Below are 121,347 nucleotides of genomic sequence, written 5' to 3' on the forward strand. Positions count from 1 at the left end.
TGATATCTCATTATGGTTTTAATTTGCATTTTCCTGTGACTAAAGATGTTGAACATCTTTTCATGTATTTATGTTTAATATTTTTCCTTATCTTGAGTTGGAAGATTTCTTGATATGTTAATACCAGTCCTTTCTTAATATATATTTTAGGAATATTTTCTCTTCAGTCTTTAGATTTCCTTTTCATTTTCTTAAGTGTCGTTAGGAGAGGAGAAGTTTTAAATATTGATCAAGTCTAATGTATTGACAATCATGCTCATAGATTCAGAAATTAAATACGAAGATGTCATTTCTTCTCAGATTGATCTATAAATTCAAAACAATCCCAATCAAAATTCCATAAATTTTTCCATTAGAAAATTTCAGTCTCATTTTGTACATATATAGAAATGCAACTATATTTTAAAATAATATAAAAATGCAACTATATAGGACCTATAATAATCAAAACAACCTTAAAGTAGCAGAAAAAATTCAAGACTCCTTCTACCTGATGTCAAGACTTCTTATTCAGCAACAAAAACCAAGATGTTATAGTACTGACATAAGGATAGAATAAAAATAAAAACCTGAACATATGTGGTTAAAGATTTTGACAAAAGTACCAATATAATTAAAGGAGAAGATGATAATAGAGTTGAACTAATGGAATAGGCATACTAAAAATGAATCTTGATTTTCACCTCACACCATATAGAAAAATTAACTTGAGGGACATCAGCCTGATGACAGTGTGAGTGTTTCTTTTTTCTCTCCTTTTAATTTACAACTTATCAGACATCCATAACAGGGGGGAGAGAGGAGTGCCTCTAGCTAGAAGAGAGTGGCATAATATATTCAAATACTCAAAATGCTGAAAGAAATATTCCTGCAACCAAGACTACTCTATCCAGCAAGGCTATCATTCAGAATAGAAAGATAAAGAGTTGCCCAAACAAAAGTTAAAGGAGTTCACACCACTAACCAGTATTACAAGAAATGTTACACGGGAAAGGAAAGACCATAAGTAGAAGTAAGAAAAGTAGGAAGCACAAAAGCAATAAAATTAAGTATATATATAAAAATTAGTCAAGGGATTCACAAAGTAAGAGGATGTAGAGTGGGAGGGGAGAGGAGTAAAAGGATGGGTATAAACTTAAGCGACCGTCAACTTAATACTAATATAAGCATAAGATGTCATATGTAAACCTAATGGTCACCACAAATCAAAAAACAGTAATAGATATGCAAAAAATAAAGATAAAGGAATTTCTATTAATAAAGGAAGCCAGCAGACCATGAAAGAGCAAGAGCATAAAGAAGAACTACAAAAACCACCACAAAGCAAGTATCAAAATGGCAATAAGTACATACCTATCAATAATTACTTTGACTATAAATGAACCAAATGCTCCAATCCAAAGACATAGAGTGACAGAATAGATAAGAAAGCAAATTCCATCTATATGTCACATACAAGAGACTCATTTCAGAAGTAAAGATACCAGCAGATTGGAAGCAAAGGGATGGAAGATGGAAAAATCTTTATTATGCAAATGGAAGTGAAAAGAAAGCCAGGGTAGCAATATTTATATCGAACAAAATAGACCTTAAAACAAACTGTAACAAGAGACAAAAACAGGTACTGTATAATCATAAAGGGAAACAGTCCAACAAGAAGATACAACACTTGTAAATATTTATGCACCCAACATGGGAGTACCCAAATACCTAAAGCAAATAACAAAAGGAACTAAATGATAATAATACAATAATAATAGGGGACTTTTACACCCCACTTAAATCAATGGCTAGATCATCCAAACAAATCAACAAGGAAACTGGCTTTGAGTGATACACTGAAACAGATGGACCTAAACAGATATATCCAGAGTATTCCATCATAAAACAGCAGAATACACATTCTTTTCAAGTGCACATGAAACATTCTTTGGAATAGATCACATGTTAGGCTAAAAAATAAGTCTCAACAGATTAAAAAACTGGAAGGCATACCATGCATCTTTTCCCAACCACAACCCTATGAAACCAGAAATCAACCATAGGAAAAAATCTGGAAAGAACACAAATACATGGAGGTTAAATAGCATGCTGCTAAACAATGAATGAGTCAACCAGGAAAGGGAAAATCAAAAAATAGATCGACACCAAGGAAAACACAAAGGTCCAAAAATTTTTGGGATGCAGCAAAAGGTGCTCTAAGAGGGAAGTTTGCAGCAATGCAGGCCTACCCCAAGAACCAAGAAAAATCTCAAACCAGCCTCATACCTAAAGACGCTAAATAAAGAAGGACAAACAAAACCCAAAACCAGCAGAAGAAAATAAATAAAGATTAGAGCAGAAATAAGTGAAATAGGAACTACAAACAAAAAAACAGATGAGACCAGGAGCTGGCTCTTTGAAAAGATTAAACAAATAAACCATTGGCCAGACTCATTAAAAAGAAAAGACACAAAATCAGAAGTGAAACAGAAGAAATAACAACCAACACCAAATACTTACAAGGGAATGTTAGGAAAAATTATATGCCAACAAACAGGACAACCCAGAAGAAATGGATAAGTTACTAGAACCATATAACCTCCCAAAACTGAACCAGAAAGAAATACAAAATTTGAACAGACTGATTACCAGCAATGAAATTGAATCTGTAACAAAAAACTCCCAACAAACAAAAGTCTAGGACCAGATGGCTTCATAGGTGAATTCTACCAAACATTTAAAGAAGAGTTAATACCTATTCTTCTCAAACTATCCCAAAAAATAGAAAAGGAAGGAAAACTTCCAAATTCATTCTATAAGGCCAGCATTACCCTGATACCAAAACCAGATAAAGACACCACACAAAAAAAGAACTACAGGTCAATATCTGTAACGCAAAGATGAGATGCAAAAATCCTCAACAAAATACTAGCAAACTGAATCAAACAATACAATAAAAAAGTCATTCACTACCATCAACTCAGATTTATTTCTCAAATGTAAGAATGGTTCTTTATTCTCAAATCAATGTGATACATCATATCAAAACAAGAGAGGATAAAAACCATATCATTTCAATAGATGCAGAAAAAGCATTTGACAAAGTACAACATCCATTCATAATAGAAACTCTCAACAAAATAGGTTTAGAGGGAATACACCTCAACATAATAAAGGCCATATGTAAAAAACCAATGGTTAATATCATACTCAATGGTGAAAAACTGAGAGCTTTTTTCCCTAAGGTCAACATCAACATAGGGATGTCCACTCTCACCACTTTTATTCAACATAGTACTGGAAGTTCTAGCCATAGCAATCAGACAACAAAAAGAAGTAAAAGGCATCTAAATTGGTAAGGAAGAAGTAATATTTTCACTCTTTGCAGATGGCATGATACTATATATAGAAAACCCAAAAGACTTCACCAAAAAACTGCCAGAACTGACAAATGACTTCAGTAAGGTTGCAGGATACAAAATCAATATATAGAAATCTGCTGTTTCTATACACTAATAATGAAGAAGCAGAAAGAGAAATTAAGAATCCAATTTACAATCACACCAAAATAATAAAATACCTAAGAATAAACTTAACCAAGGAGAAAGACCTGTACTCTGACAATAATAAATTTGATGAAAGAAATCAGAGATGACAAACAGAATGATATTCCATGGTAAGGGATGGGAGGAACAAATGTTAAAATGTCCACATTACCTAGAGCAATCCACAGATTTCATGCAATGCCTATCAAAATACCAACAGCACTTTTCACAGAACCAGAATAAATAATCCTAAAATTTGTATGAAAGCACAAAAGACCCCAAATAGCCAAAGTAATCTGTGTCTGGGTGGCTCAGTTGGTTAAGCATCTGACTTCAGTTCAGGTCATGATCTCCTGGTTCATGGGTTCAAGACCTGCATCAGGCTGTGCATTGGCAGCTTGGGATTTTCTCTCTGCCCCCCTCCCCTCCTTCTCAGAATAAATAAACTTAAAAAAAACCCCAAAAAACTGACCTCATTAAAAATGCCTACATAAGAATAATGGGTATTCCAGACAGAGAAAAGAGAAAGAAAGGAGAAAAGAGCATAATACCTGAGAGCTTCCCAAATTTGGGGAAGGGAACTGGATATACAAATTCATGATGCTATCAGAACACCTTATTATCTGAATGCAAAAAGACCTTCTCCAAGCCATACTATATTAAAACTGTCAAAAGTCAATGATAAAGAAAAATTTAAAGTTAGCCGGGGGGGCAGGAAGAGTAAACAATAAAGGTACCCCTATTAAGCTATCAGGAGATTTTCTCAGCAGAAACTCTAGGGTCAGGGGACTGCAATGACATTCATAATAGTGAAAGATAAAAACGGCCAGACAACTTTATCCAGTAAAGTTAAATAACCTTTAGGTATGAAGGAGGAATAAAGGTATTCCCAGAGAAACAAAAGCTGAGGGAATTCACCTCACTAGACTTATCTTACAAGAAATGTTGAAAGGAGCTCTTCAGGTTGAAACAATAAGATCAAAGTACACAAAACTCTGATTAAGGTTACAAATAGAATTAGACTACTGTAACTCTTCTTTAGAATAATATATTAAACTCTTAAGTACTGGGTTGCCTGGGTGCCTCAGTTGGTTAAGTGTCTGACTTTGACTCAGGTCATGATCTCATGGTTTGTGAGTTTGAGCCCCGCATCTGGAGTCTGCTTCAAAATAAACATTAAAACAAACATAAAATAAACATTAAAAAAAACATTAAACATTAATGTAAACATTAATGTTTAATGTAAAATAAACATTAAAAATAAACATTAAAAAAATTAAAAACAAAAAACTCTTAAGTACATAATAAAGGTTAAAGGAAAAGCACTAAAAATAATAATAGCCACTACAACTTGGTAATGAAATCACAGCATAAAAAGAGATAATTTGCAACATCAAAAATATAAAAGGGGAAGAGTAAAAGGATGGAAACTATAGGAGAATTAAGATAATTTACTACCAGCAGAAAAAGGAGTGTGTATGTATGTGTGTGTGTATATGTTTGTTTGCGTTTTTTTTTTTTTTTGAGAGAAGATGCAAGTGGGGGAGAGGGTTAGAGAGAACCTTACGCAGGCTCCATCCTCAGCATGGAACCCAATGTGGGGCTCGATCCCATGACCCTGGGGTCATAACCTGAGGGGAAATTAAGAGTTAGATGCTCAACCAACTGAGCCACCCAGGCGCCCCTATCTATGATATATTCTATGTTAACCTAATGGTAATTACAAAGCAAAAATCTAGAGCAGAGACATGAAACATAATGTCAAGACTCAGCAAATCACCACGAAAAACCACCACTTAGAAAGGTAAAGAGAAAACAGATGGATAAAGAAACAATGGAGAACAAAATAACCAGGAGGCAAAAGATTAAATGGTGGTAGTATATCCTTATCTGTCAATAATCACCCTAAATCTTAATGGCTTAAACTCACCAATTAAAAAGCACAGAGTGCCTGGATATATTAAAAAGAAAAACACGACCCAACTATATGCTACTGATAGGAGACTCATTTTAGCTTTAAAGACACACATAGGCTCAAAGTGAATGGATGAAGGATGATATTCCAAGCAAAGAACAACAAAAAGAAGACAAGCGTAGCCATACTTATATCAGAGAAAATATATTTCAAGCCATAAAGGGTAACAAGAGACAACGGTCTCTTGTTTATATAGTGATAAAGGGGTCAATACATCAAGAATATATAACAGGCATAAATATATATGCTTCCAACACCTAAGTGCCAAAATCTATTAAGCAATTAATAGCAGACCTTAAGGGAGAGACAATACAGTAATTGTAGAGGACTTAAATACCCTACTATCAGCAATAGATAGATCATTCAGACAGAAAATCAACAAGGCAACATTGGAATTGAAACATACTTCAGAACAAATAGACTTAATAGACATATACAGAACATTCTATCCAACAGCAGTAGAATACACATTATTCTCAAATGCATACAGAACATTCTACAGGACAGATCATATGATAGGTCACAAAATGAATCTTAGACAATTTAAGATCAAAATCATACCAACTATCTTTTCTGACCACAGTGGTATGAAACTAGAAATCAAAAAAAGGAAAGTGAGAAGATGTACATATATATGGAGACTCAACAACACACTTCTAAGCAACCATTGGGTCAAAGAAGAAATCAAAAAGCAAATTAAAAATTATCTCAAGTAAGAAAACAAAACATATCAAGTATTGTGGGATGCAGCAAAAGCAGTTCTGAGAGGAACTGCTTTGTAACAATAATTGCATATATTAAGAAATTAGGGGGGCGCCTGGCTGGCTCAGTCACTAGAGTATGCAACTATTAATCTCAGAGTTAAAACCCCACGTTTGGCATGGTGCCTACTTTAAAAAGAATTTAAAAAGATACATATTTAAAAAAAAATTTGAAAGATCACAAATTAAGGACCTAACTTTATGCCTCAATGAACTAGAAAAGGAACAAATTAAAACAAAAATTAGCAGAAGGAAAGAAATAATAAAGATCAGAGTGGAAATAAATAAAGATCAGAGAAACAATATATGGACCAATGAAACTAAGAGCTCGTTCTTCAAAAAGATAAAATTGACAAACCTTTAGCTACAATAACTAAAGAAATCAGGAATAAAAAGACTCAAATAAAATCAGAAACCAAAGAGGAGACATTACAACTGATAGTACAGAAATAATAGAGTCATTAGAGATTACTACGAACAATGATATGCCAATGAATTACATAACCTAGAAGAAATGGATACATTTCTAGAAACAACCTACAAAGACTAAATCAGGAAGAAAGGGGGGGGGGGTGCGGGAGGATTTAGTCAGTAAGCAAAAACCTCTCAACATAGAAAACTCTCCAGGAGCAGGTGGCTTTACTTGAGAATTCTACCAAACATTTAAAGAAGAATTAATGCCAATTCTCTTTAAACTCTTTCAAAATATTAGGGAAGAGGAGGGAACACTTTGAAGCCCATTCTACAAGCCTGCATTATGTTGATACCAAAACCAGATAAGGATCCCACAAGAAGAACTACAGATCAACATCCTTGATGAATATACATGCAAAAATTCAACAAAATATTAGGAAAATGAATTCAAGAACACATGAAAAGGATTATGCACCATGACTAAATGGAATTTATTCCTGGGATGCAAAGATGGTTCAACTCACAAATAAAAAATTTAATACATCAAGGCAATAAAATGAAAGATAAAAATCACATGATCATCTCAACAGGTGCAGAAAAAGCATTTGACAAAATACAACATCCTTCCTGGTAAAAACTCTTAATATTCTCACATAGAAGGAACATACCTCAACATAATAAAGACCACATACTGCAAATCCACAGCTAACATTATACTTAATGGAGAAAAAAATGAAAGTATTTCCCCTGAGATCAGGAACAGTGCACGAATGTACACTCTCGCCACTCCTATTCAATATGGTACTGGAAGTCTAGTTAGAGCAAGTAAGCAAGACTGAAATAAAAAGGCATCCAAATAAAAAAGGAAGAAGTTAAATTGTCATCATTTACTGATATGATCCTACATAAAGAAAATCCCAAAAAATCGGTCAAAAAACTGTAGGAATTAAGCAAAAATTTCAGTAAAGTGGCAGGTATAAAATCAACGCATTCAGTTGCATTCCTTTACATAATGATGAAGCATCTGAAAAAGAAATAAAACCATCCCCTTCACAGTAGCACCAAAAACAATTAAATGTTTAGGAATAAATTCAACCAAGGAAACGAAAGATCTGTATAATAATAACCTTGCTAAAAGAAACTGAAGAAGACATAAACAAATAAGACATTCTGTGCTCGTGATTCAGAAAAATTACTATTGTTTAATATTGTTTAAAATGACCATACTACCCATCTAAAGGTTGAACACAATCTCCATCAAAATTCCAAAGGCATTCTTGACAGAAATAGAAGAAACAATTCTAAAATTTATGTGGAAACACAAAAGATCCCAAATAGTCAAAGCAGTTCTGAAAAAAGGAACAAAGCCAGAGGTATCATCATACTTCTAAATTTCAAACTGGAGTACAAAGTTATAGTAATAAAAACATGGTACTAGCACAAAAATAGACACATTGACCAATGGAATAAGAGAGTTCAGAATTAAATCCTGGCATATATAATATTCAGCTAATATTCAACAAGGGAATCAAGAATACCCAATGGGGAAAGGATACTCTCTTCAACAAATGGTGTGGGGAAAACTGGATAACCACTTGCAGAACAATGAAACTGGACCCCTATTCTTAGACCAGTCACAAAAATTAACTTGAAATGGATCAAAGAGTTATAAGTCCTGATACCATAAAACTCCTAGAAAAAAATGTGGGAAAAGAAGGTCATCACTACTGGTCTTGGCAATAATTTGGGAGTTGGGAGTGATACCAAATGCAAATAACAACAAAAATCAACAAATGGGACTACATCAAACTCAAAAGCTTCTGTACAGCAAAGGGTACAATTAACATAATGAAAAAAACCTACAAAAATGGAGAAATTTTTGCAAACCATATATCAAAGATTACTATCTAAATATATAAAAACTCAGTCAACTTAATAAGAACAACAACAAATTCTTATATAAAAATGGGTAGAAGTATATAGACCCCTGGGAATGCAAGCTGGTGCAGCCACTCTGGAAAACAGTATGGAGGTTCCTCAAAAAACTAACAGTAGAACTACCCTAAGACCCAGCAATTGTACTATTAGGCATTTATCCATGGGATACAGGTGTGCTGTTTCAAAGGGACACATGCACCCCCATGTTTATAGCAGCACTATCAACAATAGCCAAAGTATGTAAAGAGCCCAAATGTCCATTGACAGATGAATGGATAAAGAAGATGTGGTATATATATACAATGGAGTATTACTCGGCAATCAAAAAGAATGAAATCTTGCCATTTGCAACTATGTGGATGAACTGGAGGGTATTATGCTAAGTGAAATTAGTCAGAGAAAGACAAATCAGATGACTTCATTCATGAGGACTTTAAGAGACAAAACAGATGAACATAAGGGAAGGGAAACAAAAATAATATAAAAACAGGGAGGGGGACAAAACAGAAGAGACTCATAAATATGGAGAACAAACTGAGGGTTAATGGAGGGGTTGTGGGAGGGGGGATGGGCTAAATGGGCAAGGGGCATCAAGGAATATACTCCTGAAATCATCGTTGCACTATATGCTAACTAATTTGGATCTAAATTTTAAAAAATAAAAAATTAAATTAAAAAATACAAAAAAAAGTATATAGACCTTTCTTTACAAAAGATATCAAAATGGCCAACAGATGCATGTAAAGATGCCCAACATCACCAATCATCAGAGAAATGCAAGTCAAAACCACAAAGAGATATCACCTCACACCTGTTAGAATGGCTCTCATTAATGGCTACCAACAACAGGTGTTGGCAAGGATGTGGTAAAAAGGGAACCCTTGTACATTACTGGTGGGAATGTATATTGGTCCAACAACTACAGAAAACAATATGGAGGTTCCTCAAAAAATCAAAAATAGATCTACCATACAACCCAGCAATTCTACTTCTGGGCATGTACCCAAAGGAAATGAAGAGGATTTTGACAACATGTATGCACTCCCATGTTTATCACACCATTATATACAACAGCCAAGATTCGGAAACAACTCAAATGCCCACCAACAGATGAATGAATGAAAAAAAATGGGATACATATACACCATAAACTATTTTTTAGCCATGAAAAAAGAAGGTATCCTTCTTTAATATTTTTTTAATGTTTTTTAATTTATTTTTGAGAAAGAGACAGAGCATGAACGGGGGAGGGTCAGAGAGAGGGAGACACAGAATCTGAAACAGGCTCCAGGCTCTGAGCTGTCAGCACAGAGCCCGACGCAGGGCTTGAACACACGGACCGTGAGATCATGACCTGAGCCGAAGTCGGCCGCTTAACCGACTGAGCCACCCAGGCACCCCAAGAAGGTATCCTTCTATTTAGGACAACATGGATGAAATTTGAGCCCATTATGCTAAGTGAAACAAGTCAGAGGAGGACATGTACTTTATGATATCATTTATATGTTTTATCTAGAAAAGATGAACCTGTAAAAAACAGACAGTAAAATGGTGGTTATCAGAGGATAGGGGTAAGAGTGATAGTCATAAAGGTACAAACTTGTAACAAGTAGAAAATAAGCCTTACAGACCTAATACACAGTGTAATGGATATAGACCATAATATGTACTAAATTATGTAATGTGATATATAAATATGTCAACATGCTATATACACTGTAAACTTACACAATTCTATGCATCAAATCTATTCAGGAAAAAAAAATTAACTTGAAAGATCACAGACGTAACTTTAAGAACTAAAACCATAACACATCTAGAAGAGAAACAAATCTTATTGATCCCAGATTTAAATTTTTGATTGGATCCTTGAAATGTAGATGAAAACTTTCAGAAATATAAGAAATGGTTTAAAAAGGAAGTTCATTGGAATATATTAGGTAAGCAAAAAGTTACTGAATTTTGTTGAACGAAATATTTATAAAGGGAAATAAATCGAAGAGTCTGTGATTAAGTACAATGTACATTTTAATTTGGCCTCCACATCATATCAGCAGAATAATCCACTTCTAGAAAGATACAGCTTTTCAGCTTGACTGAAACTTCTTTTGGTAAATCAAAAGCACAGAAAGAGAAGCTTCAGAAAATTTCAGGCTATAACATTTGACCTTTTAATGGATGATCCAATACCCCAGTTCCACCCTAAAGGAAAAAAACAAACCGCTAATGAGGTGAAGTTTCAAATGCTTACTCCAGAATCTGACTTTAAAGAATTTCCCGTAGCCTCCCTATACTGAGATCCTAATTTGGGGAAATGTAGCCTGCACCTTAAACAAGTAATTAAATCTAGGAGGACTGATAACTATTCTTTACATTAAAGGAGTCAAGAATGGGATGCAAATTTGTGAACACTTCCATAATTTTAAGTAAGAGAATGGATTTGGAGTTAGGTCTGGTTTTAAATTTCAACATTGCCAGTAGCAGTGACTTTTTCGAAGTTGCATTATCTTTCAAGTTTTTGTTTCCTTTTTTTTAAAAAAAATTTTTAATGTTTATTTTGAGAGAGAGAAAAACCGTGAGTGGGGGGAGGGGCAGAGAGTGAGGGAGACACAGAATCCAAAGCAGGCTCCAGGCTCCAAGCTGTCAGCACAGAGCCCAACACAGGCTCTAACTCAGATCATGACCTGAGCCAAAGACGGAGTCTTAACCGACTGAGCCACCCAGGCACCCCTCAAGTTTCTGTTTCCTTAACTGTATCAATATCAGTCTAAAACTGTTGTGAGGATTAAGAAGATAAACAGTGAAATGTCTGATACATAGTAATATCCTAATAAATATGGAGTAGTGTTATAATAATGAGTAGTAAGCAGTTAGTTTCCTGTTTCAAGGACTAGGACATTTAGTGGAATGCCAGGATTCAGAGGCTACTACATTTCATTTACATGATCACCATTTATTTATAGCGACTTAATTCAGTAAGGTTAGCAGTCCAAAGAAAATTCCTCAAAAGACTGAAGACTCCACTGGGGGCTCCTGACTGGCTTAGTTGCTCAGTCGGTACAGCATGTGACTCTTGATCTTGGAGTCATGAGTGCAAGCCCCACCTTGGGCCTAGGGCTTACTTGAAAAATAATAATAATGAGGACTCCTTTAAAATTTATTTATTTATTTTTCAAGAGGGTCGGTGGAGAGGGGCAGAGAGAAGAATCCCAAGCAGGCCCCACACTGCCAGTGCAGAGCCCAATGTGGGGCTCAATCTCATGAACCATGAGACAATGACCTGAGCTAAGATCAAGAGTCAGATGCTTAACTGAGCCACCCAGGCGCCCCAAATGAAGACTCCTTTAAAGGTGACATGTCAGCCTTTGCCTGAGTTGACTACAGGGTAACAGAATATGCCAACCCAAAATATGCCTTTTTGACATAAATATTATTTTGAGCTGATTATTTTGAGAAACAGTAGAGACAAGAGCTCTGAAAACAGAAGCTACCCTTTTATAATGGAAATTTAAATTTATGAAGGTAATCTTCCTTTCTCAGAAAGAATATGACTAAATCACAAAAAAATTTTGTCAATGTGAAAAGACACCAATTTAAAGGTTAATATGCATAACAAACCTTGCTTTTGTTTACTATACTTTTCCTGGTTACTTACCCAGACCTGATCTCCTCCACACTCTTCTTTTGTCTTTATCTGAAATGATATTTAAGCCTGAATACGAAGCCACCTCTGATAGGGGCACCTGGGTGGCTCAGTCGGTTAAACATCTGACTTTGGCTCAGGTCATGATCTCGCGGGTTCATGAGTTAGAGCCCTCTTGGGCCCTGTGCTGACAGCTCAGAGCCTGGAGCCTGCTTCAGATTCTCTCTCCCATCTCTCTCTGTCCCTCCCGCTCTCACGCACTCCCTCTCTCTCTCTCCAATATAATAAACATAAAAAAAATTAAGCCTCTGAGAGTTAATTCATCTTTCTGAAGCTCCCAACTATACATGAAATATACATGTTAATATTTTTCTATTAATCTGTCTTGTGTTACAGTGGCCTCAAGCCAAGAACTAAGAGGGGTAGAAGGAAAATATTTTTTCTTCCCTTACACAAACCTTTGCTGAAAGTGCTTTGGCTGACTCTTTGTCCTATGCTCCTGATTTATTGCACTTAATTATTTTTTATTTTAATTTTTTTAATGTTTATTTTTGAGGGAGAAAGGAAGAGAGGGACAGAGAGGATCCTAAGCAGGCTCTGAGCTGTCAGCACAGACCCTGATGTGGGGCTTGAACTCACCAACCGTGAGATCAGGACCTGAGCCGAAGTCAGACACTTAACTGACTGAGCCACCCCAGGCCCCCTTAAATTTTTTTTATAGAGAGAGAGCGTGAGCAGGGGAGAGGGGCAGAGGGAGAGAGAGAAAATCTTAAGCAGGATCCATACTCATCGTAGGGGATTCAGGGCTCAATCCCACTACCCTGGGATTGAGCAAAATCAACAATCAGATGCATAGGGGCACCTGGGTGGCTCAGTTTGTTAAGTGTCTGACTTTGGCTCAGGTTATGATCTCACAGTTCGTGAGTTCCAGCCCCACATCAGGCTCTTTGCTGTCAGGGCAGAGTCTGCTTCAGAGCCTCTGTTCCCCTCTCTCTCTGCCCCTCCCCTGCTCTCTTGCATGCTCTGTCTGAAATAAACTTGAAAAAAAAAGTCTTTAAAAAAAAAAGAGGTGGACAGTCAATCGATTGAGCCACCCAGGCACCCCTGTCCTTACTTGTAAAATACAATGTTATAGCTTTAGTCCAAATATGACCCTTCCTATAAAGTCTAGGTGCCTGGGTCTCTTGCTATATTTTATTCTTGACAAATGAGTAATCTAATAGTCTTCTAGGAGAACATGCCACAATTTCCAGTTTTATCTGGTATTCATTATTATATTATTCTATGCATTCTAAAGTTTTGTTTGTTCCATGCTTTTCACTCTGGGTCATTCTGAGTCCAGGTTAATCTCAGCCCTCATGGTAGGGTCAGCATTGTATCTGGAGATAACAGAAAAATGTCTGCTTTTATAGGCTTAAGTAGCTTTCTCAATCTCCTTAATCAGTCTTTCTTAAAGTTCTTGGCTTGTTAAAAAAAAAAGTTTTCCCTAGTCTATTAGTACTAATCTGTTACAATTTATTTTGTTATGTATATCACATTTTATATGCATTATTTTTAAACTTTATAACAAGGTATAAATTATGACATTTTAGTGTAGAAAACAGGCTGTGTAGTATTAATTTGCTCTAAGATTAGTGGGTACTTCTAAAAAAGACCAATAGGCCTGATTTTGTAAATTTCTGCAGGCTTGAGACAGATATGACTTAAAAAGTCCAGGGTCAGAATTTGAACACAGATCTGGCCTAGACCTATATGTCCCCTTCCAGATATATTTGTGAGCACAGCCTCTGGAGTCAAACTGCTTGGTTTCAAATCTCAGCTCCAAAAATTAATAGGTGCGTACTTCATCGGATAATATGAAGTGAAAAAGAGACCCTGCAAGGAAAGATATGAGACAGGAAAGGACAATGCTGCTTACTCTAGTTTTGTTGGAAGTGTTCTTTCATCAACTCTGGGAGGATACAGGATGATGCCCAAGGAAAATCAGAGGCAGGAATAAAGGAATAGGAATTTTAGCTCCCTCTATCTACATAACTTTTATTTTTTTAATATTTATTTTTTTTTAAGAGAGAGAGAGGGAGAACAAGTTGGAGAGGGCCAGAGAGAGAAGGACAGATACCCAGCAGGCTCTGCGCTGCCACTGCAAAGCCTGACACGGTGCTCAATCTCACAAAATGTGAGATCATGACCTGAGCCAAAACCAAGAATCAGATGGTTAACCAACTGAGCCACCCAGGCACCCCCATAATTTTTTTAAGTTTATTTATTTATTTTGAGAAAGAGAGCAGGAGAGGGACAGACAGAGGGAGAGAAAGAATCCCAAACAGACTCCATGTTCTCAGCGTGGAGCTGACATGGGGTTCAATCTCACAAACTGAAATTTTGACCTGACCTGAAAACAAGAGTCAGATGCTTAACTGAGTGAGCTACCCAGGCACCCTGAACTTTTATGCTATAGGAGAAAATGGATTCAATAACCCAACTTACTTATTTCACTTATTTAAAGGACAGGGAAACAATAACTATTAAAGGAATTAAAAAATTCCTCTAAATAGATATTCAAATTCATTTAAAGTGCCAAGAAAATCAAGATGAGTAAGACATGCTTCCTGTTCTTAAAAGCCTCACAATCTAGTTTAAGTGCTATAATGAGGGGAGGTCAAGAAAACACTATGTGTAATGATTAATTCTGTTTAAAGGGCTATGGTGTCTGAGAAAACTTTCACAGAAATGGCAGACATTAGCTGATTTGGACAAAAACTTCATATTAAGTTTGGCTTGGTATAAAGATAAAGTGATCCCTTCTCAGCTCTTTCTAACTTAGTCTTCCAAAAGGATAAGAGTATCAGATATAATGAACCTACCATTGGGATCCAGTAGTTGACTATAGTTTAGAGTTGATTGGTTTTTTGTTCATTGCCTCTTGGGTTAAAATCCATCTTTATCAAGTGTTGGTCCATTAAGCATCTGACAACTGCTCAGGTCATGATCTCACAGCTTGTGGGTTCGAGCCCCGTGTCAGACTCTATGCTGACAGCTCGGGGCCTGGAGCCTGCATTAGATTCTGTGTCTCCCTCTCTCTCTGCCCCTCCCCTGCTTATGCTCTGTCTGTCTCCTTCAAAAATAAATAAACATTGAAAAAAAAAATGGGGCGCCTGGGTGGCTCAGTCGGTTAAGCATCTGACTTTGGCTCTAGTCATGATCTCAGAGCTCATGGGTTCGAACCCCACGTCCGGCTCTGTGCTGACAGCTTATAGCCTGGGGCCTGCTTCAGATTCTGTGTCTCCCTCTCTCTCTCCCTCTCCCCAACTTGTGCTCTCTCTCCCCTTCAAAAATAAACAAACATTAAAAACAAAGAGTTGGTCCAATTCCAAGAGTTAATCCTAGAGTTCACAATTCTAAATATGAATCAATGTCACTTCCCCATCTCTCCATTTCCCCACTTTGTAAGAAGTACCTTAATGAGATGAATATACATAACAGAAAGACTGTTTGGTCTAAATATCAAAGTTTATTGAAATAAAATATAATCTATAATAAAAAATACTAAGGGTGTTATCACTGGTTACAGTTTTAAGTATATTAACAAAAGGTCCAACATTTTAATCCAAGAATGACACTATCCTTGTGGTACAATAACAAACATGAAATTAAATGTTGAATAATACTGAATAATTCTATCAGAAATATTTTACACTTTCCCATCTATGTTCAATATGCCTTTTTAAAGGAATAGCCTCCAAAAGTGAAACTTTTGGAATATGTTTAAGACATAGTTTTTAGAATTAAATAGTTTTAACATAATTAGCATTTAAAACAATAACTTTCTTTCATAGAAATTCAGTTCAATTCTAAGCTGGGTAGACGCTTTTAGGTATCATTTGAAAAATGTATTTCAATGCTGTTTTGTATCAATTTCTAGGGGTGCTATTATTCTCAAACTGGAATTAAAGCTGGTCATGAAGCAAAATGGATGAATTGTTTCAGAAGTAGAAAGGGCATTAAGATAGTAAAGAAAAGGATAAAATAGGTGCTCATACACAATCTATATATTCAAACTCCTTGAGAACTCTATTTCAATTGGCCAATCTTGGCCTAGCACAAAGAGATCTGTATGTCATAGCAACTTCCTGACCCAAATAGTCACACAGTGAAGTGGAGGAAGAAAACTTGTTTCTTCTTGCGACATTTCAAAATCACTCGCTCTGCAGTCATTATACCATTTCACTTCCTATTCCCCAAAATGTGTGCCATATCCAATTATTCTGCACAATTCAAGGAAAAAGACTCACATGCACTAACTTTAGGAAATGACTTTCAGGTACCTCTGAAGTTTCACAAGTGAAGATTATCCAATTATCCCTTTTGCTGACTGCTGTGGAGCAATCATACATCATTCTTCTATGATATTGTCCTACTTGTGATGTGTGGATCTGTGAAAACAATAGTTGTCATTTTATTGAGGAAAATCGCCTTTTAACAAAAACCATTGGAAGTTTTTCAAATCCTCATCTTGAAAAATCTGTAGAACTATGATATCCACTGTACTCTGGAAAATAATGATTATATCATACAACTAAGATGTGAAAAGGAGTAAAAACTGACAAAATTGAGACACATCAGACAGATCTTCAAAGATTAAATGCCAATCTTAGTCTATAAACATATTCTACTAGTCAGAATCACTCTATAGGGTATTTTACTTATAATGCCCATTTGGACAGGTCACTGATAGGGGAATTTAGATGGGAATTTGTGTTTTCTGACTTCCTATTTAAAGTTGTAACTACTAGACCCAAAGAAGCCAGCATCACCATCAGAAGAATTCTGCTTTGTATATCCTCTTCGTAGGAGGCATCTCTGCCTCTCTGTAGTGTAGTTAAGATGGATATAAAGTTTTTAAAATTCATGACAAATTATTAAGTTATTTGAAAAAATTCTTAAATTCTTAAAGTTAAAATATTAGGTAAAGAACAGGCACTGCAGAATAACAATAGAACTCTTTTGGTCTTTTAAATCTACTGTGATTTAAAGTTTAGGTTTTGTATTTCTGCTATGGTATTTCAATACCTTATATGGGATAGTACCATGTTCTAAAAAATACTGTTATAGGGAGAGAAGTCTAAATCTCAGGACAAAAGGACAAACCCGAACTTGAAGCAACAGTTGGAAGACTTTTACCCAGTTTTTTAAAATTTAATGTTTTTAGATCAGAAAAGTGAAACTAGAAATTAGAATACTTTATGTAAAAATACATATGCATATCACAATGTATTAAACTCTAATTTCTAACAGCAGAGACCCTGGGATTAAGAGACATGCATTAATTAAAAAATTAAGATAAATCTTCAAAAGAAGTTAAAATTATCAGGGTTCTGCAATCTGTCCCTCAGACTCCATTATCTCTCTTTCGTAAATTTTTTTGGCTAACAAGCCTTCGATTTTAAACTTTGTTTTAAAGTGTCACCTGAGAAAAGTAACATTGATTCTTCATAAGATTTTCTCAGTAGCTATATCAGTAAAATAAAATAAAATAAAATAAAACAAAAAGCCATTATATTCCTAGAGAACCTAGGACCTCTCATCCATGCGCAAAAGTTTTACATGTATGTATTAGTGACCTGATACCAATGTGCTTTGTTACATGGAGAAAAAGGCAAAGGGAATCTAAATACTTAGATATATGAAAGATACTGGAAAAAATAGACTTTTAATGCTTTTTATACTCCCCAAATTCTCTTGATTTTGATCGTATAGTCCAAAAGCAACTGCAAAATACATTTTAGGAAGAGATAATGCCATACTCAAAGACAAGGTAATTTTACAAATTTAACAGCATTAAAAAAACTGACTTTAAGAAATATTGTGATTGGGGAAAAGATCTGCACACTCAAGAACAAAAACTATATATATGATTATTTAAGTAATACTCTGAGCTTATACTTTGTCCTTTACTCAGGAGTGTTGACGCTCTGAAAAAATGAACATCTTTTACATATTTAGAGTAAACTGAGGCATAGAAAGTTTGTCCATGGAAAGATAAAAGCCAGATTTTTAGACATAAAACAGTTCAGAATTCCTATTTCTAGTTCCTTAAAATACAAATTATGTACTATCTTTAATGCCTCCATGTATTTTATCAAACATTAGTAAGTTTACAATTACAGTTTAAGTTGTATGCCCAAATATTGTACGGCAGGCAAAGCCTGTAGGTTTTCTATCGTATTTTAAAATAAGTGGAATATTTAATAGGAAATTAAGTGAAATGTAATCATTTTGCTTTAAAGCAATTTTTTTTTTAAATAAATGAGTTTGAGGACAGTTCTGGAAATTTTTGCCTTGAATGTATTTCTCCAGCAGGACTTTATAAATATCAGCTTCATATGCCAACATTAATATGAGGACTATAATTCTTTCCTTAGATATCTATTTGCCTTCTAGTCCTCTTTTCTCTCAAGATCTCTCTTAATGACCAGAGCTGGTGATTCAGTAAAAACAAAGTGTTAAGGTTTTGTGCAAGTACAAAATGGTTAATGTTGGATTCAGCCAATTAATCTCTAATACTAACTTGCTTAATTAAGCTAAGATCAAGAAGTATGAGGAAGAATTTGAAACATGATATGGGATAAGTAGTCAAATACTAGAAATATGAGAGACTAAAACAAAATATATTATACAACTTAATCCTGAACTCTAGTCTATGCCTCACTCAACTGTTAAGCCAACAGATACCCTGAAACATGGAAGAAGTTACTTCACCTAAGCACACTGGACCAGCATATTATAAGAAACAGCCAATGCCAATTTTAGCTGCCCCAAACGGCTTAGGTTATTTATGTGTGTGTGTATTCTTAAATGGTAAAATTTGAGGGAAGGTTCCCAGATTCCTTTGACAATAGAAGTCATGGATCCTTGCTTCAAACACACACACTCACATGCGCGCGCGCACACACACACACACACACACATTCTCTCTCACTCTCTCTCTCACACGTACTTCTAAGTGTTGATAACCTATTGTAAATCACAGCATTGTTGATTCACTGGGGTTACACATGAGGACACTTTTCATATTACTAACAAAGACTGGTCACTAAACTTATGAAATAGCCTTTGAAAGTACAAGAAAGTGCAGTGACCATATCCATTCATTCATGTCTCTTTTGCTAGCTGTAATAGTGATCGGTTGATACAAATGTGTCCCTAATCTAGCCTACAAATAGTAAAAACAAAAATGTTTAAGTTCTAACTTCTGCTAGCAGTTCATGTAACAGTTTTCAAGTACTACAAAATATTGCGAAGGAAAGCCTGTAATACACCACTATCAAATTCCAATATCCCCAAACCAGCAATGAAATGTCTGAATATGTAATTTGTTGCCTTGAGCAAAATTTAAGAATATAAAGACACAATAGCTCTAACCTTCAAGGTTGGGAAACCAGTATCTCCCAAGAAGTTTGTTTTAATAGAATTGAACATTTAATTTTTTCCTCACAGTAATCAAAGCAAACATTTTATCAGTATTACTCTTGGTATATCAAACTGAATTCCAGGAATGTAAGAAAGTCTGAGTTGGAAATATTATGTAGAAAAAAGGTTGAATTAACAAACACATTACATTTTTTAGTTATTTTTTATAAGTATACATTGACATCTACTTATCTGATAGCAGCACTGCTGGTTTTGAGTTGTTTTTTTTTTGTTTTTTGTTTTTTTTTTTCCTTCCAGAGGGAATGCAGAATGGCAGTATTATCTTTGGAACAAATTAAGAAGATAGTAACAAATAACAGAAGAATAACTTTTACACATATATTTTTCAAGGGTAATAAATAGATAAGTATATAATTATGGAAAAATACGCCTCAAATATGCTTTTTAAAATTTCTCAGGATTTACTGTTTTGTTTTTCTTATTAAAATATAATGCACTGTCACTACTATCTCTTCTAGGAAAAACAAACCCTAAGGTTTCATTTATCTCCTCCAACCAATAGAGTGATATCAAGAGTAAACGTGAACTAAGGTCAACTTGCTTGAGCCAACAGAGAATTCTGTAGTAATTTGATTATTTCACAATGTACACATATTCTAGGTTATTAACAAGAGACTCACCAGATATTTTGTATCAAAGTGTTATACCCCAAACAGGTTCTCTGATGATTTATCATGCTAGTATAGGAAATCTGAAGGAGTAACAAATGGTATAACATAACATAACCAGACATGCAATACAGAAGGACATGACATAAAGATACAGCTTGACCCTGGATTTTTCCCTTAGAATAATTCCTTCCATAAATAAGACTTTACTTTTTATTTTTACATACAGACTCATCCTATAAATAGTCTTGGATCATGGAGAATGTTAAAGACATAGCTTAAGAACTCTACACCACATTTTTTTTTTGTAGTCTACTGTCACCCCAGACCACAAAAAACATTCTCCAAGTGGATGCTCAGGTTAGATAAAGATGCTCCTAAACAAATTTACTGAGGCTTAGAATGTAAATCACATAACTACCTGCAGCAGCAATAGTCTTTTCAAAAATGACTAAATCAAACTTTTAAATATAAAGCATATATAAAAAGGACTATTAAGGATAGTAGAAATACAGGAAAATATGTGTTGCCTCATAATAAAGTTCAATAAATATTCTTTCTGAATCCTATAAACACTACAAGATGTTATAGGTCTATTTGGTTCCCATAAGTTAAAAAAGTCTGATTGCTTTTACATAAATTCCTCCCAATTCTTATCTATTTTCAAACAGATTTTTATTAATGCGTTTCACTAGACTCAGAGATTATATCTCTAACTTCCTTTCAGAAATGTGCTTTTTTGTTGGCTTTACTAAGTATACGTAATTTTCTAGCAAATAAACATGATTTAAATTTTAAGGTTCAAGGTAATTCTAGAAAAAGGTAGACATTTGAACTATCTGCTTTTCTATATTCTTGTATTTACAAGGCCTAGCATCCACTGTGGTTTCCTTCTTACCAGTTATCGCACTTTCAATAAATAGTAACTTAGTACAAGTTACGTATATTAAAGATTTCAAAATTCCTCAAAATTTCACAACACTACAAAGTCATTAATATCTGATTTTACAGAATATGAGTATTAGTGTTATGTAATTTTTTTGCTATCGGAAAAGAAATACAACTTATTTTTTCTATCTAAATTAAACCCAAGCTCCATTATCAGTTCTCAAGATAGTATCTAAAATGTACATTCCTAAAGAAAGGTAAAGCTGTTCAAGGGCTGAACTAGTCCAATACAGGATTAAAGGTTATTTATTTGTTATTTTTTGTCTTGGTTTGTTTCTTGTGTTTTGTGTGTGTGTGTGTGTGTGTGGGTGGGTGTGGGTGGGTGTGTGAGATTGTGTGTGTCTGTGTGTGTGTGTGTTTTCCTTTTATATCCCTATATTAACCCCCTGGTTTCTCTTGGATTAGATAATAATTTAACATTGTAAAAATTAATTTCAGAAACTATTGTGCTAATATTTAGATTTCAGGAAGGAATCGGACAAAATCAGTTACCTCCATTCATTGTTAGAACAAAAGATAAAATAGCTTACTAACTGATATGAGTTATGAATGTCACTATGACACAAAATTTGCTGTGATTTGCTTATTTGGCTACAAGTGCAGTATTTTTCATGTATGATACCACACAGCATTTCCAACTTGTAACGCGAAACTCCAGCTCACGAAGAGTGTACTGTGTGACTTGAAAAAGTCTGATTGTAACTAAGTAACAACCTTTCCCCTGAAAAACATGAACAAAATCCATTGGGAAATCAGGCACAGACGGTATTTATCGGTTTTTCTTCCTTTCCTCCTGTGGTTTTGTTTCTCAAGACATACAGATGCATCCAACAGAACCCACCACTTGTTACAAAATGACACAGCTATTTTTGTCCTTTTCTTTTTCTTTATCTTTTTCTCGAGGTTCCTTTCGTTTACGTTCACTATTCCCAGATTGTCTTCCACTTGATGGAGAGGCTTGTGCTGGCTGGCTTTGCTTTAAGAAAAATAAACAGGAAGAAATTACCTCAACTTTCTAAGGTGCTTAATCATAGTTATCTAGAAAGAAAAACCATAAGAGTGAAAGGAATCATTAATAAAAAAAAGTTATTTGGTCACAGACTTGTTATATGGTATCTGAGTAACTGCCTCTATCATTTTAGATAGACCTAATTAATGTATTAATTATTATAAGTAAAAGAAATTTCAAACAATAAATAATGTGGAGGATTATATTCCCTGAAGCCTCAAATTCAAGAAATATTTGTTAAAGTTTATGTTAAAGAAATTGACAACTTTTGGTAAACTAAGTTCCCTAAGACCTCATCAAATACTATAATAAACAGATTTTCAAGGAGAAAAAAAAAATCCTGAGAACTTTGAGTGTGAAATAAGTGTATTCTGTGAAATAAGAAAATGTTTTTAGTGAAGAGCTAGTAAAAATATACCAGGTTTTAAATTTTAACCTTGGAGTAATCAATATTTGAACTAGAAATATAAATACTTAGTTTAATGGAGACCTCTATGTTTAAAATTTCATCAGACCTTAAAGAGCATCTTATCTTCTTTGTATCCTAAGTCAGAGGAACAGTTCTGGCATGGTACAGTTAAACATAACAAAAGGAGAATTTCTTTCATTTTCTCATTTTTCATACATCTTAATGAGATTTAACACAAAGGAACCCACTTATAGTCACATTTGCAGTGCTTAAAACGTTTAACTGGGAAAAGTGAAAAGTGGAAATGTTGTGCTAATCTTTGTTGAATACTTAGTACATGTCATACATTGGCTTAAGTACTAACCTTATTTGTCCTTAAACAGAAATCTAAGAGTTAAGCATTATCTTTTATTTTCAAGATAGGGAAAATGAGGCTGAGAGAGGTAGGGGACCTTGATCCCCCTAGTAAGGGGATACAGAAGCAGGAAATGCAATCCATGTCTATCTGGCTCTGAAGTGTACCCTGTTACCAGTAGTACTTCATACTGCCCTGGAATTTTTACAGAAGACTTTGTTCCAATTGGTTGATATTCTTTGGAGCTATTAACAACTTAAATTTGATTCAATTGCAGCAAAAATAATAAAATGCCTAGGAATAAACTTAACCAAAGAGATGAAAGACCTATACTCCTAAAACTATAAAACACTGATGAAAGACATTGAAGATGACACAAAGAAACAAAGATATTCCATGCTCACCAATTGGAAGAATAAATATTGTTAAAATGTTTATACTACCCAAAGCAATCTACAGATTTAATGAATTCCTATCACATACCAACACCATTTTTCACAGAACTAGAACAATCCTAAAATTTGTATGGAACCACAAAAGACATCAAATAGCCAAAACAATCTTGAAAAAGAAAAACAAAACTGGAAGCTTCACAATTCTAGACTTCAAATTATATTACAAAGCTGTAACAATCAAAACAGTATGATGCTGGCACAAAAACAGACACATACCTCAATGGAAAAGAACAGAAAATCCAGGAAGAAACCTACAGTTAATATGGTCAACTAATCTTTGACAAAGGAAGAAAGAATATATAACAGGGAAAAGTCTCTTCAACAAATGGTGTTGGGAAAATTGGACAGCTACATGTAAAAGAATGAAACTGGACCACTTTCTTACACCATACATAAAATAAACTCAAAATGGATTAAGGACCTAAATGTGAAACCTGAAACCATAAAGATACTAGAGGAGAGCACAGGAAGTAATTTGTCTGCCATAACAACATCTTTCTAGATATGTCTCCTGAGGCAAGGAAAACAAAAGCAAAAATAAACTATTGGGACTACATCAAAATAGAAAGCTTCTACAAAGCAAAGGAAGCAATCAAACTAAAAGACCACCTACTGAACGGGAAAAGATATTTATAAGTGATTTATCTGATAAAGGGTTAGTATCCAAAATATATAAAGAACTTACAAAACTCAACACCAAAAAATCCAAATGATCCTATTAAAAACTGGGCAGAAGACATGAACAGAGATCTCTCCGAAGAGGACAAACAGATGGTCAACAGACACATGAAAAGATGATGACAACGACTCATCAGGTACTGCAAATCAAAACCACAATGAGGTATCACCTCACACACCTGTCAGAAAGGCTAAATTAAAAAAACATAAGAAACAACAAGTGTTTTCAAGGATTTGGAGAAAAAGGAACCCTTGTGCACTGTTGATGGGAATGAAAATTGGTGCAGCCACCGTGGAAAACAGTATGGAGGTTCCTCAAAAAATTAAAAATAGAAGTAACCTATCTATGATCCAGTAATACACTACGGGGTATTGACCCAATGAGTACAAAACACTAATTCAAATGTATACATGCATGCCTATGTTTACTGCAGCATTATTTACAATAGCCAAATTATGGAAGCAACCTAAGGGTCCATCAGTAGATGAATGGACAAAGAAAATGTGCCATAGGAACGCATGGGTGGCTCAGTGGGCTAAGCATCTGACTTCGGCTCAGGTCATGATCTCATGGCTCATGAGTTCGAGCCCCATGTTGGGCTCTGAACTAGCAGCTCAGAACCTGGAGCCCGCTTCCAATTCTGTGTCTCCCTCTCTCTCTGCCCCTCCCCCACTCACACACTGTCTTTCTCAAAAATAAAAATGTGGTAGATATATACAATGGAATATTACCCATTAAAAAAATGGGAGTACCTGGGTGGCTCAGTTGATTGAGTGTCCAACTTCAGCCCAGGTCATGAACTCACGGTTCACGAGTTTGAGCCCCGCATCAGACAACGTACTGACAGCTCAGAGCCTGGAGTCTGCTTCAGATTCTGTGCCTTCCTCTCTCTCTCTGCCCCTCCCCAGCTCATGCTCTCTCTCTCAAAAATAAATAAAAACATTTTAAAAATGAAATCTTGGGTTGCCTGGGTGGCTCAGTCGGTTAAGTGTCCAACTTTGCCTTAGGTCATGATCTTGCAGTTCATGAATTCAAGCCCCAAAATGGGTTCTGTGCTGACAGCTCAGAGCCTGGAGCCTGCTTTGGATTCTTTGTTTCTCCCTCTCTGTCCCTTCCCTGTTCATGCTCTCTCTCAAAAATAAACATTTTTTAAAAATTAAAAAAAAAATGAAATCTTACCATTTGCAATAACGTGGATGGAGGTAGAGAGTACAATACTAAGTGAAGTAAGTCAGAGAAAGACAAATACCATATGATTTCACTCATACATGGAATTTAAGAAACAAAACAAATGAACAAAGAAAAACAAAGACAAAACAAAATACTCTTTACTATAGAGAACAGAGATGCTTCCCAGAGGAGAGGGGAATGGGGGAAATAGGTGAAGGGGATTAAAAGAACACTTAGCTTGATGAGCACTGAGTAATGCATAGAATTGTTAAATCACCAAATTGTACACCTAGAACTAATAGAACACTATGTTAACTCTACTGGAATTAAATTTTTTAACTGAAAAATCTTGCCCTCAGAATCTCAGGAAAAATAATTTTACTAAATAAGAAGTATATTAAGATAAACACAAACTTAGGACAATGCCATAAAATCCACAGGTGCTAACATGCTAATGTAATTGAAGAATCAATACCTAATTTAAAATACTTATCTTGGCACGAATCCTAGCTTTTACCTGGGCCTGTGGAGAAGCAGAAGCAGCAGCTGCTGCTGCTGCTTGTTCCTGTTCCTGGTAATATTGAGAAGCCCGTCTATCCTCCTCCTCTTGGAGTTTCTTTGCTAGTTCCAAATCACTGATTCCTTCGGGTATTTGTTCCCAGTTGATCTCTTGGCTCTGCTGTTCTTGTTGTAGAGATAATGCCATAAGATAGTCCTAAGAAATTAAATTATAAACCTCTTTAGCTCTGAGATTTCACTCAAGAACTGGTAAGTGTAAATGCAGAGGTTGTACCTACAAAACTATGAGAATGGCTTTTAAAAAACATACCAGAGCTTAAATATAAAAATTAAAGCTATCTAAGTGTTTGAGAGCTACAATTTCAGTGACGCTGCCATTGTTCTAAATATTCTTGGAATTCATTTAAAATTCTTTCTAGAAGCAGTATATAAAGCATTCAAGAAAGCTTTAAAAACAACTCCCCTAGGGGTGCCTGGGTGGCTCAGTGGGTTAAGCATCCAACTCTTGATCTTGGCCAACTCTTGATCTCGGGTCTTGAGTTCAAGCCCTGCCTTGGGCTCTGCAATGGGCATGAAACCTACTTAAATGAAAGCAAAACAAAAAACAAAACAAAACAAAACAAAAAAAACAATTCCCTAAAAACCAAAAAAACAAAACAAACAAACAAACAAAAAACCCTCACCAAACTCCCCCTATGGGTGCCTGGGTGGCTTTGTCTAGAGCATGCAACTCTTGATTTTGGGGTTGTGAGTTCAAGCCCCATGTTGGGCATAGAGCCTACAAACAAAAATAAAATAAACCTTGCCCGGTTTATGAAAGAAACACATCTGCAGAAAATTGAAACAAAATAAAAAAGCATAAATAAGTTAAAATTGCCATATCATTATGCAAAGATAACTATTATTAACAATTGATATATATCCACCTAGCTCTTTCTACATTAACACACAAACTCAAACACATCTTCCAACCCCCATTTAATGTCAAAAAACTTTTTTTTTAAATAAGAATTTCCCCAAATCATTTATTAAATGGTCTTCCAAAACATGATTTTTAAAGCCAACAGTTTTCCAACATACAGGCATATTCAATTACTTAAACACCTCTTCCTCCCATCTCCCACACACCCAAATTATTTCCTCTGAGAAAAAGTGATGCATCTTCGGCTGAAAGTTGTATAATCTGGGGCGCCTGGGTGGCTTAGTTGGTTAAGCACCCAACCAGCTCAAGTCATGATCTCACGGTTTTTGAGTTCAAGCCCCATCTTCGACTCTGCTGATAGTTCAGAGCCTGGAGCCTGCTTCGGATTCTGTGTTTCCCTCTCTTTCTCTGCCCCTCCCCGCTTGAGCACGTGCACATATACACTCTCTCTCTTTCCTTCAGAAGTAATAAATGAGTAAACTTAAAAATACTTAACACCCATATTCATTAAGAATTAGTACTGAATGAAACTTGACTACCCTGTTTATCTCTCCCAGTCTATCCTCAAAATAAGAGAATATTAACCATCCACAGAAGATATCTAAAAGGTGGTTATCTGTGAAGACCTTGGACTATCTAGCATGAATATCTTACTAATATGAAGAATTTGTCCTTCAAATTTTTCTCACTTTTTCAAACTGCTCTTTGCCAAGTCCCTAAGTCTTAAATCCACTCTTTCCTTGCTATTTCCACAGACAGTATCATGTATCTTTTTTCTCACATCTTACATCTTTACTACTGTAGCAATCTATTGCCTTACCTTCATTCCCTCTGCTCTGATATTTTTTATATATAGTGTTAGAAAAATCTTGCACATTTCTCAAGTAATACATATATTTTAAATAACCCCATAAAGCTTCTGAAGGAAAATGCGTATGTTGATTATTATAGCTGTTTGGATACTTAACTCCAAAAGTCCAAGAAAGATTAGCATCTTTGAATCAAGTATTCTTCTGTGCAACTGCCATTACAGAGGATGACATATAATAGTTAATTGGTCAAATATCGGCCTCTGTTAGACTATAGAATTGTGAGGATTGTACTATATGATTTATCTGTGAGTCCCCAGGAGCTTGTTAATAGTACCAAGAATACAACAGCTCAATGAATATTGGCTAAATGAACAGTCTATCTTATCTACTTAAATTGTTATCAGCATCTGATGTTATCAGCATTAGACTCATGTGCCAACTGTTCAACATGACCAATTTTCTGCCTCAGACAGGGAAGAAGTCATACCACTGTTATACTTCCAATAGTAAACACTCCTATGGCTCCAAGCCTGCCAACCTATAGCAGGCAAAGATCTCATCTGTCTCACTTCTTAATGAGAATTCTACTCACTTGAGCAGCACTTGTTGTAAATGTCTGCTTACCTTGGACTCTAAGACTTTATACATTTTACTTTTTACCCACTGCATGCTATCTTCAAGACTCTTTTTTCTACTTTTTCTGACTACCCAAATATATTTTAAATCTGTACTCATCTCATCTCTAGCACCAGTGCTCAGCCATCATCACCTCTCTCTTGAATTGCTAGTCTCCATTTATACCTATGTAATTCCTATGCATTCTTCACATAGCAGCCTTTAAAAAAGGTAGATCATCTTACTTCCATGTTTAACACTTGCCATATCTTCCCTACAATTAAAATAAAATTCAAACTCTGTACCATGACCTTCATAATTCAATATACACTGGCCTTCTGAACCAAAATGTAGAGTCAATGTACAACACGTAAAATGATCATTTACCGATTTAGAAAATGTCAAGAAAATTTCACAAGCATATAAATGAATAAATCTTTAGTTCAAAAGTTTTGGATAACTGAATTCACATTTGAAAGGAGAATTTTAATTTTTTTTAAGTTTATTTATTTACTTTTGAGAGAGAGAGACAGCACGAGTGGGGGAGGGGCAGAGAGAGGAGAGAGAATCCCCAGCAGGCTCTGCACTGAGAGCGCAGAGCCTGATGCAGGGCTCGAACTCATGAAGCTGGGAGATCATGACCTGAGCCAAAACCAAGAGTCGGAATGCTTAAATGACTGAGCTACCGAGGTGCCCCAAAAGGAATGAGCATTTTAAATGATATGAAAAGAAAGCAAATCTACCTGATCTATCTGATCCTGTTGTCCTCTGTATACGGTTTCAGGATCTGAAGGAGGCCGCAGATGAAATTCTGAGTCACAGAAATTTCCATCACCATCCACATTGTGTAGGCTTTCCCAAACAACTTTTTCTTCCGTAAGAAACCCCTGGTCTGTTACCAGCAAATACAGTAGACCCTTAATAAGAAAGAAAAAAGACTGTTAAATGGATCAAAACTGGTTAATATTTACGGGAAATTTCATCATCTGTATGTTTATAGCATATTAATGATACCTAGTAGTTAGATATAATAAATAGCAGACAAAGTAGATATCTTATTTGTTCACTGAATTAAGTCAACCTGGGTTTGAATATAGTTCATAATTGGTATACTATAGTATAATGACATTTGGGAAGCTGCTGGCAAACTCAACTACCACATGACTTATAAATAGCCTTTGGGGGTATATAATCTCATTTTATATTACAGAAATATAATCTACAAGTTCCTTAAAAACATATCAGGTAACAAATGTTACAAAGTCACAACAAAATGATATCACATTGCCTGCTTATTAAAAAAATTAAGCTTATGACTAACCTAATTCATACTAATTTTTTCTTTTTCTGCACCATTAGCTGTTCTTCTTTTGTATACCAACGGTACTTGGTACTTATTTCTATTATAGCACTGAATCACACAGTGCCACGATTGTGTTTCCCTGCGTCATTCCCAGACTACATTTTTAAATGTCTGTATCTCTGGGCCTAGGGTGGGGTGATCATAAAGTTGAAACCTAAATTTACTGAATTAATTAATGAGTTCATTTGTATTTATAGTCACTACCACAGAATTTAGTACCGACTTCTAATTTTTCATATGGATTAGCTCTAAGTCCAATCATATGTAAAGTGTCCCTAGTATTACATATAAGGTTTAGAAGCCATTTTTCCTTCATATATGCCAAGGATATGGCTTTCATTTTACTTGCTCAGGGTTCCCACTAGTTAATATAGTACTTATTACTGAACAAGATTCATGCTTTTCATGTTATTTCATCACAATTAATCTTAGTAATTAAGAAACTCCTTTAAAGAGTTTGGTGGTAGGGTTAGAGAAATCATTGAATAGATCCACAACTATATGGTCAACTCATCTTCCACAAAGCAGGAAAGAATATCCAATGGAAAAAAGACAGTCTCTTCAACAAATGGTGTTGGGAAAACTGAATAGCAACATGCAAAAGAACGAAACTGGCCTCTCTCTTACACCACACACAAAAATAAATTCAAGATGGATGAAAGACAAATGTGAGACAAGAAACCATCAAAATCCTAGAGAACACAGGCAGTAACTTCTTTGACATCAGGCTGTAGGAACTTCTTACTAGATATGTCTCCTAAGGCAAGGGGGAAAAAAAGGAAAAACAAGTAACTGGGACTTCATCAAGATAAAAATCTTCTATAAAGTGAAGGAAACAATCAACAAAACTAAAAGGCAACCTTCAGAATGGGAGACGATATTTGCAAATGACGTATCAGATAAAGGGTCAGTATCCCAAATATATATAGAACTTATACAACTCAACACCTCCCCCCGAGTAATCTGGTTAAAAAATGAGAAGACATGAATAGACATTTCTCCAAAGACATCCAGATGGCTAACAGACACATGAGAGAAGATGCTCAACATCACTCATCAGGGAAATACAAATCAAAACCACAATAAGGTATCACCTCACACCTGTCAGAATGGGTAAAATTAACACAGGAAACAACAGGTGTTGGTGAGGATGTAGAGAAAGAGGAACCCTCTTACACTGTCCATGGGAATGCAAACTGGTGTATCCACTCTGGAAAAAAGTATGGAGGTTCCTCAAAAATTTAAAAACAGAACTATCCTACAATCCAGCAATTGCACCTCTAGGTATTTATTCAAAGGATACAAATATATACATATATATATATATATACATATATATATGTGGAATATTACTGAGCCATAAAAAAGAATGAGATCTTGTCATTTGCAACGACAAGAAATCACTGAATAAACTCTGAAATTTTATTTATTTAAAAAAATTTAACGTTTATTCATTCTTTTAAAAAAAATTTTTTTTTTAACGTTTATTTATTTATTTATTTTTTTTTTTTTTTAATTTTTTTTTTCAACGTTTATTTATTTTTGGGACAGAGAGAGACAGAGCATGAACGGGGGAGGGGCAGAGAGAGAGGGAGACACAGAATCGGAAACAGGCTCCAGGCTCTGAGACATCAGCCCAGAGCCCGACGCGGGGCTCGAACTCACAGACCGCGAGATCGTGACCTGGCTGAAGTCGGAAGCTTAACCGACTGCGCCACCCAGGCGCCCCTAACGTTTATTTATTTTTGAGACAGAGAGAGACAGAGCATGAACAGGGGAGGGGCAGAGAGAGAGGGAGACACAGAATCTGAAACAGGCTCCAGGCTCTGAGCGGTCAGCACAGAGCCCAAGGCGGGGCTCGAACTCACAGACCGTGAGATCATGACCTGAGCCGAGGTCGGACGCTTAACCAACTGAGCCACCCAGGCGCCCCATAACGTTTAAGAGACAGAGAATGAGTGGGGGTGGGGCAGAGAGAGAGAGAGAGAGAGAGAGAGGAAGACACAGAGTTCAAAGCAGGCTCCAGGCTCTGAGCTGTCAGCACAGAGCCTGATGTGGGGCTCAAACTACAAACCGTGAGATCATGACCTGAGCCGAAGTTGGACGCTCGACTGAGCCACCCAGGTGCCCCATAAACTCTGAAGTTTTTTTAAAAAACTAAATAATTAGTGTTGAACATTTACTATATGTCCAGCTCTGTGCAGCACAGCTGTTTCTAAAATATGAAAACCATCCTGTTGTCTACTACTAGTTACATCCAAGAGTTAGCTCTACATAGCTCTGATTAATTTATATGGTCATTGAAATTACTCAATCAACATGAAAGTATTCATAAAGAAAAACATTTTGGCATAAACAGTTTAAAGACTTCGCTTTAAGCAAAAATTAAGTCCAGGCTCTTTTTTTTTTTTTTTTTTTTAAGTCAAGTAGGTTCCAATTCATCAAATATTTGAAGACCACCATATGCTCAGTATTATGCTAAGTGCTTGAGGATTCATATCATGGAAAGTAATGATCTCTCCTTACTTTGTATTGGGTACCCTTTTTTGTGATTCCATAGAATGCTGCATTTACCACTATCATGGCACTTTACACATTGAATTGTAGTAGTGTGTCTATTTACTTCTCTGTCTTAATGTATTTCAAGCTCCTTGAGGACCAGAGGCATGTTTTATTCATCCATGCATCCTCATTACTTAACATATTTTTAATGCCCAGTCAGGGTCTACTTTGTCCTAAAATAATTTGATAAAATAATTTAAGAGAAAACCTCAAAGTTCTTTCCAGCCAATATTCCACTGTTGAATAAATCTGACCCTTCTATACCTATACTTGTCACCGTACACTTTAACATATCATTATATTATACAATATTGAGATTTTACAATTTATTTTATGTACATCGTATATTAGAATGGCTACTAACTAGAAAAAGAAACCAAAGTCTTACTCTCCAAGGACACTTTAAGACAGGTAAATTCTGGGGGTGCCTGGGTGGCTCAGGTGATTAAGCATCCAACTCTTGATTTTGGCTCAGGTCATGATCTCATAGTACGAGACTGAGCCCTGCACTGGGCTCTGTGCTGACAGCACGGAGCCTGCTTGGGATTGGCTCTCTCCCCCTATCTCTGCCCCTCCCGCACTCATGCTCACTCGCTCTCTCTCTCTCTCTTAAAAATAAATAAGTAATCTTAAAAAAAGTTGGTTAAGTGTCTGACTTCAGCTCAGGTCATATTCTCATGGTTCTTGAGTTCGAGCCCCACATCGGGTTCTCTACTGTCAGCACAAAGCCTGCTTCAGATCCTCTATCCTCCTCTCTCTGCCCCTCCCACACTCTCTCTGTCTCTCTCAAAAATAAACATTAACAACAACAACAAAAAAGATGAGTAAATTCTGGGAGGGTTTATTGAAAGCCATTACCACCCATAGCATGTGAATATTTGTAAGCTTAACTAAAATGGTGTCTCTTTCTTGAAATAGATGTCCTGTCTTCTCATGGACCATCAGCCTCAATTTCTTCCTCTTTTAGATCTTGACATGTATCAAAAAAGTCTGTTACTAGTCCCCTGTCAACAATGCTGGTTATTACTCAACAGTTCCTTTATATAATTGCACTGTAGAATAGCAAAGTATGTATTAATTAGTACTGAATAGTTTAGGCCCATTTGTTCCTGAGAGTCTACAATTAAATCACCATCAAGAGTATTTCTTGCTTATATATCCTAGCACTTTTCTTCATTATCTAGTCAAAGCATTCTTTTCTAAACCTTGACTCTTTCTCCCAATCTTACTCACTAGTCTCTAAACACTAATTTTTAAAAAAACAACAAATACAGGGGCACCTGGGTGACTCAGTCAGTTAAGCATGTGACTCTTGTTTCGGCTCAGGTCATGATCTCACAGTTCATGAGTTCGAGCCCCACATCTGGCTCTGTGCTGACAGTGCAGAGTTTCCTTGGGATTCTCTCTCTCCTTGCTTTCTGCTCTTTCCCTGCTTGTGTTCTCTCTCTCTTTCTAAAAAAAATAAATAAACATTTAAAGGGTTCATGTCTATCATGGGAATACTGCTCAATAAATATCATCATCATTATTAAAAGAAAGAAAATAATGCATACAAGATGCATATATTAAATTCTTAAATTAGGTATTAATGTATACAATGTATAAGTCTTTTGTTATATAAAAATAATAAATAAATGACATTAGATAATTTTCATAATTTTTTTACCAACTAGGCAATTGGAGTCTGGAAAACAGTATGGAGGTTCCTCAAAAAGTTAAAAACAGAACTTCCCTACAATCCAGCAATTAAAGTACTAGGTACTTATCCAAGGGACACAGGTGTGCTGTTTCAAAGGGGCACATGCACCCCAATGTTTATAGCAGCTCTATCAACAATAGCCAAAGTATGGAAAGAGCCCAAATGTCCACTGACAGATGAATGGAAAATGAAGATGTGGTATATATATATACAATGGAGTTATTACTCAACAACCAAAAAGAATGAAATCTTGCCATTTGCCATAATGTGGATGGAACTAGAGTGTAATATGCTAAGTGAAATTAGTCAGAGAAAGACAAATATCATATGACTTCACTCATATGTGGAATTTAAGATACCAAACAGATGAACAAAAGGGAAGGGAAGCAAAAATAATAGAAAAACAGGGAGGGGAACAAAACATAAGAGAGTCATAAATCTAGAGAACAAACTGAGGGTTGCTGGAGGGGTTGTGGGTGAGGGGATGGGCTACATGGGCAAGGGGCATTAAGGAAGACACTTGTTGGGATGAGCACTGGGTGTTATATGTAGGGGATGAATCACTGGATTCTACTACTAAAATAATTTTTGCACCGTATGCTAACTAACTGGGATGTAAACTTGAAAAAAAAATTAAAACAAACAAAGAAAACTAGGCAATTGGATCACCAAAGACAGAATGAAAAACTATTTTATCTCAAATACCCTGATAGGGGTGCCTGGGTGGCTCAGTCGGTTAAGCGTCTGACTTTGGCTCAGGTCATAATCTCACAGTTTGTGGGTTCAGGCCCCATGTCAGGCTCTGGGCTCTGTGCTGACAGCTCAGAGCCTGAAGCCTGTTTTAGAGTTTGTGTTTCCCTCTCTCTCTCTCTGCCCCTCCCGTTTGCTCTCTCTCTCTCTCTCTCTTAACATGTACAGAGAATACATTTAAAAATGTATTTTAAACATTTAAAATAGCCTGATAAATTAGTTCTATACAGACTATGATTTACTTGTATTAACAACATACATGACAATGTCATCATAATTTGTAAATTGATAAAATAGAAGAAAACTTGTCAAATTTATAAAAAAATTAATTATGTAATTCCAGCCTTTAAATATGGTGGAAAACACTGCCAAATATATTTTAATTTTTTTTTAATGTTTTTATTTATTTTTGAGACAGAGAGAGAGACAGAGCATGAGCAGGGGAGGGGCAGAGAGAGAGGGAGACACAGAATATGAAGCAGGCTCCAGGCTCTGAGCTGTCAGCACAGAGCCCGATGGGGGCGGACTGCGAGATCATGACCTGAGCTGAAGTCGGACACTTAACCAACAAGCCACCCAGGCGCCCCAACACTGCCAAATATTTTTGGTTGACAAGCTTGGATTCAAATTACTTAATGTCTTTGGACTTTTCTTTTCTTTATTATGAAGTGATATAGAGTAGGTTTAACCAGAAAATTTCTAAGATATTTTATAAATTGAAAGATGAACTTTACTTCTACTTAACAAGCATCTCTCTCGTCTACAAATAGCTTTCTTATCCATCCAGAGAGGCAGAGCTGTTGAGTGTGGGCTTGAAAGTCAGACTGGAGGTGCTTACACTCTGAATGGTCTCAGGCAAGTTACTTATTGCCTTTAAGCTTATTCATTCAGTTGTAAAGTGGGAGTAATAACATCCACTCCTCAGAAGCTGTGAAAATTAAATGAGATAATACATGTAAAGTGTTTAGCACAATGCAAGGCACATAATGCTAGTTGAATATAAGATTCAATTCATGAATACCACTTAAATCTATCTCAAAATTTCTGTAGCTATCACCTTTTCCTGTCTCCCATTTAGGAGAAAATCTATCACCTATCTTAGTCTGTTTCTACATTCCTCACCCCCATCCCCCTTAAAAATTTTTTTTAATGTGACAATTTTTGGTTTATCAGCCACCTTTAAAAAAAAAAAAACTAGGGGCTCCTGGGTGGCTCAGTCAGTTAAGCGTCCAACTGCGGCTCAGGTCACGATCTCGTGGTCCGTGAGTTCGAGCCCCGCGTAGGGCTCTGTGCTGACTGCTCAGAGCCTGGAGCCTGTTTCAGATTCTGTGTCTCCCTCTTTCTCTGACCCTCCCCCGTTCATGCTCTGTCTCTCTCTGTGTCAAAAATAAATAAACGTTAAAAAAAAATAAAACAAAAACAAAAACAAAAAACTAAATTTTGGGGCATGTGGGTGGCTCAGTTGGTTAAGCATCCAACTTTGGCTCAGGTCATGATCTTGCAGTTCATGAGTTCTGCCCCACATCAGGCTCTGTGCTGACAGCTCAGAGCTTGGAGCCTACTTCAGATTCTGCGTCTCCCTCTCTCTGCTCCTTCCCCTGCTCATGCTCACACTCAGTTTCTCTCTCTCTCTCTCTCAAAAATAAACATTAAAAAAAATTTTTTTTAATTTTTTTTTAATGTTTATTTATTTTTGAGACAGAGAGAGACAGAGCATGAATGGGGGAGGGGCAGAGAGAGAGGGAGACACAGAATCAGAAGCAGGATCCAGGCTCTGGGCCATCAGCCCAGAGCCCGACATGGGGCTCGAACTCACAGCCCACGAGATCGTGACCTGAGCTGAAGTCGGACACTTAACCAACTGAGCCACCCAGGCGCCCCTAAAATTTTTTTTAAATAACTAAATTTAAAAAATCCTAAATTAATTGAATTTTTACTTCAACGTAGCCTTCTATGGAAAAAGACAAATCGCAGTATAGTCTTAGTCAAAAAGTACAGAGAATAGATTTATTTAATATGGCCTTAGCACTTATTTAGAACTGTATCTCCTCCTAAACTACTTTTTGCTCTTTATCCCTAAATGTAAAGTAAAAATGCAAACAAACAAAAGCCAACCCCAAAAATCCTGGTTTTGATATACTCCACAGAGATGTCAGTAATTAAAACCAAGAGGTACAATAAACAGTTATGAATATAAAAGACATGGATATGAAGGCTGACATGGATAAGGAATGATTAAGAGGATGTCACGAAAAAAAAAAAAAAAGAGAGTGTCATGATGGGGAAAGAACTACACAGATGTCATTATATAAACCAAAGATCTAGAAGCCAAGCGATCTATAAACAGCCAAGGAATTAGTAGTTTACCTTACTCAAGAGCAAGCAGAATGGAGAAGGATCATAAGAATAAAATGGAATAATTAAATCTTAGGTATATAATCATATATATAAGAATCTAAAATTCATGATTTTATAGACAATATGAAAAGCAAAACAGACCTACAAAGGTCTGTTTCTACTAAAGAGGTAGTTTATTTACAACTCATTTTTATACTTTCAAATTTCTTGCCTGGATAAAAAAAGTCACCTTACTACCTGGAACCACAGGAATGGCACTGAAAGCATCTGCTCTCTCACTAGGGTGGGTCTCTTCCTGCTGCTTTCAGATCCTAATCTAGTTATGCTGATGAAAAGCAAAGATCTTCATAGGATCACATACTCAAAATACGGATTTGCCAAGATGATCTGCCCAGTTTAGTTGTACAAGATTAAGTGGTAGTACATGGAGCAAGGTAACATAAGAGATAGCAGAAATTGGGGGGGGTATATGTTACTTGTTCCTGATGGACAGATGAGGGATGAAGAGTTTAATGAAGGATTCACGGAGAGTGTTATTACAACAAATAACTAACAAGAGCTGTACTTGATTACTTTGCTAGCAATAGGAATAAACAGCAAAGGTACTTGTCCAGGATTTAGTAATTGTAAATCACAAAACTAGGAATGATAAGAGGACTTTCCAGTAACAGGAAGTCAATGAATATCTATGGTTAGGGAAAATGTCATGAGAAGCTATGCAATAAAAACCATACATCATGTTATGTTAGATAGTTGGGAAGTGTAAGGTCGATTGGTAGACAGTATTCAGGAAAAAAAAAAAACAATATCAATTTGACTAACCCATCTATTGTGACTGTGCAATGGCAGAAGGCCTAATAAATAGTCTATGAATATGGAATCATAAAGTTAGTAAAGAGAGAATACTTTGTCGAGGTACAGGTTTTAGAAATATCTATAGTATTCAATGCTTTACATAGAGTCATCAAAAAGTTTAACCTAACAGAGAATTTGTCCCTGCCTCTATTCAGTGCCTAAAAAGAGGAGTCAGAACAAGGATGAATACTAGAGACATTAAAATACTAGAGACATATACCTTCCCTGTGGTCAAATAAAAGTCCTAGCTCATATGTCTCTAGAGTTTGAAAGACTTTAAATGAAAAAAGATTTTTACACATCAATTAGAGTTTAGTAAATTCCTAAAGAAATAGTACAATCAATAAAACAATTGTAGATGACAACCTTTCCTAGGTAATCCTTTGCCCTGACAACATGGACTTCCTCCTTGTAGAGCTTCGTCCGGGGATGATAATGGCATATGATACGACATGGGTATCAGAAAGCATAAAGATCCTTTCTGCAAATCATAGTAAAAAATAAGCCACACAAATAACAGAGTTACAGTCATGTATGACATTACCAATTTATTATTGGCATTTATATAAATAGTTTAATACTCCAGAATTTATTATTATAGGCTCCTAGTTATAGACACCATTTATCTGTAGTAGAAAGTATTCTATCCCTATGTTAAATTTATTTTTTGTTGAAAGTATATCTGGAATTCTGTGGGATCAACTGTATTTATATTATAGGTATTCCAAAGAGTTTACAGAGGTAGGAAGATGAGAAATGATCATTAAATATGAATGCATAAAATGGCCCTAAAATCTGAGGGTCTTTCAAAAGTGAAATGTCATGAAGACCTAATGTAGTATTAAAAGCAGCCATATCTTATTTGAAAAAGCAGCTTTATAATTTTTCCTTGCTTATATCCTTATTAGATCAGACTCCCTGGGGCTCAAATTTATAAAGAACTACAGAAATTCTAACAACCCAGGAATTAGTGGTAGAGAATAATAGTTTCAATACTGAACAGGTTTAATAGAACATGGTCACAATCTTATATCCTATTTCCTTCTCAAGCTAATGGATGCCATGATGGAGGAATGCCTTTCCTAAACTTTATATTAAGTATTCTATTTTAGGGCTTTTAGCTCTACACCAACAGCCAAAGAAATGTTATAGATTTTGTTGTAAATCAGTTAATCAGCCATTGGGTCAATGAGGAGGGAAAATGTCTCAGACTCTTACAAAGAATGTATTCATTAGGTACCCTGCCAGACGTAAAGCAGTGTCTTATTTATAGACACTCATGATTGGAAAGATAATTTAATGGGAATACAGGAAATAGGACTGAGAGGAGTATAATGAGACATAAATAAATATGTTCACAGGCCCGTAAGATTCCTAGAAAACACAAAATTTGCATGATATTAAAATAGACTTACATCACCAAATGTATGTTCCTTGATTAGACCCTGGTTTGAACAAACCATCTATAAAGCCATTTGAAAGATAAATGGGAGACTTGAATATAGCTTGGGTATTAGATAATACTAAAAATAATAGTTAATTTTGTTAGATGCAGTAATGGTACTGTGATTTGAAAGAAAAATGTCCTTGTTTAGACATGTATATTGAAATATAAGCAAAAATACAAAAATAGATGAAAACAGTAAATGTCAAAATTGTTGAAACTGATCAGTATAATAGGCACACATTAAATTAGTCTCATTTTTCTCTAAGTTTGCAGTTTTTCATAATAAAAAGCAAAAAAACCAGTGTTACGGTTTCAGTTTGGTGGTCACTATAGTAAAAAAGGGAAAGTAAGTATTTCCCTTAGTGACTGGCCACCAAGATTGTTGTTCCAATTTATTTCTTCTGTAAAAACAGGATTACCTTAGTAGAGAATGATGTTCCTCAATTCCTTTGCTTGTCTATTCTTTATTGTACCCACTTAAAGTCCCAAATGTAGAATAATAAACTAGCTACCTTTGCTTTGCCTATACTCTGATGAATACGTCTACAGAAAAATCATCCAGGAGGCATATTCACGTAATAATTACCATCCTCAATTTCTCCGGTTAGAATTTCCCCCCAGGTGCTATAAAGACTATTTCAAACTACCTCCTTCAAATCTGGAACCAAACTTACCTTCTCAGTCTTAGTAAAGGATCTTGCCTTCCAAACAACACAGAAACTAGAAGCATTCAAACAGTAGCTTTCTCTAGTTCCTGCCACCAAATCTATAAATTTACCCGTAGCTGTACTCATAGGCTATTCCTTCCCTCCTTTACAATGAACAGATCTCTTTTTCAATCACGGGTTAATCCCCTTCACCTGTGAAAACTTCTATCCTATCTCACCTTCTTAGGGGTCTTCTAACATCAATTATCTCCTCTCCTGAATCTTCAAGCTTTCTCACTCTATTGAGTCCAAACATGACCAAGTCTCTCACATGAAAAAAACAAAAACAGGGGCGCTTGGGTGCCTTAGTCGATGAAGTGTCCGACATCGTTTCAGGTGAAGATCTCATGGTTTATGAGTTCGAGCCCTGCATTGGGCTCTGTTCTGACAGCTCAGAGCCTAGAGCCTGCTTTGGATTCTGTGTCTCCCTCTTGCTCTTTGCCCCTCCCCTGCTTGCACTCTGTCTCTCTCTCTCAAAAATAAACATTAAAAAAATTTTTTAAAAACACAAAAAACAAAACAAAAAAACCCTCTGGATTCCATATGCCACTACAGCTACGAGCCATTATGTCTATGCTCCCACACAGTTTCGAATAGTTTCCTATAATCTGTATCTAGTTCCTGACATTCCAATCACTTAACCAATTCAAATTGAGTTTTTCCTGCTGCCATTCTCTAAAAGATATCAATGAAATCCATCACCAATGGACAGGTTCCCCCCAGTGTTCTCATGTTTCTCATCCTCTCAACAGCATTTAACAAGTGAGATCTCTGTTCTTCTTGAAATACTCTCTCCCCATTGGCTTACATGATACCATACTCTTCAGATTTTCCTTTTCTTTTTTTCTTTCTCAGTCTCCTTTGCTAGTTCATATTCCTTTAGTTGATCCTTAAATGTTGGCACTCCTTAAATCTCTGTCCTAAGCCTTCTCTTTTCTTCTCTTCTATATTTACCTTGTGAATCTCATCCTTTCCCCAAATTACCATTTATACCCCAAAATTATTCCAGTCTTGAACCATTTACCCAACATTTCCACTTGGAGGAATGCCTTGGAAGCAGCTCTAACAGTTCCAAGGCTGATTTCATGATGTTTCTCTTCTCCTCATCCAGTGTCCTCTGGAACACCACCATTTATCCAGTTCTTCATGCTCAGAATCCAGAAAACATTCTTTCTTATTTTTTATATCCTAATCACCAAATCTGGTTGATTATATCTCCTAAATGTCTATGGAATCTTTCTACTCTCCATTTCTTTACCATCCTAGTCCAAGTCAGTATAACATCTTACTTGGCCCTGCACAATAGACTCCTAACTGAATCCACATCCACACTTGCCTCGAAGTCCAAAGCACCTTGATGTTGTACAAGGGGGGGGGGGGAGGGGGGGGCAGGAAGATAACACATCATCTTTGAAACACTGTTTAGCCACAAAATAAGGTTCCCTGAAAAAAATGTGGAAGCAGAGAAAGAGAATGTACACATTCTACGAGTTATCATTATCTCACAGAAATGTATACTTAGTCCAGAAATAGACACATGGTAGAAAGTCTTGAGGGGAGGCATCCCTCACCCAACCACATAGGAACAGTGGGAATACCTAGCTTGACTAGTAAAGGACTTCTGGTCAGGGACATGGCCTTGATAGAAAAGAGAAAAACATCTACAGTTCCGTCTGGAGAGGCTGCATAACCACCACCAATAACAACCAGAGATCTTATTTTTCCATTGAACTATCTCACTCCTGCTAAGCCAAAAAAAAAAAAAAGAAAAGAAAACACAAAGAACCACTAGACCATCAGGAGACCAAGATGTGTTTCTCTTCTTAACTCAGGACTCTATACAAGGTCTGGTACTTACCTATCTCTTTACCCTTATACCATGCCTCTTATTTTCTATGCTTCATACAGGCCTTCTTATAATTCCTTAAAGAGTTCTTTCCTTTCTCAGGGCCTTTGCACACAGGTTTTATATGCTTAGTTAATCCTTTTTTTTTTTTTTTTTTGCTAACTGGTTAAACTAAAAGATTCATTTTTCAGTTTAAATGTTACCTTCTCAAGGAAGTTTTTCTTGACATCCCAACTCGGTTCTAAGTCCTGATAAAGGCACCCATAGCATGTTTATGTACGCTTTACATAGTGTACCTCAATAGAAATAATAACTATTTGTATAATTATTTAACATATGTTTCTTGACAAACTAGGAGGTGCTTAAATGGTAGGATCCAAAGCTGCCCTGCTCAGGCTGCAGTGCTAGTACCGGCTGAGCACCCAGACATAATCATGTTTAATAAATATTTGACATAATCAGGCTTGATAGATATTTGTAAATGAATGAAGTGTGGACTTGAAGACATCAGATAAAGCAAGACAACTAAGCACTATATACTACCTAGCAATAATTCTGATTCTGAGGTTTTGGGGCCTTAAATTTCTGAAAAGCATGGATGATTCTGGGCTTGTACCTAGCACACATACGCCTCAAATGTGGGAGCAATACAAATGAATGCCTGCTATAACTAATAAAACAGGAAGCTAGGGCTTTAGAGTATTTTTTTAATTAAAAATTTTAATTCCAGTATAGTTAACACACAGTGTTACATTAATTTCAGGTATACAATATAGTGATTCAACAGTTCCATATATTACTCACTGCTTAGAGCATTCTTATATAAGCAAACAGAACATTATTTTACACCACTTTGTGCAATTCATTGATTAAAGTGTTGAAGGAAATATGAAGACTTGATTTCTGACTTCAAATCAGCTTACTTTCATTTAGAAAAAGAGGGCACATTTGCAGGAAAAGAAAACTGACTGCACATTTAAATCACCTGGGGAGCATTTAAAAAATACAGATGCTTAGGCCCTACCTCCAGACAGTCTGACTTAATTGAATTGGTGATGGGCTCTTGGGCATTGGTTATTTTTTAAAAAGCTTCCAGGTAGTTCTAGCATACAATCCGGTTGAGAACCACTGGTTTAAGGAGTGAATTTGAAATGCTGCTTTTTTTTTTATTTAAAAAATTTTATTTTCATGTTTATTTATTTTTGAGAGAGAGCACAAGTGGGGTTGGGGCCGAGAGATGAAGACATAGAATCTTTTTTTTTTTTTTTAATGTTTATTTTTGAGAGACAGAGACAGAGCATGAGCAGGAGAGCGGCAGAGAGAGGAGACACAGAATTGAAGCAGGCTCCAGGTTGTGAGCTGTCAGCACAGAGCCTGAAGTGGGGCTCAAATTCACAAACCATGAGATCATGACCTGAGCTGAAGTCGTACACTTAACCAACTGAGCCACCCAGAGGCCCTGGGAGACACAGAATCTTAAGCAGGCTCCAGGCTTCGAGCTGTCAGCCAGAGGGCTGGCTGACACAGGGCTCGAACCCATGAACCGTGAGATCATGACTTGGGCTGAAGTTGGACACTTAACCGACTGAGCTACCCAGGCACCCCTGAAATGTTTCTTTTATAAACATCTTTTTTAATGTTTGAGAGATAGAGAGTGCGAGCAGGGGAGGGGCAGAGAGAGAGGGAGACACAGAATCCAAACTAGGCCCCAGGCTCTGAGCTGTCAGCACAGGACCCAATGCAGGGCTTGAACTCATGGACCGTGAGATCATGAACTGAGCTGAAGTCAGTTAAGTGTCCCACTCTTGATTTTGGCTCAGGTCGTGCATGATCTTATGGTTTGTGAGATCAAGCCCCACATAGGGCTCCGTGCTGACAGTGCCTGAGATTCTCTCTCTCCCTCTCTCTCTGCCCCCTCCCCTGATCTCTCTCTCTCTCAAAATAAATTAAAAATAAACTTAAAGAAAAAGGATAGGTGAAATATGGATAGGCTAAAAGGAATGAGATCTCTTCAAATAGGAATTAAGAAGAAATGATAGCAAAAGTGCAGAAATGGGAAAGTATAAAGTGTGTGTGAAGATAGAGGAATTAAAAAAATTTTTTTTAATGTTTATTCATCTTTGAAAGAGAAAGACAGGGTGTGAATGGGGGAGGGGCAAAGAGAGAGAGAAACACAGAATCTGAAGCAGGCTCCGAGCTGTCAGCACAGAGCCCAACACGGGCCTCAAACTCACAGACCTCGAGATCATGACCCAAGCTGAAGTCAGATGCTTAACCAAATGAGCCACCCAGGCACCCCAAAGATACAGGATTATTAATGAGCAGACACACTATACGGCTGAAGCTAAGTGTTGGCAAAAGAGGATAGTAGAAAATACCTCGCATTTTTATCCTCTAGGCACTGAATGCTACTGAACATTTTTGGTATATTACAGACATGATCAGGGCAGTATCCTACCACAGAAGCCTCCCTATAAGTTGATAAACTCCTCATTGGTAGCAGCTGTAAAAATGGAAGAGATGGATGAAGAGGTAACAAAAAGGATAAACCAGTAAGATTTTTGGCAGAGCCATAAATGGCATAAGAAGAATTTAAAGTCACACTGATAACTTTAATAATAAACACCATCATAAAGACAGATCGTATTCTTCTAACCTCCTTTAACCCTCAAATATACACATCCATCATTACCAGCAATCCTAGTTCTATTTCTAAGGTTTATGTTTATTTTTTTTCCTAGGAAATAATACTTTTTAATGCAGTAATCTGTGAAAAAGGGATTGAGACTCAAAACAAAAGCTGATTTGAAGTAACACTTAGATTGTGAATCCATTGCATCCTAAAGGAGTATTTAATAATTACCTTCATAATCTGATGAATAAAAGAATATTATGCTGAATTTGTTTTTATTTTGAAGTAGATCATAAGACATCTCTAAATCCAGCTTCTTTAATTTAGAATAACAATTAAATAGCTATTTCTATATCATACCTTGTATTTGGTCATGGTGCTAAAATGATTATTCCGAAAGAACACACAAAGTTCTCCTTCCTGAACCGTTGAAGTTAGTTCACATAATCCATGGTATGTCAGTTGAGTGGCTGTGTTATTTAGAAACTGCTCAGCTACAAAGCCTATGGAACCAATGCATAGTATTAGATGGAAGAATAAATTCAAAATTAATAAGTTTTTTCTATTTACATTGTGTTCCAAGTATGAAGAATGGCCAATCAAAGTAAGATTCTCCCTAGTATAACATGATTGACTCCAAATTGAAGATTCTTCTTTCTAATTTTGGTATGGAAGATGTGTCTATAGACATTCTCCATTGTAAAGAAACAGTTATGTGAAATTCTTTTTAACAATAAATGTATTTACTAATACTTCACCTACTTCCAAAAAGGATTTCAGGCACTATTAATAAAAGATAGAGACACAATAAAACTAAAAATCATTCAAACAAATAAGAAGGCAAGAATTAGCAATTTAAAAAGTAGGTAGGAATAAAAGATGTATATCAGTAGCTACTTTCCCAATGGAAAGGTGTTTAGAAATTAAAAGTAGCCTTAACAAATTGAGTTGGTTTTAAGATGTTAACAAAGATCCCAGATAATTCTCAGTTCACAAACTGTCCAGTTTTTGCCTTAAAAAACTAAAAGTAGGTGTGAGACCAAACAGAAAACACTAAGATAACTGATGCCAGTTTTATCCTAATAGCCTCCAAACTTACACCACTCATTATGTAGCTATATCAAGTTCAAAGACAGACATGATCGTTATTGTTTTCAAAACACAATGAAATATAAAGTTTCTGGGGTTTAGCTGATCTTCATTATTTGTGCACTTTCATATTTGCAAACTCACCTACTAACTAAAATTTATTTATAAATACAAAATCAGTACTTGCTATGCTTTCAGGGTCAATCTTAGATATGTGCAAAGTGGCAAAAAATTTGAGTCACTCAAGGCACACATTCTCCACTGAGATCAAAAAAGGCAGCATTCTGCTTCTTGTTTCAGCTTTCTTACCAAAACAGACTCCTCACCATCTAGTAGGTGTACTTTCTTGGGGTCATTTTTACTGTGTGAAATGGCCCGCAAGCATACTGCTGAACGTGCTGGGTAGTGTTCCTAAGCGCACAAAGGCTGTGACATATCTTACAGAGAAAACACATATTTTTGCAGATTCATTCAGGCATGAGTTATAGTGCTGTTGGCCATGAATGTAATGTTAATGAATCAACAATATGTATTAAATAAGGTGTCTCTAAACAGAAACACAAATAAAACAAGGTATGTATTTATTGATTAGTTGATGAAAATCATGTGACCAGAGGCTCAGAGGAACCTAATCTTCTGTTTCCTCTAGGAGCAGTGGTTCAGTATTCACTAATTCAATGTTCATAGACACTTTATAGAACATAACTACCAGGACTAATGAGAATCTGTATAAATATTTTAAAAGGGTTCTTTCCTTCTTTCTCTTTCTTCATCCCTTTGCTCCCTTCTTTTAATAAGGAATGTCTCAGAAGCAATGAGGGTATGGGTGCGGTGGAAGAGAATGCCCTAAACAGTTTTGTAAGCGGGCAGGGAGGTACAGATATAGGAAGGAAAGATGAACTTATGTCAAGAAACTGACACGTCAACAAGAAATTGAAAATAAACTTGGGTAGGGCCAGAGGCAGCTGGATAACATAGGTTTATTCCACTCCCTCTCCATCCCTCACCCTTATTGCCCAGCTATAGCATTTCAAGCTGCAAAGTGAGTGTAAAAAGCTACCATTATATCAAACTATTCCAAGGAATTGGTTAAGGTCGGAGGGGAAGTGCAAAAAGTTATACAGGAGGCCCCAGCCAAAGGAAATTTATAGCCCATTAGTAACTTCTTGAGTTTATACATTTAGAAGAGCTCCCCTCTTCCATTATTATCATTACTTTGCCCAGTACTAAGTTATTGGGTAGAATGCATTAGTTATATACTAAAGCACTTGCTATATAATAGTTTTAGTTTTAAGCACTATACCTATGCTGAGAAGTACCACTGTTTTATATGATACATATTATTATATATGTGTATATATATATAATATACATATATACATATGCATATATATACATATACACATATACATATATATATATATATATATATATATATATATATAATATGTGTAATGCTTCCTTCAGAAAGATATTTATGAATGCTCCTCCCACAACTCCCACAACATCCTCTCTACAAATCCCTTTCAAAAAGATACAAAAATTCAGTGGAGATTACTGAACTCACAACATTATTTATGTGTGTGAAATTAAATAATGCAACATTAGAAAGGTCTTTCTCAGCTACTTTATTCTACAGAATAGGACATCAGCTCAGAAAGAATACATGACTTGCTCAAGGACATAAAACTAGTTATGGCAATACTCTATAGTCTATAGTTATAGACTAGAACCAAGGAGCATTATTGGTATTAAGTTTAAAAATTTAGTGCTGATTACCATAAATACAGATTGAATTCTATTTCTCCCAAGCCATAAAGCATATCCTGATTTAGACTTATAGAGAACAATGTTTCCTAATTCCTTTACCAACTCTTAAAATGACCCCTGTGATTTTCATGGAATATTCGAAAGCCTAATCTAGTTTCAAATCTTCATAACTAATTAAACAAATTTTGGTAAACAATTCTAAGTGTTACACAGCACTTTACTTATCTGTATTGCTTTTAAAATGAAAGTTTATTTGCAACATTTAGCTTAAATTTCAATTTTAATGTTCTTGATACTATTATTGATACCAAAGGTAAAAATATAATGGTAATAAGAAAAATATATTACTAAAAGTAAATTTAAGTTAAAAATTGTTTTCTTGACACTAGTTTTGAAAATACTTCTTCATTCCAGAAACTCAATACTAAATTTATCAAATTACTTTCCTCTATTACTGAAGAGTTTAGAGAACATAAAAGTACTAAGTATCTTAAAGGAACTGAAATTAGAGAGGCACTAAAATTAGGCAAAAAGGAACAAAAAGAGGATATAGGAGAAAAGGAAACTTGGCTTATTTTTAAATATTGACTAGATTTGGCACTAAGATTTGTACTCAAATTTAAACTCAATCAGAACTTTGTCACAGTGATAGCTTTAAACAATGACTGCCTTTTTGGTTCATCTACTGTTGATTTTCAAAAATCAAATACATTACATCAATATTTTTTCTCAAGAGGATGGGGCAAAACAATCCCTTTTACTATGACAAATGCCCAGATTTCTGTTGAAAATATAAGGGCTCATATGATTTGATGCCAGGGATGTAGTAGGGAGCCCAGAACATTCTATTGTGCCATAAAATAAGGAAGTACTCAAGAAATGAAGAGACATTATTTAAAAATATGGGGGGCTCTGGGGGGCTCAGTCGGTTAAGTGTCTGACTTCGGCTCAGGTCATGATCTCACCTTCTTGACTTCAAGCCCCACATTGGGCTCTGTACTGACAGCTCAGAGCCTGGAGCCGGCTTCAGATTCTGTATCTCCCCGTCTCTCTGTCCCTCTCCCACTTGCACTCTGTCTCTCTCAAAAATAAACATTAAAAAAAAAAAAAGGGAAAAAAAAAAGAACATGGGATCCAGGTTGAGAGGACTCCATTGGATATATTTGAGATAATTTTAAGCATCAAAAAGAGTAATGATAATAATGGATTAGAACACACTGAATAAAAAAGAATCCATGAGTCTACATTGATAAAAAAAATTTTAATGGGGGAGGAGAAAACATTTATTTTTATAGAAGAATGCCAACTAGGGGCGCCTGGGTGGCGCAGTCGGTTAAGCGTCCGACTTCAGCCAGGTCACGATCTCGCGGTCTGTGAGTTCGAGCCCCGCGTCAGGCTCTGGGCTGATGGCTCGGAGCCTGGAGCCTGTTTCCGAGTCTGTGTCTCCCTCTCTCTGCCCCTCCCCCGTTCATGCTCTGTCTCTCTCTGTCCCAAAAATAAATAAACGTTGAAAAAAAAAAAAAATTAAAAAAAAAAAAAAAAAGAAGAATGCCAACTAATAAATGTAGAAGGAATAATAGAAATACCATAACCACTACAGTAATAGTTTATTCAGACAAGAATCAATGAATGCCAATTGTACTGGGTGAAAGATTCCTAGGGAACAGGATATTAAAAGTTTCAAAGTTTCAAAGCACAACATCAGAGACTACTTATTAGTTACAAAAGATAAAGGACATCTTTACAACAAAAAGATCTAGCAGATACCACCTTAATCATACTTCAACATCACCAATAATGGAAGGAGCAGACATCTTGTGCCACCTGATTTGATGCATTGGGAAAGACACAATATCACCTATATAGTATTCCCACCAAAAATATATAACTACGGGGCGCCTGGGTGGCTCAGTCGGTTGAATGTCCGACTTTGGCTCAGGTCATATCTCGCGGTGTGTGAGTTCAAGCCCCGCATCGGGCTCTGTGCTGACAGCTCGGAGCCTGAAGCCTGCTTCAGATTCTGTGTCTCCCTCTCTCTCTGCCTCTCCCCAGCTCATGCTCTGTCTCTATCTCAAAAATAAAACATTAAAAAAATTTTTTTTAATATATAACTATTCTACTCATAAGGAGACAATCAAATAAATCCATAATGAGGACAATTCTACAGAAAATTGGCCTGGACTATTAACAAAAGTCAGTATCAGAGAAGACCAAAAAGAAAAAAAGAAAAAAGATTAGGGATCAGTTCTAGATTACAGGAAACTAAGTTGATTTGATAAACGATTCTTGATTAGAGCCCACAATGAAAAAACTTAAGAGCTATACAGGGCATTATTGGGACAACAGGAAAATTAAGAATATGAACAGTATATTAGATAAAAGTACTGTATCGATCAAAAAAAAAAGTATTGAATCGATGCTAAATTTCCTGTGGTAATTTATTATGACTACATAGGAGAATTCTTTGTTTTTAGGAGACAAATGTTGAAGGACTAATGGGCAAAGTGCTGTGATATTTGTAATTAACACCCACATGGTTTAGGAAATTGTGTGTATGTATGTATGTGAACAGAGAAAAAAAGCAAACCTTCAATATGTTAATAATTGGTGAATTTGGGCAAAGTGCATACATATAATCATTGTACTATTCCAACTTTTTTATGGGTTTGAGAGTTTTCAAAATAAAGATAAACAGGAAAAAATCAGTATTTACTCAGAAATAACGTGAATTCAAACTATAATCTTTAGTGTTTACGGCACATGATAAAGACTTGATAAGTATTTGAATAAATAAATATCATGGAATTATTTAAGCATTGTTTTAAACTTAGGAATAATTGTCAAAGGAAAAATTATAACTGAGAAAGCATCCGGAATTAAGTGATGAGCTCTGGTGAAGTCTAGCAGCTGCTACTGTGCTATTTTTTTCCTTATTGATTTTTGCTGCCATGCCACACCTATCATTATACCAAGGATAATGTATAATGGCAAAAAAGTACTGCCATCCAGAAGAGGTAAAAAAAATAATATATACTCTATGTACATGTGAAAGTTCTGTACTTTTGCTTACAAGGTATTGTCATCAAAAGAAAAAAATGTTACCTGAAAGAAGGTGAAAGAATATCTAATTCTATTTAACTAACATTGCTTTTTCATCAAAAAAGAATGATAGTAAAAATATTTCTGGTGCCTGGGTGGCTCAGTCGGTTAAGCGCCCGACTTCAGCCCAGGTCATGATCTCACGGTTCGTGGGTTCGAGCCCTGCATCGGGCTCTATGCTGAGAGCCCAGAGCCTGGAGCTGGCTTATGATTCTGTATCTCCCTCTCTCTCTGCCCCTCCCCTGCTCACGCTGTCTGTCCCTGTCTCTCAAAAATAAAAAAATATTAAAAAATATATATATATTTCTTTCTTGTATTCTGTACCTTATGGTGATGAAATATTTGAATTAAAAAATAAGGAGATCACCTGAGATTAATGCTTAATACCTTTTAATAAAGAAGGATTAGACATAAACTACCTCTTAAATATTTTATTGATTCAGAAGGAAAGTTACAGGTGTGGGTCAAACAGAAAAAGCAGACTCCTTCAGCTGAACACTATACCTAAGAAAATATGAAGAAGAAAACAATGGAGGAAAGCGAATTGCTACATTAAAAGTAAAAATATCCATTGTGGCCTTTTCTTTCCTATACTATTTCCTAGTACCTATACAAGTAACCACTCGAACTGAGTAATTACTTCAGACTACACATTTGTAGTTTCTTATAAACAAAAAACTAGTTTAGATTTTTAACTGTACTGAATTCCAAGTATAATTATCCTTGATATAAAAATCTGATATGCAGAATTCTACCATTACAAAATTCATATATCAAGGAATCCATCAATTCTGGTACATATTACCCAAAAATTCTATAGCACTAAAGAGGATGATTCCTTCCTTGATTTTATCAAGGAGTTCTTCTCAAGTTATAACTATATAAATTAGTTACAATGGGGCACATGGGTGGCTCAGTCGGTTAAGCATCCGACTTTGGCTCAGGTCATGATCTGGTGGTTCGTGAGTCCGAGCCCCATATCAGGCTCTGTGCTGACAGCTCAGAGTCTGAAGCCTGCTTCGGACTCTGGGTCTCCCTCTCTCTCTGCCCCTCCCCTGCTCACACTTTGTCTCTCTCAGGAAATGAATACACATAAAAAAATTTTTTTTTAAATAGTTATAGTTTTTTGTAATCCTGGGGAATCAATGTTAGAGAAATAGGAACATTAGTTATAACAGCAGGTCGAGAAAAAGAAGAAGTGATAAAGGGACTAGATTTGTGTTGTTGGGGGTGCTAATGTTCACTTTGTTAATTAGTGTACTGCCTAAGTCCTACCCTAGTGACATTATAGCCTGCCTTGGGAAAATTGCTGTCAACAAGCATTCCCTACAGCTTCATACCCTCTAAGCCTATTCACCAAAATATCACTTCTCTAGCTATCAATCCATCTGTTAACACTTTCTGAATCCTATTGTTCCCTAAGGTACTACAGAATAGCATATTGGAAGTTACTGAGATAGTTGGAATCTACACATGGCAATTTTCTTTATAGTCTATTTAATATTTTTAGGAATATATAGTAATGAGAGTTTGGATCAAGAATGGAAAGTTCTAGGGGCACCTGAGTGGCTCAGTTGGTTAAGTGTCTGACTTCGGCTCAGGTCATGTTCTCACAGTTTGTGGGTTCGAGCCCCGTGTCAGGCTCTGTGCTGACTCTCAGAGCCTGGAGTCTGCTTTGGATTCTGTGTCTCCCTCTGCCCCTCCCCAGCTCATTCTCAGTCTCTCTCTGTCTCTCAAAAATAAATAAACGTTAAAAATTTTTTTTTGTTAAAGAATGGAAAGTTCTAGTGAGTAGAATTTTATTAATTGGAAGTTTTTTTTTTTTAACGGCTTTGGTTGCTCCCCTCGCCCCTATAATTAAACTTTGTTTCATTGGGTTGCAGTGAAAGAGTTGTCATACAAATCAGTGACTGATATTCCTGTATACTTACGTGTTTATTCCATGTAAAAATCCAACATAAGTCTCCACTAAAATACTCTGTATTTTCTTGCTACTTACTTCTTGAATAAATGTGTTAAACTTACAGATCTATTGAGTAATATAATTAGTTGGGTTCTGATTAATCAATATAGTATGTAATTCATGTACCTATTTTCTTTTACATGTTCTATCGTAGTCACTTAATTTTTAATGTGGTGATTATACTCAACTTTTTAAATTTTTTTTTTTTCAACGTTTATTTATTTTTGGGACAGAGAGAGATAGAGCATGAACGGGGGAGGGTCAGAGAGAGAGGGAGACACAGAATCAGAAACAGGCTCCAGGCTCTGAGCCATCAGCCCAGAGCCTGACGCGGGGCTCGAACTCACGGACCGCGAGATCGTGACCTGGCTGAAGTCGGACACTTAACCGACTGCGCCACCCAGGCGCCCCTATACTCAACTTTTAATATACCCCATGTAAAAGAACTGTGTCTGAGAGACACAGTTTCTCCTATTTCTCGTGATTTCTCTTTCTTTTGCTTACCCTTTAAACAGAGGAGAATAGCAGCCTGAGTATTTGTGCATATTATGAGAAAGTGAAGTAGGTGGTAGGAAAGGTGTATCCAAATACTATGGCTCCTTACAGCATTCTGGTTTCAAATACGCTCTTCCCTTCACTGATCAGAACACAGCTAAAAAAACATGAAACTATTTCTATACTGACAAATTTAGCAATTTTAATTAGTTAGGGACTAGGAAAACTGATGATCAGAGTATACTTTGATTTAAAATGGTGTTTTAATATACTATATACTAAAATGAACATTTAAGCATATAATACTCATTTCAGTCAACTAGGGTATGAATTATAAAATTCACTCAGTACTCCCAAATAATAATCCTAACCCTTTTTTCAAAAAAGAGTGATTATCAATAACTCCTGGGTAATTGACCTTATCAAAGCTAACAAGTGATTCCAAAGATTTTTAGTAGAATCCAGGCCTGATTCTAGAAGTCAAGTGAAAAGTGTTCTAGAAAAACCTTTCACTGGTATCTTTATGAATAATTACTTCTTTGAATTCCCACAGGTAGCATCACTTGTATTTTTTAGAAGTCTTATTTATGACACTTAAAAGATATTAAATTATAAGACAAGTTACTTTGCCAAGAATATGTCAGGTAATAGCAGCACTCACCCACCTTCACTAACCAGCTCACTATTGTCTGACTGCTTACAAGAGATGATCTTCTCCACTAGCTGGTTGTAGCTGCAGTTACCAACAGCTTTTACAATGTCATCAATCTAGAAAACAAATGACTGTCTCACTAATCACAATAAGATTAAAAACAATAACAAAGAAACCCATATCATTCTTTAGGGTTTTATTCTAATATTATATTAAGTATAAAAGTATTACTTATTAAAAAGAAAATCAACACCCAACAGTTTCTAATTTTGTTTACATCTCACTATAACATATTATGAAAAATATTGCTTAGCTATATTTCAATTATGCAAAAAATAATGAAATGGGATTATTACATGCAACTTTATTTCTTAAGTTGTAAAGATGCATTTAAGTGATTAAAATAAAAAGCAAACTATTTCAGGAGGAAAAATAAGAAAATTTCACGTTTTTTTCCCTAAAAAATTAATATTTTGCATTTAAAACAAGGCAAATCTCAAGATATTAATTTATGGGATTCACAAAATTTTCCCATTTTATTTATTATTTAGTTCATAGCAAAGTATAGTGGAGATATGAGTAGATATAACTATGTCATTTTCCTGAAGGAAAGTTAATATTATATTAATCAGGGACAGCATTTGCCTCATGAGTCTTACTTAAACTCTTTGTCTTTGGCAGTCCAGTAGAAAAGTAAATGTAAAGTTTAAGCTATAGGAGAATAAAACTGGGCATCTCTACTCTCCTTCCATTATACTTTGCTTTGACTACTGAAGAAAATTAGGTTTCTGGTGGCTAAACAACTTGTTTTGATTGCCATCCCATCTGTAAAATATACTTACTTATAAACAATTTACATGTACTACTGTATTGAGATATATATATATATATATAAAATAAAACAAATATAAATTAATATGTTGACATAAAATAAGAGGGCCAATGTTTTCTTTCTATATCCAAATGGTCCTTCTTAAATACTTACTCTTTGAACACCACAAGTCTTCACATATAAGTGTACAAGTAATGCTCTGGACAATGGTTCTCAAACTGGGGAGCTGGTTAAAAAGATCTAAAAGAATTCCAGACTCAAGTTGCTTCTCTTCAGTTGTCTAAGTTTTCATTCAATTTCTGCATAGCAAAGTTTAGGAACAACTGCTCTAGGCTATGATTTCTTTGTTCCTGCAAAATTCTAGGGTGGAAAAAGCCTCTGAACCATTGTGGGATAACTGTTGAGAAGAGCAGTTAATTGAAAAAAGTCAAAGCAGGAAATTGTGAAAAATTGTTATATATACATATCTTAGACATTTTATGTTAAAATACACAAAGTATTCACATGTTAATCTTTTAATGCAGAGTCAAATAAGGCCTTTTCTTTGAAAGCAGATCTTTTGGTTATGATTCTATGTAAACAACACAAAAGAGTGAGACTTCCAGTTTTGATTTAAAGTGAAAACTTAGACCCTTAAGAAGCAATTTGAGGGCACAATTCCTTTAGATTTTCATTATTTTTCTTAACACTTTTACTGTTTACAGCAATTTTTTTTTTAGTGACTCAACTTCATTTAGTCTTTCCAAAGAATCTGAATTTCTGATCCTAAAGAATCTACAAAAATACATCTATAATAAATACAAAATCAATATACAAAAATCAATTATATTGCTATAGACCAGCAATAAACAATACAAAGATTTCAAGTTTTCATAGGCAGAATTTCTACATTTTTTTTTTTTTTTTAATGTTTACATACTTTTGAGAGAGAGAAAGAAAGAGAGCACGCATGAGGGCCAGGGGCAGAGAGGAGACAAAGAATCCGAAAGTGGTCAGCACAGAGCCTGACATGGGGCTAGAACTCACGAACTGCAAGATCATGACCTGAGCCAAAGTAGGACGCTTTATTGACTGAGCCACCGAAGCGCCCCTCTATGTTAGTATTTTATTCAATTAATTCATTTGGGAGCCTTTTATGCACTACTATGTATTACATGCTGTTAAAGAAACTGCAGACTCAGCAGTGAACAAAAGAGACGGTCTATGCTTTCATAAAGTTTACATTCTAAAGACAATAAACCAAATAAACAAGACAATAAACCAAATAAATATATTATATGCTAGGTAGCTTATATAGTGGTATGCAGCTGTTCTTTGTTCATTTTCAATGTATAGTATTCCACAGTATGGATATACCATAATTTTTTATCATTCATCTTTTGATAGCTATCTAAATTGCTTTCAGTTTCAGGCTAACAAATAATACTGCTATGAATATTCTTACACATTTATCCTGTTCTACACATAAAGAGTTTCTCTAGGGAATATGTCTTATCAAATTGCTAAGTCTTAGGTTATGCTTATCCTCAACTTTACTAGAGAACTCCAAACTGCTTTCCAAAGTAGAAAGACAATTTATATTTTCATCAGTGGGAAATGAGAATTCTCTACATTGTAAATCTTCCAACATTTAGCACTGTAAGACATAAATATTAACCGTTCTAATGCGTGTATAGTGGTATCTTATTTTGGTTTTATTTTTCATTTCCCTGATGACTAGTTCATATGTTTACTACTTGTTTGGATATCCATTCTTGTCAAGTGCCTGTTCAAGTCATTTGCTTTTTTTTTTTTTTAATTGGATCAAAAGTCATGTGCTCTACTGAATGAGCCAGCCATACACCCCCTTCTGTTTGTCATCTTAAAATTCTTTTTGAAGAAAGTTTATCTGAAGAATTTTAGCTTTGTTAATCTTCTTTATTATATATTTACTTTGTATTTTAATATTTTCTGCTCTTAGAGTGGATATATAGCTTATAAATACCTTAAAAAATATTTACTTGTAGGAGCTCTTTATACATTCTGCATGTTAGCCCTTTATTTATTTTATAAGTTATAATCATCTTCTACTCAATGGCTTGCTTTTACATTTTCTTTAGGATTTCTTTAAATAATCACAAGTTCTCAATTTTAACGTAGTCATGTTTACCAATGTTCTTCATGATTAATGTATTTGTTTTAGAAATCTTTTTGTATTAAGGTCAGAAACATACTCTCAAATTTGCAGTTTTAGCTTTGACAGTTAAACATCAATGCATATGGAACAGAATTTTATTCCGTGAGTTGGGAGAAACAATTTCATTCTTTTCTAATTGGCTATCTAATTAGAAATCTGAATTGGCTACCTAACTGGCTAATTAGGCTATCTAATCTAATGGCTATCTAATTGCCTTAGCACCTTTTATTGTAAGGGCTGCCTTTCCCCTGTTGCTCTACAGCGCTTATTTATCTATATATGTATAGTCTTTTTGGCTTCTCTATTCTCTGTCATTGGTCCAATTCTTAATTACAATATTTAAAATATTTCCTATCTGGGAGACCAAGTCCTCCCTGCATGTTCTGCTTCAAGAATATCACATTTTCTATTCCTGGCCCTTTGCATTTCCATATAAATTGTATACTCCACTGGTCTCCTTCCACAACTACTCCCCATAAATCTGATGGGATTTTGTTTGGGGTTATACTGAAACTAAACTACTTTAGACAAAAAGGACATCTGTATAAATTGCCTTAAAATCTAAAATCCAAGAATAAAAACCTACATTCACATAGGTCTCTAATTTCTCTCAAATTTAAAATTGTCCATACAGAGGTCTTGCACATCTTTTTGTAAGATTTATTCTTAGGAACTTATGCTATTTAAATGACGTATTTTTAAAATTTCAGTTTCTGTTTGTTACTTTATGTATTTGTTTTTAAAGATTTTATTTTTTAGTAATTTCCACACCCAACATGGGGCTTGAACTCACAACCCCAAGATCAAAAGTCACGTGCTCTCCCAAATGAGCCAGGCAGACACCAACTTCTGTTTGTCAACTTAAAATTCTTATTGAAGAATATTTATTTGAAGAATTTTAGCTTTGTTAATCTTCTTTATTATACATTTACCCTCTATTTTAATACTTTCTGCTCTTAAAGTGGATATACAGCTTATTAAGTTAATAAGCTTTTGGGGCGCCTGGGTGGCTCAGTCGGTTGAGCGGCCGGCTTCGGCTCAGGTCATGATCTCACAGTCCGTGAGTTCGAGCCCCGCGTCGGGCTCTGTACTGACCGCTCAGAGCCTGGGGCCTGTTTCAGATTCTGTGTCTCCCTCTCTCTGCCCCTCCCCCGTTCATGCTCTCTCTCTGTCTCAAAAATAAATAAACGTTAAAAAAAAATATAAAAAAAAATAAGCTTTCAATCTTTTCTTATTCATTAATATATTAATTTAGGGCTTTAAAAATATGGATTTAGTTATTATACAGTTTAAAACATACTCTAAGTTTCATAATGATTCTTTGAACCCAAAAAATTTCTATTATTTTTCTACTGATTTCTAGCTTAACTGCACTGTGATTAGAGGATATTTTATACTCTATATGATTTCATTCCTTAAAAATTTGTGGAAACTTGCTTTATAGCCCTGTAGTAGGTCAGTTTTTGTAAATTTCATGAATGTATAAAAGTAATGTATAATCAGGTTCAAGAAAAAAACAGGAGAAAATATCATGGACAAGAGGAGACTAGGAAGATATGATGATTAAATGCAATGTAATATCCTATATTATGGAACATCAACAACACAAATTAGGAGAAAAATGGGTGAAGTGTGTGAGACCTGAAACCATAAAAATCCTAGGGGAGAACAAAGGCAGTAACCTCTTGAACATCAGCCGTAGCCATAGCCACTTCTTTCTAGATAGGTCTCCTGAGGCAAGGGAAGGGTAAGTAAAACCAAACTCTTCCTTCCACAGTGAAGGAAACACTCAACAAAACTAAAAGGCAACTGCAGAATGGGAGAAGATATTTGTAAATAACATTCTGATAAAGGGTTCGTATCCAAAATATATAAAGAAGTTATAAAACTCAATACCCCAAAAATGCAAATAAAAAATGGGCAGAAGACATGAAGAGACATTCTTCCAAAGACATACATATGGCCAAAAGACACATGAAAACATGCTCACCATCACTCGTTATCAGGGAAATGCAAATCAAAACTACAATGAGTTATCACCTCACGCCTGTCCGAATAGCTAAACTCAACTACACAAGAAACAACAGGTGTTGGCAAGGATGTGGAGAAAGGGGAACCCTCTTGTACTATTTGCATTCCTGATGCAGCCACTCTGGAAAACAGTATGGGGGTTCCTCAAAAAGTTAAAAATAGAGAACTACCCTACAAGCCACCAACTGCACTACTAGGTATTTATCCAAAGAATACAAAAATGTTAATTCAAAGGAATACATGCACCCTGATGTTTATAGCAGCATTATCTACACAATAGCCAAAATAGGGAAACAGCCCAAGTGTCCATCAATTGATGAACAGATAAAGAAGATGTGGTAAATATATACAATAGAATATTACTCAGCCATAAAAAGAGAAATCTTGCCATTTGCAATGACATGGATAGAGCTACACAGTATAATGCTAAGTGAAATAAGCCAGTTAGGGAAAGACAAATACCATATTATTTCACGCATATGTGGAATTTAAGAAACAAAACAAATGAGCATAGGGGGAAACAAAAAAGAAGTGAGAGGCAAACTAAGAAACAGACTCCTAATTACAGAAAACACACTGATGGTAACCAGAGGGGACGTTGGTCGGGGAACGGGTTAACTAGTTGATGGGGATTAAGGAATGCATGCATTGTGAGGAGCACTGGGTGATACATGGACATGGTAAATCGTTATACTGCACACCAGAAACTAATATTACACTGTATGCTAACTGGAATTTAAATAAAAATTTTAAAAAACAATAAAATAAATTGGCGAAGTGTGAATGAAGACTATAATATAGTTACTAGTAATGTACCAAAATTAAGTTTTGACACATGTACCAAGGTCACATAAGATTAGGAAAAATGGGTGAAAATCATTTTTGCAAATTTCCTATAAATCTGACATTATTCAAAAATAAAAAAGTTATTAATTCTTTTTAAAAATATGCATTAATTAGGTTTTCTTTTCTGCTTCTATCAATTACAGAGAAAGATATATTAACATTTTCCAGTATGGTGATCTATTGCTATTTACAATTCTGTTAAATTTTGCTTTATGTACTTTGAGATTATACGATTAGGTGCATACAATTTTTTCTTTTTTTTTTTTTTTTTTTGGTCAAAAACTGACCTTTATCCTTTTCTGACAGTTCCCATGGGTCCAAGGAATGAACAATCAATTAGGTATTTACTTTCTAGGTGTCTCCAGATACATATAAATCTAATTTTACCCCCTCTTTTTACTTGCAATCTGTTTTGTATGTCTCTTGTAAATAACAAACTACATAGAATCACTTTTAACTAGAGGATTTAGTCCTATTTATACTTACTTAATCTATTTATATATTTGAATTTATTAAATCTATTCTCTCTGTTCCATCAGTTCAACATTCCTTTACCTTTTCTTTCCTCCTTCTTTTTAGATTAAATTTTCTCTCTTCTACTAATCTAGAAGTTACCCACTATGTTTTCTATTCTTTTTTTTTTTTTAATTTTTTTTTTAACGTTTATTTATTTTTGAGACAGAGAGAGACAGAGCATGAATGGGGGAGGGGCAGAGAGAGAGGGAGACACAGAATCGGAAGCAGGCTCCAGCCCCGAGCCATCAGCCCAGAGCCCGACGCGGGGCTCGAACTCACGGACTGTGAGATCGTGACCTGAGCTGAAGTTGGAGGCCCAACCGACTGAGCCACCCAGGAGCCCCTATGTTTTCTATTCTTTTCATAGTTACGCTAAAAGAGCATTATCGAATAGCACATTCTGTAATAATGGAAATATTCCAAATCTGTGTTGCTCAATAAGATATCCACTAGCCACAGGTTACTACTGAGCAGCTGAAATGTAACTAGTGCAAACTCAGAAAATGAATTTTTAATTAAATTTAAATAGTCACACTTGGCTACCACATTGGACAAAAAAGTTATAGAAACTGTAACATCTAATCCTACAAAGCCAAAGTTAATATTCTCTTCTTGAACAATTAATTCTAGGCCCTTAGAATACTTTACCTAACTTTCTCCCAACTTATGTTACTATGTTTACATATGCTAATGCTGTTTTTTAAAATCCCAAAAGATAATGTTATATTTGATACAGCCCACATTTATATTTATCCACATGTTTATCATTTTATTTTCTCTTCATTCACTTTTCCCTCTATCTGAGATCACTTTCCCTCTTTATAAAATTCGTGTTTAGACTTTCTACTAATGATGGTCTATTGCCAAGAAGCTTTTTTTTTTTTTAAATGATTTAAAAAAAAAAATTTAAGTAATCTGTACACCCAGTGTGGGGCTTGAACTTACAACCCCGAGACCAAAAGTCACATGTTCTACTGACTGAGCCAGCCAGGGGCCCCCAACAAGCTCTTAATTTAATTAATCTACAAAATGATTCTTCAAAGATAATTTTTCTGGGAACAGGATTACAGATTAGCATTTGTCTTCTTTCAGCACACTCAGTATATCATTTCCACTATCATCTGGCTTCCAAATGTTGCTCTTCAAGAGTTAGTTATCAATTAATAATGGAGACATACCCTCTCAGTAGGTGACTCTGGTGCCTACCATCCAGAGAACTGCTGATATTTATTTGTGAGATAATTATTTGCATAATGCATAATCAGAATACAAAGAACCAACCAATTCTGAGAGAGATTTCATACAGACCTAGAGGTTTCAAACTGTTGCCTTGTTCTTTTTTCTTTCTCAGTAGCAGAATCACTCTGTCACAATTAAGTAAAACAGATAAAAATCACAGTCCTCAGGCCCTTCCAAGAGTTTGAAAATCACTGTTTATACCAGAAAAGTCTGATGAACAATTTCAGTCCTACATTTGAGTATATGCTTTTCTTTAAGCATATGAATTCAACAGTCTACCAGGCAATATATAGCTACACATATAGTTAGAGAGATGATCTGAGTACAATTTTTAAGAATTCAGGCTTAAGTTTCTCAGGCTGTCAGCTCATTTTCCTCAAGAACCTAGGCAATCTGGCACTATCATCTGCCAGGATCCAGCATGGCTCACCTTGAAAATGTAAAATGTTGCACAAGGTTAGACTTTCCAGTGATGTTCTCAGAGACAGAATGCCATAAAGATAGAGACAACCTGTTTATAATAAGGCATACTTTCCTTGCCTAGACTACCAGTTGCTTTTACCAATGGACAGAGATGAAGAAACTTGCTACTGTGATCTCTCCATCATTGTGGTTAGTGCATGCAGATATGTATGCATGCTTCATACTATCAACCAATATTTACTAAGAACCTACTATGTGCCAAGCACTGTTCTATTCAACGGGATATAAGATCCCAGCCCTCATAAAACATTCTAGTAGGAGATGAGAGTCAATCAAGTAAAGAAATAAATAGGGGCGTCTGTGTGGCTCAGTTGGTTAAGCATCTGACTCTTGATCTCAGTTCATGTTTTGATCTCACAGTGCTAAGTTCAAGCCCTGCAATGGGCTGGCTCCACATTGGGTGTGAAGCCTACTTAAAAAAAGAAGAAAGAAAAATAAATAAATAAAATTCCAGATAATATTAAGTGGTAAAGAAAATCAAATCAAAGAGGCTCATGGGAGAGTAAATGACAGGAAAAGAAGGGTGACTAATTTCAATAAGTTGCCAGAAAGGGCCTCTTTTTTAGTATTTATTTTTAATTAAAAATTTTTTTAAAGTTTTATTTATTCATTTTGAGAGAATGAGAGAGAGCATGAACAGGGTGGAGGAAGAGAGAGGGAGAGAGAGAATCTCAAGCAGGCTCCATGCTGTCAGTGTAGAGCCCAGTGTGGGACCTGAACTCATGAACTGTGAGATCATGACCTGCGCCAAAATCAAGAGTTGATGCTTAACAGACTGAGGCACCCAGGCGCCCCCCAGGAAAGGCCTCTTTAACAAGGTGATACTTCACCTAAGATCTGACTAATGAAGTACCAGAAACATGAAGATCTGGGAGAACAATGTGTTAGAGTAGTAGAACAATGTTCCACAGTAGGCAATCAGCTAGCACACAAACCTGAAATAGAAATGAGCTTGATATGTCTGAAGAACAGAAAGGCAGTTAGTGTTACTGAAAGACTAGTAAAAAAAAATTAATAAAAATTTAAAAAATGGAAGTACTATATGAGGGAAGGTTGGACAGATAGGCAGAACCTAGGTCATGCAGCATAACATAAAAACTCTAGTAAGGATTTTATATTTTATTTCAGTTACACTGAAGGCCTTTAAGGAAAGGAGGCGGACACAGAAATCAAGGGGAGGGTTATTTTACAAAGATCACTCTGAGTACCAAGACAATTCAATGGGGGAAAGAATAATCTTTTACAAAGAGTACAACAAATAGTACTAGGATGGGACAACTGAATAGCCACATGCAAAAGAATAAAATTGGATTCTTCCTAAAGCTATATATAAAAATTACTCAAAATTGATCATATTCCTAAATATAAGCACTGAAACTATAAAACTCTTAGAAGAAGTTACAGGAGTAAATCTTTGTGACTTTGGGTTAGGCAAAACCTTCTTAGGACACTGAAAGCATAAGCAACAAAACAAAAAAAATAAATTGGCCTTTATCAAAATTAAAAACTTTTGTGCTTCAAGAACACCATCAAGAAAGTAAAAAGACAGAAGCGCCTGGATGGCTCTTGATTTCGGCTCAGGTCATGATCTCATGGTTGGTAGGTTTGAACCCCATATTGGGCTCTGCACTGACAGCATGGACCCTCCTTAGAATTCTCTCTCTCTGCTCCTCCCTTGCTCTATCTCTCCCTAAATAAATAAACAAACAAACTACAGAATGGGAGAAAATACACCAACCATGTATCTAATAAGAGACTTATACCTAAAATACATAAAGAACTCTTGCAGCTCAGTAACAAAAAGACAAATAGCCCAATTAAAAATGGGCGGGGGGGGGGGGGGCACCTGGGTGGCTCAGTTGGTTAACTGCCCAACTCTTGATTTTGGCTTAGGTCACGATATCATGGTTTGTGAGTTCAAGCCCCACATCAGGCTCTACGTTGAACGTGCAGAGCCTGCTTGGGATTCTCTGTCTCCCTTCTTCTCTCTCTCCCAAAATAAATAAATAACATAACCTAACCTAACCTAACATAACATAAACAAAAATAGGCAAGGGATCTGCAGCTATTTCTCCTAAGAAGATATACAAATGGCCAGTAAGCACATGAAAAGATACTCAACATCATTAGCCATAAAAATACAAACAAATCCACAATGAGATATAACTTTACACCTATCAGTATGATTATAATCCAAAAAACAGAAAATAAGAACTGCTGGTGAGAATATAGACTCAACTTTGTAGTTGACTCCTAACTCCTTGAAGTTACAGTCAGTAGTCTTGGACAGATTTAGTAGTCCAGAGGACAGTGCCCTTAACCTCACAATTTGGCTAATTTCAGGTAAAATCACAAAAATATAATAATTAGAACATATAAATCTGATTAATTTTTCAAATCAATAAATTTTTACTACATTTGTGTTTATATATTTAACATTTTTCTACTTACCTGTGGGTCCACTAACCACCCATGGTACAAAGGAATATCAAGAAGATCAAATACTATGCATTCTGGTGTATATTCAAACACTCGAACACCAGTGAATTTTACATTTACATCCAAGCCTGTCTGTAGTTTGTGCAAGATTGCCATAGCATCACTCATATTCTGAAAATAGAAAGGAGAAGGTAAAGATGAGAAAAATCAAACCACAATGACAATGACAACAACAATAGCAAAGATATTTAAATGCAGGCACATTTACTTCTAATTTTCCATTTTATCCAATTTATTCATCCCTTCAACCAATTTTTATTAAGTACCTATGATGTACCAGGCACTAACCTAAGTTCTAAAGAGATAACAGCGAATAAAACAAAGTTCCTGATTTCATAAAACTAATATTCTACTTTGAGAGACAGACATACATATATAATGTCAAGATTTAATAAAAATTGAGCAGGGAAAGGACACACAGACTGACAGGGATGAGGGGCCTATTTTAGACCAGGAAGACTAAAGACAAAGTTTCTAGTCAAAGGTCTCCCACTTTTGGGTATACATCCAAACCCCAGCCATCTACCCCTTTTGTTTTCTTTTCCAAAAGAGAAAAAGCATATTCTTCAAATATGATGTCAGTGTGATCTATTTTTTTAAGTGATAAGAGCAGGAAAAGGATACATAAGGAGTGGATACTTCATTAAAAAAGTAGGGGAGGGAGTAATAGTGTGTCTCTTCCCTCTCCAACGAAGAAATACTTGCACCCCCCAGGTTCATTATAGCATTATTTACAATAGTCACGAGGTAGAAACAGCCCAAATGTCCACTGACAGATAAATGGATGGAGACATTGTGGTATATACATACAATAGAATATTATTCAGCCTTAAAAAAAAAAAAAAAAAAAAAAGAAGGAAATCCTATCACATGCTACAATATGGATGAAACTTGAGGACATTATGCTGACTGAAAAAAACCATCACAAAAGGACAAATACTATGTGATTCCACTTATAGGAAATATCTATAGTAGTCAAAATTCTGGAAACAGAAAGTAGAATGGTGGTTGTCAGGGGACGGACAAAGGGAGAGCTGGGGAGTTGTTCAATGGGTTTAGAGTTTCATAGTTTTACAGGATGAAATGTTCTAGAGATCTGTTATCAATGCGAATATAGTTAACACTGCTAAATTATACACTTAAAAATGTTAAGGGATTAAATTTTATAATGTTTTTTTTTAAATCGCAATTAAAAATGAGCTACCAAGCCATGAAAAGACATAGAGGAAATTTAAATGTACATTACTAAGTGAAAGAGACCAATGTAAAATGGCTACATACATGAATACAAATGATATTGTGAGAAAGGCAAAACAATGGAGACAGTAGGAAAGATCAGTGATTGCCAGGGGTTAGGAAGAGGGAGAGATGTATAGGCAGAGCACAGAAGATTTTTAGGGCAATAAAAACTACTCTATATGATACTATAATGGTGGACACATGTCATATTATACATTTGTCGAAACACACAGAATGTTTAACCAGAATGAACCCTAATGTGAACTATGGACTTTGTGTGATATTTTGAGTCAGTATAGGTTCATCAATTATAACAATGCATCGATGAATGGATGTTGATAGTGGGGGAAGGTTGTGTATGTGTAGAGGGGGGAGGGAAGGAGGGACAAGAGGTATATGGCAACTGTGTTCTTTCCACTCAATTTTGCTGTAAACTACTTTTAAAAGGCAGGGGAGCTCTTTAAAAATGACACTTAAATAGGGGTGCCTGGGTGGCTCAGGTTGAGCATCCAACTTTGGCTCAGGTCATGATCTCACAGTTTGTGGACTTGAGCCCCACGTGGGGCTCTGTACTGACAGCTCGTAGCCTGAAGCCTGCTTTGGATTCTGTGTCTCCCTCTCTCTCTCTGCTCCTCTCCCGCTCATGCTCTGTCCCTCTCTCAAAAATGAGTGAGTCTTGGGAAGCTCTGAAGGGGAAAAAAAAAAAAAGCATTCCAGACAAAATAGACACTAGTGCAAAAAGTGATGCAGGGAATGAGTTCGATACTTGTGTCCATGGAATAGCAAGGAGTCTTGAATGGCTAGAACAAAAATAATTAAGTAGAAAGTAGTGAGAGATGAAGTCAGAGAAAGACATAAAAAGACAGATTACAAATACTGCTGGCCAAATTAAGAAGTCATTCTGTCCACATCTGTTTTTTCTGTAAATATAATTGTATTATCTATATTGAATATTTTAAAATATGTTTTTCTAAACAATTTTAATATATTAAATATAATTGTACTTACAGAGGATATATTTGATGAAACAAAAAACTTCTCCAACATATACAATTTACTATTAATTTTACTGAACCCCTACTGTTCATCAGACACTGTGCTATATATGGAAGATAGAAAATAGAAGACTATGGCCTACTGGGGGCCTTATAGTAGAAAAGGTGAACCTGAAATAAAACCTTTTATAGGGGTGCCTGGGTGGCTCAGTTGGTTCAACATCTGACTTCGGCTCTGGTCATGGTCTCACAGTTCGTGGATTCAGCCCCCCCGCAGGGTTCTGTTGTCAGCAAAGGGCCCACCTCAGATCCTCTGTCCCCCTCTCCCTCTTCCCCCTCACTTTCTCTCTTTCAAAAATAAACAAACATTAAAAAGAATCCTTTTATATTAAAACTAGGGACTCTCTCTGAAATCTGAAAAAGATAAATTAGGTCATAAGAACAGAATTCTGTTTTACCAAATAACATAAAATTCCATTCAAAGAGACTGTACAGACTGAAAACAAAAATTACTCAAATGTTTCAAACTTATCAATGAAGAATTTATAACAGAATAACACTGTTATATAGTCTGGCTTTTTCACCTTTTCCTAATAACTATGTTCTTCCAAAACAATATATTTTTTCAACTTTCCCCAAAGTTGAAACCTTGAAAATCATCAGCTCACATTTTCTCCCTTCAGTGTTGTAAAACTTTCATCATAGCAATGATGAATCTAAAAAAATAGTAATAACAGTGAGCAATTATAGGATTATAGTTCTACTACTACTGATTTTTCATCTATATTTGTTAAATTCTTGATTGCCAGTCACCCAATTTCCTTTAGTTACTGGGCTCATGCCTACACTTTTATATACCTTCTATATTTTTTTTATAAATTATGTAGTATTAAAATAACTAAATAGACACCATTTGATAATCTCCATAAAGATTAGTAACACTGATAAAAAATGAACATTCGTAAACAAAGAACTAAAAAGGGTAAGTATTTTGCCATTTTGTTCCTAAATCCAAATTATGGTAATAATATAAATCCTTGGGATGGTTGCTTACATCACAAGGAAGGATTACTATTGGTTCCTTTAAGCCAGTGGTTAAAGTGTTGTTCTGTTTTTTTATTTTTTTTTTAGAATTTTTCACAAAGGTACTTCTGACATGGTGAAATATTTTAAATTTAACACGTATTTTAAAAATATACTTGCAGTCATTTAAAAACCTGTCATACACACATACAAACACACACACACACACACACACACACACACACACACGCAGAGTGCTTTCTTGTGTTGTCAGTGTATCTATCATTAAGCAAAACTGGAAAAAGTATGCTTTTTATTTATGTTACTACTTGTGATAAAGAAGTTTTAATTAGGAAGATTTCAGCCTTACATTGGTGTCTCTCAAATATAGGCTTAAACATTTTTGCTTACATAAAATTATACCAAAAAGAAGATTATTCAATCACACCTGTGGAACATTAAACAGGAGCTCAGACTCAGCCTTATCAGCTTGGTACATGCTGTTCTCAAAACTAATGGTAATATAATCATAATATAAATAGTTTAAGAGTTTATCTTAAATGCAGGGTATTTTTCATCTAATATGTAGTTCTCACAAGAAATGTATGTGGTTGTTAGATATTGTTTCAGCTTTGAAACAAAACTTTAATTCCAATCATTTTCCAAGAGTCTAGATCACCTTAATGGAAGTGTCTCCTGAGACTGCAAGATGGACTTGAAAAAACAAAATGCTGATACCACTGGCAAACACACGTTAATCAAGATTTTCTCAAGACTGTGCAAGAGAAGTAAAATGAATTTTGAGGATGATATATAACTACAATTGTAATTCCTAATTTCAAGTTTTGAATTAATCAAAATAGCTTCACTGACTTAATAAGAAATTCTATACATTTGATAAATAATATAAATTGAATCTTATCACTTTATACTTATAAAATGTCATTTACCGCTTTTATATATTGGAGGTTAGCATGAAATTTCATTTGAAAAGAGGTTTCTACCACGAAAAATGTTTGGAAACTATTCCTTTAAACTACAAACTCCAAAAGAATTTAAATGACTTAGCATACCAATTTGGCTTTAGCTATAGATTTCCTACCTTACAGGGTGAAGTAATGCAATATGTAGGCTCTTCAATTCTATTAGGACTAGATGATCTCACCATTCAAATTCAAGTTTTGCAATACTGCAATGAATTTTGCTTCCTTTTTGTCAATTTGATACCAGTGAAAGTATGTTAGAAAGGTTGCTTTGAAAGTAAACATAAAGGTTCCAATGATGTCTATTTCTTCCTTGGCTGATCCTTCCTTCCTCTAGAAGAACCTGATTCTTTCTTGCCTTCTATTGTCAAATAGAAGAGGAATACTGAAGAAAATGAAGTTCTGCTTGCTTTCTTCCAGCTCCAATAGTTTTGAGCTTCTCCTATTTTATAAAACAGAATCTCTAAAGAACATGCAAGAAATGTGGACACACTGAAACTACAGAATTGCAGATTTTGTCCTAATGACACACCAATGACATCATTTACTCAAATTCCTCCCAAATATAACTAAATTATAAAATACAGATAAAATGAGGAAAGATGAATCAAAGACAAATTCACTTGAAAGTGAATTTTTCAAGAAAAATACCAAGTTATCATTCTACATAGGTCTGTAGAATAATATCTATGTTTCATTCCATATGGCATATATGTTCATATAAAACAGATAGCAGCAAAGTAGGCCTATGGGCCAAAACTGGCTGTCAGCTAACAATGGTTTGTACATTTTTAAAGGATTGTAAAAAACAAAAAACAAAAAACAAAAAACAAACAAAAAAAAACCACTGACAGAGACCAATGAATACAACCATAAGTTAAAAATTGCACATGTGAATATAACAAAACTTATGTCTATTACCTGCTCATAGTTTAAACGTTGAATTTCTGAAATTTCTTTTGGCTTTGCATCAAGCATGTAATCTCCTGTAAAAAGAAATTGTGAAGTTGCCTGTTGAAAATATTACTTTTTCATTACAAAGCTAATAGATTTTAATAATAATTGTAGAAATAAGTGACGTAAAATTGACCCCCAGTTCTACACAGAGAAAATCAAAGTCAACCATTTGCTATAGTCTCAAATGTTTTCTTCAATGCACATACTATAATACTTTTGAAATTTCCTTCCACTTTACAATATATATGAGCATTTTTCTGTGTCACTATAATAAAGCTCTAAAAGGTTGTGCCAAGTTTCACTGTTATCAACAATATAAACTATTACCTCATTACTTTTTTAAGAATGGGTGTTATCAGTCTTTTAAATGTTTGCCATTCTAAGAAGTACACAAAATATTTTCTTCACTTGAAAAATTGACATATTTTTAAATATGTATTTTTATTTGTTACCGCCTTCTTCCCCTTCCCTGGTTTCACCTTTTTAACATATGTATGACTTTTAGTGTATGTAGCACCTTTTAATCTATGTAACACCATTTTAATATATGCATTAATTTTTTTTATATAAAATGTTTAAAGTTTATTTTTTGAGAGCGAGCACACATGTAAACAGAGGGAGTGGCAGAGAGAGAAGAGAGCTGACAGCTCAGAGACTGGAGCCTGCTTCAGATTCTGTGTCTCCCTCTCTTTGCTCCTCCCCTGCTCACACTCAATCTCTCTCTCTCTCTAAAAAATAAATAAAACATTGGGGGTCCTGGGTGGCTCAGTCAGTTAAGTGTCTGACTTCAGCTCAGGTCATGATCTCTTGGTCTATAAGTTCAAGCCCCACATCGGGCTCTGTGCTGACAGCTCAGAGCCTGAAGCCTGCTTTGGATTCTGTGTCTCCCTCTCTCTGCCTCTCCCCCACTCACACTCTATCTTTCTCTCAAAAATAAATAAATAACAACAAAAAAAAATAAACAAATAAAAATAAAAATAAACAAAACATTAAAAACAATAAATAAATAAATAAATAAATAAATAAATAAATAAATAAATAAAACTTTAGTGGAGTCAGGATGCAGAACATTCTAGAATTCAATATTAAATGATCCTGAATATGCTATCATAGATTTAAAAAAAAGTAGGTGCTAAGAGTAGAATAATTATTGTGAAAGACTCAGAGACACAACTCCTCTTTTCCTGAGGCCAGGAAAGGTTTCTGCAGAAGAGAAGAATAGCCTAGGTAAGGTAGGCAGCTTCTTAGATGGACCTCAATAATTCCTGTCTCGTAGTATTCACACCTTTGTATAATCCCCTTACCTTGAGTATGGATCTTCTGAAATTAGAATACTCAATATTGTGGTTTTGTCATGATGCTCTCCCACTTGCTCACTCTGATGAAAGCCAGATGCTGTGTTCTGAATTGCCTTATGGAGGCCCGCATGGCATAGAACAAAAGGAGGCCTCTGGCTACAGTTAGTGAGGAACTGAGGACCTCAGTCCAACCACCTGTGAACAACTCAGTCCTGCCATCAACAATGTGAGTAATCCTGAAAACAGATCCTCCTGAGTTAGGCCTAAGAATGAGACTACAGCCCCAGCTGACACCTTGACTGTAACCTCATGAGCAACCTTGAGTCAGTCACTCAGCTACGCATGCCCAGATTCCTGACCAAAAGACACTATTAATTTATATTCATTATTAAACCAGTAAATTAAGGGATGATGTGTTATGCAGCAATAGATATATTTTCAGGTAAATTTGTAATAAAAGAATCAGATATTTTTAAAAGGCTGAGTTGGAGTTTCTAAGGGAGATTTATTTATCTAAATAAATAATCTCTTAAGAATGCTCTTTTGGGGTGCCTGGGTGGCTCAGTCAGTTAAGTGTCTGACTCTTGGTTTGGCTTAGATCATGATCTCATGGTTTTGTGAGTTTGAGCCCCACATCAGGTTTTGCACTGGCAGCATGGAGCCTGCTTGGGATTCTCTCATCCTTTCTCTGCCCCTTGCCCGCTCGTGCTGTCTCTGTCTCTCTGAAATAACTAAATAAACCTTAAAAAAAAAAAAAAAGAGTGGTGTTTTGGGGCACCCGGCTGGCTCAGTCAGTGGAGCATGCAACTCTTGATCTGCTGTTGTGGGTTTGAGCCCCAAACTGGATGTAGAGATTATTTAAAAATAAAATCTTTAAAGAAAAAAAAAAAAGTGCTGTTTTGTCTACCTTATCTAACCTTTATATCTAAAATTGGTCAGCAATACTACTTTAATCAAAAAGTATTTGTTGAGTCTATTTTGAGTATTTAGTAATAGGCTAAAACAAATATTAGGAAATAAATGTTTCTCTTAAAAAACTCATAATGCGGTTGGGCAAAGAACATACAAGAAACAGAATGAGATGACGTAAAGTATAATATAACATGTAATAAATGCCTTAGGTACCAACTGATTTTGAAAAGAGATACTGATAAAGCTTATAGCATCTAGAAATAGCCTTTGGAGGGGGTCTTATCTAAACTGGATTTAGAAAAAAGGGCAGAACTTGGCAAGGCAGTTAAGGAAAAAGCATTTTTTTGAGGGAGAATGACAGAAAAGCGCATATAAAAAACATCAGGCCATAGGGTGCCTGGCTGGCTCAGTCAGTAGAGTGTGCAACTCTTGATCTTGGGGTTGTGAGTTCAAGCACCACGCTGGGTGTAGCTATTACTGAAAAACAAAATCTCAAAAAAAAAAAAGAAAAGAGAAAAGAGGGGCACCTGAGTGGCTCAGTCGGTTAAGTGTCTGACTCTTGATTTCGGTTCAGGTCATGATCTTGCAGTTTGTGAGATCGAGCCCTGCATCAGGCTCTGCAGTGACAGTGTGGAGCCTGCTTGGGATTCCCTCTCTCCTTCTCTCTCTGCCCTGCCCCAGCTCTCACCCATGCTCTCTCAAAAGAAATAAACTTTAAGAAAAAGAAAAGAAACATCATGCCATACAGACAGGTTATAACCTGTTTATAACAGGTTTATACATGGGCCACCTGGGTGGCTTAGTCAGTTGAGTGTCCGACTTCAGCTCAGGCCATGATCTCATGGTTCATGGGTTCAACCCTGAGTCAGGTTCTGTGCTGACAGCTCAGAGCCTGGAGCCTGCTTCAGATTCTGTGCCTCCTTGTCTCTGCCCCTCCCCTGTCCTCCCTCTCTCAAAAAAATTTTTTAAAAAGTAAATACATATGAATTTATGTATAAATACATATGAATAAATGCATATGATTTATGTTATAAAGTGGTAGGAAATATGGCTGGACCAGATTACAGAAAATCATAAATAGGGGTGCCTGGATGGCTCAGACAGTTAAGCATCTGACTTTGTCTCAGGTCATGATCTCACAGTATCTGAGTTTGAGCCCCAGAGTGAGCTCTGTGCTGACAGCACAGAACCCGGCTTCAGATCCTCTGTCCCTTTCTGTCCCTGCCCCTCCCCCGCTCGTGGTGTCTAAATAAATAAACTTAAAAAAACAGCCATCGTAAATAGTAAGTTTGGCTGCTTGTGAAAAATCATAAGGGATCTATCTTTCTTTATATTTTAAGTAAAGAAGTGAAATATGAAATTGGTGCTTTACAAAGATAACATTGGTATGTAGGCTAATTTGGAGGGAAGAGGAAAACAATAGAGTTTGCAATAAATCACATTATGAAGTACCAGTATACAGAGAGAAGAAAGAATTTCAAAAAAAGAACCCAAGACTTTAGGTCTGTTTCCCACCCCCCGCCCCCCAAAAAAAGAACTTTAAGACTTTGTTACTAATGGGACATTCCAGACAAATAGAAATCAAGAAATAAAAACCTGGGGCGCCTGGGTGGCTCAGTCAGTTAAGCGTCGGACTTTGGCTCAGGTCACGATCTCGCGATATGTGAGTTCGAGCCCCACGTCGGGCTCTGTGCTGACTGCTCAGAGCCTGGAGCCTGTTTCAGATTCTGTGTCTCCCTCTCTCTCTGACCCTCCCCCGTTCATGCTCTGTCTCTCTCTGTCTCAAAAATAAATAAATGTTTAAAAAAAAAAATTTAAAAAAAAAAAAAAAAAAAAAAGAAAGAAAGAAAAACCTGACAGCTTACATTAGGCCAAAAACTGGAAGAGGGATTTTGGCAATAGTTAGCTTATCTCAAATGAGCATTGGGAACAGAGAAGACAGGTCAACTCTGGGCAAAATTAAAATACTTCAACAATGACCTCTCTATGTAGTATTTATATGTAAAGATAAAATAAATTATCTGTTTTTTTTAATTTTTTTTTTTCTGAGAGATAGTACATGCAAACCCGAGTGAATGGGGAGGAACAGTTAGAGAGGGGACAGAGGATTCGAACTATGCTCTGTGCTGACAGCAGCGAGCCTGATGCGGGGCTCAAACCCATGAACTATGAGATCATGACCTGAGCCGAAGTCAGACGCTTAACCAACTGAGCCACGCAGGCACCCAATAAAATATCTTTTAAAAAGTCAGACAGGGGCGCCTGGGTGGCTCAGTCAGTTGAGCATCAGACTTCAGCTTGGGTCATGATCTCACTGTTTGTGAGTTTGAGCCCTGCGTGGGGCTCTATGCTGACACCTCGGAGCTTGGAGCCTGCTTTGGATTCTGTGTCTCCCTCTCTCTCTCTGTCCTGGCCCCACTCACACTGTCTCTCTCTGTCTCTCAAAAAAGGAGTAAATGTTAAAAAAAAAAAAAAAAAAAAAGTCAGACAATACCACCATCCCAACAACTGTCTTCCTTACTCATCATCATAGTCTCATCATCACGTGAGCTATTCTGGATAAAGTCATAGTATATATTCCTGCTTGTCTTCTGCTTCTTTACATTATCTTTCTACCCATGTTCTGCCTTCTACCTACACTTCTTCCCGACCTTATTTTATTAAACTTCCTAGCACTTCCTAGGTATCCTGGCTTGTCATGTTCCTTTCTCAACGCCGAAGCCCTCCAACAGGCTGTGTCCATGTTTGGCCCTGCTCCAATACTCTAGTAACAGAAATTTTCAAATTAAAATGTACTCCTCTAACCTTTGCCAATCAAAATTCTCATTCCCTTGTAGTCTCTAAGCTGGGTGCTATGAAAGCAATTAATGGTTTATCTTACAATCTTTCTACTAGTGTTTGCTTACTAACTCAAAAGTTTCTCCAGTTCCTCCAGAGAACTGAAGTAATCTCAAGAGGAGAAAATCCAAATAGCTTAGAAAATTAAACAATTTGTTCTGGCAGGGTTGGCCCTGAATGAAGTTTACTTTTGGCAAGGCAGCGTCTTCAGTACCTCTTTTCTTACATCACTCTTGCTTACTTCTCCCCCACCTCTCATTAGGATCATATTACTTTCATGCTGCCCCTAGGACTTCCAAACCACTTTAGGTACCCCAGATGTAGATATTTCTTCGCTTTTCTTTTTTCCCTATTAACATTCTCTACCCTACATCCTGCTTCCTCATGGCTTTGCTAGCTAACAATTTAATATACAAAGACATCCTAATTATTTTCTAAGAAAAATACCATGTTAACATTTTCATAGTAGAATACACTTATGCAACCACATTCACTGCACTGTTGATACCTCCAAATAACTTGCCCACAGTAAGTGCTCAGTCAGTATTTGCTGGACAAGAAAAATAAAAGAAAGAAAAAGACTAGTGGGAATTTCAAATACTGTATCAAAAACACTTTTGAGGGGTGAAGGGGGAGGAGGGACAAACTTTTGAGTATATGAGCGTTTCAGCATTCTTTAAATCACCTAAGAGGGTGCCCAGATGGAGACAGCACATCATTTAACCTCTCTGAGCTTTGGTTTCTTCATCTGTAAAATGAAAAAGCACTACAATTTCTGATGCTTTTAGTTCCATTCCAATCTTATCCTTTTGTAATATTAGTACCTCCACACTTAATATCTTTTGGCTCTGCTCATGGGTCTCGGCACTACAATTGTATTCTTCATTTATGGGAACTAACAGCAAAAGAGCTCATTTAGTGTCAGAAGGTATGCAGACAAAGGCAAGTAGAGTGGTAGTAATAACCAGCAGGGAGAAGTTAGGTAAATGGCATCAACCTGTGACAGTACAGAAAGCAGAGCCAGAATGAAGCTAGAAACTGTAGAGTAGCAGTATAGTTTAGGTTAACACTGACCAAGAGAAATATAATGCAAACCATAAATATAAGCCCACATATAACTTTAAATTTTCTAGTAACTACATTAAAAAAAAGTAAAAATAGATGAAATTAATTTTAATAATTTAGCTCAGCATATTAAAAATATCATTTCAACAGTACAAGAATTAATGATACTTTATTTTTTTTTATTAAGTCTGAAATCCAACGTATATTTTATACTTATAGAACATTTCAATTCACATTGGCAAAATTTTAAGTGCTCAATAGCCACATGTGGCTAGTGGTTACTACACTGGACAGTGCAGGTTTAGGTGATTCTGGTCATGATCTGAGAACAAAGGAAGCAGAGAAGATAGTGATTAGATATGGAAGAGATGGATAGGAAATTGGGTTCACAAATATATGTTCTCATTATTTAAATTATATATTTTAAACATTCAAATATCTATTGATATTTGACCATATCTGAGCTACTGCTCCTACTTCCTAATTGGTCTTAAACAGACCATCTTAAAAACTACACTTAACATGTTATTTATCCCACTTAAGAAACTAAAATAGATTAAATGCCCTATTATAGTAAACCCTAACTCCTCTACCTGGCTCCCAAGAGTCTGTAACCCATCTAATCCAATCTCCTTTCCTGTAACTATACAAAATGCAGACTTACCAACTACGGTCAAATTGTATTCATTCGCCACTCCTCCAAATATGTCTTACATATTTTCACATCTAGCTTGAACTTAAAATATTTCCACCTACCCCTAGCCTTGTAATATTCTTTTTACTTCTTTACAAGGGTTTAGGGTCTAACTATACTTAAAACCTAGTATTCTGTACTCCTCCTTCCTTCTAATACTCCTCATGACTTCACTCTCCTGGCTCTTCTCTTACCTTCCTGATTACTTCTTCCTTTACTTCTCTAACCTCTACCCCATGCATTTCAGCAGGGGCAATGCTGTCCGGGGGGGTGGGGGGGGGGGACAAAAACTGATTCCCCGGGGAAGAGGCCAAAAATATCTTACCTATTATAATAGTTTGTGGCCTTCAAAGGGCACAGTACATGAAGAAATATAGTGTGTCTGTGGTATTAAAACCTCCTGGAGGGGCGCCTGGGTGGCTCAGTAGGTTATGCGTCAGACTCTTGATTTTTTGGCTCAGATCACAATCTCATGGTTCACGAGACTGAGCTCGGCATCAGGCTCTGTGCTGGACATGGAGCCTGCTTAAGATTCTCTCTCTCCCCTTCCCTCTGCCCCTCCTTTGCTGGTGTGTGCATGTGCTCTCTTCTCTCTCTCAAAAAATAAATAAATAAATAAATTTCCTAGAGTAGATGACTAGGGCAAAAAAGTCTACAAGGCTCCTTAGGGGGCAATAATTAAAAGACTGAGAAACACTGCTCTATCTCATGTCTGTACGCTGGGGAACTTCAGGGAACAATCCTGATCCTCTTCTCTCTTTATGCTGTCTCTAGTAATGATCTCATCAATTTCCACAGATTTTAAATACCATTTTTATTCTGAAGATTCCTAAATTCTTATCTTGAATTTCAATGTCCTCTGGAACTCATGGACTCTCCTTAGCAAAATCTTCTAGGTATTTTCTTCTCTTAATGTTTCCTTCACCTTCTCGCCTAAATGACATCTGGCTCTGGCTTGATGACACTGCAGCCTTCTCAAGTGATAGTTCTCAGGGCATCTGGATGGCTCAGTTGGTTAAGCATCTGACTCTCGATTTTGGCTCAGTCATGATCTCACAGTTTGCTGTACGGAGACCCTGCATCAGGCTCTGCACTGAAAGCACAGAAGCCTGCCTGGGATTCTCTCTCCCCCTTTCTCTGCCCCTCCCCCATTCGCATGCATTCTCTGTTTCTCTCTCAAAATAAATAAACTTAAAAGTGGCAGTTCTTCTCTCTCATACTTCTTTACCAGTGAGCCTGAAGGTGGAGCAAATATCTGTTTGCTCCTTGTAATTCTCTCTCCCACTCCTCCCTAAAACTTCTCAATTTTAAAACTCATGTCATCAAATACTACCCATCATCCATCCACCTGGTTGCAGTCCTCTACCAACTTCAGATTAATCCCTCTCATTCCTAGCTCATTATCTCCCTCCAACACAAATCCTGCCATAATTTTTGGTAATTTCAATATTCATAGAGCTGATCCATCCAATAACTTAGCCTTTCTATTCCTTGACCTCTTCTTCAACAAAAATCTTATATTCTACCTTACCTCAGAAACTCATTCCCCATGGTCATACAGCTTTGTCATTATCAGGTTCCAAAAATTCTCAGGCTCCATCAGGACCTAAAATCCACTAATTCCACAACTTTTGCCTTCAACATATTTATATCTTTATTTCCTCTTTATGCAACTTCAATTCTATGGTCCATCATTATACTCTCTCTCTACACACATCTTCAATTCCCTAGACTCTTTCTTCAACAAATTCACTTGGCAAAACTCCAGCTCTGGTTAAATCCTGCTCCCACACTATGTAAGTCTATAGTAATGCAGCTAAATGTGACTGGAGAAATCATACCACCATGCGGTCTGGTTTCACTAACTTCAGGAATCATATCACATCTCCCGTTCACTCTGCTACTCTTCTACAGACAACTATTTTATACCTTCCCTCTCATCTTTAACAACTCCTTCTTCATCCTCACTCACAGCTCATGACCTGGTTCCCTATTTCACTGAGAAAATAAAAGCACTCAAGAGACCTTCTAAAAGCTACCACAATCACATCTACCCACCTACCTGCATCTATTTTTAATACATTCTGTCTCACCTCTTACTGCTACAGATGAACTATCTGTACTGTCTAAGTCTAATTCTTCTATTTGTCAAAAGTACTCTTGGGGCACCTGGGTGGCTCAGTCAGTTAAGTGTCTGACTTCGGTTCGAGTCATGATCTCACGGTTTGTGGGTTCAAGCCCTGTGATGGGCTTTGTGCTGACAGCTCAGAGCTTGGAGCCTGTTTTCAGATTCTGTGTCTCCCTCTCTCTCTGTCCCTCCTCCACGAGCGCTCTGTATCTCTGTCTCTCAAAAATGAATAAAAACATTAAAAAAACTTTTTTTAAGTTCTTTTCCTTTTCTCCAGTTGTTTCTTTAAACAGCTTTGAGATATAATTTACAGACCATACAATAAACCCATTTAAAGTATACAACTCAATAGGTTGCAAGTATGTTAAAGGAAATCATCATGATCTAATTTTAGAACGTTTTTGTACCCACCTAAAGAAATTCTGTACCCATTAACAGTCAATCCCTATATGCCCTTTTACTCCTCCACCAATCCCAAGCAACCACTAATCTACTGTCTCTATAAATTTGTTTATTGTGGACATTTCATATAAGTAGAATCATGTATGTGGTCTTTCATGACTTGGCTTCTTTGACTTTAGCATAATGTCTTTAAGTTTTGTGTTTTATTTATTTTTTTTTTTTACAAGAGAGAGCATGAACAGGGCAGAGGGAAAGAGATTTTTTTTAATGTTTATTTATTTATTTTTGAGAGAGACAGAGGGAGAGAGTGCATGTGCATGCAGGAGAGGGAGAACACCAAGCAGGCTCCACACTCAGCATGGAGCCTGACACAGGGCTCCATCCCATGATGCTAGGATCACGACCTCAGCTGAAGTCAAAAGTCAGATGCTCAACCAATTGAGCCTCCCAGGCGCCCCCTACGTTTTGTTTATCTACTCATCAGCTGATGGACATTTGAGTTGTATCCATATTTTTGGTTATTTGAAAAATGCTGTTATGAACATTTCTGTACAGGTTTTTGTATGGACATATGTTTTTAGTTCTTCTGGGTGAAATTATAGGGTCATGTGGTAATTCTATGTTTAACTTTTTGAGGAAGTGACAAATGTATTTATACCTTCATTTCCTCTTTATGCAACTTAGATTCTATGACCTGTCATTATAATCTCTCTCTACACACATCTGACAAACTGTTTTCCAAAGTAGCTATGTTATGTTACATTGCTATTGGCTATGTATCAAGGTTTCCAATTTTCTCTTATACCCACCCTGTCTGGTTTCCTCCCATGCACATGTCAAGGTTACCAATGACCTCTATGGCTCAATCAATAGTCAAATTTTAGTCTTCATCCAGCTTGACCTATTAGCAGCATTTGGTTCAGCTAATCTTACTCTTCACTGAAACTTCATTTGGATTCTAGGAAATCAGTCTCCTGTTTTTCTTCTACCTGGCTTGAACATGCCTGTTATTCCTTCTTCCACAACCTCTCATCATTGGCATGTTCCACACTCAGTCCATTAACCTTTCCCCTTCTCTTTCTACATTCATTCTTGTGATTTCATGCAGCCTACCATTTATGTATGTTGTCTGTTGCCAAATGTACATTTACAGGCTAGATCTGTACTGCCTAATACATTAGCCAGTAGCAACATATGGCTACATAATTTTAATTAAAATTAAATTTAATACTTAGGTCCTCAGGCACATATGCTGCAGTTAAGAGCTCAAGAGCCACATGTGGCTAGTAGCTACCAAAACTAGACAGCAGAGATACGGAACATTTCTATCATCACAGAAATTTCTATTGTATAGCACAGATCTAGACCTTTCCTCTGAACTCTAGATTTATGTATGCAACTGCCTTACTGAAATCTCCACTTGGATGTCAATAAACACCCTAAAACCAAAATCCTGTTATTCCTCCCTAAACATGTTCCTTCCATATTTTACCTGTTTCAGCTGATGTTAACTCAATCCTTCCAGTTTTTCAAGCCAAAAACTATGGGGTGAACCACTCTCACTCTACATTCAACTGACCACAGAATCTGAGCACATTTTACAAATTTCCACTTCTACTACCTTGTTTAAAGCCACCACTATCTTTTGCCAGTTCTAATAGCATCTTTCGTTATAATAGCTTCCTGATATCCCTCCTTCTGTCCTTTCCCTCTTAAATTCTATTTTCACATAACAGCCGGAGAATTCTTGTTGAACTCAAAGTCAGATCACATCAGTCCTCTGCTGAAAATCCTCTAATGGTTTCCAAGCTCACTCACAGCAAACATCAAAAGTTGCTGTATTAGCCTATAGAGCCGTATATGACCTGACCCCAATTACTTTTGGAATGTCATCCCCTTTCCACACTCCTTGGAAGTCATACTGGCTATTCATCAAAGCACCGAGCATATTTCAGCCTTCTCCATGAAATATAATTTAGAAATTACAAAGTTTAGGGGTGCCTGGGTGCCTCAGTCAGTTAAGCATCCAACTCATGAGTCATGATCTCATGGTTTGTGAGTTCGAGCCTCGCGTCAGGCTCTGCACAGACAGTGCAGAACCTGCTTGGGATTCTCTCTCTCTCACTCTCTCTCTCAAAATAAATAAAATAAAAACTTAAAAGAAATCACAAAGTTTAAGAATCACTAAGCTACACTAAAAGAGGTATAAATAGAAATTCTATTTCCAGATATCTGGGTATTCAAAAGTAATCTAACCTTAACTATAAGGTTTCCCTAGCCAGTGAATTGGATTAAATTATATTACATAAAGAAAAGGGTCTTCCAAAAGCTGCAATCTCCATTACTTCACTAAGCCTATATTTCACAAAAAACCAGTTAGCTAGCTGTCAAAATAATCAGCTGACAATTTTTTTTACAAAATTTTCCTTACACATTTAATTACTTAAAGAACTAAGAATATGGATTAAGATTTCATATTTGTTAACAGTATAAACATATAAATTCTTATTCATTAAATTGTAAAAGACTTCAGTGTGATATACAGCTACCCGCTCTGTAAACAAGTTCTACTGAAAGCAGCTGGTCTGCAAACTGTGTATCACTAGTCTGTTTTGAAATAAGAAACTTGCCTAAGTATGCAACTTAATACACTGCTTCCTTCATCAAGAAAATTTGCTCTGAAACATTTCAGATCAACTAAATAGGGTATTTATGTACATGTTTTACATTTTGGCACAAGCCCCTATCTCACTGTGGCTTGGTAACTAATATTTCATAGACTGGCAAAGGTCCATGAATCACACTTTGGATAGCACTGCTCTAAATTATCTCCTGAATCTTTAAGTCGACTCAATATATTTTTTAACACTTTCTACATGCAATGTCAGAATTTCTGTACCATTTCCCATTCTAAAATGTATTAGGAATTATTATGTATCTTGTTCTTTTCTGGAAGTTACTCAGTCTCATTTATATTACAGAATTTTAATGCTGGTTAGAAAAGCCTTCAGAAAGGTTTAACATCCAAAAACAATAACATACGTGTAGAAATTTTTAATTAAGAGCTTCAAAATTATAATTTTAAAGTAGATTATATAACAGCACTTCAGAAAGATGTAATTTGGTAATATATTAGTTTTAGAAACGTTTATTTTGAAAGAGATATAAAATCATCCACTTTTCAACACTAACCTAAATATTCCATCAGCTGTTCAGCAGTTATGATTTCCATCATCGGTGGAAGTTTCACCTGAAAAACAAAGTATTTTTTCTATAAAATCAAGTGTTTTAGGTGATTAAAGTGTTTCTTCAGTAGGAAACATATGCATGTATGTGTACATATGTTTCTACTATATGTATACATTAATAACTCATGTTACCAAAATCTTTGTAACTAATCTTTATAAAATATAATGCAGTCAATCCTATCACCATGAAATTTCCAGGGTGATATAAGATCTCATAGAGCCATTGAGAAATCTGTTTTCAAAGCCAAGTGCTATGCCTTTCACCACCCACTATGATTGTCACTAGGTTCCTACAAAATGCAGTTAAAGGGCAGGAAGAGGCACCAAACATGTGACAGGTCACCCATCGAGCAGTTTTACTGAAGACAGGCTTGAACACAGCTCAATATGCCATTACTTCAGTTTACCTTGGCCATTTTTATTGATGAATGACTATAATAAATACAGTATTAAGATATTAGTCACATACTGAATAATTTGTACTGTACGATTCCACTTACAAAGTTTAAAAGCAGGCAAAATTAAACTATATTGTTTACAACTGCATACTTGGTGATAAAATTATAAAGAAAAGTAAGGAAATGGATACTATAAAAATCAGAATTATGGTTAGCCCTAAGGTAAGGGAAGGAGCTGTAGTTGGAGATGACATATAAGAGCCTTCTGGGATGCTGGCAATGCTGTATTTCTTGACTTGCATGGTAGTTCCAGTGACATTTGCTTTATAATAACTTGTTAAACTGTACATCTCTGTTTTATGTATTCTACATGAGTTATAGTTCACAACAAAAAGGTTAAAAGTAGATATATACGTTACAATTATATTTAAGTTTCTAAATTCAGCTGCAACACATTAGTCTCAAGGTTTTAACAGAATTGTCAGATGGGTTACAGAGATATTACAACCAATGGATTTACAACCGTAAATATTTTAACGGACTTATTCAAAAGCATACTCTTGTGGTACATTCATGGAATAGGAGAAAAATAAATACAGTAGGATGGAAACTCAAAGCAAGTATCAATGATAGGAGAACAGTAATGTAATTAAACATTCTTCAGGGATTATTTTTTGGGAATTATTTTCTGTTCAACCAAGGAAATCATTTAAATCATCAATTTCTTCAACAATTCCCCCAAGTATTAAAGAAGGTGCTCTTGGTATTTATGTTAGCAAATGTGGTAACAGCATGTCACAATTTTTTGTTTTAATCAATGAGTAAGTTTTAAAACAGATCCCTGTAAAATAGAACAGTTTGATATCCTATGAGAGCATACGTGACAATTGACGCTTATGATTTTTTTCATCCAGGGGATTTATCAGTGATTGAAAACCAAGAGATGCCATGCAGGTTTTAATCATTACTTGATTCTAAATCATTTTTATTTCTATGACATGTTTTTCAAAAAACTACAATGACTTTTTTTTTTTTTAGCAGTTTTAATCTTACAGAATATTGACCAGAAAGTGCAGAGTTCCCAAATACAGTATATTTTTAAACTGAAATTCATTGACAAATTATGGTCCCCTCCCTGTCTGTCTAAATAAAGTTTTATTGGAACAGTCACTCTCATTGTTTATGGATAGTCTTTGGCTGTTTCTGCACAACAATAACAGAGTTGAAACTTTACAAGAGGGATTATAGAGCCCACAAAGCCTCAAATATTTACGTACTATCTAGTCCTTTATAGGAAAAGTTTGCTGATCCCTGCTTTAGATGATTTTAACTGTTACTAGAATATTTTATCAGGCTATTTTGGTACCACTATTGAAGGTCTGATATTTAAACCAGTTTACATTGACTGTGAACGCTTACATTCTGACCAACTGTCAGAACTTGAAAGTCTCATTTACACCTAACAATGTTTCTTACATAAAATAAGACCTATACATTCTTTTACTCCAGACAGGTTCAGTCAGAATATATTCACCAGAAAATTCCACAGACAGAGCTTATTCTCTGCTTTGGTTAATGTAGTAATCCTACTATAAAATTGTCAAAATAAGAATTAACAGAAGTCTTAATTGTGGCATTTCTGTCAAAATATGAAACCAAGGCACTAACAAGTGTATTTATTTGGGAAATACATCCTATAATCCTAAATTTCTACAAATATGATTTCAGGGTTTAGCCTTGAAATTTCCAAATAATAACAACTGCCTACCATAACAACTGCCTACCATGTGTTTGTCGCAAACAAGAAAATGACAACTTCTATACTGATTTTAGAAGTGGGACAACAAACATGCAAATATTTTAACTGACTTATTCACAAGCATACTCAGTGAAATATTCATTTCCTGAATCTTAGCCAACAAAATATTCGTGATATTCATTAAAACTAAGGACAAATAAACATAAATGTGAAGGAACGCCTGCCTCTCACTAACACTGTTGAGCCATCAACAGATTTTTTTTCTTTAAACCGCAAAATGATCTTCCTGAAGCTTGCTTCTCTTTTTGCTTTCCTCCACCACCATCACCTCAAAAACAAGTGGCAGGTGCAGCACCTTGGTGGTTCAGTTGGTTAAGCATCCAATTCTTGATTTCAGATCAGGTCATGATCTCACAGTTTGTGGGATCAGGCCCAGCTTCAGGGTCTGTGCTGATGGCGCAGAGCCTGTTTGAGATTCGGTCTCTGAAAATAAAAAAATACTTAAGGGGTGCCTGGGTGGCTCAGTGAGTTAAGCGTCTGACTTCGGCTCAGGTCATGATCTCACAGTTCATGTGTTAGAGCCCCGGATTGGGCTCTGCGTGGACAGCATGGAGCCTGGTACCTTCTTAGGATTCTGTGTCTCCCTATCTCTCTGCTCCTCCTCTTCACGCTCTGTCTCTCTCTCTCTGTCTGTCTCTCTCTCTCACTCAAAACTAAACATAAAAAAATTTAAAAAGAAAAAGAAAAAAAATACTTTAAAAAATGCTAAAGGTTTTGTTAATGATCCTAAGATTTTCACTCCTTTGTCTCTTTAGATTTTACTGAAGAAGAAACAGGTTGGGGAACAGCTAGCTAAGAATACAGAATATAATAACTGTGGTGTTTTGTCCAAATCTCTAAATTTTAAATTTTACAATGAAAAAACGAATTCAAACGAAGTAAGACCTGGATTCTCAGGTGGTCTTTTAGTAATAATCTATAACATTTTTTTAAAGATTTTATTTTGAAGTAATCTCTACACCCAACATGGGGCTCAAAGTCATAACCCTGAGATCAAGGGTCAGTCACACGCTCTACTGACTGAGCCAGCCAGGCACCCCATAACATATTGTTTTTAAGTAAATGAATACTTTAATGTATATAAGGGTAGTTGGAAGGTACTCTCAAATAGTTTATTCTTCCTAAAATATGAGCAAAGCTTCTCAGCATATAGTAACATATAGCTCCAAATTAAGAGTTCAAACAGAGTCTAGGAAAATAAATGATGTCCTACCCTATAAGATTTTATTGGATTAAATGGATTTCCTGAGCAAATTAATAACATAAGCAGAGAAAGAATACTGAACAAAAGGAAATAGCTACTCCAACTCCAATTATTCAACTATACAGTAAAACCTCATTAATTCAGCCCAATTATTGCCTGAGTGGCTTAATCGGTTAAGTGTCCAACTTTGGCTCAGGTCATGATCTTGAGGTTCGTGAGTTCGAGCTCCACTTTGGGGTCTATGTTAACAGCTCAGAACTTGGAGCCTGCTTCAGATTCTGTGTCTCCCCTCTGCCCCTCCCCTTCTTGTGCTCTGTCTCTCTGTCTCTCAAAAGTATATAAACATTAAAAAAATTTTTTTTTAATTTTTTAAATGTTTATTTTTGGAGAGAGAGACAGACAGACAGACACACAGACAGACAGAGTGTGATCAGGGGAAGGGGCAGAGAGACAGGGAGACACAGAATCCGAAGCAGGTTCCAGGCTCTGAGCTGTCAGCACAGAGCCCGACGTGGGGCTCAAAACCACGAACCATGAGATCATGACCTGAACCGAAGTCAGACACTCAACCAACTGAGCCACCCAAGCGCCGCAACATTAAATTTTTTTTTAAATAAGCATTAAAAATTTAATTCAGCCCAATTATTCTGTAATTCTTAGTCATTTAAAGAGTGAAGTATATTTGACCAACTAATCTTTGACAAAGCAGGAAAGAATATCCAATGGAATAAAGACAGTCTTTTCAGCAAGTGATGCTGGGAAAACTGGACAGCGACACGCAGAAGAATAAACCTGGACCATTTTCTTACACCATACACAAAAATAAACTCAAAATGGATGAAAGACCTCAATGTAAGACAGGAAGCCACCAAAATCCTCGAGGAGAAAGCAGGCAAAAACCTCTTTGATCTTACCCACAGCAGCTTCTTACTTAACACGTCTCCAAAGGCAAGGGAAACAAAAGGAAAAATGAACTACTGGGACCTCATCAAAATAAAAAGCTTCTGCACAGCGAAGGAAACAATCAGCAAAACTAAAAGGCAACTTACGGAATGGGAGAAGATATCTGCAAATGATATTATCAGATAAAGGGTTAGTGTCCAAAATCTATAAAGAACTTATCAAACTCAACACCCAAAAAACAAATAATCCAGTGAAGAAATGGGCAAAAGACATGAACAGACACTTCTCCAAGGAAGACACCAGATGGCCAACTGACACATGAAAAAATGTTCAACATCACTCATCATCAGGAAAATACAAATCAAAACCACAAAAGATACCACCTCACACCTGTCAGAATGGCTAACATTAACAACTCAGGCAACAACAGATGTTGGTGAGGATGCGGAGAAAGAGGATCTCTTTCTCATTGTTGGTGGCAATGCAAGCTGGTGCAGCCACTCTGGAAAACAGTATGGAGGTTCCTCAAAAAACTAAAAATATAACTACCCTATGACCCAGCAATTGCACTACTAGGTATTTATCCACAGGGAACAGGTGTGCTGTTACAAAGGGACACATGCACCCCCATGTTTATAGCAGCCCTATCGACAACAGCCAAAGTATGGAAAGACCCCAAATGTCCATCAATGGACGAATGGATAAAGAAAATGTGGTGTATATATATATACATACATATATATATATATATATATATATATATATATATATATATACACACACACATACACATACACAATGGAGTATTACTCGGCAATCAAAAAGAATGAAATCTTGCCATTTGCAACTACATGGATAGAACTGGAGGGTATTATGCTAAGTGAAATTAGTCAGTCAGAGAAAGACAAAAATCATATGACTTCACTCATATGAGGACTTTAAGAGACAAAACAGATGAACATAAGGGAAGGGAAACAAAAATAATATAAAAACAGGGAGGGGGACAAAACAGAAGAGACTCAAATATAGAGAACAAACTGAGGGTTGCTGGAGGAGTTGTGGGAGGGGGGATGGGCTAAATGGGTAAGGGGCATTAAGGAATCCACTCCTGAAATCATTGTTTCACTATATGCTAATTAATTTGGGTGTAAATTTAAAAAAAAAAAAAAAAAAAAAAGAGTGAAGTATATTTGAGAACAGACTCAAGTAAGATCAAAAAACTTAAAAAAATTTTTTAACTAAAATTAAAAAAATAAAAACAAATCTTCCATGTGAAGTGTTAATAAAATCTTAAACAAGAATATAAAACATCCCAAAAGTGATATGCCGAGATTTTGACACCTATGACTTTGGTATTCCGTGGGGGGTAGAGAAATGCAGGAGACCCAATAATAACTAAGAAATAAGCAGTTTATACAGGTGGATGGTAAGTACAAAAATGACCAAATAATATAAATTTTTAAATATTTAATTAGAATACAATAAATAGGAAATACACAGTTTGATTTATAACACCTTCACAAATTGAGGAGTTACTTGAGAAGATAAAAAGTTGAGTATTTGCCAATTTCTGCTCTTTAGGAAAGTCAGAAAAAAATTTAAGATATTCAACTTCTACTAATTGTCATATAATATGCATGTTACCCTTAATCCACAATAATCCTATGAAGCAGATTTCATTACCTTCATTCTAAGAATAAACTAATGGGCTGAAAAGTTAATTTGTCCAAAGCAGCAAAGCTGTGATGTGAATTGAGATCTGACTCCAAAAACAATTACCCTTTCCATTATACCAACATTTACAGACTTAATAGCAAAACACTGTTTAAGCGAAATCTTAAGTAAAACATCATCCAAAATATATCTTAAATGAAAAGTTGACAGAACTTGGTGTACAATGAAAAGTGGACAAAGGGGAAACAATAACTGAGGTTGACTCTAAGACTCAGGGGACTGGAAAAATTAAGATCCCTATAATCAGTAAAAATAAGAAATTTGGTACGGGTAGATAAGTTTATAGAAGGAAAGGATATCTGCTTCAGAATTGTGAGGTTTAGTTTAACATTAAATAGAAAGTTGAGTTGGAACTCAGGAAACAACCATTTTTAATTTGTACATGAATTATTTGATTTTTGTGCTGCAGTCCATTTTTGCATTACGTATGGTAAAACGGACCAACTAAACAATACAATTCCTTCTTAGTTCAAATTTCATTTATTAAAAAAAATACTTTTAAGTAATCTCTACACCGAACATGGGGGGCTCAAACTCACAACCCCAAGATCAAGAGTTGCATGCTCTATGTAATTGAGTCAGCCAGGTGCACCTACTAATTTTGAATATACAGTAAATCATACAGCACTCATGATTTTTTAGATGAAATTGTAAAGAAATTATTTTTAAAAATATTAGAAATACTAATGGGAATCAAAAGGAAGAAATGTAGCTTCTTTCAAAATAAAGACTAAAAAAGTTAAGAATCCTTTCAATATACCTTTAATTCTGGCTCCAGCAAATAAACGTACATATTATAAACTATGATAGAGGGGCACCTGGGTGGCTCAATCGGTTGAGCGTCCGACTTCGGCTCGGGTCATGATCTCATGGTTTGTGATTTTGAGCCCCACATTGGGCTCTGTGCTGACAGCTCAAAGCCTGGGGCCTGTGTCGAATTCTGTGTCTTCCCCTCTCTCTGCCCCTCCCATGCTCATGCTCTGTCTCTCTCTGTTTCTCAACAATAAATAAACGTTAAAAAAAAAATTGATTGTTAAAAAATTGAACGTTAAAAAAAAAAAGATATCATATATCATCTTCCTATTCTAATTTCTTATATATATCATTAATTTATTATTTATCATTTATTATCAATTAAGAATGGTTCATTTATTATTAATTAAGAATAATTATTATACTTAAAAATACTAAAATTCAGGCTTTATAGTAAATCTATTTATCATCAGTATTTCCTCTCAGGAAAAATTTATGAGACAACCTTCAACTTAGAAAAGCCAATTTCAGGGGTAGCTCAGTCAGTTAAGTGTCCAACTCTTGGTTTTGGCTCAGGTCATGATCTCATGGTTTCTAGGTTCAAGCCCTGCATCAGGCTCTGTGCTTACAGCATGGAGCCTGCTTGGGATTTTCTTTCTCCCTCTTTCTCTGCCCTTCCCCTGCTTGCTCTCTCTCTGAAAAATAAGTAAATTAAAAAAAAAAAAAGAAAAAAAACAATTTGAAACATGTTCGCGATCAATTTCTATCACAGTAAGACCCCATCCTCAGAGTAACACCAAGGCCTATTTAAAACTAGTTAAAACCATCAGAAACTGCAGATACATTCATACATATTAGATTTTTAAAAATATCCTATTTTATATGCAATCAAAGAGTTTCAGAGCAATGAAGAATGGTACAGTGGATATCTATTTAAGAAGCTCACAAAGCTTGGGGCGCCTGGGTGGTTCAGTCGGTTAAGCATCTGATTTTGGCTCAGGTCCTGATCTCATGCTTGGTGGGTTTGAGCCCTGCATCAGGCTTGGCACTGACAGTGCACAGCCTGCCTGGGATTCTCTGTCCCTCTCTCTCTGCCCCTCCCCTGCACACGCTTGCACACTCTCTCTGTCTCTCTCAAAATAAACAGACTTTAAAAAGCCTAGGTGCTGAAAAATCTACCCAAAGAATAAGTGACAATGAAAGTTTGCATTAGTTGCTTGAAAAATAGATGGGAATAGCTACTGAAGTAGTCCAGATAAGATGAAGGTGGCCTGAACTAGGGTAGTTGTAGTAGAGATAGAAGTTACTAATTAATGAAAATATCAAAGAATGCATTTCATAAACTTTGAAGGGAAAAACAAGCTCATTCACCACAGAAGCTAAGAAAGTCTCTGACGCTGGAAGTGCCAGATAATTCAGAGGACAGGGGGTGAAGCAGAGGGGGCTAAAAATGGAAGGAGTCTGTATAAAGAGCAACTGGTACCAGATCCCCAGGATTTGTTCTAAGGAATCATGAAGGCTATTTCTGTTCCTCTGACTTTATCACTGGTTCTTCCAGACTGATTTGTCCCAGACTTATTGTCCACTATTTAACTTCCAAACCACATATCCCAAGTAACATCTCAAGTTCTGAAGTAGGTGATAATCTTAGCTTGGGCAAGTTATTTAAAATTTATGTACCTCAGTTTTGCATATATGTAAAATAGGAACATTATCTACCTAAGGATTTCATGATATAATTGAAAAATTAAGAGGAAATGCATATAATGCATGTAAAATATTTAGCAGTGTATCTGGACATAAAAATAACCAAGTACTGGGGTGCCTGAGTGGCCCAGTTGAGCGCCCAACTCTTGATTCCAGCTCAGGTCATGATCTCACAGTAGTGAGACTGAGCTCCAGGTCTGGCTCTGCTCTGTCAGCATGGAGCCTCCTTTGGATTTTCTCTCTCCCCTCCTCTCTGCCCCTCCCCCTCTCTCACGTGCATACACAAGTGAAAGCATGTGCACTCTCTCTCTCTCTAAATAAACATTAAAAAAAAATAATGGAGTACTACTATTTTTCAAAGCCATATGATTGCTGGTACCATCTATGCTCAAATGTTCTTCACCTGGCATTCAATATAGATAAGGTGGATGGGGAACGGGAAAGTTATCCACTGAAGGACTACTGGGAGCAAGGAGAGAGGAGAAAATGAACCCATCATTAATAGGGCAACCAGCCAATGGAGTAGTCATACTATCATCAGTCCTCATCCATTTTATCTCACAAATGAAGAAATACAATACCAATCCTAATTCTTAAAAGAGATTGGAAATGAAAGTCTCATAAATGTTACTTGCATCTACTGTGTAAACAAAACTCCACCGTGTGAAGTTATTAATCTCTTCTTACAGGATCTATATTTAAAAAAAAAAGGGTGGGCAGAGTCTAAAATGGAATCTTTTTTTCCACTTTCATAAGTAATAAATACACTTGGAAAGACTCAAAAGAGCTTTGTGCCTACTTTGGGAAAAGGAAAATGTGAGAAAATTTATATGACTGCAACGTTCTTATAAGTCAGGAAGTTTGAAAAAAAAAAAAAAAGTAAAAACCAGTCTGAAGCAAGGTGTATGAAAACAGTACAAGAAAAGTTTTCAAGCAGGGAGGGAGAGGTAGAGTCATACTCATTGCTGACAAGAGGCTCACCCTCATGATGCCTCATGTGCAAGTGGTAATAAGAGAGAGGACATCCATTTGAACATCTTTGAATTTTCCGGTAATGGCCTTTTGTTCATTTTGCTGTTGGGTTGCTCATCTCTTTCTAATTTATAAGGGTTCTTTGTAAATGAAGAAATTAACCATTAGACACATAATCTGGCAAACTGTTCCCTCAGTTTGTGGTGTGTTTTGGTTTAGTTTCAGTTAGCGTTTTTGGGGTTGCGGTGAGAAAGGGACTTTCTGTCTTTTTTTTTTTTTTTTAAACCTTCAGCTTTTTCAGTTTTTATAGAATCAAATGTATCAACCTTATTTTACAGATTCTAGGTGTAATGCCTGGAGAAACCAGTTTTAATATAAAAAAAAATTGTTGTTTCAGAATCCTGGCATTCCTCTCTTGACTTGGAGTAGGAGATGGTCTCAGTTCCTACCAAGCAAAGAGAGGGGGAAAAAAGAATTTCCTACCTAAAAGGGCTGGGGAGGAAATGAGATGTACTTCCAGCATCTTAATTTAGAACAGTGTATTCATTCTTCTACTAAAATGCTACATAATCATTAGATATTACAAAACTATCATAACGCACAGAACAAGTTTATATGTTTTTTTCAGTGTTTGATTCTCAGAACCTATAACATTCTTTCTATAAGAAAACAAATGTATGACAAAGCAAGGACTCCCTCTATTAAAGTAATACTTTCATAAACATGATGATATTAATGGAGAAACTTTAAAAAATGTTCATAGTATAAAATTTAAGTTACACAAAGTAGAAAAATAATAGCATAATGAATTTCCCAAGTACCCATCACTTGGCTTCAACATTTATAACATAACTATCATGTTATCAGTATCATCAGAAACTAAATTTTATATCTTTGACTTGTTAATTTTTACAAACACATCCATATTTTTTAGTTTTAAGTAATTTCTATACCCTAAGTGGGGTTCAAGCTCACAATTCTGAAATCAAGAGTCACATGCTCTACCAACTGAGCTAGCCAGGCACCCTGAAACACATCTAAATAAGTGGGTCATAGCCTTCAAATACACCTATAAATAGCACTGTGGGTTTTTTTTAATGTTTATTTATTTATTTTGAGAGAGTGCGTGCATGTGCACACACACGTGGGAGAGGAGCAGAAAAAGGGGGGAGAGAGAGAATCCTAAGCAGGCTCCCTGCTGTCAGCTCAAACCATGAGATCATGACCTGAGCAGAGAGACCTGAGGTGATCAAGAGTCAGATGCTTAACTGCTTAACTGACTGAGCCACCCAGGTGCCCCTAGCATTGTTTTTGATAGATAAGATGAAAGATTAAAGAAAAACCGTAAAAAAAAAACCCACTAAGTTTAGTCTAAAGTAAAGAAGCAAAATGAATACATATTCCAAAGCATAAATTTACCTGGTGTCAGTTAAAGAGAAATAGAAATTTGAGCCTGAATTAAATTTAATGAATAGGTTTCCTTTTTTGATTTGTTGGATTATCACAGCTCAACTATTTCAGAGATTATGAACAATCACCTACTCTTCATCAGTCCTAAGGCAACCTATCTATAACTAAAACTCCAATATTTCCAACACAGTACTGTTTGATAATTTTAACTATCATTTCTCATCCAGAACTATGGCTCTTACTTTCTTTGAATCACTCAAATCCTCCCAACATGTTTAGTTTATTGATTTTTCTCATTACTCCACCTTCCTTCAAAGACATAATCACCTGTTTCATTTTCAACTCTAATTCCATTGACTCTCCACAAATCAGCCCTTGGAAAGCTCAGTCCCTGATATAACCCTAACCAGCCATTCTTTCTGTTCCTATTTCCAGGTATTGGAAAACTACTGGGGAAACAAACAGAAACAAAGCAAAATGTATATACTACAAGTTTTTAAAGCATAACCCCAACTTATCCATTGCTATTTACTACTTTCTATTTATGCCTCAAATTCCAAGACATAATCTCTATGAGATTAGAATTTCTTTAAAATACAATGTGCCTTTCTCATACAATCCTCCCCTCCAAACTTTAAAACCTCTCCTTGCTAATTACTGACAGGTTCAATAGTGATTGCTGATAAGGTCAATTGTTATTGTGCCAAAATGGGAGAATGAGGCCTCAATTGCCATCTGCCTCTCTATCTTAACACAACCTTGTCTCTGTATCTTCCTTGTCCCATTCCTTCCATTACTTCAGAAAATGAGATTGTTGGGGCGCCTGGGTGGCGCAGTCGGTTAAGCGTCCGACTTCAGCCAGGTCACGATCTCGCGGTCCGTGAGTTCGAGCCCCGCGGCAGGCTCTGGGCTGATGGCTCAGAGCCTGGAGCCTGTTTCTGATTCTGTGTCTCCCTCTCTCTCTGCCCCTCCCCCGTTCATGCTCTGTCTCTCTCTGTCCCAAAAATAAATAAACGTTGAAAAAAAAAAAATTTAAGAAAATGAGATTGTTGCTCCTTTCCTCTGAAGAGAACTTTACCACCTATTCTGAGGAGTCCACATTATTCTGACTTTTCAGCATCTTTGTCCTCACACCCATCCTTTTTCAGTAAAATCTTTGGTACTCCAATAGCTCCTTGATGCTGTTGCACTTGACAATTGATAACTGACCGCTTTATCACAGTTTCTCTCCAAGACTACTATCATGACACTGTCCTATTTCCAGTTCTCAGTCATATGTAACATTATGCCTATACTGGTTTCTTTTTTTTTTTTTCAACGTTTATTTATTTTTGGGACAGAGAGAGACAGAGCATGAACGGGGGAGGGGCAGAGAGAGAGGGAGACACAGAGTCGGAAACAGGCTCCAGGCTCTGAGCCATCAGCCCAGAGCCTGACGCGGGGCTCGAACTCACTGACCGCGAGATCGTGACCTGGCTGAAGTCGGACGCTTAACTGACTGCGCCACCCAGGCGCCCCTATACTGGTTTCTTTTACACGCTCTCACTCTTAATGCTTATTGCCTTTCCCCCACCAAGTTTAATCGTTGTTCTCTGTTTTCGCTATTGTCTACTGGAGAACGGGATGGAAGAGGGAGTGGAGAATTACAGGGAGGAATTAAGCTGGCAATTTGTAGTTTCCCACATATTCTCAATGATAAAAAAAAAAAAATTGAGAACTATGGCTCACCACTCTCAGTGAAGTATTCATTTATTCTCATACTTATGGTAAGTAAACTACCATACTTAGGTCTATGCAATAACTCCCCCATTCAGTTTTTCTCTATAATTTGACCTCTTCCCTGACACTCGACACTTCTAGAGGCATGATGAATATTTATATTTTCATGTCCCACTATCAGACATTTCCAACCTGACACAACTAAACTTTGACATCTCCCAGCTGAAAACACTTTATCTTTTGAATGACGCAATCTCTATTACCCAGATTAAAAAAGGTGGGGTCATCTTCATTTCCTTTGTCCAGTTAGCGATCATTTAGGCTCCAACATTGTCTTCATCAAAGAGAAGGAGCAGAGAATTCCCCATCCAAAAGGGCCATCCTCATCAATTCTTCATGTTACACTACACTTCTTGCTACACTACAATCTTACCCCTAGTCTAATCTCAAACAAACAAGACCACTTCCATCATATTATTCTCAGTCGAGTTCCCTATGATTAGCCCTATGATTAGCTAAATATAAAGTGTAAGCACCACTTGTGTTTACAGTGAAATCTGACAGCTACTTTTTGTACCCTATTCACTATTTTTCTCTACCTCAGCCTTTCTCAAACCTTCTGGTGTCTAGACTATTACAGTCCTAAAAATTATTGAGGACCCCAAAGAGCTTTGGTCTATGTAGGTTATATCTACCCATACTTACCATACTAGAAATGAAAATTGAGAAAAATTTTAAAAAGAATAAATAAGCACATATTCCATTAACTCTCAGAGCAATGAGATTATCACATATCATATAGCCTGGAAAACTCCACTGACACTTGTGAAAGAATGAGAATGAAAAGGCAAATAATAGCTTAGTATTATTATGAAAATAGTTCTGACCTCTAGCACCCCTGGCTCTCTTTGAGAAAACTGCTTTATCAGACCCTGCTTCTCTTAATCTGTCTCCCTATCAATCACTGATTACTGATGAGTAACGTTTGTGTGTAGCCATAGCCTAGAGGCAGACAGGAGGCTTAAAAACCACAGATTTATAAAATAGCCTCCAAATTAATAAGCACGCCCGCTCATTAACAGTCTAACACAAACTATCAATTTTATTTCCTGCTAATGCTATTTCCTTCCCTCTGACTCTGCACTTCCAACCAAGGTTTGAATCATGAAAAAGAACAAATCTTTTTCTGCTTCACCAGCTTTGAATACACTATTCCCTCTGGCTGGAAGGCCCTCTATCAACTCATCCTTCAGATCCAGTTCATAGATTACCTCTTTTATAAAGCTTTCCCTGACAACGCATCCCCGATTACCCTTTTCTAATTCCAAAGCACATTTAGAACTTATCACATTGCACTGTAATTATTTATATGTGTCTCCCCACTAAATGGGAGCTACATGAGGGCAGACTTGCATCTTGCTTGTTTTTGTACTTCTAGTACCTCACACGTAGTAGAAACTCAAATGTTTGATCATTTCATTGGAGCCATGTCTGAAAGAGTCAGTTCAAAGCTCATCTATCTCCAAATATTTCAGATCATAGCACTTGCTCCTTCCTCTGAACTTGGGTAGTACTATTTGGTAACTAAGAGAAAAGAAAATCTAAAGAACTGTTATCCCTTCCTACAAAAAGACTAGGGTCTTTGGCCTGTATATCAAGTCTGACTCTGACATTTAAGGGCTTTCATCAAGTGGTTCTTCACCTTTCAGTCTTACTTTTTATTATTCACCAGTATGAACTTACCATTTCTGTCAGCTAATAAACACACATGCACGCACACACACAATCCATTCTATTTTCATCCCTTTTGTTTATATCCTTCCCGCTCCCACAATTCCATTTCCTTATTATTTCAAATTTACTTTTCCTTAAAAGCTTGGTATAAGACCCATCAATTCCATGAAGCTCTCTGGGGCTATGACAGACTAAAGAAAAATTTCCCCTTTTGGAATATCTAACACATTTCAATCTGTTGTTTATAACTGAAAAATTTATATTTATATAAACAGATGTATACGTATATAGATGTATTTATAGTGTATTGCCTTGCACTGTCCTTTAATAAGTCAATGATGCAACCTCAAATAGCTCCCCAGCTAAAGCAGACACAGTCTTCATCAAACATTGGAGTGCCATTATGTATCAGATACTGCTAAGGTTTCTAATCTTATTTCTTTTGCATCAGCCCTTGCTAGTAACAGGAAGATGAAGGCACGTAATATATGCTATTTCCTTTACTTAATTTTTTTCCTAACCGGTCAGAATAATCCAGGTTATTTTTTTCTAGGAAACAGTTTATCAATGGATATACTTATCAATTAGAAAATAAGAGGTGTGCTATAAGATCCTGCATCTCAGCACCCTCAAACTGCAAGCTTGAGTAAGACACTTCAGTTATACACAGCACACTGAGTCCCCTCAATATACTTTAACTTTTGAAGGGCCCTTACCTTTCTTGTTCCTTTCCCTTGAATATTTCTTATTTGAGTCATTACCATTTTAATTCCCTTAACCTTGACAAGTTCTGATGCAAGTAGTATGCAATAATGTAATAACAGTCATAATGCCAAACTGTTTAAGCAGAAACAAATAAACAAGGCAAATAAAAATCATGCATAAAATGAAAACAATCTTTGAAAACCAAGAAGTTATGGTAACTGGGCTCAGACCAATGCTTTCCCTTAAATGGAATTTGTCTAACGGGCCACATCTTCCCTATCACCATTTCCTTAAGTATCTACACCCAAATGGAGCAAGTATTAGTTGGAAAATCGGCTAAACATAACCATCAAAACTTGTTCCCTGCTATCATGGATTGATGGTAAGTAACTTCTAAAGATCATTTTCCCCAGTTCTTCACTCTTGCATATGTGACAGTCAGTAAGAAGGAAACACAGAAAAATACAGTTAAAAAAATAATCCTAGGGTTTAGGGTGCTCTAAGTCCTTGTTTTTAAGAACATCAACTGAATGTTGAACTCGTATTTAAACACTAGAGAGACCTGAGGTTGCCGGCAATTCTTTTACAAAATACATATAAGAATATTCTTTGGACAAGAGTCCCAGAATGAATTTCATGGGAGAACGAGGAAAGAAAAGAGGAAACCGTCAGCTGACATGCAGCAGCTCCTTCACCCCGTTTTCCCCCTCCCCAAAAGCTGTAGGAAATAGCTGCAGAAATGTACCTTCCAGGCCAGAAGCAAAACATTGAGGATGGCCAGCAAAGGGCAGGGTCCATTCTCATTCTGAGTGATGATGGGTGTGTTCTCTTCCTTCCACTGGATCCACTTGATGTGATAGACAGATTGTCCCGGGAAGCGTTCCTTGGAGGCCGCCAGTACCTGAGCTTCCTCCCCCTCCTCCTCCTCCTCCTCTTCTCGGCAAAGAGGCACAGCCCGGGGCAACACCGCCGCGCCCTCGCCCTCCTCCTCCTCCCCGGGGACCCGGTTCTCTGCTCCCTCCTCACTATTAAACTCAGAGCTACTGGGGAAAGAATGCAGGTTAGAGAACGACTCCAGGGAGTCCAGGCTTGGCGATTCCCCAGGAGGGCTCGGGTCGCTGCAACTGCTACTGAGGCCGCCGGCGCTGCTAGGCTCCTCGGAGCCGGCGGCCGCCAACTCTGCCCGGCAGGTGCCGGCGGAATCCGCGCGGCAGCCGGCGTCTCCGGCCGGACCCGATCCATGGTCCGCTCCGGCCTCCGCGGTCTCCGGCGAGGCGGTCACCTTGTGTTGCCCTCTCAGAGGCGCCTTCTGGACAGCAATGTTCTCCAAATCGCTCTCCTTCAAGTCCAAGCCCGGAAAGGAGCTGCAGGGTCTGGGAACCTGAGGAGAGCCGGCGGGAGAAACGGAGTCCAAGAGGCTCCTCCCGGCGGCCGCCGCCCCCTGCCCATTCCCGCCTCTGCTCTCCGCCGCCCATACTCCAGGACCATCTCCGGCGGCGAGCCTGGTCTCCGGTGGCCCTTCCTGCGGAGAACCTGTCCCTGGCGTTGGCCCGATGGCCACCCCGTGTTCTAGTGGCTGCAGGCTCTCGGGGCCGCTCTCCATGCCCAGCCGCCAGCCCCTCGCTCTAAGGAGACCGCGGCGGGTTCTCTTCAGCCAGCGCCTCGGACGCCATGACAGCGGCACTGGCAGCTACAGCGCCCTTGCGCGGCCTCGGCCAGGCACGTCACGGGGAGGGCACCGGGAGCGCGCGCGCGCGCCGCCGCGCTATCCGCCTGTTTGGGGAGTGACTGAGCGCCGCCGAGGGAGGGCGACCCCTACCCGGACCCGCCCCTCCTACGCGCCCGCCTGCTGGAGCTAGCTCCCGGAAGGCGGGGCGTGGCGGGCGTGGCTAGGAGGGTGTGGCCAGAAGGAAAACATCCTCTCACTGTGTAGCCGGAAGTTGAACTCTAGGGCAGCCCAACCGCGCGCGGCTTCTTTAAAGGAGAGGCGGGCAGAGACTGTTTCGGTTGTGACCCTTAAGAGCTGGTGTGTGTGTGGCCCAGCCTAGGGCTCAGGATGATGAGTTGCCTGTGGTTGTGTTATTTGGAAAAGAGCTCGTCCCCGAAGAGCTGAGGAGATTTGTTTCCTCAGCTTGTAAGATGGAAAATTGAAGGAATTTCTTACAAGATGCGGATTTTTAAAGGCTGTGCATCTACTCGAGGTGTTTGGATTACTACACCGCATAAATCCCAGTCTCCCAGGGTTTTGGCTGAGAAACACCGGGCTCCTCACCAGCTACTGGTGAAAACGTTCGCCCTACTTGAGGCGTCAGTGCGGTTGTGGATACTGGCCTGCACAGAAAAAAAAAAGTGGGTAATTTTGGGCCAATAATAATAAATTAGCTTCTGCCTGAATTAGCCAAGTCTTTGCGGTTTTGTCAACTTGGCCTCACTTTGATGGAGTGGGAAGTGCCTGTTCCTGAAAGAGTTTTCTAATTGCAACTGATTCGTCTTAAGGCCGTGCAATTTTCAGAGAAGACAGAGTAGGCTGCAAATTTTGTTGGACAAAATGGGATTTGGGTCCTATTCTGACCTGTTCCCCACAAGGACGCCCCTCTCTCCCCTCCTCTCGTTTTTGTTTGTTTGTTTTTGTTTTCTGGTTTTTTTGTTTTTTGTCTTTCAACATTTTTTAAGCTCCGGGGATACAAAAGATGACAGGGCAGGTCTGACATCTAATGGAACGGTATCTTTCTGTATCTCTTTAAATTCGAGAAGGTAGACAAAATTACAAATTGGTATTTCATTCACTCATTTAACACCCCTCAAGTCCAAGTACATTCTGGAAACTGTGGCACTGGCGAATAAGAGAAAGGGCTCATATCTTCTTTGGGTTTACTATCTAGCAGTTTCTTGTTTTTTCTTATTGCTACGTTTTTATTTATTTTCACAGTTTTCTTTAAATTTTTTAATTTATATTTTGAGAGACTGAGCAAGCAGAGGAAGGGGGGGAGGGGTAGAGAGAGAATCCCAAGCAGATTCCACACTGCCAACACAGAGCCCAATGCGAGGTTCCAAGTCATAAACTGTGAGATCATGACCTGAGCCAAAAACCAAGAGTCAGATGCTTAAGGGACTGAGCCACCCCGGGTAAGACACATACTGCTGAAGGCACCTGGGTGGCTCAGTCTGTAGAACATGATCTCAGGGTCATAATTCGAGCCACACTTTGGATGTAGAGTTTACAAGGTATATGCTGCTGGATCAAGCTTTTTACAGTATTTAAGGCCATTAAGTGTAAACGAGAATTATAAGAGATTTCAGGAAATTCAGAATTTAGTATGCTGCCTTGATTATAAATAGATATCTAAAGGTGTATTATATGGCTGCCTGGCTGGCTCAGTCAGTAGAGCATGCAACTCTTAATCTCAGGGTCGTGAGTTCAAGCCTCACATTGGGTGTGGAGCCACTTAAAAAAATAATACGCTAAAATAAATAAATAAATGAAGGTGTAGTGTATGAGTAAATTGAATGACTGGATCATTTACAGGCCAGAAACCACAGAGCCAAAAAGTATGGAACACATGTCTCACATAATAGTCTTTCACCAGTTTTTTTTTTTTAAGACTCTGCTTAGATAGGCCTGAACTTGCTCTGGTAGTTTTCATTGGTATATGTTTCAAATGCTCACATGCATAATTTAATAATTTATTTATAATAGAAGCAGAACCAATTTTTCTTTTCTATATGTTGTCAGCAACTACATAGTGAACAGTGGTAAAAAAAAATGTATGCTTGTATGTAATTATTTAAGTTTGTGAAGATGTGCATAGTTATTTTTCTAAGGGAGGTGGGGAGTGGCATCTAGGGAGAAATGTCAGAAGACAGTAAGCTGAAAAATGTCTCACTCATTTTTGCTTATATGTATCTTTGGTTTAAGTTCTTGTTTTTCCCAGAATTAACAATTACCTCATCATTTTGTTTATTTGCTTAACTCTTCACCTACTAGTAGCTCAGCCACAGACTTACCCGTACAGTCACACATATCAGGTTTCCTCCCAGATCCATTTTAATCTTGGGTATATCCCTCCTGAAACACTTCTCTTACTCTGATCTAAACTTACTGTTCTGTAGGACTACTGCACGTGTCATCCTGGGATGTCTCTTCACTATTGTCTTAGGAGTTCCCTCCTCCTCATTTCCATGTTGATTCCTTCCTTGAATCTCCTTCTTCCTCTTGGATCTGGTGGAACATATTCTTTTTTAGCTTCCTGAGAATGAGTGCATAGGAAGCACATTTTGAGGGACTGTCTATGTCTGAAAAAGAGATAGAACTCTACCTTTACCTTTATAGTTTGGCTAGACGTAAAATTAAAGGAAATACTTCTTCCTTTTGAAGTCATTGATCATTGTCTTTCAGCTTCCAAATGATTATAGAGTAGTCTGATGTTCCAGAACCTTTGTGTATTACCTATTTCTTCTCTCTGAAGTGTATTTGATTGTCTCTTTCTTCTTGGTGTTCTGACATTTCAGTATTTGATGTTGTTTTGTTTTGTTTTGTTTTTGTTTTTAGGTAGGCTTAATGCCCAATGCAGGGCCTGAACTCAGGACCATGAGATCAAGACCCTGAGTTGGAGAACTGTGCTGAGATCAAGAGTTAGATGCTTAATCAACTAAGCCACCCAGGTGCCCCAATATTTGATATAGTTTTGAGTGGGTCTTGCTTTATTTATTGGGATGCATACTTGATGATCACACAGTGAATGTAGAAACTTACATTCTTCAGTTCTGGAAATTTTTCATTTCTTTTATAATTCTTATTTATTCTTTAATTTTATCTATTTGTTCTATTTTCTAAGAGATTTTCTCAACTTTATCTTTCAATTCTTTTTTTATTTTTTTTTATTTTTTATTTTATTTTTTTTATTATTTTTTTTAAAGTGTTTTTATTTTTATTTTTTTTTTCAACGTTTATTTATTTTTGGGACAGAGAGAGACAGAGCATGAACGGGGGAGGGGCAGAGAGAGGGGGAGACACAGAATCGGAAACAGGCTCCAGGCTCTGAGCCATCAGCCCAGAGCCTGACGCGGGGCTCGAATTCACGGACCACGAGATCGTGACCTGGCTGAAGTCGGACGCTTAACGACTGCGCCACCCAGGCGCCCCACAATTCTTTTTTTAAAATGTTTATTTCTTTTGAGAGAAAGAGAGAGTGCACACCCACATGCACACATGTATGCAAGACAGGGGAAGGGGCAGCGGGGGTAGAGAGAGAATCTCAAGTAGGTTCTGTGCTGTCAATGCATAGCTCAATGCAGGGCTCGATCCCATCAAGTGGGAGATCATGACCTGAGCCAAAACCAAGAATTGGGTGCCCAACTGACAGAGCCTCCCAGACACCCATTCAATTATTTTTAATGCATTACTTACTGGTGCTGTTGTATATTTAACTTCCAAGAATTCTTTGTAGTTCCTTTTTATTGCTTAGAAACATCCTGATCATTCATCTCTTAGAATATTGATTACAGTTTTTATTGTATCCTTTATATTTTTGAAAGGATATCTGAACAATATGCTATAAAAAATATACTTAGTATGGAGTTATTGATAGTTCCAGAGAGGGTGAGATATGGGCGATACAAGTGTAAAGCATTGGTTTCACTCTTTGGAAGGGCAAAATCTGTTTTGGGAAATAAGATATATTCACATGAAATACTGAGAATATAAGTCAGTTAATAATTCATACTAAATGAGTGGTACAAGCAATAACTTATAAAAATTCAGATGAGGAAAATCTTTTCGTATGAGATAATTGAGGAATTAAGCTATATTAGCCTAATTGAAATCATAGGCTGATTGTTACCTCAAGCTTAAGAAATCCAAAAACTATATCTCTAACTCTCAAAATTATTATTCTTTAAATTTTTTTTAAATTGAATCATAGCTAGCTACCATAACAGCAAAGTTGGTACTATCTTTGACTTTTACCCAGATTTATTTACTATTACCTCATCTGTCAAGTCTTACTGATATTATACACTCCTTTTCTATTTCATTTATCTGTAGCCACCCGCTTGCTAAGTCTTTATCACCTTACTGCTAGTGTGTATCATCATTCTAATTATTCCTCAGCCTATGGGTTTTTTTTCCCCTAAATCCTCATATTCCATAGAAATAAGTCAATAAACAATATCTACAACTTTTTAATGAAGATATAAGAGTGTAATCATGTTACTCAGAAAGAAATTTGGGGATAAGGAACTAAAGAATACCTCGGAGTATGGAACTGCTTCTAAAGAACAGGACTCAAAAGTGTGGAGGGATAGAGCAGAGAGAATTGCTTTGTTTTTATATAAACTATTTGACTTTTAAGCCTAGTCCATCTTGCTTTTATTTTGTTGATGGTGCTACTAAAAACAATTTGAAGGTTCTTTATTGTTAGCTGAACCAAAATTGGGTCAGAGCAGATTGCACAGGCTTGGCATGTATACCTTTATTTCTTTTCTCTTAGCTCAAGATATGGTGGTGAAATTTTGAGTTAAAATCAAGTGTTTCCTTGTAACTCAAATTGTGCTGGCTCTGGCCCTCATCTGCTTATGCAGAAATTCCAGCCTCCTGCAAAGTACATCCCCTATTTAATTATTTCTGAGAGCCCCCATGAGGAGTCCCACACCTGTTCAGAAACAAATCCAATCCTATGATATTCTACCAGGTGCTGCTTCTACTCCATGCTGCTTTACCAGATGCTAGTCTGTCCTGGTGGTATTAAAGATGTATGATGGTGAATGGAGGAAAATGACCTTGTTTTCCCTATATTTTACCTCTACTATGCTAAGTATTGTTGAAACATTTCTTTTTTTAATTTTACTTATGTAATTTTGTTTTTAATTTTTTGATGTTTGTTTACCTTTGAGAGAGACACACACAGAGCGTGAGTGGGGGGCGGGGGGAGCAGAGAGAGAGAGAGGAAGACACAGAAACCCAAGTAGGCTCCAGGCTCTGAGACAGCTCAGGCTCCACATAGAGCCTGACATGGGCTTGAACTCACGAACCATGAGATCATGATCTGAGCCGAAGTCGGATGCTTAACCAACTGAGCCATCCAGGTGCCCCACCTATGTAGTTATTTTTAAGAGTGGGGCCTAAATTTGGGTACAAATAGAGTCTATCAGGAATGAATTCAAGGAATATATTCCATCACCTTCAACTCAAAATCCCTACTCTTCTGGTCTTAGGACAATGGTTAAGGTTTTGTTATTGCCTCACATATATAATGCCTTAAGACCTAGCTCTTCAAACACTCCTACCAGTTTGCTAGATATCTCTCAACTTTAATACAGTTATTCTCCAAGTTTGGTTTTGGATTAGTAGTATTAACATCACCTGGGAACTTGTTAAAAATGAAAATTCTTGGGGCACCTTTGCTGGCTCAGTTGGTGAAGCATGTGACTCTTGATCTTAGAGTCATGAGTTAGAGCCCCACATTGGGCATAGAGCTTACTTAAAAAAGAAAGGAAAAGAAAAGAAAGTTATCTAGTCCTACCCCAGATCTATAGAAGCAGAAACTCTTTGTGTAAAGTCCAGTGACACAAAGGACTGTGTTTTAACAAGACCTCTAGATGATTCTGATTCACAATGAAGTTTGAGAATTGCTATTCTAGCACTAAGGGAAGCATCTCTTCCCCACCTTTATGGCAAATAAATAAACCTTAGTGCAATCCCTATCAAAATAACACCAGCATTGTTTACAGAGCTAGAAAAAACAATCCTAAAATTTGTATGGAACCAGAAAAGACCCCAAATAGACAAAGCAATCCTGAAAAAGAAAACCAAAGACATTACAATTCCAGACTTCAAGCTGTATTACAAAGCTGTAATCATCAAGACAGTATGGTACTGGCACAAAAACAGATACATAGATCAAAGGAACAGAATAGAGAACACAGAAATAAACCCACAAACATATGACCAACTAATCTTTGACAAAGCAGGAAAGAATATTCAATGGAAAAAAGAGAGTCTCTTCAGCAAATGGTGTTGGGAAAATGGGACAGCGACATACAGAAAAATGAACCTGGACCACTTTCTTACACCATGCAGAAAAATAAAATCAATATGGATGAAAGACCTCAATGTAAGACAGGAAGCCATCAAAATCCTTGAGGAGAAAGCAGGCAAAAACCTCTTTCACCTTGGCCACAGCAACTTTTTACTCAACATGTATCCTGAGGCAAGGGAAACAAAAGCAAAAAGGAACTATTGAGACATCATCAAGATAAAAAACTTCTTCATGGCAAAGGAAACTATCAGCAAAACTAAAAGGCAACTGACAGAATCAGAGAAGATATTTGCAAATGACATATCAGATAAAGGGTTAGTATTCAAATCTGTAAAGAACTTATCAAAATCAACACCCAAAAAACAAATAATCCAGTGAATAATTGGGCAAAAGAGATGAATGGACACTTTTCCAAAGAAGACATTCCAAAACTGCTCAACATCAGTCATCATCAGGGAAATGCAAATGAAAACCAGTGAGATAGCACCTCACACCTGTCAGAATGGCTAACATTAACAACTCAGGCAACAACAGATGTTGATGAGGATGTGGAGAAAGAGGATCTCTTTTGCAATGCTGGTGGGAATGCAAACTGGTGCAGCCAGTTTGGAAAACAGTATGGAGGTTCCTCAAAAAGTTAAAAATAGAACTACCCTATGACCCAGCAATTGCACTACTACGGATTTATCCAAGGGATACAGGTGTGCTGTTTCGAAGGGGCACATGCACCCCAATGTTTATAACAGCATTATTGACAATAGCCAAAGTATGGAAAGAGCCCAAAAGTCCACCGACTGACAAATGTATATATATATATATATATATATATATATATACATATATATATATATATATATACATATATATACACACACATATATATAATATCATATTCCATTAATATATTAATATTCCATACACATACGCACACACACACACACAGTAGAATATTACTCTGTAATCAAAAAGAATGAAATCTTGCCATTTGCAACAACATGGATGGAACTAGAGTGTATTATGCTAAACAAAATAAGCCAGTCAGAGAAAGGCAAATTTATGATTTCACTCATATGTGGAATTTAAAAAACAAAACAGATGACCATAAGGAAAAGGAAGCAAAAAAGATAAAAACAGAGAGGGAGGCAAACCATAAGAGACTCTTAAATACAGAGAACAAACTGAGGGTTGCTGGCAGGGTGTTGGGTGGGGGATAGGCTAAATGGGCATTATAGAGGGCACTTGTTGGGGTGAGCACTGCATGTTATATGTAAGTGATGAATCAGTAAATTCTATTCCTGAAGTCATTATTACGCTGGATGTTAACTAACTTGGATTTAAATTTTAAAAAATTAAAAAGTAAAAGTTACTGGAGTATAAAAAAATAAATAAACTTTAGCAAAAGTAAAAGGCTTCTAAATTCATCTTCTATAGCCAATTTTTAATTACTTTCCTAGAACTCCACAATGCTCCAAAGTTATTCTTTTGGCCATTTTTTCTATATATTCTCATTTGAGGAGTGTGTGTGTGTGTGTGTGTGTGTGTGTGTATACCTTCAAAGTCATGTCGAAACCATATTTTGTTATCCTGATCTCAAAATGCTTCTTTGTTCTTGTCTTTCCCACATTTCTCCACCTTCATATCAGTCTCTGTTACTTAGGGTTAAAACACTCAAGTACTTCCACTTAGTTTCCTCATAGTCAACAAGTCCCCTTTTTAAATTTAAAATGTTTAATATAAGTAAATATTGTGCTTTTCTAGTTAAAAAGATTAGCAAACACGTATGAGCAAATAAAGAAAGGAAAAGCCACCTTTCAGCATGCTGTGTGGAATGAAGTATTAGAACACTAGTGATACTTCACTGCATGTATATCCTCCTCAAACCTTTCTAGGCGTCTGAACACATACATATTTTTGTGAACAAAAATTGGACCATTCTGTGGGGTGCCTGGGTGGCTCAGTCAGTTAAGTGTTTGACTCTTGATTTCGGCTTAGGTCACGATCTCATGATTTGTGAGATCAAGCCCAGCATTGGGCTCTGCACCGATATCAATATATTGTGAACTGTTATCAATATATTTCGAACCCTTGGAGTGCCTGGCTCAGTCAGATGGTAGAGCATATAACTCTCGATCTTGGGGTTGAGAGTTCAAGCTCCACGCTGGGTGTAGAGATTACTTTAAAAAATAAAATCTTTAAAGATACCTATCTTGTGAACATCTTTAGGTATTAATTTACATTCATCTACAACATTTCTAATGAATCAATAATATTCTGTTATATGGCTGAACCAATCCCTGCTTTTCAGACATTTAGATTGTTTAACTATTTTATGAACTTCACTGTAATCAATGTCCTTGTAACTGAATATTCCTTTTTTTAAAATTTAAAAAAAATTTTACTTACTTAGAGAGAAAGACCAGGGGAGGGGCAGTGAGAGAGGGAGAGAGAGAATCCCAAGAAGGCTCTCTGCTGCCAGCGCAGAGCCTAATGCAAGACTCGAACTCAAGAACTGTGAGATCATGACCTGAGCTGAAATCAAGAGTCAGACACTTAACCAACTGAGCCACCCAGACGCCCCATCTGTATTCCTTTAATAGATTTCCACATGTTCAAGTCAAATCAGGATCTGACTTTTACTTCAGTATTTTATCCACTCCTTGCTTTCCATTCTCGCTGGTGCTGTCCTAGGTCAGTGAGCGTGTTGGAGTAAACCTGCTAAATTGATTTCGCTACAGTTTATTTTCCTTCAAGTACATTGTATATATTGCTAGATTAAACAGTGATTTTATTATTTCCATCTACCACTGAAAACCTTTAAAGGCACTTCCTTAACCACTAAATATCGTGAGTTGCTCTAGCATTCAAAGCTTTTCTTAATCTATCCTCATTCTATGTAACTAGCCTTATCAATTACTAAAATGTAATAACCCTTTTTCTATACCATTTGAACTAATTATACCTATGCAAATGATTTGCTCATTTTGCTTCCTCAATTTAAAATATCTACTCTCTTTTTCTCTTAACTCCATATTAGCTTTCAAAGTCTACTCAGATTATGTCCAACTTTCTACCTCAAAATCCCCTGTTTTCAATACACCATTTAAAATACCATTATTGATAAGAAAAAAAAAAAATTACCCTGCACGTTTGCAAAGACATCTAGTCTCTAATTAATTTGATATGTTTGGCCCAATATAACAATGAGCAACATATAATATTGTGAATCTGAATAATTTTGGAGCTTAATGCATCCTCAGACATATTTTTTTTTTTTTTTTTTTTTTTGCAAATGAGGAAACTGGGGCTGAAAGAAGTCCTGTGACTTACCCAAGGTCAGACAGTTCCATTATTACCACAGGTTGGTGCTAGAACAGAGTCCCTGAACTTTCAGTCCAGTGTTACTCTGTTACAATGTAGCACACACATTACAACAGAGGCCTTGGGAAAGAAAGATTGATTTCAAAATATAAAAATGTCTTGACTTGAAAAATTGTTAAAGATGAGCTGTTTAGCTAGTTAGCATTAGATTAAAATATGATCCATTTAACTAAGCAAAATTGTATTAGTAATTGTGATGACTCCTCAGCATTTGAATTGTTTATTATAAGTTAGCTTTGTTTTTTTTTAATTTTTAAATGTTTTTAATTTTATTTTTGAGAGAGAGAGAGAGACAGAGCATGAGTGGGGGAAGGGCAGAGAGAGAGACACAGAATCTGAAGCAGGCTCCAGGCTCTGAGCTGTCAGCACAGAGCCCGATGCAGGGCTTGAACTCATGGATGGTGAGATCATGACCTTAGTCAAAGTTGGACGCTCAATTGACTGAGCCACCCAGGCGCCCCAAGATAGCTTTAAAAGAAACTAATTATATTTTAAACAATTTGGCCCCACATAAATGATTTGTTTGTTCATATAAAGTGTTTAATGCAAAGTGTTTAGTTTGTCTTATACCTTAAAATAAATGCTGACCAATATAGTGTTTATAATGGGTATGTCTTGTTATCTAGATTTCTAGTGCAAGTGTTTAAGTTTGGATAGACTTACGAGAGATATGTGTTGGTATGAGAAATTAAAGCAATAACAATAGAGCAATTTTTAAAAAATACAATTATTGAATTTTCTTATGTCTAATATTCACTTTCTTAATATTTAAAAAATTTCTAGATTCAGAATTAAATATTTTGTGAACAATTTGATGCTCTTTTCTTCAATAGCTATTGTTAAATCAGTGGTGTATCTTACAATTGAGGGTATCTTAGAATCAAGGAAATATATCATCTTTTCTGTTTTTTGTATGTTGACATTGACTTACCAAGACAACCTGGTCTTTTACATTCACTCTATCCCTCATGTTTATTTAGGATGGTGATTGTCAAACTTCAGTGTGATTAATGCTCACATGAGGAGCCTGTTAAAATGCATGTTTCTGGGCTCCGAGCCCAAGAACTCAGATTCTCTCATTCAGAATTGGAGAAAAGCCCAGGAATCTGCAGTTTTGACATGCATCCTAAGTGATTCTGATCCAGGTATTTCACTGGCCATACATTGAGAAACACTCATCTAGAACAATATCAGATAATAACCACGTGTGCTATTGAGAAGTAAAGTATAGTTGGTAATTGTTAATATGCATATAGTAAGAATTATGACTCATTTGGCTTCTAATTACAATAATGAACCTCTGTAATTATGTGTTGAGTATCTACGGTGTGGTGCTTTGGGGCACCAAAGGGAATATCAAGCATGGTCACACAGAAGCAGCCTAAATAGTAGGAATTGTGATGAATGGAAACCACAAGACCTGGGACCAAAAGCTGGTCCTGCATTGACTAATGTTACAAGCTTCGGTAAATCAATTTACTTCTCTCAACACGAGATTTCACCTTTTGTAAAAGAAAAAAAGGCGGGGGGGGAAAGCGTGAATGTTATTGCTATGTTGCTTTGCAAATGACATGGGAACATATAGGAAAGCTCTTCTAATATAGTATTATTATTGTCATTGCCCTGAATTGGTTACAATCTTGTTAAGAAGACAAGACATAAGCATCTACAAGTGAAATAAAAGTATGACACTTGAGGCTGTATATAAGGCCTACTTATGAAGTGCTTCCCAGAACAATAAGAATTAAATAACTGTATCAATATAAAATGAATCAGATTAGGTATTTGTTATAGTTCCCTTACAAGACAGGATTCATTCCAGGTCTAAAAGAAGCAAAAGTGAGACTTAGAAATCTAATCCCAATCTGAATAAATGTAAAAAGGTTGTGGCCTAATCAATTATATTATTCCTGAAAAAAATAATAAGAGAAAGAGAGATATTGGTCTACGTGGGGTCTAAAGAAAATCCCAAAATATAAGGGTTTGTCATAGTGCTTCCATAACCATCTAGGGTGGAGGTCACCTGAGCAGGTGGATGGCCTGGTTCCTGTCTAGTCCCTTGTCAGATTCTAATGTGGCATAGTAAGTTGGAGTTGGATAAACTAGACAGTAAAATCATTTAATTAATTTCTTTTGCAATGATGCCTTGATTACTAAGCTGCTTTTAATTATGATTTAGCCACTCAAGTGTTAAAAGATAAAAAAGGGAATGCAGTGACTTGCTAACATGACTATGTAACTTGTAGAAAAATAAGGTGATGTTTCGGTCAAAACATGTCTCTTGAGAGTTTAACTCCTATGAATTAATCCTTGTCGGCTGATCAACTCAGGTTGCACTATGAAAAGTCAAGCTTCTGGATCTTCCAAACTGAGTAGTAGATCCTGGACCGTGGCAGTGATAATATAAATGGATTCACCTGGTAATTTAAAAAACTGGACTATAAGATTTAGAGGCAGACAAATGCAGGCTATAAGCCCGGTCCGCCTCTGTGTTCTCATTTGTAAAATGAGGTATGTCTATTTCATAGCATCATTGTGAAGACTAAAGGGGATCATGTATGCAAAGTGTCTATGGTGCACTATGGCACTATGGCAGGAATATTGTCTTGGTAGTGTGCAAATCTCCAAATCAGGAGCAGAGCAAATATTTCTTGAATGAATGATCAGTAATTACCATTAGCACCCTGTAAGGTTTTTCTGGGTGCTCTCCACTTTGCCTCAAAGCCTTTCTATCTCTGTCCTCTGTAATATCAGAATAATAATAATGAGAGTTTCCCTAAAGTAACAAAGGATTAACTGGAGATGAGTGATATAAATGATAAGTGTTTGGTTCTAAAATGTGATTGAGATTTGTGGGGCCCTTGGGATCTAGGAAAACACTTCAGGACTATTTGGAACTTGGTCTAGTTCTCAACGGAGGTCACAAACTAAAATTCTGACAGGAATAACACAGGCTGGGGTGACATTAGACCAGCCCATCCAAGGAGGGCAGCCTCTACCCAGTTTCAGCCAACTGAGGTTTTGCAAGAACTTAAGTCTGCTTAACCTCTCAGTTTTCACAGAAAATCCGGTATCTACGTTTTAACACAAAAGCTCCTAATTGTTTAATATTGATGTATAATTATGAAAAATGTTTTTTATTGTTATTTTATTAATTTTTATTAAAAAATTTTTTTAGAGAGAGAGCGAGCACACGTGAGCAGGGGAGAGGGGTAGAGGGAAAGAGAGAGAGAATGTTTTTTTTTTAAGTTTATTTTATTTATTTTGAGAGAGAGCATGAGCAAGGTAGGGGCAGAGGGAGATAGAGAGAATCCCAAGAAAGCGGGCTCTGTCAGTGCAGAGCCAAACACGGGGCTCAAGCACGAGATCATGACCTGAGGCGAAACCAAGAGCTGGATACTTTACTGTCTAAGTCACCCTGGCACCCCTAAGAAAAAACTTTTAACTACAAGTCAAACCAAACATACCTCTGAGTCTAATTTGGTTTATGAGCTACCAGGTTGTGACCAGAGCTTTAAAGGCTAAGTATTAGAAAAACCCCAGGCAACAATTAGATAAACCGAGGCATATTTAAAATTTTTAAAGACTATTTGAACAAAAATCAATTCAAATCAGGCAACAGATAATAATAATCTAGCAGATAGATAAGGGCTCAGAGGAACTCCATAAAATGAAAGACTTTTAGGGACAAAAGGGAGTGGGAATAGGGAAAGTTCTACTAGGCAAAAAAGTGGGTTAGTTATTGCAAAATTAATTCCTTTAGGAGATGGTAGGAGCCTATCTGGCAGATTACCTAACTAGTGCTGATCAGGCATTTTCTGACCGTCTGGTTTAAGATTCCATTTCTGAGTAGCAACTGTAATTAAGTTTCAGGTTGGTGATGTGGGGCTTAGCATAAATGGCTCCATTTTGAGCCTGCTGTTTTGTTTTTTAACACACTGTATAAAAGGAAGGGAGATAAAGGGAACAAAAAACATAGGGAGGGGATAGTTTATGATGCTTTTCTTTTAAGAAAAGAATTAGGGAAGATATTAAATAAACAAATACAATACAGTTTAATAAAGCTACATTAGAAATAAATGGTAGATATTAAATTTTGTCTAATGACAAAGTTAGGGGAGATTTAACAGAAAAGAAGCCTGAGCCATATCTTTAGAATAATATCTATTTCTTTATGTTTGAAAGGAAATTGACATTTATCACATGTCTTCTAGTTGCATGCTCTACCAACTTGGGACGCCTGTGTGGCTCAGTCAGTTGAGCATCCAAGTTCAGCTCAGGTCATGATCTCAGGGTTTGTGAGTTTGAGCCCCACATCAAGCTTGCTGCTGTCAGTGCAGAGCCTGCTTTAGATTCTCTGTCTCCCTTTCTCTCTGCCCCTCCCACACTCGTGCTTACTCACTTTCTCTCTCTCAAAAACAAATAAATATTAAAAAAAATAAATGCTTTAAGTTTTAAAAGCTATTTATTTATTCATTTATTTATTGTTTTAGAGAGAGAATATGCATGAGCAGGGGGGAGGGGCAGAAGGGGAGGGAGAGAGAGAGAGAGTGAGAGAGAGAGAGGGAGAGAGAGAATCTTAAGCAGGCTCCATGCTCAGCTTGGAGCCTGATGTGGGGCTCAATCCCAAAACCCTGAGATATGACCTGAGCTGAAATCAAGAGTTGGACGCTCAACCAACTGAGCCATCCAGGTGCCCCTAAATGCCTTAAGTTTTAAATATCATTTTTCAATGTTCTCTTTCCCCAAAAGTGGATTTTCTAAGTCCTTTTCTTCTCTTATTCTTACACAGAAAGCAAAATCCTAGCAAAAAAAGTGTCTTGGACATTTTGAACCTAGTTTTATAGAATATATAGGATAAATGGGAGAGGCATTCCTCATGGAGGGAATAAAATGTGCAAAGATGTCAAAGAGGGAAGTGACACTTGGGTTTGGGAAGACAATTGCAGGTGAACAGCAGCATATTGTAGTGATTAAGCACAAACTTTGGAGGCAGATTTAACTTTGGACATTGGTTCTGCTACAGAATAATCTCTATACCCAATGCAGGGCTTGAACTTACAACCCCAAGATCAAGAGTTACATTCTCTACCAAGTGAGCCAGCCAGGTGCCCCATTTTTTTTCTAGATGGCAATTTATTTAAGTTCTTTAAGCTTTCATTTCCTTACTAACTGCCAGCTGTTACTGTTATTCTGGTTTTTGTCCTTGCAACTTTTAGAAGATAAAGTAAGAAAAGAGAGCCATGAAAGATGAATCTGGCAAGGAAGGTAAAGACCAGATCATGAAGGCCTTGCATTTTATCCTGGAAATAAAAGGATATATATATGTATATTTTTTAAAAGATCACTCTTGTAGCAACGGGGGCAAAAGGACAATGAGCAGGTAATGTGAGACAGAGAGACCAGAACTTGGGCTGTGGCTGTAGAGGTGAGTGGGGGTGGTTGACAGGATGGAGATTAAACATGTGACCCTACTGGAATGGGAGAAGAGTTAGGTGATTGCTTGCACGGGGTTGTCACTAACCAAGACAAAAAAGTTAGGAGGAAAACGTGGTTTGAGTAGGTTGATATAGGGGTTTGTTCGTTTTGGGACATGTTATATTTGGTGTACTGGGAGGGTTTGGCTAGTAAATGTTAGATAGGCAATAATAACAACACCTAAAATTTTGTAATTACATCTGCCAGGTAATATTCTTAGTGTTTTACATCTAGCACTTTATGTAACTCTCACAGCAGCCCTCTGAGGTAGGTCTTAACTATTCTACCCATCGTAAAAATGTCCAAAGTCGGGGAGCCTGGGTGGCTCAGTCAGTTAAGCGTCGGACTTCAGCTCAGGTCACGATCTCGCAGTCCGTGAGTTCGAGCCCCGCATCGGGCTCTGAGCTGATAGCTCAGAGCCTGGAGCCTGCTTCCGATTCTGTGTCTCCCTCTCTCTCTGCCCCTTCCCCGTTCATCTCTGTCTCTCTCTGTCTCAAAAATAAGTAAAACGTTAAAAATTAAAAAAAAAAATGTCCAAAGTGTGGAACAGGTGCCTTAACTTACTCAAGTTTACAGCTGGTAAATGCCACAACTAGGATTTGGTCTGGAACTTGGGACACAAGTATAGGAAAAGTGCTGTGTGCTAGGCACTGGGGTAGAATTCAGTATAAGAGATAACCAGTGAGTCATAGACATTTGAGAGTTGTAAAAACTAATCATGCACGTGAAGAATGAGAAGACAAAAGAGCCAAGAATAAAGACCTGAGGACCACCAATATTTAAAGGATAAAGAGAAGAAAAAGCCCCGGGGAAGAGATGCAGAAGAAGGCACAGTTAAAAGTAGGAAGAAAAATCAGGAGTCAGCAGGGCCTTGGAAAACACTGGAGGAAGGAATTTTGACAAGAGATGTTAACTGATCGAGAGGTCTAGTTAGATAAGGAGTATGGGTGTCCAGTGACAGTGATAACAGATGTTTGATGGCCATGGCAAGATTAGCTTTCTAGGAATAGTAGGGGGTGGAAGCCAATTGCAGCGCACTGAGGTGAGGACCAGAAGTGAGAGACTGGAGTGACATGGGTTAGAAGTCCTGCCACATGTAAGCAAGAGAAAACAACTGTGTGAATAGGAGTGACAGTCATGGGAATGGAAAGATTAAAAGCACAAGAAAGACATTTTTAGTGGAAGAATTAGCATGTGGTGGCTGGTTCTGAGTAGATAAGGGAAGAGTCTGCGATGATTCTACCCTCCACCCCAGGTTACTGGCAGAGTGATGGTGCCATTATCAGAGATAAGAAGTTAACATATTGAATTTGGTATCACAGTGAGACATCCAGAAGGCAGTTTATTAGGAGTTGGAAGTTTAAAATGTAATTGTTGAAACATTTACCAGGATTGGCTTGAGTTGTGCAACAAGTATTTTCATGTAGTATTACTTGTGTAATATTCTGTATACAGACATATACTTGCCAAATTTCTCATTATTGCAGCTTGAGGATAACTTTTATTATACTGGTAGTATCAAAACTGTGTATTGCTGCTAAGGAAGTAATACTATTAATTGCTGCTTTTGAATGGATGTTTGAGTATTCATGGAAGGACTGTGATACTTATATATTCTAACTAAGCAAATGCTTACATACCAACTATTACCTTCCAGGCACCGTTATAATCACTTTACGGTGTTAACTAAATTTAATCATCAAAACAATTCCATGAGACAAAGATTTTATCATTCTTATTTTATAAGGAAATATTGAGGTTAGAAAGGGTGAAATAATTTGGCCAAAGTCATACAGCTTATACATGGGACAGTAGGGAACCAAACTCAGGCAGTCTATGATGGTAAATCATCAGTTTCCCATACATTTGCAAAATACCAAAAATGTGATAAGTTAAAATTTCAAACAAAATAGCAGTTCAAACTTGTAACATTTTAATACCATTCATTATGAAGCTGGTCTGTTATGTATTTAAAATAAAAATGTGGGGTGCCTGACTGGCTCAGTGGGGAGAGTGTGTGATTCTTGATCTCAGGGTTATGGGTTCCAGCCCCACATTGGATACAGAGATTACTTAAAAAAAAATCTTAGGTGCTCCTGGGTGGCTCAGTCAGTCAAGAGTCCGACTCTTGATTTTGGTGCAGGTCATGATCTCACTGTTTGTGGAATTGAGACCCATGCTAGGATCTGCTTGGGATCCTCTCTCCCTCTGTCTCTGTCCCTCCCCACCTCTCAAAAATAAATAAATGAGGGGCACCTGGGTGGCTCAGTCGGTTAAGTGTCTGACTTTGGCTCAGGTCATGATCTCGTGGTTCGTGAGTTCAAGCCCCAGGTCGGGCTCTGTGCTGACAGCTCAGAGCCTGGAGCCTGCTTTGGATTCTGTGTCTCCCTCTCTCTCTGCCTCTCCTCTCCTCATGCTTTGTGTCTCTCTGTCTCTTGAAATAAATAAATGTTACAAAACAAAACAAAACAAAAAAAAAAACAAGTGAAGCCAAAAGATACCTTTAAAAAAAAAGATTGTATTCCTTTTTTTTTTTTTAAAGCAATTTCCCTTTGTGTCTTTCTTTTTTTTTTTTTTAATTTTTTTTTTAACGTTTTATTTATTTTTGAGACAGAGAGAGACAGAGCATGAACGGGGAAGGGGCAGAGAGAGAGGGAGACACAGAATTGGAAGCAGGCTCCAGGCTCTGAGCCATCAGCCCAGAGCCCGACGCGGGGCTCGAACTCACGGACTGCGAGATCATGACCTGGGCTGAAGTCGGATGCTTAACGGACTGAGCCACCCAGGCGCCCCTGTATTCCTTTTTTTAAAGATTTTTAAAGTTCATTTATTTATTTTTCTAAGATTTTTTTTTTTAATGTCTCTTTATTTTTGAGAGAGAGACATAACATGAGCTGGGGAGGGGCAAAGAGAGAGGCAAACACAGAATCTGAAGCAGGCTCCAGGGTTTGAGCTGTCAACACAAAGCTTGACTTGAGGCTCATGAATCTATTTTTTTTAACGTTTATTTATTTTTGAGAGAGAGAGAGAGAAAGAGAGTGCATAAGCAGGGGATGGACAGAAAGAGGGAGACAGATGATCTGAAGCAGGCTCTAAGCCCAAGGTGGGGCTCTAACTCACAAACCAGGAGATCATGACTTGAGGTGAAGTCACACGCAATAGACTGAGCCACCCAGGTGCCCGAAAAGGGACACAACCTTAAGTGTAATATTCAGTGGTCATCTTGGTAATGCAAAATATGATTTTGGATTCTTTCCAGTTGAATTCAAAGAGAAAGTGTCATTTGCCTCTAACCATCATAAATCAATTATAAAAATTAATTTAAAATAATTATAATAAAACTATATACTGTGCAACATGAAACATGCCGCAAGATAGTCGAATAACTGGAAAATCAAAATATAATTGTTGACAGCACCACCAAAAGAGAATAGTAATAAGCAAAGGTGATAGACAATGTAATGTTTGCAGGTAACTGTGTCTTTTAAGAAATGGAAAAAAAGTTCATGAAACTCTGCCATCCTTTAAGGTTTTTGTTTTTTGTTTTGTTTTCTTGAGAGACAGAGAGAGAGAGAGTGCACAGGAGGGGTAGAGGGGGAGGGGAGAGAGAGAGAGAATCTCAAGCAGGCTCTGCATGGTCATTGAGGAGCCTGATGAGGGGCTTGAATTCACAAAAGGTGAGACCGTGACCTCAGCTAAAGTTTGACTCTTGACACACTGAGCCACCCAGGCCTCCCTGTCATCCTTTAATAATTCCATTTATTATTATTGTTGTTATTATTTTTACTTTTAAGTAGGCTCCACACCCATCTTGGATCTTGAACCCAAGATCCTGAGATTGAGTCACATGATGTACTGACTGAGCCAGCCAGGTACCTCATTATAAATGGATGTGGTCTTTAAAAAAAAAACTTTTTTTCATGTTGATTTATTGTTGAAGGAGAGAGACAGAGTATGAGCAGGGGAGGGGCAGAGAGAGAGAATTCAAAGCTCACAAAATCCAAAGCAGGCTCCAGGCTCTGAGCTGTCATCACAGAGTCCCACATGGGGCTTGAACTCATGAGCCATGAGATCATGACCTGAACTGAAGTCAGACACTAAAACAACTGAGCTATCCAAGCACCTTGATAAATGGAAGCTCTTAATGATGGTTTTGGAATTACTGACTGACTGTATTTATTAATGTTAGAGCAAAACTGTAATAATGTATTTGTCAAACTGACAAAGAAGCAAACTCTTGACTTAGGCAAAGGGTAACAAATTTAAAAAATATACAGCATAGAAAGTATAGGAATACCATTTTATTATTAATAATGATACTATTAGTATTTATATTTCCGAATTCAGCCTATTGAAACAGGATGCCAAATAGATAAAAGAATATCTAGTTAAATGCCGTCAAAAAGTTGTAGTTAAGGGGCGCCTGGGTGGCTCAGTTGGTTGAACATCCGACTTTGGCCCGGGTCATGATCTCCCAGTTCAAGAGTTTAAGCCCCACGTCGGGCTCTGTGCTGACAGATCAGAGCTTGGAGCCTGCTTCAGATTCTGTGTGTGTGTGTGTCTCTCTCTCTGCCCCTCCCCAGCTCATGCTCTGTCTATCTCTCAAAAATAAATAAAAACATTAAAAAAAAAAAAAGTTCTAGTTAAGGGGCACCTACATGGTTCAGTCGGTTGGGTGTCTGACTTCCACTCAGGTTATGATCTTGCAGTTTGCGAGTTTGAGCCCACATCTGGTTCGCTGCTGTCAGCGCAGAGCCTGCTTTGGATTCTCTGTCCCCCTCTTTCTGCCTCTGCCCCACTTGCATTCTCTCTCGCTCTCTCTCAAAAATAAATAAACATTTTTAAAAAGTTCTAGTTAATGAAATAAAAGTGCCCTTTCTCCCTTATTTGCCATATGAATATGTTCTGGAACTAGATAGTGGCGATGGTTGTACAGCAATATGAATGTACTAAATGCCACCGAATCATGTACTTTTATTCAACTTTATTTTTTCCAGCTTTATCAAGATATATCCAACATATAACATTGTATAAGTTTAAGATGTATAATGTGCTGGTTTGATACACAATATTGCAAAATAATGATCACAGTGGGGTTAGTTAACACCTCTAACACCTCACATAATTACCATTTCTTTTTTGTGGTGAGAACATTTAAAAGTCCACTCTCTTCACAACTTTCAAGTATGTAATACAGTATTAACTATAGTCACCATGCTGTTCATTAGAGCTCCAGATTGTACTCATCTTATAACTAGAAGTTTGTGCCTTTTAACCAACATTTCCCTCTCTCTATCCTCAGCCCCTGGTAATCATCAATCTACTCTTTGTTTCTACGAGTTTGGCTTTTTTAGATTCCATATATAAGCATGATCACACAATATCAGATCTCTTATTTCATTTAGCATAATGCCCTCAGAGTTCACCCCTGATGTGGCAAACGGCAGGATTTCCTTCTTTCTCATGGCTGAATAATATGCTGTTGTATGTATATACTATATCTTCTTTATCCATTCATCTATGGAGGGACACTTAAGTTGTTTCCATGTTGTGACTATTGTGAATGATTGTACCATGAACACGGGAGTGCACATTTCTCTTCAATGTTCTGATTTCATTTTCTCTGGATGTATACCCAGAAGTGGGGGTTGCTGGATCATATGGTAGTTCTATTTTTAATTTTTTGAGGAACTATTTTCCATAATGGCTGCACCAGTTTACCTTCCCATCAACAGTGCATATGAGTTCCCTTTTCTTCGCATTCTTGCTAGCACTTATTATCTCCTGTCTTTTTGATGATAGCCATTCTAATAGTAAGGATTGTGGTTTGGATTTGTATTTTCTTGATGATCAGTGTTGTACTGTTGGCCATTTGGATATCTTCTTTGGAAAAGTGTCTATTCAGTTCCTCTGCCTATTTTAAAAATTTATTTTTTAGGATCCTGGCTGGCTCAGTTGGTGGAGCCTGTGACTGTTGATCTTGGGGTTTAATAAATTCAAGTCCCATATTGGGTATAGAGATTACTTAAAAAAATCTTCAATAAAAAAGTTATTTTTTATTCAAGTATAATTAACATACAGTGTTATATTAGTTTCAAGTGTACAACATGAGGATTCAACAATTCTATACATTTCTAGTGTAATTAGTGGATCCTATGATAATTCTATTTTTAACTTTTTTTTAAGATAAACATTTATTTTTTTAATTTTTTTTAATTTTTTTTTTTTTTTAGGAGAGAGAGCAAGTGAGCGAGTAGGGGAGAGGGCCAGAGGGAGAGAATCTTAATCTTAAGCAGGCCTGATGCAGGTCTGACCCTGGGATCATGATCCTGGGAGCATGACCTGAGCTGAAATCAAGAGTTGGATGCTCAACCCACTGAGCCACCCAGGCGCCTCAAGATTTTTAAAAATTTTAAGTAATCTCTACACCCAACATGGGGCTTAAACCTACAACCCTGAGATAAAAAGTTGCATGCTCTGCTAAGTTAGACAGGTGCCCCTATTTTTAACTTTTTGGGGAATCTCCATACTGTTTTCCACAGTGGCTGCACCGATTTTGCATTCCCACCAACAGTGCACAAGGAATCCCTTTTCTCCACATTCTCACCAACACTTGTTATTTCTTGTGCTTTTGATTTTAGCCATTCTGACATAAAGTAATACCTCATTGTGGTTTTGTGTTTCTCTGATAATTAGTGATGATGAGCATATTTTCATGTGTTTGTGGCCATCTGTATGTTTTCTTTAGAAAAATGTCTATTTGGGTCCTCTGCCTATTTTTAAATTGGATAATTTGTTTCTTTGCTGTTGTGTAAATTCTTTATATATTTTTTATTTGCAAATATCTCCTCTCATTCTATAGGTTGCCTTTTCATTCTGATTGTTCATTACCCCGTGTAGTTTGATGTAGTCCCACTTATTTGGCTTTTGTTGCTTGTGACCAATGTCAAGGAGCTTTTCCCTTGTTTTCTTCTAGGAGTTTCACGATTTCATGTTCTATGTTTAAGTCTTTAATCCATGGAACAGAAGTTTAAAGAACCAAAGTGAGTTACTGAGAAACCACACATGAGCTTCAAAGAAGTTGGGGTGAGGACGATAAGAGAGTTTTCCTCAGACATATGAAAAAGAGAGTGGTAAAGAGGACATGCTTTGGGCAGGAGATTTAGGACCATGTGATTTAAGCTGCACGCATTTAGAATGGCCAAAGCCTTATCTGCGACAAATTTTTAAACAATTCAGAAAAAATGCCATAGGCTACGTCTTTCCTTTCTGGGCTTGAAGGTTTTACATCTGTTTTGATCACTGGTGGCTGTCGCTTGTTGGGACTTTGCTTTCGTTTACTTGGGTGATGTCGTGCACCACCCGAGGCAGAAAAAAAAAGAAATACAAATCTCCCTTTCATGCGAAGTTAAGACAAAAGCGGCCTCTTAACATCCTTCACTCTCCCGTTTTAGCC

At 36.7% G+C, this 121,347-nt stretch overlaps 1 protein-coding gene and 1 long non-coding RNA gene across 5 annotated transcripts; both read right to left on the minus strand.

Moving 5' to 3' along the window:
* Nucleotides 1-15,749: 15,749 nt before the first annotated feature.
* On the minus strand, nucleotides 15,750-98,788 carry MINDY2 (MINDY lysine 48 deubiquitinase 2). 4 transcript variants are annotated; one of them, XR_006704660.1, is made up of 11 exons: nucleotides 97,745-98,788; nucleotides 81,886-81,943; nucleotides 69,321-69,385; nucleotides 64,112-64,270; nucleotides 53,551-53,653; nucleotides 44,830-44,972; nucleotides 28,994-29,167; nucleotides 25,900-26,097; nucleotides 22,147-22,281; nucleotides 20,370-20,440; nucleotides 15,750-16,691 (listed from the first exon to the last, which is right to left on the minus strand). XR_006704660.1 is itself a non-coding variant. In XM_045449597.1 (10 exons), exons 1-9 carry the CDS (start codon nucleotides 98,600-98,602, stop codon nucleotides 22,153-22,155), a joined length of 1,887 nt encoding a protein of 628 aa, XP_045305553.1. In that variant the 5' UTR covers nucleotides 98,603-98,788; the 3' UTR covers nucleotides 15,750-20,440; nucleotides 22,147-22,152. The 4 variants fall into 4 exon arrangements, 2 of the variants coding, with proteins under 2 accessions (XP_045305553.1, XP_045305554.1); XM_045449597.1 differs by having other exon boundaries at nucleotides 15,750-20,440; XR_006704662.1 differs by lacking the exons at nucleotides 15,750-16,691; nucleotides 20,370-20,440; nucleotides 22,147-22,281 and adding an exon at nucleotides 38,204-38,318 and having other exon boundaries at nucleotides 26,039-26,097.
* On the minus strand, nucleotides 52,157-53,544 carry LOC123582946. Its single transcript, XR_006704663.1, has 2 exons — nucleotides 52,807-53,544; nucleotides 52,157-52,577 (listed from the first exon to the last, which is right to left on the minus strand). It is a non-coding gene; the product is annotated as an uncharacterized LOC123582946 (long non-coding RNA).
* Nucleotides 98,789-121,347: the final 22,559 nt, after the last annotated feature.

The sequence above is a fragment of the Leopardus geoffroyi genome, chromosome B3 (genome assembly GCF_018350155.1).
Source record: "Leopardus geoffroyi isolate Oge1 chromosome B3, O.geoffroyi_Oge1_pat1.0, whole genome shotgun sequence".
NCBI lineage: Eukaryota > Metazoa > Chordata > Mammalia > Carnivora > Felidae > Leopardus > Leopardus geoffroyi.

Coding starts and splice junctions, on each gene's coding strand:
- MINDY2 (XM_045449597.1), bottom strand. CDS start 98,602: ATGGAGAGCGGCCCCGAGAGCCTGCAGCCACTAGAACACGGGGTGGCC. Junction 69,386..81,885: donor ACAGCTGATGGAATATTTAG/GTTAGTGTTGAA, acceptor TTCTTTTTACAG/GAGATTACATGCTTGATGCA. Junction 44,973..53,550: donor TAGTGAGCTGGTTAGTGAAG/GTGGGTGAGTGC, acceptor TTGGTTCCATAG/GCTTTGTAGCTGAGCAGTTT.